General features: G+C 40.9%; 3 protein-coding genes across 9 annotated transcripts in view; 1 reads left to right on the top strand and 2 right to left on the bottom strand.

The window, feature by feature from the left end:
• The window catches only part of veph1 (ventricular zone expressed PH domain-containing 1), an 84,674-nt gene extending 81,567 nt beyond the window's left edge, over positions 1-3,107 (bottom strand). For 2 of the 3 annotated variants that reach the window (XM_069147587.1, XM_069147590.1), the window contains exon 1: positions 2,992-3,107. The gene's annotated coding sequence lies outside the window, so the exon portion shown is untranslated. Of the gene's footprint in view, positions 1-2,734; positions 2,813-2,991 lie in introns of those variants that run through there. The other variant, XM_069147588.1, reaches the window with a different exon arrangement.
• An 11,134-nt stretch (positions 3,108-14,241) lies between these two features.
• Positions 14,242-101,048, top strand: rap1gap2a (RAP1 GTPase activating protein 2a). Of its 5 annotated transcripts, none has more exons than XM_069147579.1 (24): positions 14,242-14,385; positions 31,754-31,789; positions 78,106-78,190; positions 85,524-85,559; positions 88,587-88,619; positions 89,320-89,352; positions 89,599-89,820; positions 89,923-90,026; positions 90,784-90,862; positions 91,281-91,334; positions 92,144-92,227; positions 92,354-92,454; positions 93,002-93,131; positions 93,468-93,623; positions 93,934-94,005; positions 94,278-94,364; positions 94,527-94,667; positions 95,758-95,907; positions 96,697-96,809; positions 96,919-97,017; positions 97,173-97,293; positions 98,381-98,483; positions 98,589-98,662; positions 98,951-101,048. In XM_069147579.1, exons 1-24 carry the CDS (start codon positions 14,345-14,347, stop codon positions 98,957-98,959), a joined length of 2,163 nt encoding a protein of 720 aa, XP_069003680.1. In that variant the 5' UTR covers positions 14,242-14,344; the 3' UTR covers positions 98,960-101,048. The 5 variants fall into 5 exon arrangements, with proteins under 5 accessions (XP_069003680.1, XP_069003679.1, XP_069003678.1 ...); XM_069147577.1 differs by lacking the exon at positions 14,242-14,385 and adding an exon at positions 27,656-28,018; XM_069147578.1 differs by lacking the exon at positions 31,754-31,789 and having other exon boundaries at positions 14,263-14,385.
• A 613-nt stretch (positions 101,049-101,661) lies between these two features.
• On the bottom strand, positions 101,662-104,425 carry LOC138197087 (uncharacterized). Its single transcript, XM_069147581.1, has 5 exons — positions 104,268-104,425; positions 102,940-103,281; positions 102,617-102,841; positions 102,478-102,506; positions 101,662-102,360 (listed from the first exon to the last, which is right to left on the bottom strand). The coding sequence occupies exons 1-5, from the start codon at positions 104,317-104,319 to the stop codon at positions 102,262-102,264; spliced, it is 747 nt and encodes a 248-aa protein (XP_069003682.1). The 5' UTR covers positions 104,320-104,425; the 3' UTR covers positions 101,662-102,261.
• Between the last annotated feature and the right edge of the window lie 1,428 nt (positions 104,426-105,853).

Here is a 105,853-nt window from a genome sequence, read left to right as displayed (position 1 = left end):
TTGTGTGGGAGAGAGGGAAAATGTTCCATTATTTATTCCCTGCAGTTATGCAGCTGTGGAGCAGCGATGGGAAATTACAGTATGACAGGAGCTGTGGAAAACAGCTACTGTAAAACACACTGAACGACAAAGAATAAAAGAGAGACAAAGTAAGAAATGTGGAGAGACAGGGAGGGAAAACCGAGACTGAACATGGGAGTGAATATCTCTCCTTCCCTCTTGAGAGCGGTCACCGTGAACTTGATAAGAGAAAGCAGAACCAGACCACAACTTAACGCGACTCGTGTGGAAGTCACACCGCCTGAAGCAGGGAGAGCAGATTTGTTCGGAATAGGAGTTAAAACGTTCATAAACACACAGAATGATATCTTCTCTCTGTAGGTGTATCCTTTCAAAAAAAAAAAAAAAAAAAACTCTTTCAATCAACCATATTCTGCTACCAGCTTATCTCTTTGTTTTGTTTTGGGGATTTTCAACTGTTTTATGGACAAAGCAAGCGATATGACAATATTAACTCGGGTCTGGGTAAATGTAGAGGGACATTTATTGTCATACTCAGGCTGTGACCACTGATTATTTTCATTCATCTCATACCATTCTGTATTACTTAGTCTATCAAATGTCAAGAAAATAATGAACAAAAACCATAACAGTTTTCAAGACCCCAAGGAGATGTCTTCATAATGTTTTGACCAACAAACACTCCATATTTCTCCCAAGAATATTTTGTTTACTTTCATGAGGCAAAGAAAAGCAGCAAATCCTTCCATTCGAGAGGCTGGAACGGACAAATGTTTGGAATTCTGTGTGAAAAATGGCTCAGTGACTTTGATGAAAGGAGGTTGTTTTTTTTAATTAATATTTGATTGATTGACTATTGAGGTTGGTTCATAATGGAAAACTATATTTTCATGCACCCCTACTTCTATGTCATGAGATAAAAGTTACTTTCTTGCTCTGTAATACTTCCATCCCCTCAGTTGACCTTCTAACAGCCGCAAGGCATCTACTATTCAAACTCTCAGCTTGAACCCTCATATATAAAATAACTTTTGGGACTGACCATGCTGGATTCCAGGGATCAGAGGAGAAAAAAAAAATCATATCAAACAGAAGAGCCACTGTTGTGAGTTCATTCCTCTTTCCATTTTGTGTGTTTGTGGCCATACATGTGGATGTAAGTGTGAGTCTCTTCAGGCATAACTGTGTCAAATAGCAGTGAATCCAGCCTAAAGAGTGGATGGTGGGGGTTTCTCTTCTCTCTGCTTTGGCTCTGCTGCGCTGAGACTCACCACTGCTGAGAGGATTTCCATAGCAGAGAGAAGAGCTGGTTGGAGTAGTGCATTACCGCCACACTCAGCCAACTAACATTCACCCACATTTTCAAAATCATTCATTATTCATTACTCCCCGCTGCCTTCTGCAGCCCAAACTCTGCTGCTGAATGGAAGCATGTTCTGGTTTCAGCATACAGGTCTGACCCAGGAGTACCGACCGCTTAAAGGAATGCTTTCAGAGCACTAAATATTAGGAGTGGATTCTTAATAGCGATCCGCTTTCTAATACTCACGGTGTTTGTTCAATGTGTTTCTAAGTTTAGAAATCTTTTCATAACCGGCACCCTGCACGTTATCTAGTTTTCCTGTTTGCTGAGTGATTAAGAAGAATTGAATAGCTATAATGAGCAATGAATCACAGATCTCACTTGGTGGGTGCATAGCATATAAAGAGAATCGTTTAAATACATGAAGCTGTTTCTGAAAAATATACAAGTAAATGCACAGCTATTGGAGGATACGTCCAAATAATCAAGCTTTGCCATCCTGATCTAAAATTCCTTGATTCCAAGGTAATATACTTACCGTTTGTGAAACTCACACATAAAGTATGGATGTAAATCGAAGTGAAAACAAGTGAACCGGGGTAAATTACATAAATACATGCATATTACATATTAAAATACAAAAGTATTCCTGTAATGTTTTGTCAGTCTGGAGATAAGCAAGTGGGCTCAACTGGACACGTGATGAACCGGCAGCTTCCTCACAGACCATGATGGATTTGGCAGGAATAAAAAAAATGAATGAGAACATAAATGAATGGATGAATGATTGGATTGCAGGCTGCTTTTGAATTAAGTTGGCAAAATGTTCTAATAAATTTCACCACTCCCGTGAATAGAAAATCCGTTTTTAAAATTTTTTTTTTTTTATAGAAATAATGAATACAAAAAAAATAATGGTTCAAGTTCAAAGCAGTCTCGATAATGTCCTCCCTTCCCGCCTGGGACATCAACATCTGTCTGTCTCAGAAGTCTGTGACCTTGAAGAGTCCCCCCGCCCCCTCCTCGCCCCCCCCCCCTCACATACACACAAGTGGAGCAACTGTGGATTTCGACTTTAACAGCATTAAGAGAAGAAACGCGCTGAGTAAATGTGAGTAATGCAACTGAACTTCCCTTTCAAGCTCTCTCAGGACACATTCCTCTGTATTCACACCGAACACACACACACACACACACACACACACACACACACACACACACACAGAGAGAGAGAGAGAGAGAGAGAGAGAGAGAGAGAGAGAGAGAGAGGTGGGCATAAGTAGTGGAAGACATCAAAATGTTTCAGGCAAAATCAATACATGTCCACTATATAGTGCCGTGTGTGTGTGTGTGTGTGTGTGTGTGTGTGTGTGTGTGTGTGTGTGTCTGTGCCGTGCCTTCAATAATTACCAAGTATTTAACCTTGTATTACATTCAGTTGTAATTCAGTGGTACTTGAATTGTCCTCTTATCCACATCTGTGGCACATCGATGCTCTGACCACTGATTTCACCTCATCCATTTAACTTTCCAGACATCAAGGAATGTGCGCGGCGTTCGTGCATTTGGCCCGGCGGCGCTCCGGTGTCTAATGACAGAATGCCATGCAACAAGAAGACCTCAACCTGCTTCCTTTCTCAACACGTATACAGCGTCGGACGGCTTACCTGCTCCATGCACGACGTCGAGTGGCGCGCGGACACAAACTGTGGCGCTCCGTTTCAGGACCTCCAAACCGCGGCACATAGCAACACACACAAATTGCCCCTGCACAGCTTCAGGTTCCCCCCACAGAGCACCCTTTATGTTCATCCTCGCCGGCCACCATTGCGAAGCGCGCCATCGTGCGGCCACGCGGAGCGCGCGGCGCAACAGGTGGATGGAGGGAGGGACAGGCTGGCGTGCTGCGTTCAAGAACTCTCGGTGCTTCCTGATTTCTGCTCGGTGACTGGGAGAGGAGCTAACAAAGGCAGTTAGGTGTGTGGGGTGGTGCTGCTTCTACGTAGGGGGGGGGGCAATGCAGATTCAGGCCTCAGTCTGGCCTGAGCGAGTTTGAGTTCTGGTAAGAAATATATTGTTTGATGTTTTAAGAGCGGGCATTTTTCATGGCATTTGTGCAGGTGCTCCTTAAATATGGCCATGTTTTGGACATTGCAGTGTGGCCACACAACATTTTGTGAGGAGCATGCTTGGAGAAGTGTATTTACTATGCAGGAGACAGAGCAGGTAGCTGTGCAGACTACTTGTTGCTGTTTGGCTTTATTTTGGTTTTAAATTATGCTTATACAAATAACAGTTGTTTTTTTTTGCCTTGTGTTGGAAATGTTTGCTCAATTGCTGATCTGGTAATTATCCTCTGTTTACCAATGATTCCTGGGTTTTTGAACTGTTTTCTGCTGTCTCCTTTTGGTTCTGTTTGACATTAGTTTGCTTTAGTTAGTTCACCCTGCCTTGAATGGCCTGTGGACAAAAAGGCCCTGGGAGTGTGTCTTTTGAGGAAGGACTAACTACTTTTTGTTGTTGTTGTTGTTAATTGTTTTGTTGTGTAAGTCACTTCTCAATTTGAACCCACTGCAGACAACATTCTGTATCTCTACTGGTACTGAAACCTACTTATTTGTTGGTTTTATCCAACAATGGATGTGGTTGTGAGGTTTTTGCAGTGTCTTTGAAAACTGGTTTTGACAATTTGATTAGAGACATTTGATTTATCACTCTTTCTCCTCAGATTCTCAAGGCATGGCAGGCTGCATTCATAATGTTGCACTACTGCCATCTTTTCATTCTAGTTACTTTGTGCGGCTTCCAGTCTGTTAGATTATTTTAATCAGACATGTTGAAGCTAACCAAGCATCTTCTGCCTTCCGTTGTACTGAAGGCAGTACAATCCTTTCAATCCTGTTCCTATTCAAGTAATTTCTCTCTGCTACATAACCCCCACAACTAACAATCACATGTTCTGTGCTTTCTGTTACTTGGCAATGTTCACAAAGTCTTCTCTGGGCACCCTGGCTGCAGCCAGTGTTTTTGTAGTTGCTTCCTGGTCCTGAGGGAAATTCCATGTTTGTGCACCATGGAGGGCTTCTTGTTGCCAGACCAGGGTTAGATAAGTTTAACACCTTCATATTTAATTTTAAAATATTATCTTACGGTTTAGTTTGTGTATTATTGCCAAAATATTGGCGCAATTTGACTCAATCCAGCCGGGGTTAAATGGTCACCAGGAGTTTAGAATGAATCGAGATGAGGTTTTGGCCACGTTTCTCGTACACGTATTGCATCTTGTGAAACATTCCAACTCGTGAACATATTTTATGAACTGTTGACAATTGGCTATTAAACATCTTGCATTCCACTGAAGGATGTGGATTACCATTTTGACATGAATCACTGCTTTATCAGAATCATCATAGTTAAGTGGGTTGAGCTTTTCATATTGTGTCTGACTCTATGCTTGTGATCCTGAGGTCGTTATTTGCTGCATTGTTTCCAGTCTTTCTTTACTATATTTTTATAGAGAAGCAATACAAGCCTACATACAAACATCAAAGTTGACTGTCAACAATGAATATCCCCTCCTTTGCATATGTGAAGATGATGTTTTCACAGCTTTTCCTCACTTTGGCAGATTGCATTTCTATATGTATTGAACCGAGGCTCTCCTTTAGTTTTTCTGTTATTTCCTTGTTTACTCTCTATTTACTTTCTTAAATGTCTCAGCGTAGGAGACGTGGTTTATGATTTTATTTGTCTTTGTACCTCTCTTGCTTGCTTCTGCACATCATGTCTTTGAAAAGCAGCACTACATTCTCCTCCACAGTTGCAGCACTTCACTGGCATCTGTAACATCTGTGTGGTGGTGGAATGTATTCTCAAACATGCCCAGTAAAACTGTCTTTGGCATACTGTTCTCAGAGTGTCTCCGTTCTTTTACCTCTCTTCATACTAATCAGTCTTTTAGCTTTGATAACTTCAACTACCTTTCCCCTTGTGACATAATATCTTCGATGGCTATTGATAGTGGGCTACCTGGTATAAATCCCCTCGCTTTGGCTACTGCGCCTTGAACTTCTGACTTTACTTTTTCTCCATTAAATGTTTTCTTACTCAGACTTTTCCGCTGTTGTTCTTTATCCAAAGCAAATATTAACGATTGTCTGCTGTTCAGGTATTTTGTAACCTTAACTTTTCCAACCTCCTTCTCAACAGCCTTTGTTACTTTTATTGGATTGAAATGACTACCATCTTTGTTCAGCTCAAAGATTGTTTTCCGTTCATTGATTTGTTCTGTAAAGGTTGTTCATTGGTGCTTGTTGACTGGGATAAACCAGCATGCCTGGAGCTACTATAAGACTCCAGAGGGTGGCAGCAGAGGACCATTTATGATTTTCTCCCTATGGCTGTTTAATGTAGTATTCTATATGGAAACTATCAGAAAATGTTACTTGAATATTTGGACCGAGTGCAAATAAATGGCTACATTAGGGGAATTGTGAGGAAGAATTGACATTCAGTTCCCAATACAGTTCAATACATTTCTCTAGACATAGACCCCTAAACTTCCCTCCTTTAAAAACAAAAAACTGTCGTTGTCTGAGTGGGAACATATGCTGCTCCAAAACCGCATATGTCAGCATTAACGGTGTCTTCCCAGATGTGCAAGCGACCCATGCCATGTGCACTAATGCACCCTCATACCATCTTTGGATGCTGGCTTTTGAACCGAGCGCTGCTACCAAGCGTGGTGGTCCCTCTGCTCTTTAGCCCGGAGGATGCAGCGTCTATGATTTTCTAAAAGAATCTCAGATTTAATTTGTCAGACAACAGGACGGTTTTCCACTTCGCCACAGTCCATTTTAAATGAGCTCAGGCCCAGAGAAAGCAGCAGCGCTTCTGATTCATGTGTATACGTGTCTTTTTTCTTTGCATGGTAGAGTTTTACCCAGCATTTGTATATGCAGCAAAGAACTGTCTTTACAGACAATGCTTTTCAGAAGTGTTTCTTAGCCCAGACAATGATTTCCATTAAAGAATTGTGTCTGTTTTTAATGCGGTGCCGCCTGAGGGCCAGAAGATCACAGCCACTCAATAATGTTTTTTGGCGATGTCCCCTGCATACCAAGAGTTTTCAAAAATTCTCTGAATCTTTTAATGATTTTATGTCCTGCAATGATGAATTTTCCACTGAGAATAATTATTTTTAAATGGTGCACTGTTTCACAGGGTGGTAAAACCCTCCCCATCTTCACCGCAGAGAGGCTCTACCTCTCTGGAATGTTCTTTTTATACCTAATGATGTTACTGATCTATTGCAAATTAATCTAATTAGTTGTGAGATTTTCCAACAGGCGTTTTCTTCTTCTTTTTTTTTCATTACATAACTTTTCCAGTCTTTTGTTAGAAAATTAGAAAATGTGAATATAGATTACAGTCCTTTAATTTTATGCGTGAAGGGAGCTTGGGCACAAAAGAGGACTTTTATCTTTTCATGAAAAGACTGTAAATGGTTTGAGCACATGGCAAACCACATACACTATGCATTGATGGACACAGGAATTAACAGAGTAGGCTATGTTATGTCAGTCACCTTTCATAATTGTGTTTCTCAATTGGCTGATTTAACAAATGAATTGTCTTTGCATGTGCAACATACCCTACTGTGAAAATTATAGATTATACATACTTGATTCAGTGCTGTGGTGAAGACAGTAAAGTATACCAACAAGATCAAGCCATGTAGTTTACAGTAATGCTGTAGCTACTTCTACAATATTCCCATAAACATTATAAGAAAGTAAAGTGAGGTTTGACTTCTGTGACCTTAACATACTTTACACTCTTTTAAATACTCACCACATTACTTCTACAGCATCCATATCATTAATTAAAATGAATAACTACGTCATATGCAAGTACCAGCAGTGTGTAACCATATTTAACCTTTTGTTGACCTCTCTGTGCTGCAATCTCCTTTGTCCCTTTACTTCACGGAGACCTTCACCTGGGCTTTCACTACCCCCTAGTGGTTAGTATGTGTGTGACTTCCTAATTTCTCTGTAGATGTGTCAGAAACAATATGGTTCCTTTTATGGTTTCTAAAATAAACAAAACTGCCAGAAATTTACTGAAAGCATTAAAGCATTCAGCTCTTAGATTAACCAGGAGCTTAGCTTCTGTCAGACAGAAGTTAGATACATTATGGAAGTGCCTTTCTATATCGGGATCATTGTGCCACAGCTTTTGGTCTTGCAGTTTTAGTGGCCAAGCCCCCAAGTGTTGAGGTGATATTGCAGTTTTTAAAAAGATGTCTCCTGGAGGGTTGTTTATTCAACACAAACATATTTATGAAACAATATTGTCAACAGTTTTGGTTAAATAATACTGTCTCTGCCTCAGCTACTTAATTTCAATACAAACTAAAATACTGCACAGATGAGCTAATTTCCCTTCTAACAGAAATACATATTATTTCTGTTCCACTTCATTCTCCCTCTTTTTGCATATGTTTGGCCTAAATGTTGTGCTTTTTTTGTGGCTCGTTGACTTTTAACCTTTAACATGATCTTTTCACACATTAAACCTTTGTACTGTTGCACCATGACACATGCTCCTGTAACCTTTAATGACTCTGAACCAGGCATTAATCTGTTTAGTTGTTCCACTGAAGATCTTGAAGAGGACTCGTCAAAATTCAGAGTGCAGGGAATACATGGAATCATACCTTTCACCCACTTTCAGTGGCAAGACAGGATATATGGGTTTGTGATACATAGTTTAGACTAAAGCTGGTCTGAGAAAATCTGAAGTAAATGGTCTCTGTAAACCAATAAAGGTGTAATATGTAAGCTTTAGGTCCAGCATTGTAATACCACTCTGTACATTAAGAGGTGATAGTGAGTCACTGTAGTATCCCGTCAGTTCAGCTCCCCAAGGTTCAATTCTGGGGCCTCTTCTGTTCAACATCGACATGCTTCCACTAGTTCAGATTATGGAAAGAAACAAAGTGTGTTATCATAATTATGCAGACGACACACAAATCTACATACTGTAACTATATCGCCAGGGGACTATAATCCCCTACAAGGGTTGGGTAAATGCATTGAACAAATCAACAACTGGATGTGCCAGAATTTTCTTCAATTAAACAAAGATAAAACAGAAGTAATTGTTTTTGGGGCCAAGGAAGAATGATTGAAAGTCAGCGCTCGGCTTCAATCACTGATGTTAAAAAACACAAACCGAGCTAGAAATCTAGGTATAGTCATGGATTCAGACCTCAAACCAAGAAACTGGATCACATCACTCCTGAGGTCTTTACACTGGCTTCCTGTCCAACAAAGAATCCACTTTAAAATCCTGCTGTTGATTTATAAAGCACTGAATGGTTTAGGGCCAAAATACATTTCTGATCTGCTGCTACCTTATGAACCATCAGACCCCTGAGGTCGTCTGGGACAGGTCTCCTTTCTGCCCCCAGAGTCAGAACTAAACATGGAGAAGCAGCGTTCAGTTTTTCTGCTCCACATATCTGGAACAAACTCCCAGAAAGCTGCAGGTCTGCTGAGACTCTCAGCTGCTTCAAATCAAGATTGAAGACTTTTCTGTTTGCTGCTGCCTTCAATTGAACCAGACTCAAGGATGTTGATCAATTTCCTGTATTTCTGTATTTTACTACTGTATTTTATTTATTAAACTGCTCTGCCACTTTTATTCTATTTTTAGCTTGTTTAATGTTTTATTGACTGTTTTTTAATGTTTCAATCAATGTTCTTAATTGTTTTTAAATTTCCTTTTCTTTTGCCTTCTGTTTCGATGCTTTTAATGGTTTTATGTGAAGCACTTTGAATTGCTTTGTTGTTGAAATGTGCTATACAAATAAACTTGCCTTGCCTCGCCTCTCAGAGTTTGAGCAATTTGGTTGAATTTTGCATATTCTTTCCTTGCCAATATGGTTTTTTCAGTTAAACTGGTAGTTTATATTATAACCTGCTTATCCTTAGTTTTGGCAAGGCCATAGCAGCAGCAACAACAAACTATATCAATGATATCAGGATTGTTTTCTTTACATTTTGTGCTGACATTAGTTGCACTAAAGATTTGTTTTGAATTGTCCAAACAAGGTCAGTACACCTGGTTTGTTTGCCACATTAAGTTGCCTCAGTTTGATAGATCAGTTGATCATGAACTTATTGAGCTCATGATCAAGTGCCCTGATCTGAATATCAACAAGTAAACCTTAACTTATATAATGTTAATTCTTGTTTTGCTTCCATTTTGCCAAGACTTTCAGCCCTCTTTGTGTTTACTTGTTTCTTCTTTTTCCTCATGATAAACTGGGGGCAGACTGGGTGCTACTTTGACTCAATATCACTCCTTGTGGTGTAGGGTAGTATTACCAGATGGGGGCAGGCTGGAGCTGGTTGTTCAGCATGCTAATTCAGTAGATGTCTCTGCAGTGTAATACATAGAAGATGTCTTTGGCATAATGTTAGAACTGTTACTTTTTCACATTATATTTTTACTTAATTTTTGAAAATCTTGCATGCTTTTAAGTACCTGTGCACTGGTGGAAGGATTACAAAATATGTATCTCCGCAAAAAGCATACACAGCAAGATTATGACTCTTTGAAAGCCTTGTTTTGTAGAAATCAATGGAAAATTGAGGATTGAGGACATCAATGATTTTTTTAATGTCGGCATAAAATTAATAATTGATTATCAGAAACAAGTGCAAACATACCGCAGGTTAAAATAAAGGATTCATTTTAAAGCAGAGATGCTTCCCGGCATATACACATAGTGGTATAACGTTGCAATAAATACTCCAATCCACATCTGAACAAAATGGAGTTTGACTTAAGTCTTTTATTACTTATATTACAATGTACTTATATAGCACGTTGTAAAGACCGCTAGGGTTGTACATTTTATAAAAATACATCAAAATGATCTTTTGTTTAAACTATATGGAGCTGTTTCTGAGTTCGACGCAAAAAGCTGGTGCAGCTGCCAGCAACTTGTCAGAGTAGCTCAGTTCAGGTTGGGGATCATTGAGGAATTGAAAACTGCAAGAGGAACTTGTCTTGTCCAAACATACAGTATAATTTATGTTGCTAAAATATTTTCTTTCATTTTCTTTCATTTTCTTTCTTCCAGACAGTTTCACTGCGCTATCACAGTCTGTCCTGCTTGGAAGAGGCAGCGGAGCCTGCAGGAGTCTGCTCTCGCCTACGCAAGGTCAACGCCACAGAATGTAGAGCAGCAACCAGCACAGTCACAAAGCTGTTGGGTACTTTTCTAATTAACAGAGTTCTTTAACGTCACAGCCTCAAATGAAGTTGTGCATTTCAGGGTTAGAGCCAATTCCAATTCAAAAATAGCAGACATAATGCGTTTTAGGCAGCATCTCACAGAGAGCTAAGTTTGTGAACAGAATGTGCTTTCCGGCCAAAGCTCTGAAGCCTGGTAGCAACTTGTTCTTCTTCTCCTTATGTTGTTTAATGGTGACTGGCAGACAGCTTTTTAGGTATATTACCGCCACCTTCTGACAAGAGTAATGCATTACATACAGGCGCTGAAAGGACGACAGTTGTACTAACGAACTAATGATTGTTGTCGATTATTCGAAAATCATGTCCCATCACCATCTGTCATAAGTTAACTTTAAAACAGTTCACTCTCATAGTTAACTGTACTGTAGGTTCAAAAGAGGTAAGAGATACATTAGGCAAAAACATTTAATACGACTCTGATTTCAGTGGATAATGGAATTTACTGTTATTCTGGGTATTTTTACAGTGCATGCTTTAGCTGTTAATCATCATAATATATTTAGACCTAAACACTCAGCATGATGACACCATTCAAATTCATAATTATACATTATACTCAATATACATTTTGTTGTGTCACCTAGTCAAAGAAAACTTGTGGCTGACAGAAAAGTGTCCGGGCTGGTTCATTTACAGAGAAGACCAAAATCCCAAATGTATGGAAATAGGACAGATAAACTCTGGCAAGTGCCACGAGCTCACTGCGACAAAGACTCGCGTTGCTCGTTAGTGAAGCTCGCAGAGACAGATTTAGGCCTGTGGGGGGACTTGTTACTGTGACAGACGGCCCGCAACAGTGACACCCGCTGCCACAAAACCAACACTAGCCAGCGCTCCTCCAGTTTAGATCATGTAAATTCTTCTCTTGTCTGTACAAGTATGATTTGGATGTCGGTCATCCTCCAAAGTGAAGCGAGCACACTGCATTCAAAACAAAAAGTTTGATCTAATGCACCATGTTGCGCTCACAGCTTCAAGAGAGCTGCATTTAAGTTTAGGATACATCCGATTGAAACCGAGCAAAGATGTCTTCACTGTTCTCTGTTTGCATAAATGGTATCGTGTTGGTTACTGTAGGTCATTACAGTTAATCTCATCCGAACCCTTGGCAGACCTCCAGCCAACACTTTCTAAACTGGTTTCTATGGTAACCCCAACCAGCAGGACCAATTAGAACTGACAAAGGATCCTGGAGCATTAAACTGCCCGGAGATTAGAGGAAAAGAAGACACATCCTCAAAACAAACACAACAAATGAAAGGAGAGCGCTCTGGTCTGTGGGTGTGTGTCTCTCTCTCTATATATATATATACATGTGTGTGTTCATGTAAGGGGGGGGAGAGTGCGGGGGGGACAGTGACTTAGCGTGTGCATGCACCTGTGGACCCTCTCGTGTCTGCTTCGGTCTATCTAATTCGGGGGGAACGATTTAATTTAACCTGCTATCCTCCCTCCTCTCACTCTGCTTGTCTCTTTGTGGGACTGCTGTGTGTCCATGTGTGTTGTTAGAGCCACAGGCAGGAAACCAGATCAATAAGAAATAGTTTAGAGAAGCTGATGTTTCTTTTTTTTTTTCTGTTTAGAGCCATCAGTAGAACACTGTGGCCTCTGAGTCGCACATCAATCACATGCCATGCTGTTTGTTTGTTTGTGTGTGTGTGTGTGTTTGTGTTTGTGCGTGCGATTGATTTTATAGCCTTTGTACTTCAGTGGGGGATCTACTTTATTGAATACCTGACACCCATGCTCCCATGGTGTTTGTTGGTTATTGTGTGTATGTGTGTCAGTGTCTGTGCCTCTGAGAGTTAAAATGTGTGTCACATATCAAAATCACTGACCTTTATTGTAAACCCTTTTAGCGCACTCCTGTGAGGTGAGAGGACGGTTTTATTCACCGTGCCGGTACCCTTCAAAGCCAAACTCACCCTGGGGTTCAATTTTAACCATCTAAGAGCACGGCCTAAAGCACATGGCTAAAGTGTTTTTAGGGCGTGTCCAAATCCACTTTTGCTAGTTTAACAGCTGATAGTCTGAGTGCAATTTAAGGCGGGTGGCTTAAAGGGGTTATACTTTGTGGCCCGATTAATCGTAGATGTGTTTTGGATTTAACATGAAGTAAACCGATCATCTCCCATACCCTTCAGAAGCCAGGTGCAGTTACACCATGGCAGATTTGCCAAGTCGCATGACAGAGCGCTTCTCTTCAGGGGAAACACATCTGCTCGAGCTCAGATTAATATAAACTATAATAATCTTTGACGTTGTAATTTTTTTAATTTTTTTTTTTTAATTCTTTTTGTGCGCTGTTGCATTTCCTTACGTGTGTAACCAGCAGTGTTTTCTGTTGTTATTGTGCAACCGCCCATGCAGGATCATACTACTATCTTAATAATGTGCCCTTAGAATATCGGTAAAGTACTGCGCCACTGACCTAAGACCAGGTTTTTGTTGGTAAATCACGCACAGCAACACGCTAACAATGCACCTGACCACACCTCATGTTAAGACCGACATGCCCATGGGAGCTCAGAGGAGTTTAAGTCGCGCTTGCCGATGCTTTGTGCCAGACATAAGTAAGGCCCCTTGTGGCTCATTTCACATTCTACCATAATTATATGTTATATGGAGTCCATAAGTGCGTTCACACCGACAAATATGGCAACATGAAGTGCACGATGAGTACCCGGATGGAGTATTCATAACTGCCAAAAATCCCAGTTAAACTCCTGCTGAAGGTGACTAATTAACTCAGCAGGTCTCAGTTACTTCAGCTTACTTCATTTGGTTAATTGTGGTTCAGGCAGGCCACATTTAAATCACACATTTTAGTGGATTAAATAGTAACTTCATTCTTGATTGATTTACTGTAAATATTGATATTAGATGGACTGGCAGATCCCCATTAAAAGAAGATCCATTGAAACCCCATTCAATTTGAATAATTAATGTGATGCTTATTCCTTCTGTTCAAATGGATTAGAAATTCAAAAACATGTTTTTTTCTTTCTTTAGGCAAAAAAAATAAAAGGGGCTTAAAATGAAACTCTTGTAGCTTTCTGCTTCGGTAGGGCAGATTAGGAATTATATTTTCAAATTTCATTTTTGTATTCATGCGCAGCACATCCAGTGGTTCTGTATCTGACCTGAGTCAACGCCAGTGAGATGCTGACGTTAATGAGTGAAGAGCTAACCTTGCCCCCAGTCATGGTCTTTTAACTTTTCACTGCTCTCCCCCTCCCTCCCTCTCTTTCCTTATTAATTTAATTTTTCTGGCATCTCTTTTCTGCCTCTGCCAAAACAAACCCTGCCACTTTTTTTCTTTTTTTTGTTTCTCTTCTTCATCCTCACTTTCTCTTTTGTCACTCTTTACGTGGTCTTAAAAGGCTTTAAAGGAGCTTAGGTGTAGCCCTCTCCATGGTAACACTGTCTCCAATTCTTACACACATTTTCTGGCTGCCTCTCATCTCATAGTTCTGCCCTACCTTCTGCTTTATCGCTGTACCCTCCCCTTATTTTCCCTCCCTCTGTGCTTACCCTCTCTCTCTCTCCCCATCCGTGTCTCTCTTGCTCTCAACACAAACACACGCACACACACACACACACACACACAACCACACAACCAACCACAACCTCTCTTGCTCTGGCAGCTGGTCTTCTGCTAATGCTGCACCATCCACTGACTGCGAGATGTTCACCCCAGCTTGTAAAGGATCCGCAGGGGAGCCGAGGTAAGGCTTTCACACTTGTTTCCTCTGGAGCTGAAACATAGCACAGATGTTACTGCTGCTGCTGCTGCTGACAGCAGCTAACTGGAAGCAAAATGACTGATTGGAAGAGCGTGTGTGTGCGTGCGTGTGCGTGTGCGTGTGTGCGTGTGTGTGTGCGCGCTGATTTGTGTGAGAACTCTCCAGCTGGAGTAGAGGGGTTGCGTTCGTTTCACGTTAGACACTTGTGATCTGTCTAAACACACAATTAGGTGAAGTGTTCTCTGCATTTTGTTGAACTTGAGTGAATTATTGCCGTCTCTGTGCGTATTTGTGTTTTGTGTAGTGCAGTCACGCGTGTTCGTGAGTGTGTGCGCGCGCACTCGCGCATGCTGTGAAAGCCATTGGAAGCCCGATGGCACGCAAACTGTCTTCCCTGTACTGCTGCAACAGTGCTGCAATATCTTATTATGGTGCTCCGTTCGCTGGTGGTGTGTGACACCACGTTGTGTTTGTGTGCGTGTGTGTGTGTGTGTTTGGGGGATGGTGAGCGGGGGCATGAAGTTAGGTTTCTGCATATGTGAGTGGGTGGATAAGAATAGTGTTTCTTAATATTTTCATAAATTCAGCTCACAACAGTATGTTTGTGCCACGGGAGGAATTTCAAGGCAAGCAAAAAGACACAAAACCTGTCACACACACAAAAAAACAACAACAAGAAGATTTCTTTCCTTACTACGGTGAAAAGAAGAAGATGTGTATTTGAGTAATGTGTTCATGTTGATGTGCCTTTACAGTGCAGGATGTGAAAGCAAACGTGCCCCCAAGGAAGCGTGATCCCTACTGTATGCAGTGCCGAGGGAAAAACATGGAGAGATGTTATCTGAGTCATAAGTCTCTTTATCCTGAGGAAGCACTGCGTGTGTGACCACACAAGACATTGGAAATCTTCCGAGACAACTGCTAGAGCTGATGGTTTTCATCAAGTCCGCTACAGTTAAGGAAGGTAAACGTCTCCTGGTATGATCTGACTAAATGTGATGGGCTTCAGTTATTCTTGAGGAGATTTTATGAGGTGCCAGATTTTAGGAACCCCTTCAGTGTTTGTATTTCTAAGTGGAAATGTTGAAAATTAAAAAAAGGAAAGTGAAATATAGTAAAAATATTCTTCGTGCTTGGTTGTGGAAAGTTGGCAAAATATGACGAATACAATGCAAACAGACGAAACAATAAAATCACGTTCATGAAGAGCCAAAAGCTAACAGCAGGCAAGGAATGTGGTGACAGTAATGTTTCTCAAATTAATACATAATACGGGCCTGAATATCATATTTCTGCGGTTTGAGATTTCACTGCCTCTCTTTTAATCATCTTGCGGCACCTTCTTTATTACTGTCTCCTGAATAATTAGTGCTGCCAGCTGTTTGTCTTGAGAAACAAACTCCTATTTGGCGAAACAGAATGGAAACATTAATCATATTTTCTTTTGCAGAATTTATCAGAATTTTGTTAAAAATCATGTTACATTTGGATGACAACCTAGCTCATGTAACGTTTGAAAGAATACATCATGCGTTCCTTCCTCCTTCAAATTAAAAGTTGAAATTATTTCAAAAGCAAAACAAAAAAGTATTTTTCAGGCCGGTATGTCCAAAAGCTTTTGAAGGTTAGCTTTAGCTATTGTTGAAGAACTTAAGGCTGATATTCTGGCTCTTTTCTACTTATTATTATTATTATTATTATTATTATTATTATTATTACAACATGTTATTTTGTAATTGACACTCGGCTGTAGTAGCCATGGCTCACTTTAATAAAAACTCTGAAACAACTGTAAGGGCAATCAAATATGATGTAGAACACATGCGGAAGCTTTAGTAACCCACCACACTTTGTCTTTTCTTAGTATTGTATAACTGATAGAGTGGAGTGAAAATCGAGCATTATTAATTTAATAATTCACCAGTCACCACCAGATGTACAGCAAGATCAGATATTTTGGCAAAGCAAATGTCAGCATTGAACATATTACTGATATATTCAGTAGGAATTTGTAACTTGCAAAATATGTAAATTTGCAAGGTTTCCTCAGTGTGTTAAACGTTTATTGTCTTAAATAATAGGACTGAGCTATATGCACAAACTCCAATATCACAACATTTTTGACCAAATATTGATGAAGATTGGTGCTTTCAGATAATATTTACTCAGAGATTTTTTTTTTACAAATAATCATTAGTAATATGGATGTAATGACAAAGTGGGTAAATAACAGACGCGCTAAAATAGTCTGGTATGTTCAGAGAATGACATCTATTTACTGTAATACAGCCTTTAAAGCCAGGAAGAAAACATATATTCCCATCCAGAAGGCTGATGTAACAATATTGATATAATATTGACATACTTTATAACACATTTGCTGTTGCAGTTGAGTTGTATTGAAATGTAATCTCAGGCCCACAGGGTTGCACTGATCACAGTTCAGTCTGTCAGTATATCTTTCTCATTTTTGTCAATGATGTCAGGACTATGCCTTCAGCCGGGACCCTCCAAGTATGAATGGTCTGTGATTGCTGACTTCGGAGGATGAATTTAGCCTTCGGAGCCTCTAAATTGTCACATCGACCAAAAAAAAAAAAAAAAAAAAGCAAAAAGAGACTCTTGACACAGCACTGCCTGACTAAAAGGCTTAACAGATCGCAGTTCTGCCGTGTCGAGTGGACGACCGGTCCTGCCGGCAGCTCTGTATACAATCTGCAGCTGATTCCAGCTCAAAATAGATGGTGGCTAATCTGGACCTCTCAGGTGCAGTCAATTCAAGATTTGTCCAAGTTACATAAATGTTTATGAGCACGCACACAAATATGCGGGTGAACGTATCGTCCGTACATTCGTTCTTATAGTGAGTTATGGTAGCGGTGTCTATGTTTCAGACAGAAGGTGTTAATTTTTTACTCCCATACCACTTCAGTGTGACTTACCATTGCGATTTCTTTATCGCCTCTACTCTTCTCATTGTGTTGGACTGATTTTTTTAATTGTGCTCATGCTCTCCTCATTTCTTTTGTCTCCATTGTGCCTTCAGTAGTGCACTTGAGAGCTGATAAAAGTCAAACATAGCACTCGAAGACTACACACACCATTCTCACAGAGCTCCTCTCTTCTTGTCTCCGCTCGTCATCATCCACCTTTCATTAATCCCTCAATCTATCAGCACTTCTCACTTTCCCTTCTCTCACCTTCTCTCCCTCTTATACTTCCATGCCTCCCTCCATCTTATTATGTCCCTCCAGTCATTAATATGTTTCTTTCTTCTGATCCATTCTTCTTTTTCACCCCTTTTCATTTAAAAAAAAAAAAAAATCATTTTCTGCCTTATTTTGGCTCTAATCAGAGCCAAAATCAAGATTAGATTATTCCTCTTATATCTGGTGATTAGATCAATGCAAACTTTGATTCACCAGCTGGGGAGGGGATTTGTGGTCGTATTTGTGTATTTCCATTAAGAGGAAAATGAAATGCTGTGAGGAAATTGCAATGTTCTGCGAGTACACCTGATTAAACTGTTTCTGTGTGGGCTGAGCGTTTGCAGTCGCCCCCGTGGGTGTTTCTCATTGTGCTTGCGGGATCTTGCGTCTGTGTGTTGCGCTTCATAGCCCGCCAGAGCCGCAGTGAGCAGGAAGTGCGTGAAATAAATGGATGTTTTCCTCTGATCAATGTCGCCTGGAAGAGTGAACAACGGGAGGAGGGGAGAGGAGGGGGGACGTGGGCGGAGGAGGTGCAGTGGGTGCGTGTGCGCGTGCACACGTCACGACTTGTTAATTTGAGTGCATGTATGTGCACATGTGTCAGCATGTGTGAATGCATGTCTGTGTGCATGAACGTATGCAGTACTGTGGCTGTCTGTGTAGTGTCATTACTGTGTGTGTGATCTGGAAGAGTGGGTGTATGGGTGGGCTCGCTGTCACTTCAACTAAAATCCACCAACAGAGAGAAGAACTATAGGAGGAAAAGTCTGAAAGTATAAATAGAATGCAATAAGGAGGAAGGTTTAATGAGCAGTGATGGATTGAACTTTATGACGGATGAGCAAAGAGACCCTTTAAGAAGGATACGAGAACATGAAAACTAAAAGAAGCAAAACAATCTAAAGGAATGAAAAAAAAAAATGTGTGTCTACAATTTATTGTAAACTTTTAATGAAACAAAGGAATAATTTTATTTGATGATGATTCCTTTACCATCTGTAAAATATAGTCATTCATCTGCCCTTTGCTATTGATTCTATTGGACATTAATGTGCGTTGCTCCATCATTAGTCTCACCTATGTCATGCCTGCCTTCACAGGTGTAACTTTATGGCAAAACAAACCTCTCCTTTAATAAATCATGTAAAACTACTAAGATTTTGACATGGCTTAAAGAAACCCTTTTATATTTCTACTCCCTACAGTTCACGGGCAGTTTTTGTAGTTTCTACTATGAATATGAATTTCACTGTTGTAGTTTCCAGCAGCTGTACAGATTAATATTTTACATGCAAAGCATGTGATCCTTGTTCATAATTCATAATGCATAGCTACACATTTGCAAATTTGGATTGTGTTTGCACAGTGACAATAAAGTATGTGAATGTTGAATTAAAATCTATTAAAAATGAGTTTCACTTCCTACACATTAACGCATCAGTAATAATGACAACTCTGCCAGAGGCCATTCTATGACATAATCTTACTGTTGATACTTTGAGTTACATTTTCTTGAAAGGAACGGAGGTTTTTTTTTACTTAAAGGTGCCATATGTAATTTTCTTGTAAACACACTTGTTTACCACTTCCCTTTCTATAAAACATTTACAAAGCTATTTTTTTAATTGCATAACCTGCTTTATTTATGTTGCTTGCTTGCTTGCTAGCAGTCCTCTTCTTCACTTCCTTTTTTTGTGCTTTGCTGTGTCTTATGGTGTTTTTACTGCCACCTGTAGAATAAAGCAGTCATTAAAACTTTGCTCCGTAGCCTTACTAGTCATCACAAACTGCAGAGTACCTTTACGTACGATTTTGCATGTAGGGCGTTCACTTGTAATGGATTTCCAATCGTGCGTTATTGGTATCTTTATGACTTCCATGGATAAGGAATACAATTTAATGTTGTTACAGTAGAGAGGAAGTTGAATGCCTACTTGCCCCAAAATAGTTGCATTATGCCTTTTCATTTATGAAAATAGAAGAACAAAATGAGTTATGGGTGATGAAATTATGTATGAGGCCCAAAATATGGCTTCTAGAAAAATGTCAGTATGTACAGAGAACAGGAGAGTACACTTCTTCTCTTTGTGCATGCACATATGCAGTATGTGCTTTTATGTTTTATTTCTGTGTCTGTCAAATTTAGATTTTATCATATTCAGAGCAGCAGATGGATTTATTTTTTTTTTCTCCATCAGTCCATGTGTTTTGAAACAAGTAAACAGAAGTCTGGTCATGAATGTTAAATTTCTCTTCACAACTTGATTATGTGATTAGCTCAAAATATGTTGTAATGAATTCACAATTAAGTCATCATATAATAGTTATTGAAAATAATTTTTACCCAACAATCTGCCAAACGTAGAGACTTTGAAGTCAGCAGCCTGCGCCAGTGATCACAAGAAAACAGTTGTGCTGTACTGGTTGTATGCAGGTAATATTAAAAGAAATGCCAGTGGATTAGGACATATCATTGTATAGGGAGGTTTGGTCCCTTTGTGTATATGGGTCTCCATATGTTACAATAGATGGTGATGGATGTGAATGACACCGAAGCCATTAAAGCAGGGCATCAACTCTGTTTCTAAATCAGCAACCCTCCTGGAAAAGCTCATATGACAAAGTAACCTATTAGAATCACAGAGCGGAAGGACGGATGGAGGGAGAGCAGGATAGATGAGGGAAAACAGAAAGATTTCTCACAGCTATCTGGGAGTATCGCCCTCCTGGGAATCCATCTAATGACTAAATACCTTATTACATGGTGGAGAGAGATGGAAGAGGGGAGCGGCGGCGTGAAAGGAACAAAAGTAATAAAGATGGAAACATCACCTCTCTCGTAGAGTCTCACTGCCAATGGTTGACAGGGGTAAAGTTATTGAGGAAGGGACGAAGATGAAATAAACAAAACTAGATTGATGAGAGAGAGGAAAAAGTTGAGATGCAAGAAAAGAATGTGAATTAATGTATTTTTATGAGACAGATATAGGTGAGACAACGTAGCATTCATTTCATGGCATCATTAGCCATTTGTACTAAACTACCGATGAACTGCAAAACAGTAAACACATTTTCCAGAAGATTCTAGATTCATTCTCCTAAAACCCAGAAGCTCCCATATTTTGTCTCTTACATCTCAGTGGTATCAGGACATGTAGATACGAGGTGCGATTAAAAAGGTCAGACGCTGCACCTACAGTATAACAACTAAAAACTGATGTAAATCTGATGTGTGCACTCTGCTCAAGTTTCAGGTCCATTTTGAAATTGCAATTGTGCACGTACAAGTTGTCACAAAAATGCATGTAACAGGTGCTGATGTTGATCCTGCAAGGTAACTTCAAATACTCAATGATGAAAGTTATTGCTTGTTTTAACATTCTACGTAGTTTCTTGTTCTGCAAGCACACAAAAAAACAACTATTAAACAGCAGTACATATCTACCATATATTACCAAAATAAATAACATTAATATCGCAGACAGACACATTATGTTCAGCTCTCCAAATATTCCTCTTTGCTATTACAAGTCAGGGATTTTTTTTTTTTTACTATTTAAGTAAACTGAATCTTTAATCTATTAACAGGATTAATGTATATTTAAAGGACTAATATCATAAAAGATCTTACAACTGGTAAAGACCAGTTGAATCAGTTTTCTGAATGATTGAGAAAATGAACATGAAGTCAACGTCTTTTTGTTGCTATGTATAGTCACAGTTTAGACACATTTCTTTCCCTTCTCTCTGTATTTCTCACCTCTCTCTCACCTACCCCCCCCTCCCCATCTTATCCTTCCCCCAAAAGCAGCTCAGAGTCGGTTGTTTCATCTGCAACACAACAATAGAAGAGTGTTAGAACGAAGGCATCTACCTGTGCTCACATCCCAAAGTGACATCTGACACTGATCAAGGATATTTCTGAAGTTACAAATGACACAACAGCTTATTACACAGACAACACTTAGTGTGGTCTTGGTACATAGAAACAACCGTCTTTCATGACATGAATGCCATCGTTGTGTGTTAGTTCACATCAGAGTGGTGGAAATCTAAACTTCTTTTAGCTCTTGCAGAGACACTCCTGACTGGCTGACATCTTCAACTTGGCTCACTTATTTCTTTTCCATTTTCACAAAGCAGCGCGGGCGTCTCTTTTTACTGCTAACAACCCCATTACAACGCAGCAGTCCTAACGGATTCATGCTGCTTGATAGTTATAGTGCTCTCGGTGGTGTATATCTGCAGAAAAGACATAGTGGTGACCTTTTCGACATCACCCGACATGGTTGCTGTGGGGTGATGTCACTCAGCCCACTTACCAACATCTGCGGTAATAGAAAATGCGGTGGTGGTGGAGTGAAAGCAAGTTCCACATTGTGGAACTAAGTCGATGTGCCGCACTTGAATCAGTGAGGAGACATAAGGACAAGAGTGTGACAAATATTCTATTTTCATAATGTCCTTAAAAAGTGAACCTGCTGCAGTGTTATTAGTCAGAAGGATAGAAAACTGGCTATGGTTTAATAAGTGTGGTGAAAGTATTGGCATTATTTATATATGAAAGAAGAGAAAACATGAAGCATTTTAAGGGTAAAAATAAAATATTCACCGACTGAAGTACTGCCCAAATTTGACACGTGTAAGTAATAGTTTGGTGAGGTTTAAAAACAACAAAATAAAGGATAACATTACACTCAGACACAATCATATTTTAAGTTAATTCATAAAAATGAAAGAATTCTAGTCCACAAAAAGCAGCCGGATGAGCTTCACAGTGATGGCTGTAGTTTCCTGACGTCCTGGTTAAATCAGTCAATGTGTGCATTTATCATATGATACAACACTAAACAAGAAGAACATGATTCTTGGTTTTAAATCGGAGACAAAATCATCAAAGCAAGGGCCAAACAGCTGCTGCCCATAGCTCACTGTGTAGAATACAGTCTCTTTATCTCTATAGCAACATGATGTTATATTAAAACTGTGTTTCTGAATGAAATATGCATACAGTTCATAACTCTGTGTATAGTGTGTGTGCTTGATTAACAGCTAATTAACTTCCTCACCTTGGCTTTTCAGGGTCATGGCTGATGTAATACGAGTTGCAACCTGGTATCACGGCAAAACGTGAAATACACACACCAGTCCACTACAGCTAATCGTGAAATAGGCATGCTCTTGCCTGTGAAAGTTACACATTTTGAACATGTGAAACTTACATGCACGTAAATGTCATGTGATGCCGGGTCATGTGACCAAGGTCCCGCATGTGGCTTTTCCTAACCCCAACCATGTGTTGTAGCTGCAAGTTAAATCTTCCTGTAAATCACATGGCTTTACGCATGCAGTAAGTTTAATTTCCATTCACTGCCGGAAAATGTGTAACTTTCATGCCTAGACAGTCCAAAGCGTAGCTACTTCACTTTTTGCTGTAGTAGACTGGCGTTTTTCACGTTTTGCCATCATCACTGGGTTGAGAGTTTGGGTCCACAGGAGAGAAATGAGTTAATACATAGGTTGAGACAGTCAAGATTTATAATCAATGTAGTCGAGTTAATCATGAATATTAGTTCCCTGGGTTTTCTGTTGATTGATATGGAGACTGTGAGCTGTAAAATAATGTGTAGCAAAATCATGAAAATGGGAGAGTAAAAGGAATGCTCAGCTTTTTTCCCTCCCTCTTTTCCTATCCACCTGATGAATGTAAGCACGGCAGTTTTCTTTTACTCCGTATTGGTCTCCACTGACTCTTGAGGGAAATATCTGTCTCTTTAGCTGCTTGTTCACCAGCTGCTCGCTAATAACGTGGGGCTCCTGTTAGGAGCTGGTGCCAAGCAGCAAACAATACACCTGCTGCGGCCAAAAACGGTTCACTCATGTGGCGTGAAGCATCGTGAGCTTCCACTTTAGATGCCTTTATCCTCCTCAAAACACTGTGATCAATAACAGCACTTATTCCCTAACTGACCTAATGATGATGACCTAATATTCATCCATGATCCTGGACTATACAGGATAAAGAAATGTAACCTTCCTCTGCGTTAAGTTTGAGGTCTGCAGCACTCAGAAACATGCTTACTTCCATGTTTCCTTTATCAGTCTGACTTTCATGAAGATAATTATTGAAATTGTATTCATATAGATGTATGTTTTGCACAATGTCACTAAACCACTAGAGGGAGAGGGAGAGCTACCCTCAGAAATGTCACTATCACTGTCAGGCACATGGATAAGATTTTCTTTGAAGTGCAGCTTCTTGGACACTGTTCCTTCCTATTCTGCATCGTCTTGAGTTCCTTTTCATCTGTATTTATGATGATTACTAATGCCATGGCAGATTGACTCTGTATGTGTGTGTGCACAGAAAAAGCAGACACACACATCACATTGTGCCAGTGGAGCGTTTTATTGCTTTTAATCAGTGTGGTTTCACCATGAAAAAGATACGAACTGACAACACATCCACTCATCCACTCATCAGCCACACAGAGAGAAAAGAGTAAATGCAAGCTGATAATTGAGAATTTCATTGTGAAAGCATTTGACCATAATTGTATTCAACTGGCTTCAGATGTGCTTGTTTGGTTTCCTGGTTTCACTTCGTACTTTTTGAAGACACTGCAAATGAAATCAAGGCTCTATTCAAAAAAGAATGGACACAGTAGTTGTGGTTTGATAAGAAAATGAAATGTGATTTGTCATTTTCACCTCTATCGAGGAGCTCATTATCCTTTGGCAGCTCTCTTCCGGAGTGGAATATGAACTGGCCAGTGGGATTGGTCCTCGCTAATGCTAAACATTGCAAAAGGCTGGTTTAGACCATTGAAACAATGAAATAACTATTTTTGTATCAATATCTTTAGTCTACAGGACTCTCCAGCCAGTATTTTACCAAACTGATTGCACATCCCACCTCAGTCAAACCATGAGAGATGCCCACCCAGACGTCTGAAGCCAAAAATACAACAAAAAAAAGCTTTAAAGATGTCGTAAAGTAGAAATGAAAATGAGTTTTAAGTTCATCACACCACAGACGTATGGGTTGTTAACTACTCATCCAAATTTGAATGAAAAAAAACACAGACAAGTTTGTTAAATTAGGCTTTGAAATGGTGAGAAAATCATCAGTCTTCTCTGCTCTGAGACTGGGGGGGCGTGTCCCCTGAAGAAGCTGAAGCTCCGCCCACTCACTGGGAGGTGTTCAGTGTCCTGTATGACAGTCCTGTGGCTGCAGTTCTTTTCCCCACTAAGCGGTCCGTCTGACATCCAACCTCTCTGTGCATGATGTCCCACTGGCCCTCTGTCTCTGGTGGACGGAGCAGCCTGCTTTGGGAAAACACAATAGACTCAGAATTTATTTGTCCAATGAGTGAAACATACAGATGCATATAAATCCAGCTTGTCCCCCTGAGCTGTAACACAGGAGTCAAACTGGACACCAGAGACAGCAGACAGTGAGTCTCCAACTACTTCTAACGCACCTGCATTACAGTAGTGGAGATAATAAGAGCCGAGGAGTTGATTTAGTTCTGTAACGACTGCAACATGAACAACGCTGCATTACATCACATGTCAATTCATTACATCACATCAATTCAATGGAGACGCATAAAACAATCGGCGGTTAGCGGAGCGTTTTCCTCTGAACTCTGCTACGAGCTCAATAGAAGCTAATTAGCACATTAGCTCCCATTTCATGAAAATAAAGTTATTCTGCATTGAGTAAAATCACGTTAGGGGTTTGCACCGCGGACTAAATGTAGCAGAGTTACTGTGGAAAAGTTATCTACACGGTCGGCGGCAGCGGACGGTGCCGGTGCGACCGAGAGATGAACGGCCGGGAGAGTGAAGCTCAGTTCGGCTCCGCGCTGCAGGAGGAGCGGTGTGTCCGTGAACTCCGTCAGTCTCTGGTGGAAGTTGGTGAAGCAATCTGCTGTGAAATGGTCCCTGCACAGGCGGCTGTTGTTGTTGATGCAAAGCTCTCCATCAGCGAGGCTCTTGACAAAATCAATCCACCTCTTTTTCCTTTCTTCATCAGTAGGATATTTAAATAGCGATGCAGCGCTGCTTTGGAGGTTCTTGCTTCCAGGAAAGATTCCCTTGCGGGTGGAAGGAGACGTCCTGTAGCAGCCAGCTGATGTACAACAACAATCTGACTCCGGCAGGAGGAGCACCTGAAGTGGAGTGGGACGACCTCTTATGCAAATGATCTCCAGGCTTTTATAGTGTTTCACCGTGTGAGAGGAGGAGCCATGCAGGAGGTTATATAAACCAGCTGTGGTCTGACGTAGATAGGTTGTGGTGATATAGATAGGTTGTGGTGAGGTAGATAGGTTGTGGTTTTAGCTCCGCCTAAAAAAAAACCTGACCTGAAAACAGGTGAGAAACTGTTTGACGGTCTAACTCCACATTTCAGTGCGACAACGTTTTCAAACTTTGCACGTGCTTTCAGCAACTCATTTCACACGTGTATAATGTACTGAGAAGCAAATCATGGAATTTGCTTTACAGCATCTTTAAACTAAAATTACTTCCTTGCAGTTGTATGCCTCCGCCAACCACGAAGTTGCAGTTTACATCCATATCTGTCCAAACTCATAATATATGTAGCGAGGACTTTGAAGGAATTGTTATGTGTTAGCATCCGTGGCCAATAAAGATGACTGATGGCAGACAATACTTCCAAATTTGATGTTGCTGCTAAGAAGCTACAAAATCTAAAACACTTCTGCCTCATACACAGAGATGACACCACCGTGCACAGGATCTATACAGCCGCCACAGTATCAAGGTGGACTGGACACCCAAGATTAATGTCACCGATTCAGAATATGACCAAATCTTTGCTGAGACCTGGTCATTTTTTTCACGGCAGTACGTAATTTATTTCATTCTACTTCATATCAGAACTCTGTACAATAACAAACATACAGGTTTCCATTTTACTCATCATACCACAGTATAAAGCAAGCCATCATGGCACTCCTTGTTTTTTCTCGGTATCTTATGAAAGTGCAACGTGAAGTCTGCTGTTTGAACCGTACTTGATGGGTGCTGGAGATGACAGCATACACACACAATACGCAGAGGGCCATCGGTGGAGGGTGAGGTCAGTGGAAGGGTTCAACAGCTGGTTTTACCTCAACAGCTTCATGCAGCCAATTTTTCGAATGAAATCTACGTTATATATATATTAATCAAACAACCGGATCTTTTGAGCACAAAGGTATGACCTGTGGTTTGTTGAAGTTCTGTTAGTGCAGTACACCAACAGTGAGAACGTTAACTGTGAGAGTCAGACCTGTCATCTGTGGGGTGAGAAGGAAGGGTGTCAGGAAGGACACTCCCTTTGGTCACAACAAGGGAGGTTTCTATGTATATGGCTGTGCAGCTCCTCCTTTTTCCCTTTAATAGAATATGAAAACTGTATTCAAATTAATTCAGCCCGACTCCTGAGTTCAGCAACTTGCATAGTTTCCACTCAACACAGACTCCCACAATATTCTTTGAATAGATTATAAAATAAATTGCATTATAGAACACAACAGATACTGCAACTTTGTTGCGCAATCCACATGAAAATAAAATAAATTGCATTATAGAACACAACAGATGCTGCAACGTTGTTGCGCAATCCACATGAAAATGCAAAATCGAGATTATCTTTGAAACATCATCTGTGTTATTCTTACTGTAGGTATTGTGCAGTCACTGTACTGCAATTGTACTTTATCTCTTTTTGGCGTGTGTGAGTGTGAAGTGTGAGTGACCACTGTATCAGGAACACACAGTGGAGGAAGTGACCCTATTTCCTGGTGGACGGCAAGTGGCCAGACCACACGTGTTTGGTGATAGACACTATTCAAGACTCCAAACGCCACTATATCTGTAGCTCTGTGTGTGTGTGTGTGTGTGTGGGTGTGGGTGTGTGTGTGTGTGTGTGTGGGTGTGGGTGGAAAACAAAGCCACAGAGTCAGATGGGAGATTGTGGCCCCTCCTCACCTTTGCTCCTCCCCGTTGCTGAAATGTGTGTACATGCATGTGTCAGTGTGGCAGACTGTGTGTGTTTAACAGCCTGTGAGAGCCAAAGAGCAAGCAGTGTTTTCAGGAAAGTAGTTGGCTGGTCAAGTGGTAAAGTGGAGGAGAATAGCTCTGGAGAGGCAGAAGAACAGAGAGAGAGAGAGAAAGAAGGGGAAAAAAAAGAAGGCAAATAGAGGCGAGAGCAGCAAGGGAGGAGGGAGGTAAGGGTATTGGGTCAGATAGAGACAAAGTGCAAGTCTAGAGTATAGACTGAGAGAAGAGCATATTTCCCAGAGGAGAGAGGCTGAGAGCGAGAAGACGGTGGAGAAGTTCACTGACAAAATGCTGAGAAGGAGAAGTGTGTCGTTTGGTGGATTTGGATGGTATGTCACCTTTTCATTGAACACAAATGTGTGTGTTTGCATTTTGTATGTGCATGCTCATGGTTGTCTACATTGTACTTCTACAGTAAATTTGACTGATGCAAAGTGTGATTTATAATCTGCAAAAATGTGCGTCAGCTGGTGTTCTCATGTGGGTGTGGGTAGTGTAGACATGTACTCTCCTTTCATGAAGAGGAAGGATGGGTGGAGGGCTCCTCGATGTCACACCTCCAACACTTTGTTTGTCCATACTGTCAGCCGTGTGTGTGTGTGTGTGTGTGTGTGTGTGTGTGTGTGTGTTTGTGTTTGTTTGTGTTTTTGTGTGTGTGTGTGTGTGTGTGTGTGTGTTTTTGTGTGTGTGTGTGTGTGTGTGTTTATGTGTGTTTTTGTGTGTGTGTTTGTTTGTTTGTGTTTTTGTGTGTGTTTGTTTGTGTTTTTGTGTGTGTGTGTGTTTTTGTGTGTGTGTGTGTGTGTGTGTGTGTGTGTGTGTGTGTGTGTGTGTGTGTGTGTGTGTGTTATGTGTGTTTTTGTGTGTGTGTGTGTGTGTGTTTGTTTGTTTGTGTTTTTGTGTGTGTGTGTGTGTGTTTTTGTGTGTGTGTGTGTGTGTGTGTGTGTTTTTGTGTGTGTGTGTGTTTATGTGTGTTTTTGTGTGTGTGTGTGTGTTTGTTTGTTTGTGTTTTTGTGTGTGTGTGTGTGTGTGTGTGTGTGCACAGTTTCACTCTGTGCTGTCTCCGTTCATTCAGGGAGGGATTACAATCAACAGGCTACTTTTGTCTATCGCTTGTTGTTGCTGCTGTCTTGGTAGGGGACTGTGGGCACAGCTCTTACTGGTCATGTTCTCCTGCTCTGTTGGCTGAGAACAGTTCCCATGATGCAGCGCTGAAGAAGCTGCCGGGGTGCCCAGTTAGTGTCGAATGCACTGACACACTCGGATGGAGTGTTTTTTTGTGCTTGCTCCCTTGCTGGTAGTCGTTCTGACACTGAAGCGCTGCTTCAGAGCACTTAACCTTCCCAGCTGGGCTGAGGCAGCGTATCCTGCCAGACAGGCTGGAATAACCTGTAACAGACAGAGCTGAGTAGCAGCACATTACACATAACAGGGTTAATTATAGAGTATTGTGCACTGCTGTGATGAAAACAAAGCAAAGTGGTCAGATAGTCCTCAGAAAAAACAGGTGATTTTACACATGAATCTCAAGAGTTTAACAGAAACAGAAAACAAAGCCGATGTGCATGTAGAAGGAACGAGTGGATAAATATATGATGCTGCTGAGTTGCATCATGGGAAATGTAGGATCTAGTTTTGTTGGTCCTTTACTCATACCAAGGACTGAAAGGTATCCTCCGCTGCTTCAATTTTGACTGTACTTGCTTAAAACGGTGCCTCATGAGTCCCCCACCTTTATGGAAGTGCAATATTAAAATGCCAGAATACCCTTTTAACAGCTCAGCTCAGCAATGTGTGATTAGAGATTAAAATAATCATCATGCACAAACCTGATACAAGAATGCCTAATGGCATAAAACTGTCCCACAGAGAAAAATCTTCATTAATAATACAAACAGTGACCGCTGGTCTGGGTGCATTGGCAATTATTTAGTGGACATGAGCAGAGGGCGCACATAAGTTCCCCTGTCAAACTCATGAAATAGGTAGCAGAAATCCTTTAAAATACTTCAGACAATCTACGGCAATTAAGCAATTAGCCGGACGAGACTTTTTGAGTGATATTCATGTATCAAGAGGAGCAGAACGTCACTGTCCAAGACTGAAAAAAGGTGCATCAGGTCATTAGCGCAACCAGGTGGGTTTCCTTTGACAGACCAGTGGTCACTAAAACTTGTGTGACAACCATGTCAATGGTGATCAAAAGACAAAACTCGAAATACTTACTGACAGAGGTTACAGCTTCCTCCTGCTCCGTGCACGTCGGGCTGTTGTGCTCTATTTGTGCGGAACAGCAGCAGTCTCTGAACTTTTTTTTATCCACCCTTGTGTGGATAATAGTGAGTTCAGACGATGAGCTGTTTGAACATCTACTCATAAACACGAGGGAATGAAGAACCAAATTAAATGCTAACAAGGAGGCAATTTATATCAACCAGTTCCGACTAGCTATGAACAAACTTTACATAAAAGTAATAATTTTAATGTAAATTATGCTGCGATACATTTGCAGTATGGTTACAGCTAAAATTGTGTATTAGAACTTGACCCACCTGAGATTTTGTCTGCATCATGTTATAAACACACATACACAGACAGTCAGCGTTAGTATTTCCTACGTGTCTAAAATGTGATAGTAAAACATTAGAGATACATTTTAAGAGTACAGACTCCAGCTCATTTACAATACAAAAGAGGGGAACTAATTAGTCGGGGTTGCAGAATCACATACATTTGTGCCAGTAAAGTGTGATTGCAGCAAATGAAATGTGAAAAGTGTTTTTCATTATGTGACTCGATTTCTGTGGATTGAGGTACATTTTGTGTGAACATGTTATGTTGTTGTTGCATTAACTATTTCACGAGCTGTAGCTGAAATTAAACCCGATTCCCTGACACTTGAACATGTGGATAGTAACACGATCTGTAATGTCACAGAAGCTCCACTTATCTCTGATCAGCATTTGCTTCTGTTGACGCCGCTGTAATGCTGCACTGTGAATGCAGTCATTCAAAAACCCCAGAAAACATTCAAATTGTATTTAAAGCGGTCAGGCTGGCGGTTGGTGTGAAAAAAAAAAAAAAAAAAAAAAGGTGTGAATTGTGTGCTGTGTTTGTACACCCTGCATCTGCGGCGGGAGTGTGTGGTTCCATGAAATAGATCGGGCACCGCCCTGCATGGTTCAGTATCCAAATTAATGGGATTAAAGAATTCATGTCAAAACATTTTCCTTAGAGAGATAGAGAAAATGCCCCCCCTCCTCCACACACACACACACACACACACACACACACACACACACACACACACACACACACACACACACACACACACACACACACACACACACACAGATTCAAGCAAAAATAAACCTTAAATTTATCCGTCAACATATTTTTATGGTTGACATAGGAAGACAAAAGCTTGATATGCCTCGCAGTTATCCCATTTTTATTACTGGACGACAGCAACTTAAGTGAAAAGTTGTGAATATTAAACGCTCTGATTTTCCATGTTTATAGTATGAACAGTATGTATTGAAGCATGAATAAAGCCCTTATCAACACAGAGCCCTCTCATAACCGGTCTGAGCTGCTTGTGGAGAAGTAACCTTGTTAAATGAAGTCGTCTGTCATTAAGCACGCTCCGCTCGCTGATTTACACTGACACCGATTTGACCTGTGCTTCAGGCTGAGCTGTAGACTTGTACCTTTATACGTAGCCTTTGTGACCCGGTTAGATTTGATACAGTACACGTTGTGTGCTACGACCCAAATGATCTAAGTCAATTATGGAAAGTATTTTTAAAATGTCACAACACCTGGGGACCCTGCAGAGATGAAGTCACAAATCTCTTGATCTGCATTTCTTCCAGTGTTTATCTCATCATTGCTGTAGAATAAGAGCACTTCGTGCAAAGATTTGAATTGTAGGTTTGAGAAATTTATATCAGAGACAAAATCAATAATGTTTCTCTCTGTGTGTGTGTGTGTGTGTGTGGGTGTGTGGGTGTGGGTGTGGGTGGGTGCGTGCGTGTGCGTGCCTTTTTCTTCTGTTTCTTCTCCAGGATTGACAAGTCCACTTTGTCTGCACTCAGAGCCCGGTAAGCTTCTTTTTTTTTTTAATCTTCCTGCTTCTATAAATAATCATCTTATCTCCATATCTGGTTAATATTTTAATCTTAGTTAGTCAACTGTGTGTGAACATGCCTGGGAAACACTAATGTGTAACTGAATACAGCAGTAACTTTCAACCTGGGCTGCTTTTTGTGCTTGTTTTCCATCGTGCTGATTGGTTCTGACTGAAACCTCAACAATTATTTCACCGGAGAGCGATGGATATTTTACTTGAACAGCACACATCTAGAAATCAATACACACCTCCTACCAACGTTGCACTCAGAGCAAGCCTTCTTGTGGTCTTGACCCAAGTGAATGCCTTTTCTTTGCATTTTGGATGCTGTCTTGACCACTGCTTCATCACCTCCAAATTGTAACGGTTGGCAGGTGCCAACAAGAAAATAAACAAGAAAGTAAACAAGAAAAATGATGTTCTGCCAACTCGGTGACACTTGCTGTCGGGCAGTCCTCTCTGCTTCAGGTAATGACTGTGGCTTCCAACTGTAAATGTGGTTTATGAATAAATAGCAGCAATTTACACACGATCCCCCTCATTTTTCAAAACTGTATGTGCTGGCTTGAGCTCATAGCAACATGATTTTAAGGGGTATTTTGGGACTTTTTTGCCCTGGGTTTTGCCTCTCAGGCTACATTCATGCTGTCCTCGTCCTGTGATAGGTGAGATTTGTTGGGTGTGTATGTAGCCTTTAGAAAAAGAAAAATCAAAATAATTTCAGTTTTTCGGTTTGAGTAAATATAGTTTTCAGGTCTTGTGTGTTAGTAATACAGAAATTTAAATTATAGAAGGTGCGAAGACTAATTTCCTTATAATGTGCTAACTTTGGGGGTAACATATAGATGTGTTCAAACTAATAACAATCACCTAGTTCTTTGTGTGTAAGGAAGAACTCAAGGCTGCATCTGAACTAAAACTAAAGCCTTGTCCTTAAACAAATTGTCCCTGTATAGATCTTCTGGATTTATTTTATTTTAGACTTTATTTCATACTTTGATATGTTGTTGATGCCTACAGCAGCAGACATGGTGAATCACTGAGTGCCACCATTAGAGCAAGCAGCTCTTGTTTGGTTGAAACTCCAGCAAGGAAGTTCTCTGTTTGGGTGAATTTGTTAAAGTTTCCTCTCATACAGATGGTCCGTATTTGTTATAATGTGGCGCCCCGCTGCTCCAGCATAGTAAGGATGAGTCGAATTAACCCGTAGGGATTCAAAAAGTCAAATTCAACCGTAGTGAAATTGCATAACAATCTCGCATTACGGGTTTAATTCACAACCGCCCAGGCCCCTTTAAATTATGTTGCTGTTACTGTAACGGACGACCGGTTTGGTGAATTATTTCCTCTAACAATCACAATCACAACCACAGCAGGCTGTCTGACCACCTGGTTTGTTTGTGTTTGATTCATTGAGTCGAGGGCATCGTTTGCTCTCACATTGGGTGTCTGATTTCTGTTAACATGAACTGGCAACCAGCAACACATAATTGCTTGAAGAGGAGAAGTAAGAGCGGTGATGCTGACAAAATGTGGATTTTGTTTTGCGACAAAATGAGACAAAACAATGTAAAATTTAAAATCACTCCGTGTAACGACCATTGAAGGTGTACATACCTGCTTCTGCATTTGGTGTAATTACTTCTGGATTGGTGCAGAGAGTCAATGTGAATAACACTCGTACAGTTGTGTACCTCCTTTAAGGATATTAAAGGAGGTACACTGAGCTGTTTCTCTTTGTTGAAACAAACCACTGGCAAGCCTTGCTGTAGGGAGGTTGCCGTAGTGATGAGCGGTGAAGGGCTTCTGGGTGTGTGTGTGTGTGTGTGTGTGTGTGTGTGTGTGTGTGTGTGTGTGTGTGTGTGTGTGTGTGTGTGTGTGTGTGTTTATTTATATTAACTCTGTTTCCAAGCGCACACACATCTGTCACATAACCAGAAGAAAAGCTCTTCTTTTCCCCCTTTTGAGTTAATCATACTGACATTTACTTTCTGCTTAAACCTTTTGTATTTTTCTACTTACTGTCTTCATGTGTCATCTATGACTTCACTGGTCTCTCTGTCTATATTTCCCATATTATAAAGATAGATTATTTTAAAGAACTGACCAGATTTCAAAACCTGTAACCGCAACTTTAAAACGTTTCTGTTTCTCTGGATGTTGGTCAGTGAGACAATAGTCAAGATGAAACTGTTCATTGGTCAAACAAAGACTTTTAAAAAAGTGAGTCAGTGTTTTGAAACAAGAATGAATATATCATATATGAAATAACCTGAATTAAAAAAACATACCTGAAACAAGCTGATTTTCATTGGAAACAATAGAGATACATGCTGTGCGTGCTAATAATTACTATAGTGCTCTCTCAAAATGGTCCAGAAATTGAGTACAAAATTATGGACACTTTTTACAACAGCAATAAGTAGCAATAAGGGAGGTACTATCAACCTACAGTATTTTATAACTCCGGTGGCCGAGGAAGCATCAATGGTGGGTAGTACCCCACAAAAGTGTTTATTTTTCACTAAGTACCACCATACTGGTGTTGAACAGAAGCCTGCAGATATGTTGGCAGGTGATGCGTTCAACTGTTACGACAAGTACAGAAGGGTCAACACTGTCAAAATTCAAGTACTGTAAAAATAAGAGTGAGTATAAGTACTATATGTAAGTGTACAAAGGGAAGTATGTCAGTTGGAAGACAGTGATAGTCTGATTGCACTGGCAGATTTAAATAAGACTGATAAGATTAAAATGACATGATATGAATGAAGACATTTTCAAACATATTTCACTATTTTTTACAGACTCCAGGGTCTGAGTTGATTAAACACTGAGTTTGTTTTTATTCCGTTGAGATAAGGTGATAATCTTGGATTTCTACAGAATTAGACGAATAACAATATCAGGAGTTTAATCGGAATTTTCAGCTGTATTTAAAGGGTATATGATTTGCATCTATCGTAACATGAAAACTTGTCGGCCACTGAAGTTTATATTGGTGAAAGTCACCAGTCAAAGTCAAACTCTTGATAACCTGGGACATGAATATAGGAAACAGTATTAAAATGCTGGACTGGGTCTCTGAATGCCGCAGTAATAAAACTAGAAACTAGGCAGATCTGTAGCCGGCTGTGTTTCAGACGTAAACCTTTTACACTATAAAAAATTAAATCAGGTTAGTGTGTAATATGTAAAGTAGGACTCGCTAACACACACACACACACACACACACACACACACACACACACACACACACACACACACACACACACACACGCACACACACACACACACATTCAGTGTCTCCCTTGGTGCCTACCTGGCTAGGTGTCATTAGACCGTCTGCTCTGGAGTGGCTCTGAATATGAATGAGAGAGTCGTGACTCCTGTTTGAGCTGCGGCTCTGCCCGGGTGCTGAATAGCACCGACTTGTGTATGCGCGAGTGTGTGTGTTTGTGTGTATGTTTGATCCAGGTGTTAGATGTAGGAATACGGTGCAGAGAAAAGCGTTGTGGAGCTGAGAAAGAGAGATGACAAGCTAGGTCCAAAAGATAACATACGCCATATTGTTTTGAAGCTGAAGGTGATGGAGACAGATGGGTGGATAGAAGAGAGTTTATTATTCAGGTGATGATGTTGCATCACATGTAAATAAGTCACAGGGAAGTAGTACATTTTTTTTTAAGTGTTGGGGTTTGAGAATTAGTTATTTCTATCCATTGAGAGGTTTTCAATGTTTGAAAATGCCCAAAAATTCACACTTCATACTTTTTTTGACCATCACTTTATCGGTAAAATATTTTAAGAAGGCTTTGATCACAAAGTTAATCATTCACCTCATTTTTGCTAGAAGAGGGTTTGCAATTCTCGTAAACTCACAGCTTGTCTTATTCCTAATTTATGAATTTCATGTTTTTTGTACTGATTTAGGATTTTGCAGTTGGTCTGCTAAAGTCCTGTGGTGAAAAATGTACAAGGAAGAATATAAACCTAGAAGGAAAGGAGAGACGGCAAATAGGGACGGTGAAAAAGAGGGTTGTGGGAGGTCACGGCAACAAAAACATCAGATGCATTGCTCACTTCAAAGTTTGCGGCTGCAGGGCAGCAGGTGTGAGGGTTTTTATTTTATTCTCTGTTCCCTTTTCCATCCTACATTCCCCTCAGTTCACAATGTGCTGTTTTATCCCTCTCTTACTCCAACTATATCCTCCCTCCTTCTCCCCCTGTCTCCTCTCTCCTCTGCCATTAATCCCCAGTATCTGTCTGCCTCTCCTTTGCTCATGGCTACTACAAAAGGATATCTGCGCCTTCATCGTGCGCAAGCAACACCTCATTAATAACTGCATAATCAAACCTGTGTGTCCATATAGTCTAAGTGTGTGTGTGTGTGTGCGTGTGTGTGTGTGTGTGTATAGTGTGTGTGTGTATATAGTGTGTGTGTGTATAATGTGTATGTGTGTGTGTGTGTGTGCGCGCGGGCGTGTGTGTGTGTGTGTAAGCAAACACATGCGCCTGTTTTGGCCTGAAGTGGTGGTGAGGGTGAGTGAATATTACAAGTGGAAGAACAGAGACAATAGAGGAGAGGGAGGACGAGAGGGGGTAAGGTTGCACCTGATCAGCTTCTTAATACTGTGTGACGATGCCGCGCAAACTGTGGTGAGTAACTCCAGTCTTCACTTTGTCTGTTATTTTGGATGATTATGTTGTTTATAATAAGATGTTTGTCTTATATTGGTACTTTTCTTACATCCCACCAGATTGTTTTATTAGATCATTAGACGAGTTACTCCCTAAGCTGAGAGGTTATTTACTGTAAGTCAGAAAGGTGATTTGTGATGTGTTATGTTGTTTTGTCGTGTTTTATATATATATATATACGATACTGTTAAAGCACTTCTTTTGACTTGAGGAAGAGTCTCTCTTTTGTTGTTACACTACCTAATAGGGATATCTATGAGAAAACAGTGCACACATCATTGTTTTTAAATTGTAGTGAAGACCTGCTAATGTCTGTGTATGAACTTATATTACAGCTAACTTGTATTCCTATACCACAGCACAAGAGGATAAGGAATTAGCTCAATGTATGTACAGTGGACTACAGTAGAGCCACACTGAAGAGAAAGTGATAAAACTGTATTGTTGAGAGTGATTTACAGAAAAGTGTAATAAAACATTGCTACTTCAGGATATTTGATGCGGCGATCATAAAGCTGTTCCTCACAGTGTCTGATACAGATCAGATGATTGCTCTGGTCTGTGTGAGGTGGATACAATGACATCAGTCTAGAGGATTAATCAGTCGGCCCCAAAGGAACATCTCTGTGTCTCAGTCTTGCGTTTCCAGTGTCTTTATGTATTGTTGTATTTTCATAATGAAAGATAGTTTCCTCTGTGTAACACACAAAAAAAAAAAGACTTGTATATTTTGCTTCTCGAGCTCAACCACAGATTGTTTTCTCCACTGCATTCTTAATCTGGCCAACTGTTTTCTTGGCTCCTCTCTCCTCCTCCTTGTGCATGTGTGTGTTTGTGTGCACGAGAGCGAGTGTGCAGTCGGCTGCCGCTAATTAGACATTGATACTTGTCATATATTATCACCATCCTCCTCAATCCCCTCTTCTCTTCTCCTCACCTCTGCCACTCTGCTCAGTTCAAACAGAGCAGCTGCTTGCATCTCAGAGCTTCGTCCACTCAGACGTGCTGCTTGTCGGACTGTGACGTGGTCACAGGGTCTTGTAGACTTTTCTAGGACCGAGGAGGCAACCTGTCCACATGGTGCTGATTTGTTGTATAATTTAGCACTTAATTCTCCATTTCACGCTTGTTCACCCTGTTTTAAAACTGTTCCAGTGTCGGTACCTTTATATGTGACTTGATTTACATTTGTACATAAGGAAATAGTTGGATTATATTATCGTCCCTCTGAGTTGGATTGTTGTGTGGGCTGATAAGGCGGCAGAAATGAGGATGAAATTAAGAAAGGCCTCGGAGAAAATAGGTTCAGAGAAAATATGAAGGAGCAGACATGACAAGAGGAGGTGCCTTTTTAAAAAAGAAGTCCCCTCCCCTTATCGTTGTCTGGCCTGGTTTTTTGGGGCCAGGTGTAAATGTTATCTGTCTGCCAGCATCATGGAAAAGAGCAAATAGGCTGCTGCTATTTCTGGAGCCTGGCATTTACTCTATCTCCTGGTGGTGCACCAGGAGATCGAGTATATTGCATGGAACGATGGTGAGTTGTGACCAGCGAACAAACACGACACTGAATGTCTGCTGCTATGATATTTACTTTAGGGGATGGCTTATTAAAGCTCTAGGCTTTGCTCTACAGCACAAGGAGAAGGAACAATAATTAGTTACAGGGAGGCTGTATGCGTCTGTAATGAGCTGTCAGCTTTATTGTGTTGTATTGGAAGTGGTTGTTGATGTAGTGTACACACTAACCTCATAAAGGCCTGCAGCCACCGGCGGAGAAGAAGGAGAGGAGCCGTAATGGAGGAGAGTCAGTTTCTCATCCAATGCACAGCTGACTGGGGTAAATATGGCTTTGAGCTGGGGTTCATTTCAAAACCAGGATTCAATGCAACCACAACGACACATATATACACACATTCAAAGTGATCTGATGGGAGTAACTCACCCTTCATAGCAGTGTTTCAGTTCACTTATTTTAAACAATACAGCTTGCCTGTGAGCGTGTTTCCCTCTGAGAGCGTGTGAGAAAAAGGTATAGAAACCAAGACCACAAGGTTGCGGACACATTTGTAGCAGCTCAGTGTGGGAAGTACTTGAACTCCACCCATCTTCAAGAGCTCAGCGGAGGATGTGGCACTTCCTCTCCTCTCAAGACTCCAATTCCAATGAAGCTACATCACAGTAAACAGTTTACGTGTTTGCTTTTTACATGGCATTTAATATATCTATATGTTTTTTAATGAATATAATGGTAAACTTCCAGATAATGGCTGATTACAGCACTTTAATCATTTTTATACGAATATAAATTATCTTTATTGAGGTTTTATGAATTCAGATGTAAAACATTGGCTTGTCTTCTGGTCATGAATATACTCCTAGCTCTCCCTTCTTGCACAAAAATATGAATCAGTCAATAAGAAAACACCAGTTCACAATTTTCCCCCGTCTCTGCTGTAACCACAAGAGGGAGCAGACTGCATGTGTTTGTCTTTAACTGACTAGAGGGGGCGGGGGGGAAATCTGTGCACTGCAATGACAGCAACTAAAGTGAATAAAAAATATTCACTAGAGGGAGCCATTTCTCTGCTATCACAAAGTGCTGGCCCACCTGTTAACATGCATAACCTGTTGAAGCTGATACTGGAAACAACAGCACATTGTGAGAGCAATTTCCCCCCATTTAACAGCTGTAGAAGAGAAGCAAGCTAATGCATAGAAACCATACTTCAAGCACCATGTGAAGCTTTTGTTTGTTATTGTGGAGTCATGTTTTATTTACATTCTGCCTGTGTATTTGCCACTTACAGGTTTTTCTGAATCACATGCTACCAAGATCAAGAGAAATAACTCCAGTTCTGCAAGACTGTGTCATACATTTAAATTCCCCTAACATACAAAGCCAGCAGGCGTATGTCTATAGTTTACAACTGCGAGACGAGATCACAGTGTTTTTTCAGCCATATTGTATGCAGTGGCCTATAGGGAGACATGACTGTTGCCATGGCAGCAAGAATTGATGATCACCTAAGGGATGGTCCACTATGGTTCATTACCATGGTGACTGGCCCGGGTTGTCTCGCCTTCTGGCCAGACTTCATTGTCAGTGCCTCAAAACATAACATAACCAGTGGAAATCTGACTTGCAATGCTCGTGGTTGCCTATAGTGACCACAGTGCATTTCACTCCATTACATACATACATAACATACACAGGGGACAGCACATGACTAGTAAGATGACACTCATAGTACTTTGTGCTCTGTGTAATGACCCAGAACTCTGCAGCGTCGCTCTGCAGGGAAGTTTAATTTCATGCACTCGCATGCTTTTATTGAAAGGAATTAACAAGATGCCCAGAGGTTTACACATATGGAAAGGACAGACAGCTTTATTAAAGGATGGTCACCTGACTCATGCTGGCTGACAACCAAGCAGGGACAAGAGCTTCTCCTTAAAACAAGGTTAAATCTGATTTAATAGTTGAGGTGTCTCGCAGCAGTGGATGCTGCACTCGGGTAATATATTCAGAGATGATACGGGATACAGGATGGATGTTATGGTTTTGATAAAAATTTAAAATGTCGTTCTGTTGTGAAAAACGTCATAAGTTGGAGTAGAATATGAGACAAAATTTACCTTCTTTTTTTTTTCAATTTTCCTTGGTATCCTCCTTATTTTCTTTATATTTCCTTTGCTTGAATGAAGACTCCACCATGTTCACCTGTATCAATGCTGTATCTTCTGTTTCTGGTGACCTGTCACCGGTCACCATCAACAGAAGTTTTTCTCACTTTCTGCTAACTCCTCCATGATGTTCACGAGCAGCTGGTCACTAACTTTGTCAGTACCGGGCAGCTGGCATTCAGATGCATTTAGAAATTTGTCACTGAAAACAGCTGCCTGCTGCATCTGAAAATATGAGAGCAGTGTGAGTGCACCAAAACAAGAACGTTGAGGGTCATAAAACCAAAACAATGAGCTGAAAGGAGCTAAAAAAGCTCTGCATAGCTGTACAGAAGTGCCGTCAGGTGATACTTCATTTGAAGTATTGTTCATGAAATGACATATTGATTATAGCAGCTGTGATACACTAAACATACAAACACAATAGCTCTTCATAAAAACCTTCAACTCTAATTCTTGACTTAGTGCACAGAGTAAGCTGAACCATCTTCTCTTAGTTATACAACTATATATGCAAGGTTTTCCTGTACGTGGTGTTTGTTACTGTATGTTCCTTTATGTAATTTTGTCACTTTAATTTTACTTTCGATTGTTTAAAATTAATAACGATATATTAAAAAATTTGCCTGAAGACCAAATGCTTTATTTATTGTTTATCTGTCAACCAATGTCCCTGACAAAGCAGTATTAAAACTTGACTGCAGAAATAATATCTGCTTTCTTCTCTGAAATGCATTTCCACTATTGCCACCTTGTGCACGTTGCTTGTTAAAGCGACAGTCTTGTTACTCCAAAGTCCCCCAGACAACCAGCTGCTTCTTTGCTTTTGACAAATATTTACTTCTTGCATTTTCCCTGATGCTACGCACACACTCATGCACTCTGACACACAGAGTAGCTGATAAGCGCACCATCTGGCCTGAGTGCTGGCTGTTAAGGGCTCATAAAACAGACCCTCACCTACTTAGAAGCGGAGGGCTCCCTGAGCCGTAAGCTGTGACGATTGGGTAAACAGCACGCACACACGCTCGTGTCTGCATACGCACACAAACTAGTCACACGCACGCACCCACCCACCCACCACCACCCACATTCATATCCACGGGGGATGTAGGAGGATCAGAGGATGTACCTGCTCTCGTTCTCTGAATGTCTTTATAACTACTGCTTCACTGGCTCTCTTTGAGGATAACGGTATACAGAGATTCTGCAAACTTCCAAACTGACCCAAGAGTTACATCTGCGTCAGCGCTACAAAAATACATGGAGCTAACATCTATTTTTCTTCATTACTATGAACACACACACGGTAGTTTATTTTTCCTCAGTCCCGACAAATAATCCTGCTGCCCCAAATACTGTCAAGAGCACCAAATATGTACTTACTGCTGATGAAAATAGTCCCCAACAAGTGCTCCATTTCTTGTTTACTTCAGAGTCATGTTTTTCTGTGAAGCCACTTTTATACGGAAGTCCACTCAAAATTGATGGGAAATATAGTGAGTTGAAGCTATACCTATAGCTATCAGTGTTGTGCTAAATTGACTGAAAACGGTGAGTTTTTGAGAGTTGCTGCCGAAGCCGTGCCTGCAGTGCCTCCATATACCAGAATGCGTTGCGTACAATCTCCTGACGTCTAACCACTAAATCCTTCGCCTTGTGGCAAAAAGCTAATTTGGAACCATCAAATAGAGCGAAACACAAGAAAGAATGTGTTTTAATCAGGAAACTACTGGTACTGACCATATTCTGTAATATTAGCAGCTGCAGTAGTGAAAAGCACTTGTCCAATGTCCAAATATACTCACTCGTGGCCCTGCTGGTTACACTTGTCTTTTCAAGTTTAATCTCTGGTATCTTGGAGAAGTTCCCCTGCATTCCTCTGTCCCAGGTTAGGAGTACAATTTCCATGCATAATAGCGCACACATGTCTCTCTCATTGGGCGTCGGTGACCGAATCCAACAAAAAACACCCACACTGAAGTTCATTGGAGCAGAGTAATTTAGTTTCTGTTGGCATCGGAGGGCAGTTTAAGAAAAGGCACCACTAGTCGCTGTTTTCTCCCGGCAGCTCAGTTTCTGGATGGTCTCCACCAGATATATCCTCTTATAGTGCTCATGCAGCCGCAGTTTAAGCCCCCCTGGCTGCTCAGACACCTCAGTTAGCCTCGAGTTCTTCCAGTCACCAACTGATGGTGCTCGGAGAAAAATAGTTTTTGCAGCTGCCTCCCAGACACAGACTTTATCAGGAATTTATTGCTTCAATTGAATCCATTTGCCATCAACAGATTGGAAATCCACATAAGATGTTGAATATACTTCTTTTTATATGTCAGTTTCGGGGAAAGAATAAACAACACAATAAAATTAGTGTTTTTCTCACATTGCTTTAAACACATTGTTGATGCTTGATAAGGAAAAATGTATGTATTGGTGTGTGTTCTCTTCTTTTCTCTGTCTTGTCAATCTCTGCTGTGTCTCTGGGAGTCTTTGCCAAAACTAACTCGGCCTGGCAGTGTTGCCGTTGGAAACCAATTTAGGAGGATGTTTTATGATATGCTCTGCTGTGGCTTCTGTTGCTGATTTGTACACAAACACTTGACATAAGCTAGCGGCAAATTACAGTCATCTCCTCAGCATCTGAGAGAAAGGAGAGTGATGCTGTAGCGATGAGAAGGGGAATGAGTGAAGGGATGGAGATTTGACTTTGCATGGTCTGGAGGAGCGAATGAAGGATCAAGGGTGATAGAGGAGAGTAAGGAGACAATAATAGAGCCGGAGAGACCGATCCTTTGCTGAGATTAACCAAATAGAAGGGAGAGGAGTGAGTTCGACCTTCCTCCCTTCCTTCCTTGGCATTGCTGTCCACCCCACACAGCAGAGATGCTCTTAACATCTAAAAAGAGAGAAACGAGTCAAGTTGGGAGTGAAAAATGATCAGAATTTAGCAAAGGAGGAGGATGGAGGACTAGAAAAACGATGGCCTCTCTCTTACGGAAACATAAGCTGTGAGGGCGAGGAAAAAAATGACAGGGGACTAGATGGGGGAGCAGAGGGTTGTGAAAGGTCTTTTTTTTTTCTGCTCTCTCTCTGGTGAAGTTTGACCTTGCGTGCTTGTGAGAGAGTGCATGTGTGTCAGTGCCTTCTCCATGACCCTGTGAGGTCATCCTCCTACACCCACATGAACGCTGTTGACAGATGGTCCAGCAATTGCCCACTGATGTTCATGTCCATCCCGTGACTTTAGAGCTTTCTATCAAGCCATCCATTGTTTTTCTCTCACTGTCAGTCCACCTCTTTATCTGTCTGAGGCTCAATGCTAAAATAACTTTTTTTTTTATTGACTCACCTTTCTCTTATTCTTGGTCATAAGTGAACTTAAAAATCAATATTAAAACTGTGTTTGGCTCCTCTTCAGCCCTGTGTTTTTTATGCATACACAAATAAACAAACACACACACACACACACACACACACACACACACACACACACACACACCCTCCCTCTCAGTGCATTCATTTTGTACATACATCAGAGGCAGGGAATAAGGCCCTGTCTCGCTCTGGCAGAGCTGAGCTCAAACCCAATTTCCTTTCAAACGAATAATTCATCTCCATATGAGCAACCTGCAGCTTCGGCCTCAGTTTGTCCTTGGCTGTTTGGCCCGTACATTGTAGCCAACAGCTAAAATGGTAATGGCTTGTGTTAATAGATCTCAGCAATTTACCCCCGGTCACTACAAAATCAAATTACATGCTAGTATAACTGAAAATTTAAATGCACAGTGAGCTATGCATCGTTTTAGCCGAGTTCCATCTATTTGTGCATAATGATTGATAGAAAAAGTCAAAAACAATCCACACTAGGCCCCGCCCCGTCTTACTTGCTTTCAGCTATGCCTACGGAGCTTTTTGCTCTCACGTGACACGCATTGTGTTTACAGTAATAACGGTGGCAGATTTATGGCTTGAAAATTTTTGAAAATCTTTGAAACAATGTTTTATTGATTTCAGTCAGATTTAGTCAAAAACTGTCTTCTCGTATCCAGTTAAAATGGACCGTGGACTGGACCATCATCGGCAGGTGTTATCAGCTGTATATGATAGCTTTATATAATGTAACTTTATCCTTGTTAGGAAGAGGTGAGTGGACTGGTTGGTTTAATATAACAGTTGACTCAGATGCTGTCCTGTTTCCAACCACGAGTTGGGACAGGTTTTCAAAACCACATTTATTTTTGCGATGATGGCATAAGTTACATAACTTTAAGGAAGGAGTGTTGTCTATTTTTGAGGCTATGACTTATATGATCATATTCGTCTGAGAACTGCAGTCTTGGAAAACGAATTGCTTGTGATTGTAACGATGGTACAAGTTAATGCTTGAATATACAGTGCATCAGCGTGATAAGAAATACTTCAAATGACAGAAACCATCTTTAGGAAAAAATTATATGACATGTACTTTGACTTTTTATTAGTTCGGCTCATATCCCATCAGCTTACATGGACGAAACATGAAGTTTATGACTTATGCTGCAACCAGCCACTAGGGGGCGACTGACATGTTGGGGGGAGCTGTTACGTCCTCCATCTTTATATACAATCTATGATTGTAAATTAACCCGTTTGACTGCTTATCTTAGCCTACATACTATTTCGCAGTTCAAATTCACTTAGCAGCAAAGATGTTTTTTTTTTTTTAGATAAATGCTAGTCGGGAATGTGTCTGTTTTAACATCACATGGAACCCCGCATACAAATGTAAATAGTTAAATATGTGCTCGTTGGCTTTTTAGGCAACATTAACTGACTGCTGTTGGTTAGCTAGTTAGCTGGACATGTAAAAACATATCTTAAATCCATTCCTTACTCTTTTGCTGTTGTGTATTTGGTTTTGGAAAGGTTTTAAAATGGCTCCAGCCTCCAAATTTTGTCAATACTACGCCACTGCATTATGGCCTACTGTTGACAATGGCTGTTTGAGGGTTTTAGGGTGGAGCTTATCAGATAGAGAACAAATGCAGAATACAGTTACAAACAGTAAACTGTTTGCCAGCGTATTATGTATCAATTCTCACACCTCTACCTATTTCAGTTATTTCTCTTCTATTTCTATTTTCCAAGGTTTGTATCTCAACAAACTTGTGGTTTTTTTTTTGTGTGTGTGTGCAACCAGTTGTCAGCCAACATCTTAGTCGACCAAGCAGACTGAGACAGCAGGAAATTGATTTACCTCTCTGATGTTACACATGACATTATGGTCCCAGAGGAAATAGGGAAAAACACTGGCCGAACGCTGCTGAACAAAAGTGCTGAACTGAAAGTAAGACAGCTTAATTAAAAGAAAAAGGCATCAAGGCGCACATAACGCGCACTTTTATGTTGTCATGTGACGCTGCATCCACAAAATTGTTTTAGACAGCTCAAGAGTAATTTCCTCTGTTTTCATACCTGTCGAAATCCATTTGCAGTCATTTCATGAATTAGTGAAAAACCTGTGTACACCTACTTTGTGTGTATTTGGTAGAGAAAGAGACACAATATCACCTAAAGCCAATTTACCGTCCCATCTCCAGCAGAGATAAACAATCACGTTGCAAAATAGCCTGCAGTGTGTGAAAATAATTGTCTGATGACATTTCTGTAGCAGTAAAATGACTGGAGCCAGCAGAGAGCTCGCCAAGGCCAGTGTCCTTGGTGATTAACAAAGGACTGTCTGTGATTTGACACTGTAATCAGCGCTCACAAAAGGAACGGATATATCTCCTATTCATCATCGCCCTGCATCACTCACATCCCATTTTTTTCCCTCTAACTCTCGCCCCGCTTCTCTCACTTCCCTTTTCTCTCCGTCTCCCGACTAATTGTTCTTCTTGTTTGCAGTGCGTCTCTGATTTCCTTCGTTAATCTTAATTTCTGACTTGTTTTCATGCTTTTCTTTTTCTGTATTATTTTCAGATTTGGACTTGATTTTCTTTTTGCTTGCCGTTTTGCAGTTTTTATTATGCTTGTGTGTTTTGATTTCGTTGATACCTCTATTTCAGAATTCCCTTCTCTTTTTTGAAACTAATTAGTTGGCAGTTTGGGAATAAAGGGTTTGGGGCCAGATGCAGGTTATTTTAGTTTAGCATATAGACTGGAGACGGGGAGAAGGCTCCCCTTACACCGTAAAACTGATGATTTGCAGTTTTATTTAGTGGCTTTTCATGTGCCAGACTATCTCTTCAAGGTATTCACTGCTCCCGCCCAAGAAATCATCTGGCACAAAACCCAAAACACATTGTTGTTTTTACACCTTTTATTGGATGGAATAAATAAATAAGGTATAATGTGTTTATTAGTGACCTTTAGATGTGCTGGGAGATAGATACTGGTATCGTTAGACAGAGCCACACTTGCTCCTCCTCCTGTTCCTTGTCTGTACGACATAAATGTATATTACATGACAAAGCATATTTCCCCAAACTATTATTTTAGCCACATTAAAAAAATCTCCTCTGCTGATGCAGGGAGACCATTTTTTTCCCCTTTTTGGCTTGATAACCACTGAGGACTTGTGATCATGCACTTGGCCTGGCCAAACACGTTGTAATCCATGACTGGCTTGTGGCGCTGACAGTTTCCAACAATCTGGAGGAAAAAAAATCCACTCCGCTCTGCGTTAGACTGGTGACCTGTGCAGGGTGTACTCTGCCTCTCCCCTGATGCATGCTGGGATTGTTTTCAGCTCTGCCGACTCTGAAAAGGATAAGTGTAGAAAATGGATGGATGGATGGATGGAAACACATCCTCCCTCCCTCCATCCTCCCTAACCCCACTCTATTAGCTCGGCCTCAGATTTTTATAAGACTGGACAGATGCAGGCTGGTGTTTGTCCACACAGCTGCTACTGATTCACTTATGTCAAATCAGTGATTTTCCAAGAAGAGACGGGCGACTGCATGATGGGGACTGAGCTTCAGGTCAATTTGGCATGGATTTCTTTATTGTTTGTTTTTCTCAGTTTCCTTGAAAGCCCTTGAAATATTTACTTAAATCCTCAGTATTTGTCTTTCCCATGAAATAGTCAAGCTTAAGTTTATTAATTAAGACTTTAACACTCAAAAAATGTATCTAAAATGATAGAAGTAGAGGCAACCAATACATTTAAATAATATTGGTTTTAAATGTTACTAAACTGTGTGATGGAAATTGTAGATTTGGAGGGAAGAAGTCAAAGGAGACCGCCCTGGGTGCTGATGTTTATTGACAGAACTCTATCAAGGAGGGACACGTGCAGAGGTGTCTTGCCAATCCAAGCTTAAGTTTATTTATTTAGATTTTAACACTAAAGAAAATTGACCTTGAATGCTGTAAAGAGGAGCAATGATCCCACACCTGTCGGCAAATTAGGATTAATATGTTACTAAACTGTGGTGTTGTCATCAAACCACAAAGTAGGGTACACACAAAAAATCTGAACGCAAAATCTTTTTAAAATAACAAAAACGGTTGCAATTTAGGCAGACAATTGTGTAATCATGTTGCGCTCCATCCCTCACAGAAGATGGTAAAAAAACACTGTAGGTTTTCAGCAGCTTTAAAAGATACTGTAACAAATGAATGCACCGTAGATTGGAGGTTCAAATGAATGACATTCATTTATCCCTTATGTTATTTCTTCTATTTTTCAATGTTACAGTCACCTTTCTCCTACCACTGTATCATCACCTTCATCACTTGGGGTTTGGAGGAGCTGAGAATGAATTCCAGATTTGCAGCTTTATGCCCTATAAATTCTGCTCTCCCACCTGATGCTGACAGTATCCAGCCGTGGTGTTGTGTCACACCTTTTAGGGGGACCAGACACCAATAGTCCTGCTGATGGATCATCCATCAGACACCACTTTGGACGCTCTGGGGGCAAGAGAGCAGTTTGTAATAGCTGTCTGGGCTGCCGGGCCACAGTGTGTGTGTGTGTGTGTGTGTGTGTGTGTGTGTGTGTGTGTGTGTGTGTGTGTGTGTGTGTGTGTGTGTGTGTGTGTGTGTGTGTGTGTGTGTGTGTGTGTGTGTGTGTGTGTGTGTGTGTGTGTGTGTGTGTGTGTGTGTGTGTGTGTGTGTGTGTGTGTGTGTGTGTGTGTGTGTCCCTTTGCTAATGCCTCGCTGTCGTCTGCGTTGTCGTTCTGCTCTAAATCTCACAGAATTGTTCACTGCCTCTGCAGGTACTCTTTCACACAACACACACACACACACACACACACACACACACACACACACACACACACACACACACACACACACACACACACACACACACACACACACACACACACACCGTTCTATCATGATTTCCTCTTTATTTGTCCACCCTTATGTCCCACAGCTGGGGATCAGGGGACGTCCTGTACGCTGCTTGTGTGTGCATGCGCTACAACTCGCCCATATTGCAGCTCAGATTTTCCCAGCATGTGCTTATTGTGTTCTTTATCACCGAAGGCCATCGAAGCTCCAGGCGAATACGTTGCTGTCAATAACAGCCTCTGACAGAGCTGCGTTGTACAGACAATCCTGTCCTTGTTGGCAATAAACAAACTCTGTTCGTATACTGCAGTGTTGGATGTTTGGATGTCACTAGTCTTCAATACAAGTTTGCCTCGCACATAAAGGTTAAGTTGGAAAATAAATGACTGTTAAATTATTGCCATAATATTAATGTGAGTCATGTGTGCAATATTAATTAGTCAAAACACTTATTACAGTGATAACAATTTCCTATGAATTACCTCTGCTGCAGTCTATTTCCCAGTGAAATAGGACCCCTGTGATCAGACTGACAGTCAGTTGATGGCAGCTTTTACAGTCAATACTTTAAACACCAGGTGGATTTTTTTTTTTTTGGCACAATCTGTTGCAGAGTGGAAGTTTGAGTTTAATGTGTTTCTATTACTTCACCAACGTTTCCAGCTCAGCCGAGTTGAAAAATATATATATTTTTTTGAGTTGCCAGCTTTTTCACTCATTATAAAAATAATCCTTATGTGTTGATTACGCCTGTGGTTTTCCTGCAAAGATGAGTCAAAACATTAGCCGTGGAACACACTGCCTGCCCGGCGTGTGCATTACCTCAGATGCACGTCGTGGCTGCGGCTTGCTTGTGCGCGTGTGTCCACACCTGCTGCGTCTCAGCTGCGGTGCTGAGGCTGTAGGTCCTACCATTGAACCAATGAGTTTCTCTTTGATAATGGCCATTAGAATAGTATTATTGAGGTCCAACAAGTGACGAGTTGTTACCAGAAAGCAGGCACGTGGTTTGTGTTTACCCTCCAACAGCGCGGGACACACAATACACACACACACACACACACACACACACACACACACACACACACACACACACACACAGACGCACACACCGACACAGAGAAGGGATACAGAGAGAAGAAACCCCGCCCCTCATCGGGTAAAGTGTCTACATGATATAGTTAGAGCCTGAACTGGGTTTCTGCCATGATTATACAGTACAAATGGGATCACAGTCTGTTTCCCTGTATATTTTAGCAGGGAACCTTGCACGGCACACATGAAAAATAAGGCGTCGGGAGGCGGCTAAGACACGAGTCTCACCCTAGTATCACACCTCGTGTTCGGGTCGTCATTTATAAAATAGGACGACATTTTCTTTTTTACGTGGGCTGTGTGGTTCCCAGCTAAAATATACAGGGAAACAATCTGTGCACTGCATAATCATAGATGAAGTAGTATAAAAAAAAAATGACCAAGTGTGCGTCGGGAGGAGGTCGGGAGTAATTGGATGATGCAAACGCATGACTTTCACCCAGGAAACGACTGTTTATATCCTGAATATAAACACAAATCAGCATTGACTTTAACCTCTGAATTTACATGATGTAACGTAACTTACAAAACGTATGTAACGTAACCTATGTAAGTAATGTGCTTATTTGGACCCCAGCTATGATCCTTTTCCTGATCCGAACCAAACTCTGACCTGTCAGAGTATTAACCACATGTTTGTTATTGTTACCATGGTCACAAAGATCCTGTACACCTGTTGCTGGTACTCTTTCATGTGTGTCTTTGATATCTGCCCACTGAATTGTCCAGGAGGTGGAGGAGGTCCCTATGCTGACATATTTATGGTCCAGAAAACAACTGATATCAAACATTTAATGTGCTGATAACAATGATTTAATCGGGTGTGACAACACTATGTCACGTGTCACATGATGAAAAACTTTTAACACAGTCCAGTTTGGTTTTTTTCTTCATTATGTCGTCATGATTATAAAGTTTGATTGGCCTTCTGCACTCAACATGGAGTGAGTTGGTTCCAGACTCGGACATATGAAGCATTTGTACAGTGTGAAACAGCTAACAGCTGAGTTTTAATGAGCCCATATTCTATCTGTCATTCTTTAAGGTTAGACCTGTGTGTGTGTGTGTGTGTGTGTATACACTGACCGTCACACGTTATGTCCCTCTCCTCCTTCTCTCTCGCTCTCTTCTCCATCTGTCACCTCTTGACAAACACATGGTGTCTTATTTGGTCGACTCAGCAAGGCCCCCCGGCTCAGTTGGCTACATGTATAGACACACACACACACACACACACACACACACACACACATACACACACACACACACACACACACACACACACACACACACACACACACATGCTTGCACTCCACCATCTCTCCTGCATTATTGTGTGTAGGGTTACAACAGTGAGGCAGAGGGTATGAAGAGGTTTAAAGTAGCTCTTGAAATAGGACAAGCACATCATTTCTAAGCAAAGGAAGACAAAAAACAAAATGGCAACCCACAGTGATTGTATATTGGAGTGGCCTCATTCACTTGAGGCTGTCAGCAGGTTGATCGTGAGTGCCCTGAAAGTATTAACATTGTCCAGAGGGACGTGTAGAGAAGAGAGAGACAAATGGAGGAAAATAAGAGACACTGGGAGAAAAGCAAACAAGAAGTCTGATGAGACGAGCAAACTGTCATAAATAGTTAATTATTGACAGAAAAGGAGGGACAGACAGACAGAGTTGTTTAATTTAGAGTTTATTTACTCAGGACGTGTCATTGAGATAAATTTATTTTCCAAGACAGACCTGAGAACAGGAACATCAATCAGCAAACAAAACAACACAACTACCCAATAAATAAGAAATGAATTGAAAAAGAAAACAGTTCCAAGAATCATAAAGAGCATCAAATTATAAAGCGGAATTTAAGCCTCGAGTTTGAGGGCAGCTTGTGGTTCAATTCATTTAGAAGGTGCGTAGTACCTGAAACCAGCTCTGCTAGCATTGGTGTGTACTTGAAGGATATCTAAAATACGTATCTAAAGTTAAGTAGTTAGATTGTGTACTCTAGCTCTTAGATTTAAAGGAGGTAGTTTGAAGCTTCAACAGCAGAGATCTATAAAGGAATAACATGACATGGCTATTTCTTTTTGAATGTAAGGAAGTTTGTGTTTCTTTTGTTGTTGAAATATACGTCTCCTTTAGTGTATATATTATGTGAAATAATAACATTAAATTATAACTTCTACAATGCAAGGTTGTAAAAACCTATAGTCTTTTCTTAACTTTGAGGATGAGAGCACAGAGTTCAACATCTCGTCATCCATGCTGAGGAAGCTTCTTTAGGAGCTCTTGATGCTTGTTAAACTGATGATCATGTAACAATGATAACAGCACTTAAGACTCACGCACACACACACACACACACACACACACACACACACACACACACACACACACACATACACACACACACACACATACACATGCACATGCCGGAGTCAGATTGTGCTCGAGTTAGTTGGTCAAAACTACTATTACACAACTTGAATAATGAACTTCAGCTGCGATGTGCATGTGTGTATCTAGGCACTGAAGGTCTGGTAAAGATGGTTCAGGTTTAAGAGAAATAACACTTCAATATTGAGAGACCAGAAGGAGGGACGAACAGAGAGGAACTGTTTTCCCATTTATGTTCCTGCATCCATGTATCTGGATTTACTCCCCCAACCACAGCTCAACTTTATTTGTATCGTCCAATTTCACATAAAGTATCACAACAGGCTTCAAGTTCTCAAAGAACACGAAGGCAATATGCCTTGAAAACCCTTCGAAGGCGACACACGAGAAGAAGTGAGACCCCCTCCCATCACCCTGCCCTTTTTTTAACACTTGGGTCAGCTATTGGTGCTGTCGGTGGATGGGTGGAGAAAATGCAAAGTCAGGCGTCCGGGCTCTTAATAATAACACAGCCATAAGCGTAATATTATCCTTGATGACACTGAAGATTTTTCAGGCTCTCAGGCAAATGTTTTCAAAAGCAAAGAGGGACGATGTTGCTTTTTATTGGGAACTCTGACATTTGAACACAAATACACTCATCTGAAGCACTAACAGTCATTTTTTTAATCTTGTTTTATATCACTTCATTGTTCAATATAAATTACTTTACAACTTTTACCCTGTAAAAATGTGCCTGTGTTCTAAAGAAAAATCATAATTATTAATATAAGTTATAAATTGCTAATTTAAGTGCTATTAATTGAATGAAATGAGGATCAGGAGCCATTCAGATTAGGTTTTAATTTCTTCGACACAGATCAATATAATGGTTTGACTTCTATAAACTTCCTGTGCTGTACTTAAAATCATCTGCAGGTTCTTGCGGTGTTGCCCTGCGTTGTTAACACCAGCGCTGAGTGCCTCTTTAGTACATTTCTGGTTTGTGTTCCAGTTTAAAATGCATTTGTCATCCATCGCTGCCAATCTCATCTGTGTGCCTGTTCACCACTGAGCTTCCCATGTCACTTCACATGAAATATGGCGCTGTAGATGGGTACATATTTGTCTTTCTCTATGTCTCTGTGAGACCACGTTATTTTATATGTAGATAACTTGTATAAGAGCAATTTCCCTACCTCACCACAGCGGAGTAATAATTCATTTTGGTTCCCTTGCCTGAGAAGAGCAGACAGCATGCTGTAGTAAACTTCTCTCAAAGTAATAATCCACCACCTTCTGTGGTTTGTTTCGCTGCTCTGTCGCTGATATGGTACAACAGTGATTCATGAAGCTTTTACATTTAAAAGCAGCTGTCAAGCAGGTCTGGGAAAATCTTTTATCACACTGTTGTTGATGAATTTTATGTTGCCTGCAGAGGAAATGGGTAGTTTGCATCAGAGGCTACAGCTGCCAGACAAATAAGAGCGCCACCCAGAGACACTCAAATTGTATTAACAGAAAACTGAGACAAAAGAAGCTGCTTAAGTGGACTGAGGAAGGCGAGTGTGCTGAAAAACAAAATGAAGTTTGTGAGGCTGAACGTAAACTTTGCTGTCTTTAAGTCCTCTTTTATTATTAGAAGAAGACGAGAGTACAGATTTGAAAAATAAAAGTGTCGGATGAGAACATACATATGTTTATATTAAAAAAAGACACTAACTTTTAGACTATATTTAGCAGTGCATTGATACATACAGTATTTGGTGTTCCAGTAGTAAGTATTTGCTACAGCAGATTCATAATAATAATAATAATAATAATGATAATAAAGGAACGTGTCACCCACACAATACCATGGTCTTCCCATGTGTTTGAAACAGACTTTGACAACAATGGATTTTTTTTTTGACTGCACAGAAAATGTTCGCTTGTAAGTTCATCGTTAGTTTCTGTCATTTCATGAGATTTGAGGGCAATAAAAATGGAGGATATCACCAGACTAATGATTTAATGCAAGCGGGTCCCCTCCCCCCCACCTCTTATTTGTACAGTATACAGTATATAATGATACCACACTCCACACTGGCGCTGCTAATTTTAGCTGAATGAGCAACTACAAGAGGCCACCACTAACCTGACTGCACACACACTTGTGTGAGCAGGAAATTTTACATGAGGGTAACAGAAAGAGGAACCTTATGATTATATAAAGAAGTTGATTGCTTTATGGATTTCTGTTTAGTGGAAACCCCTTCATAAATCACGATACTGAACTTACATGTTTGTGTGTGAGCATTTGTGTTTGAATGTGTCTGCATCTGTGTGACTATTTTGTATGCATGAATCTGTGTTGCCGTGGTGCACTCTATAGTTCTTTGGGAAAAATGTGCTTATATTCAAATACTGAATTATGGAAAGGATTAGCGTGTACTGTACTGAGGAGGAGAGTACACGGAGAGAGCAGATAAAAAGGAGTTGGGATACGCAGTGAGACTAAATGGCAAATAGGTGTACATGAGAGGCTTAGACTCTAAATTGAAGCAGGTAATTAGTTACAGATTTCTGATCATCTAAATGGAACATGATCAATGATAGCATATTCAGCTTTGATTATCACATTTTGATTACCTTCCGCCAAAATGTAATGACTGCAGAATAGAGTGTATTTTTTTTCCATTCTGTGTTGGAGTGGTGTTATCAGTTTCTCTGTTATCATCATGAGGGGACATATTAGGTTGGGAGGTCTAAATTCTTCCCTCCTGTTTCCCACTGTTCCCCAATGTAGTTTTAACTAGAGAAGCTATTATCTATGAGGTTACTGTTTTCCCAGTTGCTGTTCTTTATAATTGTAACGTTGTATTCTGTTATAGTTTGCTTTGTAGACCTGTAAATTGGAGGAATGGGAAATTGAGCGGTAGGAGAGGAACGAGGGGATAAAAAAATAGGTTAATGGAAAATAACATTAGCAAGGGAGGAAGTGAGAGAATCATAGAATGGTGACAAATAGGAGAAGTGGTGTTGAGACAGGAGACAGGAAATGACTACGAAAATGTGAGAGCCAACCATGGACTGTATATAAAAGTGGACGTAGTCTCCGGGTCAGAAAAGTGACTTGCAATACCACCGAGGGCCACAAAGGGCTGGCTCACTGGTCACTTCTGGCTACTGGATACTGTATAATGTGTACAATGTGAATCTGGCAGTTGGTAAATAAAACCAAACATTACATGCAGAGCAGATCCATTATCTACCCCCCCCCCCCCCCCCCCCCCCCCCCCCCCCCAGAAGGTCACACAGGGCTGGAGCCTATCCAGAGAGTCAGTGTACACTCTGGACAGGTCGCCAGAAGAAGGGTGTCTCAAGAACCAACTCTTCGGTACCATGTCGGTACGAAAATTGTTAAAAAAAAAGGTGACGGTACCTGTTTCCTATGGTATTAAAGGTACCGACGAAATGAAAGAAAATAGGTTGAGCAGCCGTTCTGCTGCAACGTGTGTTATTTACTATTTACTAAACATCTGTGCACCCGTTTAATATCAGTTCAGGGTTACGCTACCTCGCCTCTGTTTGCCTCCTCTGAAATGAGCGATTCAACAACAACTTGTTACATTACAGTAAATGAAATGAAAAAAAACAAAAAACGTTTATTAATGAAAAACGTTTGACGCCAAACTTAAAAAAATCGGACCAAAATTTCTGAATCTGCCAACAATAGCGAGGAAGTAATTACGCTCGACTGATGATCTTACATAGCCGTCCAGGCCAGAGCACTAGCCACTCTCCTGCTGATTCAGCACGCAGCCTTTCCAATATACAAATTCAAATTAAACCACACTCATTTCAATGGTGATTTTTTTTTTTTTGCCCTGGCATCAAATTTGGTATTGACAGTTGTGGATTTTAGCTATCTGTACAAACCACTGAACCATGGCCTCTCTAAGGGAACACCCACTTTGATTAAAGTGATAAAATAGCAGTCTAATCAACGAGTGCAAGTCTCGCAAAAGTGACACCAGCACCAACACACCAAGGGAGAAATTTATTTCCCCATGTTTGTGATCAAGAACAGAACCAGTTTTAATAAACCTGCCTCTTAAAAAAGAAACAATAAAGTAAATTAGGCATCTGCAGGAGAACACACACGCACACACACACACACACACACACACACACACACACTGACATACAAGTGCCCTGATGAGTTGTCTTTCTATTTTTGCACCAATATACTGTAGAGCATGGTGGACTGGAAAAAGGGATCGAACTGCAAAGTAAAGTGGGAAGAGGGAGGGGTGTGCATGTGCGTGTTTGTGTGCCTTTTTGTGTGTGTGTGTGTGTGTGTGTGTGTGTGTGTGTGTGTGTGTGTGTGTGCGCGTTGGGGGTGGAGTAGTTACTCAGCAGCAGCAGTTGTGAAGGTCATTTTCTCCAGCAGGCTTGTAGTTGGGTCAAGCATTTTGTTTGCAAGTGTGTGTGTGTGTGTTTTTGTGTGTGGCCTTGGTGGGTATTTAAAGGTAGAACTATCGGAAGGGCTGCCACATTGTTTTCTCGTTTACTATGAAGCACATTTCAGAGTTAGGCATGGTGTGTGTGTGTGTGTGTGTGTGTGTGTGTGTGTGTGTGTGTGTGTGTGTGTGTGTGTGTGTGTGTGTGTGTGTGTGTGTGTGTGTGTGTGTGTCCTGTAATAGAATGAGCTGCAAAGAGAGGTGACGTTGGTAGACTGGCATCTGTTTGTTTGCGAGATACTTGAGGAGCTGTGAAGTGACAGGAAAAGCTGCTCGGCACCACGACAGGACACACAAATATCTGTGCATGCGCTCATCTGTGCATGCAGACATTTACATCTGAAATGCATAATGTTCAGCCCACAGTTATTCTCACATGTATTTTTTTAAACCGTTATGCCATGTTGTTTCTTGTTGGGCTGTGACTGCAGCAACAAACAAGAGAGTGTAGCTGTATTTTGGTGCCACAATTTGAATTGGACTACTTTTAGGCCAGCAAAACACGCCCCCCAAAAAGCACTTACTGCTCAGAGTCACGTTCATACTGGTGTGGAAAAGGTTTAAAAACACATGTGGCTGTTCATGCAGGGAAATAAAATCAGACGCTGTCATCTGAATGAATAATACATTAAAAACCGTAGATTTCTGGCTTTGGCTTTGTAACAATCATAAAACATACTGTTTAAAGAATGAAAAAAGGGAAGGGCTAGTATGTAATAAGTTTCCTCAGTGAGTTTCTGCTGGCAATGTCTACACATACACTAATATTTATGTACCTCCACCCATCTTGTCTGAATGTTTACCCAAGCTCTGTATACTTCAGGAACAATGTCACACACACCTCTGTGTGTGTGTGTGTGTGTGTGTGTGTGTGTGTGTGTGTGTGTGTGTGTGTGTGTGTGTGTGTGAGCAAGGGGAATGAATGAGTGTAAGCAAGTGTCTGTTTGTTAGAAAGTGAATAGATACAGGTGCCTCATTTCCCCCCTTGATGACGCACAATAGGACCCGAGTGAAATGACCCAGTGTCTGTGTAGTTACATGAATGTGTTTTTAACAGTCTCTCTCTGGGGACTGTTTAATAGTCCAGCTGAGTTGTGAGCTCGTTTGTTTACATTCATGCAGGAGTTGGGAAAAACCTCAGCTGGCTTTAAGGTCGCAGATTGTGTCAATCAAAAATCCCAGACTGCAGTTTTTGGGAGAAAATTCCAGTAAGTGCAATAATGCAAAGATCTGCTCTGTCTTTTCTCGGATGGGTGTCAAAGTGATAGAGTCCTGGGGGGGCTGGTCCTCTGGCAGCTGTCTAGTTGCTATGGCGCTGATCACACACAGGAAAAGCAATGTATGAGCAGAGAAAAGGAGGTCCTTTCAGTTAATTGTTGTGTTTAACGCTGCCATTTTCTCACACTTTATCTGTTCCCTGGCTGCTGTCCGACAATCACTGAAGCATCTCATCTACTCAGATGTCTTTGTTTCTTGTCTTGAATTGATGCATTCCTCTAATTATCCTCCGTACAAGAAGTCTGAGACTCTCCGTCTCATCTCGCGAACAACACTCACCTATTCATTATTATCGCCACTCTCCCCTTGATGAGCTACACCAGATGTGGAATATGAATCCCTGTTTTTCTGCTGCATCAGGCTGTCATGCTGCTCATATAGTTTTATGTCTGTGTCCTTGCCTGTCTGCAAAGTTTTATTTATGCTGCCACGTGAACATCTGATAAAACACGTGCCTGTTTTTACCAAAATGGATTTTGTTGGACATGTTTCATGGTCCAGGAGATTCTAAAAATCTATTCAAATATGAATGTATTACAGAAATGAGGAAATCAATGCAGGAAAGCCTGACGGTAAAGCTGTTTAATGAGGCGAATAAAAGGTAACAAATCAGAGCTTCAGCACTGGTCATACAGTTTCTGCTCATCCTTGACTGTTCAACGTGTATGCTCCATAAAAAACACAGTAGATTCATCAATTTAAATATTTTAATAACTATGATTGTTTCAAATATATTTATTAAAGGAATCCGCTGACATTTTGGTAAATGTACTTATTCTCTTTCTTGCCGAGAGCTACATAAAATGGATGCCTCTTTCATGTCTGTCTGTTAAGAATACAGCTGGAGCCAGAGGACTGGTAGCTTAGCATAAAGGGAATCAGTCAGTCCACTAGTCCAGATCTGTCCGAAGGTGATATAAAAAAAACAACAACAAAAAAAAAAACTTTTGTGGTAACTCTAAAGCTTAATAATGTTCAGTTCATGCTTGCCACATGTGCTTGGCCATGATGGTCCACATCTTATTATTAATTTTCCCACTTTTTTTTTTTTTATTTTTTTTTTACTTTTCTTGTTGTTCAGCCAAATACAAACAAACAAAAGAGCTTTTTCTTCTTCCCATCATGAGGTTGCCATCTTATTTCTAGGATGAATGCGTTGGGCACTTGCAAACCATTATGACGCCAAAGGGTGTAACATACCCACCAGTCCACTAGAGGGAGGTGTGACAGCAGCACGGCTTTTGCCTCGCAAGGAGCCAAAAAATATTTATTTTCAGGACAACAATAACACGTGGCTAGATTAGCAAGCATGTACATCATCTTCTACTGGGCTCGAATCCCTGACCTCCGACATGTGGACCATAATGACCCTTATAGCTTCCTCATAAGAACTTCACTGCCTTTTTACTTCATCTCATGACCTTCGTCAAGCGATGTTTATCACATGACCTCTGTTGTGACCTGTCTCCGGAGAGGTGTGTCTTCTCACGCAAAGGCGATATCATTTGTCACAAAGACACGCTGCCCTCTGGGGAACTCGCGGGTGTATTACATGCTATGCAATGATATTAAACTGGCTTCTGCGGACACAAATTCCTCATTGTAACTTTAGGCACATGCACTTTTATTGTCCTCTGACAATCCACAGCTGTCTGCATCTGTATTGAAGTACTAAAACATCTTAATTAACTCATTATTTCTTGTTGTTTCATATAAAACTGAAGATGAAAAAGATACAGGCAACACAGCAGAAACCTGTGCTTCCCGTCTGCTGTTTCCAGATTACATACAGATTCCATAAACTAAGAGCGGTACCAATCTTTTCATCGACAGTAACTCGCGTCAAGAGAGGGAATACACATTTAGAGTGCCGAGCTATTTCTATAATGAATGAACCGCCAGAGCAAAATGAAGAGATTAAAGAACAAAGGAGTAAGTGATGAACCAGGGTGGTTCAGGGAAGAAAATGGGTGAAATTACTATGTGGAAAAATTAAATGATAACTAACGTGACTAGAATCCATTCACTCATTCACCCACAGCCAATGAGTTGGTTAGCTTAGCCCAGAAGAAGAACAGGTGGCCAAAAATGGAAACAGAACACTTTTGATCAATATATTCTGGGAAGATGACTGCTTTAGCTTTTTTTACTGAGGTGATACAACTGAAAAAGAAAATGACTGGAGCCGGAGAGAAAGGTAAATACACATGCAGACAGTTTATTAGTGGGATGAATAAAAATAGAGGTAAAAAAGATGTTGCAGAACAGGATAATAGGAGCCAAAGAACAAGAAATTCAGTGTGAAATATGTGTTATGTATTGCCACGTGTGTCAGTGCTCAAAAAAGCATGTCAAATTCATCCTGATTTTTTTCCATGTGGCTTCATTTAATCTCTCATTTTTTGAGGTTACATTTCAATTCTGATGTCCTTGGCAACAGCACAACAGGCAGTAACCTGATAAGCCTGTTTGATTTGAGATTTCACACTGAGAGTGTGTCTGCGTAAGAGTGTGTGTGTGTGTGGGGGGGTAAGGAGGGATGGGTAGGTGTGGGTGTGCATGCTTGTGCCTAGAAATGAAATCATAAAATCAGGCATAGATAGAACAAGGTCAGGGAGATTAATATACAATTATTAACAAGGTAGAAACAAGGGCAGGGAGAGATGGAGGGAGTCCACAGTAGAGGAAGAGGAGAAGAAGGCGGCGACAACTTGCTCTCTCCAGCCTATCAGACGGGGGAGGGCGGGACTTGGGTAACAGGAAGGAGGGAGCAGAGCGGCAGCAGGCACAGAGGCAGACGGAGCAGAGCATGTTAGAGGAGCAGGGAGAGGTGGGAAGGTAGAGGGAGGCAGACAGAGAGATGCAGTGCCACACTGAGCGTGTCCACAAGCCTTCAACTATTAATCCAATCCTCTCGTCAGGGATGTGTTAAGGAGCGATGATGTACAGAGCCACTGCAGGAGCAGCCAATGCAGATAGGAGTTCACCTTGAGCTGGAGTCCAAGTGTGCCACTCAGGACCTGTGGGATTACAACAAACATTCATTGATCCAACAAGCATGACTGAGATTTAATCTGATCTGACAACCTGCCAAAACAAAGGGAACATCAGAAACTTTTGGATTATTGATACTCACACCATGAAGGTCTGATAACTGCCAATCGAGAGGACACAATTCAAACAGGTCTTCATTTTGGCTGAGACTCGCCAGCTGTCCCTGAACCTGACAGCATCCAGAACCAAAACTGTGACATCCACCACTCACACTGGAACCCCGCAAAGCCACGACCAAGCAGGTCCTGCAGCCCAGGAGCCCTGGAGCCGGCCTGACCTTGGACCGGCTGTCACCTGAACCCCTCCTGGCACCGGCAGAGACGTCCAGCATGTCTCAAACCGGGGGGCGGTTCCACAACAAAAAAGCCGGCATTCGGGCCGCAGTCATCCTGATCGGACTCCTGCACAAGTCTCGCAAAGCCAAGGAGAGAGAGAGGGAGAGGGAGAAGGAGAAGGAGAAGGAGGAGAGTGAAGGGTGGGTGAAGTTTGTACCGCCGCATCGTTTGATGAGGGAGGCATGCTGGGTAGAGACAGCTGGGGACAAGCAGACCGTCTGCAGTGCAGTGTAGCGCTGGGATTGTGAAGAAAACTTTATTAGCCTGTAATGTCTTTGTTATTCCACAGGCATGGGGCTCTTTGAGCTCTTTATGGTTCAGTGGGTTTGCTCTGGCAGTTTTATTACAAGTCCTTTTTATTAAAGTGTGCTCGTCTGAGTGTGGTCTGAGCGAGTGTGTGTCTTGTTGACCGCACTTGTGTGTGTATCTGGGTCAGTGGAAATGACAGATGGGAAAGAAAGAGAAAGGCATTGAGGAGTTTATCTGAATGGAGGTGTGTTCTGAGTGCTTTTGAAGAGCCAAAAAGAGGGACTGGGAGAATGAAAGAAACAACGTGAAGGTGTAAAGAGAGAGAAGAACATGACAAAAAGAGGTTGTCCCCTTTTTACTTCTGTTGCTGTCTTTCCATGTCCAGGCCTGCACAGTTTTTGCTGCACACACAAGCATTAGTGGGCACTTGTTGATGCCTGTATTGCTAATGTCGCTGTTTTATTCCTTTAGTAACAGAACGGCATGAGAACACATTCACATGTTGGTGCACTAGTTCAGAGTTCAGAAGGTGAGCTGCAAACTAGCATATGAATACAGTACTGTGTTTTACTGCTCACCAACCTGCAATAAACCCGGTATTTGTATGGCAAGTCCAACGCTTGAGTACTATGTACAGTGTCTGAATGCATCTCGGTCACATTTGTATGATGAAAGGAATACCAGATTGTTCCTTTAAGAAAACTGCCACTCCAAAACCACCTGCAGAGGGATTTTCCCCACATGCTGTGTTGCAGCCAGATCATCTTACTACACCTTAGCTGTGTGCCGTCAATATGACCCCTGAGAATATACCACCTGGTAACAGTCAGTGTAAGAGGTTGGCAGGGTTGAGACTCCCAACACCCACTCGCTCCTCTCACCTCCTCCCCCCCTGGGTGGACCTGTTTGGCTGAGCTAACATTAGCAGCCATGCATGTACAGTCAAACTGGAATCTGAGGTAGTCTTCCTGTTCAATGGTGTTGTGGCGGAAGATATATACGGACAGTGGGGTCTAGTTTACGTGTGTGTGTGTGTGTGTGTGTGTGTGTGTGTGTGTGTGTGTGTGTGTGTGTGTGTGTGTGTGTGTGTGTGTGTGTGTGTGTGTGTGTGTGTTCACGCTTGTGTATATAAACGTCAAATGTGCAGCACTGAATGCACTTTGCTACTTTGTTCTAATCGCCCGGACCGAAATAGGCTGTATCAAAATAGACTGTAACTCACTTTGAGAATGCTGTTAAGTTTATGTGACCTCCTTGTGTGTGTGTGTGTGTGTGTGTGTGTGTGTGTGTGTGTGTGTGTGTGTGTGTGTCTTTGTGTCTGTGTGAGGTTGTGTAATTTTGTTTCAGATACTTGTAAAATGAACCCCTGGAGGCCAGGCTGCATTAACAACCATGCAAATTTGGCATCTATCCCAGACCTCCTGGGGCCCCTAAAAGCAGCAGGTTCATTGTGTGACAATTGATTTGTGGTGATTGAATCAATTGTAGTTTTGTTTGGGAACATGCACCATTTTAAGAAAGTGTCAATGGAAAAGCCTGTAAAAGTCCCTGATCTTTAAGACTTAACTTGTTTAAGGAACCAAGCCGGTATCATTTTACTGACATTTTGCATATTCCCAAGTAAATGTCTGTCCCTCCACAATTTCAGGGAGTTTTTTTGTGATTGTTGTGAGCAAAAATTATTAAAAAAAAATTTTTTTTGACAGTTTAAAAAAAAAAAAAATCTAATTTATATATAATTTTAGTTCAACATGTACTTTAAATGCACAAAATAAAGTGCAGTGTCTTACAACTGGAAGTATTTATAAGGCAATTTAAACATATTCTTCATTCCTATAATAAGACCACATTTAATCGTGTTACTTCTGTTTTGTTTTTTTTTGCCATTTGTTTATTTTTTTTCCCCCGTTTTGTTCTGGTTAGTCCAGTCAGCTGGCGTGTTCAGCGGAGAGGTTGAAGAGCCTTGCTGATTAAAAAAGAGGATATTATATATATATATTATATTTGTTGCTAAAGTGTTTTTTGTTTCTTTATGCTGTGATACCTTAAGCAGAGTGTCTGTTGCCAACATTTATTGTGGAGAAATCACAGGATTTTTGCAAAATTGCAGGCACCTGCAATCATTGCTTGAAGATTGCTTGAATTTGTGTTAATTATTGCGGACACAAGGTGGCGATTTCCTTGAGGGGCTAAAATATGTGTTTAATTAAACTACCATCGATTAATTGCCAGCAAACCTGAGTCCAGATGGTTTTACAGCATACAGGTATTTGTTTTTAGTGGCTTTAGGCAAACTGTATTTGACAGCAATAGGGTGCATATCCAGCGATTGTGAGTATAAGGAGGACAGTGGGGCCTTAAAAGTTAATTTCTTGCTCCGGGGACCCTCTCATGGACAGATCCAGCCATGCCTGGAGGCTATGATTGTCTCTGAACACAACAATGCTGCATACACATTTTAACACATTTTCTTTTTGCTTTTTGGGTTTTTCACGTGCTTCCTAAGGGAATTATGATTTTGATTTTGCATTGTATTGGCTCATGTTGAATGACAGCAGTACTGGACAGAAGAAATAGCCTGAAGCATTGCCACAACAATGTTGTACTGCTGTCATTTCTATTGTCGGGGCTGGGTCACAAGATAATCCGGGTGCTATTGCCGATACTTTTAAGGTGTCTTTTGCCAAGTGGTGGTTATTACGTGCATGATTGCATCCTTTTAGACTTTTAACACTGTTATTACAATCAATTGTGGAGTCTCCATTGTGAAGAGGATATTTCATGCCCTTTGAAGAGAGGTATTCTAACTATGAATACAAGGACAAATAAATTACAGACTGATTGATGTTGTTAGAGCCGAGCATTTTTAACCACATAATGATAGGGGAAGCAGCATGGACTGTTAGAAAAGAGTGTTTTATTGGATTTTTTTTTTTTTTTCTTGTCACTCCTCCTTTCACTTTGCAGTAAAGAATTAAAAAAAAAATGCTTTTTACTCAGTTTTTCCACAGTTTTCAGACTTTCTTCAATACAGGGAACACATGCAAGAGTCTTGGTAAACATATACAGTCTTGTGTCTTTCCCTGTCTTCTGTTTTTACTCTCACTCTTCATCGCTATGCACACTGTATATGTGCCCTCCATTAAGTTGAACAGCATGAGGTCTGCTGCTTGTATCTGAATGTTTATATTAGCCTCCATGCATTAATGTTCTCAACAGCTTATTTATCTCCAACTGCAGACCTGTTGTGTCTGTCTGTGTGTGTGTGTGTGTGTGTGTGTGTGTGTGTGTGTGTGTGTGTGTGTATGTGTGTGTGTTGTTTGTTGGTTTGTGTGTGGAGTTACATGTGTTATAAAAGGCAGTTCTTATACAAGAGAGAGAAACTCATTTATGATGTTTTTTTTAAACCTAATCTTTAATCACAGCATGTGGCTCTCTGTTGTCCCCCTAAGTGCATATGGAAATGCCCAGATATAGAAATTGCTAACGTCATATTAGTACCAGTGATTATAAAAACAGATGTCAAGCTTCATAATAAAACCACACATTGTATTTGGAATGAGGCTTTACAGGAAATGTTTGCTGCCTGCCCATTAATTACATATAAGTGTAAACTGGTGCTGCAGAAATTTTATTCAGTATGATTCGGATACAAATCCATCCTTTCAAAGATCAAAGATGTTTGTGAATTGTGGATGCCCCTGTGAAATGATCAGAATCCCTTTAGTGTATTTTATTGAGGGTTTAGCCTAACTCATCACAATAACCTATATCAGGGGCATTTAAATTTTATTTTTTTTCCCTTGGTGAAAAAACTCAAGGGAATCCTCTAAAGGGAACTATAACTAAAAGCAGGTCTTACTGATGCAAAGTTTCATGGATAGTTCACTTCAGTGTCAAAAAGGATTTAAAGGACTTAGCTCTCCTAATCTCTCATATAGTTGTATGCATAAAGTGCTTCCACCAGCAAAGCATTCATATTGTAACAACCTTAATTTCATCATAACAGACTGGATTTTAAGCTTACTTTACAGGACTTTTACATATTAATGTCTGTTACATTCAAGACCTTGCAAAATGAGTTCATACAATATTGATAAAAACCACCACCATGTAAATCTCTCTGTATTTAACACGATACAGAGGCTTTAAATCTGGTGTCTGGTGCCACCAGATTTTATGATTTGGAGATGATTTAGCCCGTTGCTAACTTGAGTGAGGGATCAATAACTCAATTGTGCTGTTCTTCTGTACTTTCCGCATGTTATTGAACCAAACTGATCAAATTCTGATAGTGAAATGAATCAATTTGTGGGAGTTGTGATGCTCAAAACAATTTATCTTCAGTTTTACAGCCACAAAGGTATTGACATAGTATCGGCTGCAGCACAGCATACTATGTAAACACGTCGACAATGTTTTTGTAGTTAGACTACTCTCACTGGCAGAGGAGAAAGAAAACAGTTAAATGATAGACCAGAATTGACTGGACTGTCATATCTGACAATTAATTTAGCACAAAGCCTGGTTCTGGTTTTTTGTACAAACTGATGACATATAATGTGTTAATTAGTGATTTTTAGAGGTCCAGTAGGTAGATTTGTTGGCAGGCTAGCTATTTTCCCTCTGTTTCCAGTCTTAATGCTAAGATAAGATAACAGGCCGCTGACTCTGGCTTCATATATGTTAAACAAACATGAAAATTGTATCAGCTGTATTTAGCAATGAAAAGGTTAATGTGTGCACGTTGATTTATTTAAATGGACAGCAGTTCGGTCCCAGTTGGATCTTCTGCAGATCAAAATGACTGAAAATTGTCATTGCAACTCACCAACAGGCTGACTGGCTCCTCAGATAAAAAATGTGGTCAACCATCAGTACACACAGGGTGATTAACGTCTCGGAACAATTCAATAATTACACAGTGGAAGCGCCATCACAAATACATCAATCCCATTTGCCTGCAGCTGCATGTGATGCTCTTTCTAATGTGAACTGTTCCTTTAGCCAACAGACCAGAGTGACTGTAAACGGTCTCCCTTTAAATGAATTCCCTTTCTACATCCCCACAAGGTCTTTCTCACCTTCTGTATATTATTTACAAGAACTGTCAAAGTAATTATGAGAACAGACATACAATAAAATGTGCTGATGAGTTGGTTATTAGTCAGCCTTCGCTGACTGAGTGCAGCAAGACGGTCGGCCTGTGGAGGTGGATTCAGACGTGAAGTCCTTCATCCTGCTAAATGTAGCAAAAACTAAAGACATGAGTATTGATTTCAGAAAGTCATCCTGTGCTGCTACACCGACTGTTATTAAGGGTGAGGAAATTGAGCTGGTGGGACAGGAAAATATTTAGGCACTGTTCTGGACACAACATTGTTTTAAAATCAATGAATTTACTCAAATAGGAAAGCTGAATTTTTTTCCATCCTAAAGAAAATTAACTGTTGACTGTTTTTCATGCCTTGATGACTGTTTTACAGAAACAGTCTTATCCTTATTTACTGTTTGACATGGAGATCGTTAGCCTACACTGCTGGCAAAGGGCAGGCTTCTTAACATGACGAAAGACAGCAGTTGGATTCAGCGTGGGACATTAACAGCAAGCAGGTCCACAGATCAAGAGGTAGCGCTATTTTCTTCAGCGCTTTGCTACAGACTGCCTCCCTCAATGACAAAACAACTTGAGTCTTATCCTTGTGTGGATGAGTATTAAGATTCTGAACATTGAATACGTCATGCACATTAATGTCTGACCTCTTGGCCTCCCTTTGTGCTGTGATGGACTTGCACTTATACCCCCTCCCAAATCTGTACTCGACTTTCAAAATGGTTTTAACTGTCGCTGCTTTTACTGTCGCTGTTGCTTTTAATTATTTTATATGGTCTGACAGTTTTCTGTGATCGTGCCACTTGTCTGATTTGCTTTGTTTTTATCCCTGTTACCCGTCATATTTCCCTTTGGACTGCAAAGATTAATTTGATTTGACAGTAATTCAAGTACAGTTCAACAGTTGTAGTCCCTCGAGAAAAAGTCTCATCAAACACTACTTAGTTGCAATCAGTTTGAGGGTCCTTGAAATGGACAGTAGAAATGTAAATGGTTAGACACAAATTGAGTGGAGTCTCCCTTTGGAGAGAATATAGTACACCTTGGAGCAGGTCTGTTGTTTTCAACCAGCAAGCACTCTGTTACCATCTTGTACGTCTTCCACTTTGGCTCATGGAGTCTATGTAACAGTGGCCATGTGGTTGTTGAAATGTTTGGGACCGAACAACTGACAAAGAGTAAATTCCACTAGCAGCTGGTCACGGCTAAAATCCTTCAGGAATAACCTGCCTGGCTTTCTCTGGCCTGCAGAGTCAGCCAGCAACTCTGCAGCTCACCGGGCAGTGGTCCAGAAGAGGGAAGTGGCAGTCACAAGCACATGGATCTTTCTTCAGTTGTGTGACTGTACATGGATTCAGTCTAATTTGAAAACAAATAGGCAAACAATGGGGTGTTTTACACTTAGTTTGCAAAGCTCTGCCGCCCTTACGTTCTGTTTGCTGCTATCTTACTTCCTGTTTGCTGCTATCTTACTTCCTGTTCCAGCACGCAATTCACAACAGGGAAAGATTCACCCTTATGACAAGACACTGACGTGACATTTTTCCTTCCATTTAATTTGGACATTTCTTGCACAAACTCACAAGCAAGACTGTTTTTTTTCATATGCTGTAAGCGTTATGTTGTAATTCTTTGGCCTCGTCAGTACCAAGTTAGGTTTGAGAGTAAGGTAGTCAATTAAAAAGCATGATAAATGTTAAAAATTCTGATTATTGCTCTTCTGAAAGCCCCACGCAGAAAAAAAACCTTGTCTAGCTATGTTTGATTTGTTAAGATTATTTGCCAGGCTGCCAACTCTCATGCTTTGACAGTAAGACTCACACAATTGCCACGTATCTCACAATGTTACACCACACATGCCTTTTCTCAAGCTAACTTATCGTCTTCGCTTCCACTGATGTACAATTAATGATTTTTAAGCAAAGAACAGCAAATTTAGTTTTTCTGGTTCAGATTGGGTTTAGGAGGGACAAAGCAATAAAGTTAAAGGCAGCACTCCTCACAGATTTTCTGTGAACACGCTGATCGTCTTCTGATTGTGGAGCAGCCAATTGCAGTGATGTTATGGTCAAGCACTCTCTGATCATGAATGGAGCAAAGCAGGGAAGAATGTGATGTTGTTTGGCATGACTGACTTATGCTAGTCAATGATACCAAGCACCCCACCGCGACCTCGGGAACAATCCAGATTTCCTGCTGTAAGAAAAATGTTAATAATCTGTCGATAAACCTTTTTCCCAAATCATGTCTTTCAATGCGGCCAATGGGAGATTCTCAACATTTGCACTTTTAGAGAGAAAACTTCATCAGACAGATTAAGTGCAGTCAATGTTTTACAGTGCGGTCTTGCATGTTGCTTTTCTTGACCACCTTACACAGTTTTTCCCTCTCCTGAAGTTCCTTCCCTCCGCTCACTGTCGAACTGTCCTCCTGCTGTGTAACACAACCGCTTTTATTCACTGACTCACTCGTATTTCCATCCCTCCGTCTCCCCCTGTTTTTCCTCTCTACCCTCAATTAATCCCTCGTTACAACTCCCTCTTGTTTCTCTGGTGCTTTTTTTTTTACTCCTTTTGTGTTTACCAGCTGGTTATGCTGAGTGGGGGCACGCACATGCACATGCACACGCACACGCACACACACACACACACACACACACACACACACACACACACGAACATGTACACACAAACATGCACTTATTTAATTAGATTTACTGACTGTTTGTACAAATATGTGTGCTTGTATAACAGACAGCCTGGTCTCGGAGTGTAATGGATGAGATGGCATTGTCTCTAACAAGTGCCCAGAGACCCACCCGAGACGGCCCTATTTACTCAGCCCTGCTCAAGGGATTGAGAGAGCTATTTTTAGTCTGCAGAGATTCATTTATTCTCTCTCTCTATACCTCGGTCTGTGGCCTTCTCTCTTTCAGCGATCTGTCTGACATCCATTCATTCTCTGCCTCTCTCCCCCTGTCTTCATATCTCTCCTAGTCTTCAGGACCTTTTCTGCTGCGGGGTAGTTATCAAGTAGTCTGATGTGGCGGAGCCAGTTGAGAAAAGAGGTATTCAGTGTCATTTGACAGATGCATGACTCTATTTTTATTTTTTTTTTCCTTTGCCTCAAGTCAGTGAAACTGGGTGAGATTGGCCTATGATAAAGAGGAAGTGGGTCCCAGAAAATGAATGGGATTAGATAGGATTTATGGAATTACCACTGATATGACAGAGAGAGTCATGATGCCAGGCAACTATGTTTTTCACTGCAATGCAGCACTGGGCCAGAGGACAACAACCTCTGCTTGTTTAAATCAAAAGTTTTGAATCCGTTCTTGATGCAGAACAGCTGAATCCAAAAAGAGGACTGTTCACTCCCTAAAAATATATATTTAAATCGTAGATGATATCCACTAGCCAGTGTTAAGAATGAAATGATAAGTGCTTCAGATGATGAGAAGCCCATTCATTAATGACATTGACAAACTTTCATGTCAAGCATGTTTGCTCGTTACAAAACCATAAAGAGAGTAATGTGACTTATAAGGAAAACATATTTGAAATAGTGGGATGTGCATGTGCCAAATAGTTATTTTGATTACTTAAGTATTTTGAAAAGAACATCTACAAGATGCCTTTTCATCTGGTGAACACAAACAGATTGACATTTCTTTCCCTGAGGAGGTTACACTACAATTTGTTATTGAAATCGAGTTATTCAGGTCTTTATGGGATCAGAAGTTTTTAATGCACCCGCTTATAGTCACCTACAGTGACAATTAGCATTGACAGGCCTGTCCAAATAAAGTGTAAATAACTGCATAAAGCACACTTGAAGAAAGGAAACAAACATTATCGAGCCGGTGGCCATTATCTCTCTGCTGCTGGGAGGTAAATACACAAAAATGTCCATCTCTTGGCACCTTGGCAGCGATACAGACAACAACACTGACATTTCAAAGGCAAGACGAAAGCTGCAGTATGTAACCTTTCATGAGCTCGGAGTGTTTTCCTTAGTTTAAATGGTAAATTCAATGCCAAAGATACAATGTTTGTTCGTGTGTCATAAACACTGGTCATTTAGTTTGTCACCTTACAAGTCAGTAAATTTGGCTGCTACATTTTGTAAATTTACAGAACAGTTGAACGTGACAGATGAACATCAGAGTATCATCGAGGGTAACAAACCTACGCCAGGATAATTAACCTGGTTTTCCTTTGGAGGATTGAAAGGACACAATTTCCCTGGATGGGACTGATTGTGTGTGCCTGCAGAGGGCGAGACCTTCACTGGTGTCAGTTTATTCTAACCCTGGGATTAATTACAGGAATAACTGGCAGAGGAGAGGAAAGGAGAGGACCAAAAATACAGGTGAAAACAGAAAAAAAAAAAAAACAGGCAGAAACTGAGAAGGAAGATTGACAGAGTACAAGGAACTTAGCGTAGCTTCATTAAAGCTTCGACGGAATATTTCTCGCTGTGTGGGAGGTATGAAGTGGTTGGGGGCTGCATGCTATCAAAGATAAGACACGTTTCTCATCATTTCTGTAGATTTATTTTACTTTAAGGTCCAGATTTTTATGATCTCTGTTCTTTCAGTTGTGCAAATTATATATATATATGTGTGTGTGTGTGTGTGTGTGTGTGTGTGTGTGTGTGTGTGTATATGTATATATATTTATATATATGTCTCCATATTTATATATATATATATATATATATATATATATATATATATATATATATATATAAATTGTAATGAAGTAGAACTGAATGTTGCCTATCATATGAAAACAGAACAAAGTAGTATCTGCAGATAAGTCTATACATATCTATACACACACAAACACACGATTCATTTACTTTCCTCCACTCCATCAGCAGAACAGCTAAATTAAAAGGTTATTTACTTCCTCATCTTTCTGCTCGCGAGCTCAGATGAAGGACCCCCTTATATCTGAACAAATTTACCAATTAATTTATAAACTCAGCAATGTCTCTTTTCACCGGAGTCATGCCGCTCCCCTTCTCCTCACTACCCCTCTCCATGTGCCCGTCTCTGTCTCTTCCTCTTATTGATAATGAAAGTGTTTCAGGTTGTCTGGGCAGCCTAATCTCCTGCCTGCTGTCAACTTGGTATCTATTCATATCTCAGTAAGAGAGAGAGGGCGAGGCCTGCTGTTCCCACAGGAAACAGCCGGTGACTCGGGCTGCAGTTGCCTCCTAATTATCGCTCTCCTGACCTCTCCACATATCTGTGTGTATCTGGGATGCCTGTACTCTCCTGTTGGACAGCTGACTCACTCATACATCCATTTCTTACCTCTAAATGTGGGGTGGACTTTATAACAACGACAATCTGATCAATAGCAGGTAGCCTGAGGGGAAGTGGAGGAAGGACAAGAAGACAAAGTGTTTGTAATTTATGCTGGTGTTTAAAGGGAATTAAAAGTGATGTGGCAGCACTGTGGCATAGCTTTTTTTTTAAATTTAATTTGTTTAACCTTTTTTATTTACAAGTATATATTGACAAGGGAGTAGAGGCCAAGACAGGCATAATTTTAAAACAAGACAAAACGAATAGCAAAATAAAACATCCCAAGGAATGAATGTGCAATACAAGCCATGCATTCAACAACATCAGCCAAAGAAATCAAATCATGGAGTTTTAAACTTTGTGTAATAGATTCCAGTCTGCGGGTGCAGAGTACCCAACGCCCTTGTTCTAATCTCTCTACAAAAGTTTGCTACAGACAGCATATCAAAGTCAGTCGACTACAAAGAATACAGTCCTTTGCACTCTGTGATATAAGTACATAGATTAGATGTAAGCAGCCTGAGAATTGCCTTGCATGTGAAAGTAATCGTGTGAGCACCTGTGGGTTATTAGAGGAGGCATAAAGATCAGTGGTGAGTCAGGGATTTACAGTTCATGATGAATCTCAGGAAAGCACGGTATGCTGTGTCAATCATATGCAATACCTGAGCAGTGGCATGGAGATATAAAAGGCCGTTGTAATCCAGCACAGGTAAACCCATGGCAGGGACAAGTCTCCTTTTCACATTAAAAGACAAAGTACTACTTGTTTCTAAAATAGAAACTTAATTTAAGCCTCAATTTTTTTTCCAACAAGAACTGTACATGTGGCTTAAATGTGAGGGAGTCATCAATTTGAAAGTCCAGATAGGTATTTAACCCTCTCAATAACCTTTTCCTCAAGAGTGATCACTGAAGGGATAATCTGTGGTCGACTCTTTGCATTGGGAAATAATAATAATAGTTTGGTCTTATCAGTGCCAATAACAAGTTTTAGGTGGGACAAGGTGTTCTGCACAACATTAAACACACTTTGGAAATGGTCAATGGCTTCGGCGGGGTTGACTCACTCCACAATAGATAACTGTCATCAGCATTTGTGGTGTTTTTAGGCACAGGAATAAGAGTTTACGGCCATACAAGCCGCTCTGTGAGGCTCCACTTTGTCACTACGTTTGCACATGTAAATTGTTAAGAGTTAATCGAAGAGGCCATTTATTAAATACTAATTATACCAGCTGTAAGATGTATTCATACAATCCTAACTTAATTAACTTGGGCTATATTAAGCAACAGGCATCACCTTTCCCACACGTCTCCTGTAACATTAGCCTCTTTAAGTGCTTATCACAGCTGGAGCTGTCCGGTCCAATATGCAATATTGCAGTGGATTCTGCTGTGCAGCTACTTCTTTACTGTCAGTCTCCTTTTAAATACATCACGGTCAATGGGTCCTACCTTCCACAACAGGCTGTCTTACGTTCCCTTCCCTCTACACTCTCCATCTCTGTACCTCCCTTGTCTCTCTCTTTTCCTGTCTCCAATTACCATTGTATTAACTCCATTAGAGAAACCATCAGTTGTGTAATTGGCCAATCAGCATGAGGATCAGGCTCCTTATCAAGTTTCATAACAAATATTAAGTCCAACTGGAAGCAAGACTGTGCTGTAAGCCCGTGGGAGAGGCTTCGCACCCGTTGTCCCGCATCTCACTCGCTCCCCGACCTTCCCGCCGATGTCCTCTCTTTTTAATTTTTCATCAGCTCTGCACTCTCCATCATTCTGACTTCCTGTTTTCATCTCTGTATCTCCTCTTCCTGTGATCGGTCATTCATGTAAAGATATGTAAAGGTGATGTTCCCATTTATTCTCTCACTTTCTCACACGCTTTTTCCCCGTCCCTTCGTCCCTGCCTATCACTGCGTGTCCCACTGTCCAAATCTTATCTCAAGGGTGTAATCAATACATGAAATAACAGAGATGTATCGCATTCTGTCCCTCTATCTATTTCTCTCACAAAAACACACACACACACACACACACACACACACACACACACACACACACACACACACACACACACACACACACACATTACCGGCATCATTAGATAAACATGATGAATGTGTGGATGTAATTACTGTTGAATCAATGATAATTAGCAGCAGCCAAAAGCAAGAAGGATTACAGACATGTTGCTGTACCAGAAAGGTACATCTTGCACTAGTTTTGATGTAAATGTGGAACATGATCTGTCCTATTTTTTTCCTCTGCAAGATTACAACCACTTAATCTTCGCTCCAGGTAACAGAGGCTCGAGTTAAGTTGCACTGTATTCATTCACTCACGGGAATTTATTCAACAGCTATTTTCTGAAATTTAAAGAGCATGTTTATTGTTGTGGATGAATGAATTGTTCAGAGTTGACATGCCCATTCTTGGAATTCACACAAACCAACATAGCTGCCCTACGTTCCTCCCAGCCAGTATTTACTATGTATTTAAATAATTGTGTGGTACCCGCTGCCCTATAATATAAAGCTTAGAGTCAGAGAATTGAATGCAATTTTACCTTGTGATTTCACATCACAGGCTACCTGCTTATTTCCCCGGAGCCAAAATTTCAGGTATCAACCAAAAACCATTGACATAGATATATTTAAAAATTACACCATCCATCCGAGTAATTACACAAAGCATTTGAGCGCTTGGTGGCCATTCAGAACTGTTACCAAACGCAACTTTCTTTTTTTGTGTACTTTGTCCTTTGTATTGCCAGACAACGTTGGAGGTATTTGATCATTATGTGGAACTCTGAATCACAGTCAATCCCAGCATTTTTAACATGTTGCACTCTATAATATATTGCCAGACAAGGTTAATGTTCAGCAAAAATTGTGCGGGCTTATGGCAAATAGACTATGGTGAAGGTAAGGTCGGGGTTAGACACTTCAAACTTAATTAAAGTAAAGCAAAGGTCGGGGTTTGTGCTCATACAAATGCGACTAGCCCCAGATTTCACCTCTCCTGTTTTATTATTGCATTTGGGTCACAAACAAAAATAGTTCTGAAAGAAAAATAGCTTTTAAAAACTCAAGAAGTCATCTAATGTGTTCTTTACAAGAATTTCAAAGACTTCTTTTCAAGATGTCCAACTGCTGTTTGATAAAACTGATGTTATTCTCTTAGTGTGATAAATGCGAGATAAAAAAAAAAGAAAAGCTAAATACATCCTTTCGTTCCGCAGCATACGGGAAAAAGAGACGTAAAGAATGTATCTGTTGACAGAGCTTTTGAGACGTTATGTAGTATTCTTCCTGTCACAGTTTTTAGCCTTTCTGCCTCAAGTTTATTTAGTTTGTTCCCTGTCTTGCTCCCTCCTTGATGAGGATGCTTTCCTCATCAATATCATAAAAGATAGAGAATCGTCCTTGGTTTGGTTCACTTTAATCGGATCTAATAATTTTGAACAGAAACTGAGATCTGTGGTGGAGAAGTGAGTCCAGAATTGCTGTGTTGCAAATGGCGTACTTGTGTACTAACACTCACTATTTTGAGTACATAAGTGCGTTCACACTGTCATTACATAAACATGCAGTGCACTACAAGTACCAGGATGATGCACTCAAAAAGGTCCAAAAAAGAAGTGTGAAATCCTGGACACGTTCCACCTTAAACGGTCGCCATCTTGGTTACGTAGAGGAAAGGGCGGGCCACCGACATAGAGAATTTTCAAATTAAGGCGTCTGAGCTGCCGCTGTTGTTGAACACCACATAAAAAGTGTTTATTTTTCAATACTGCTGTGTTTATTGAATGTGTTAAAAAAGAGGGCATGAAAAAACACTTTAATTTATGGGTAAAATGATTAAAGCTGTAGATATTTTGGTGGGTGACGTGCTCACATAATGTGATTATTTTTGGTCAGTGCAGAACATCAGTGTGATTTGAGACAACAATTTCAAAATTCCTGCACTGCACATTTAAGAGTCCTAACATATAAGAGTATTATTTATTAGTGTACTACGAGAAGTATGTTATTTGTAACACAGCAAATGTCTGTCATAACAACATGATATATCTGTGTTAGGGAATGCAGAATATTGTCTGTGTCAGGTGCTGTTTGTTTACAGTCTGACCCTGGCTTTTTATGATTTTTTTTTTTGAAAACACATATTTCTCGCTCTCAAATGCAATGCTAATACATGAGAGGAAGGAGAGAAACCTTGGTCTGCTGCAGCAAAGCCTGATGCATTATACTCTCATCCACCAACCCTGACCTCCACACCCTCACACACTGCTCCCTGCATTGTGGGGTGTGGAAATATTTACCGAAGAATTCTGGGCTGTAATGTTGCACATTATGTCATTTGGTCATATCCGAAGCACCTTTCATAGAGTGCCATGCTGCATGCATGTTCTCGTCGAACCTTCTTTCCACCCTCTGTCTCACTTTCTCCATGACCTATTCTGCCTAAATTGTTACTTTCCGTCCTCCCTCCTGCTGTCCCAGTACGCGCTCGCCCTCCCTTCCTGGGTGGGAGTCAGTTGTTGTGGCGTAGCTGGAGTTTTACTGCCTCAGAGACGGTCCAGACTGCAAGGGCAGCAGCTCCTCGTCTTTCTCTCCCTCTCTAATGGACACACACAATTTCCATCTGCAAACAGCATCTCTGTGTGCAGGTAGATGTTTAAGACGGTGAGACAGGCGTCATCCTTGTATCCATAAAAGGCAGCCATAGGGACACACAGCAGGGACTTGCCCCAGGGACAGTGGTCTGAACAAGCTTTTCCTTTTCACAGGTTGGGTTTTAAAAGCCTTTGTTGTCCTACATGCAGGCTGAAGAGAACAAAGAAAAAAACAATGTCCATCAAAAAAAACTGTTGTTTTTCCAGTCTTGTAAACTCTGTCTGTCTTGTCTTAGGATGCTCATTCAGACATTGTCCACCCTTGGTTACTTTGAGCTAACATACTGCAGCACGACATTCACAGGGGGACACAGTGGTGCATTGTATAAAGGCTGAACATGTGGAAAGAACTGGCCAGTATGGACTTTTCATCTGCACCAAGGAATGAATGGGGTCGAACAGGCTTTATGTCTGCCCTGAAATGTCAAATAGAGACTCTGGTGTGACAACTGCAACAGTATTTTCGATTAAACTGAACAGAAGAAAGGAGGAGTTTTTTGTTTTGTTATTTCTGAGAAAGCTGTTGCTGCATCGTGATCATTATTTCACTATTTCATGCCATTGAGCTTCTCCATCTGTCTCCAGCTAATAGAAGGAAAAGAAGGGGCGGGTTATTTTCACATAAACCCTCAATTAAAACTCTCTTCTTGTCCTTCCATCCTCTCAGTCTGAAGTGGTTTAACTGCAGAGCAGACATATGCATCCATTGAATTTTGTGGTTTGTAAGCTTCTAGCAAATACTGCATTTACTGAAGTACGATCAAATCTGATCTGCTACTGGGTCTGTCTTTGTTTTGTATGTTAATTTTATGCTGCTTTTTTTTTTTTTTTGCAATAATAATTTCAGTGGATACATTGAAATGTCTGTTTATAATTAAGACCAACAACAAAAGGATTGTAGGATATAGACAGATAGTCTCCAGCTAAAAAAGCAGGGCTACAGTGGGTTTACCATTTTTGTTTTTAGGTTTTTTTTTTCCAGTACCAGAGGGTTTCATTGTAAAGCATCGCAGCTGAAGTTGTGACGTAGCTGGATTTGATCAGAATAGATGGCAGGTGTCAGGGGTTGAGCTACGCCGCCTCTCAGCTCAACCTTTACATCTGGGATCATGAATGTGCGCTAATGCTTTGGAGTACGATTGAGTATGAGAAAAGTATGAAAAGGAAAACGGTCTTCCAGAAAGCTAAAATAAGATCCTGTTGCCATAACTATAATACTAAAAGTTAAATTCATGAATACATACCTTATTTTATCAGATTTCATAAGTCTAATTTTAGCTTTTGCATTTTTTTTTGCAGTTCAATTCGTTGTCCTTTTAGGCCATATTTCCTTTTCCATTTAGCAGTTAGGTAGCTGTTGGGTTAGCTTTTCATTTAGCTGTTGCGTTAGCCTGATCGTCGCTGGCGAAATAAGGCAACACGATGGTGTTTTCACACACAAACTTGTTAGGTTTGGACCAGTGCAAGAGCAATGCAGCTCTTGCATTGTTAATGTCAGTGCTCATCTGAATCAAACTGCGCTGCACACAGAAATGTGGACGGGTGACGTTTGAACATTTTGGTGCATCAGGAAGTAAGTCTTGTTTCTTACTCATTTTGTTTTCTTCTCTCCAGGAAACAGGAGCTGCTGAACATCTCCAACGTCCCTCTGGGAGAATGCCCCCCGTCCCCGCCCCGCACTGCACCACCCAGCATGAAGGTATGGCGCACGCGTCCATGCAAATAGTGGGAAATAGCGCGTGTCCAAATTTTTTTATCGATATTAGTTTATTGACTTTTTCATTGACATTGCCCTTCAGCCCTTTTACACCTATCAGAAAAAAAATCGATTGATGCTGATTGTCCTCAATGAGAAATCCTTTAGCAAGCGAAGCAATTTAGAGACAATGATCAACCACAGTGTCATAAGAACAGAGAGTTTACAAGATGACACTTATTACAAAACTACATTAAAAGCAAAGTAAGGTTTTTAAAGGCACAACCACTGCTTTATGTTACATCATTATTATTTTGAATGGTAGAATTTACTTCTTCAGTGTTTTGAATAAGCTAAAACAAACAAATACTTACATTACATCCATGTAAATATACAGCATATGTAGACACTGCATTCAATGAAACCGTGGTCATGCTGCATGATTTTTTTTTGATTTGTGCTACTTTGTGAAGAATTAAATTGTCAAGGCCATAAAGACACTCAAAATTCATCTTACTTTGACCTCGACTCGAGTAAGATTCTTTATTTATTTCCAGTATTTCTCTCTAACAAAGTAAACATGTTGACGTCATTGTTGAAACTGAATCCTGGTCCTCCCAGGAGTGCTGAGACCCTTTTTTCCAACGCCTGCTTGATGTAAAAAAAATTGTGAAGCAGAAAGATTCAAAGCTCGTGCAAGAAATGTACTGTGCTCTGTGCCACTGCCACACTTAGAATTTTTATGTGTTTACTTTAAATTAAAAAAAATAATCCTACAAGACGTCAAATTAAAGGAAATATGCACTTTATTTCCATCCGAGCTTGTGTTTAGACAACTTATGTCCTTTCCTTGTGTGGCATGTCGTCAGGGCCCTAAATTGATTTTTAAGCACTTGATCTCACTTGCTTTTGTTTCTACTTATAAATCACTTTTATTTGCGGTCTTGCTACAAGTCTTTGGGGCTTCCTTTTGCCAATAAAAAGTTGTGTTCTGAGGAAAAAGGAATGGCAATTGGATCCTGCTGTAGAGTAGATTGAATCCTGACGAACTACAGTTTGAAGCTTAATTCGCAGACTAATGGTATCCTGACCACAAATTGTTAAGATCAATCAAACTGTGTTATCAAAGGAACCAAAGTGGAACAAAAATATCAGAGCAAACCACACTGAATATGAATACAAATGAAATCTGTCACACAGTAGAGGATCGTCTTTCTCAAGTGTTGCCACGCTGACTCACGCGGTGAGATATTATTCTGCTGCACATACAGAGAAAGCATGTCTCTCTTTATAGTCTTAGGTGTGACTTCTTTTTTTAACCAGACATTCACTACATTGTATTTCTCTTGTACTCCAGCTGAAGAATGTTTAATGTTTTAATGGTAACAGGGAGGTTTTGCAGAGTGATACATGAACAAGATGATAAACAGGAAAGAGACAACGGCTCCTGCGAGAGAGAGAGAGAGAGAGAGAGAGAGAGAGAGAGAGAGAGAGAGATCCTTTTTGCAGGATAGTGACCTTGAAGCAAGCCGTCATCACTGAAGCTGTAACTCAGAGGGAGAACAGGAGTGTGCTCATGGTGAGAGCAGGACGATTGACTGAAAACATGGTCAGACAGGGAAAAGACCAGGAGAGAATATATAACATGAGAGAAATGTATAACTCAAGCCAGAAGACATCAATTTCCCTCTTGACGTGTGGCTGATTTCTGGTATTTATCAATTGGCAACCCACAATTTATCTGGGAGTGCTCTAATGGTAAGATAGTCATCATCATTGTCATGCTGGTAGAGAAAACGTATAATTTCCTAAAATCCCAGTACACATCAATTCATGTTGTGTAAAAAATATGTCTTCATTCTCTAATCGGCCAGCGTGCATTTAAAGATGCTTTGGTAGGAAAGTGTCGGCACAAATTTCAGTTCATTCCTGGTTTTAGTTGCTGTAACACAGTGATGTGCCACTTTGTGTGTAGTATGAAGCTACTTGCTTGTTACTCTGCACCACTTGTATCATTAAGAAGGCCTCTGTGGTTAGAACGGGTTAAAGGTCAGGTAACACTGGTGAGTAAACACATACAGCAGCAATGGTGAAAACTATGTTTACTTAAGTCTTGGACTTCAGTACAGTTATGTGGTTCTTGGACTTAAGTAGAATTATGTGGTACTTGTACTTAGCCTGAATATTTACATTTCTTCTACTTGACATGTATACTTTCTTTCCCTGTGACCAACTGTGTACAGTGGGATTGATTTAAATTAACTCCATCTTGACTTTGCAATATTAAAGTGTTGTACACATTATTGCATCAGTAACTGTCACTAATATAATATACCCTTATTTTGAAATGAACTTATCTGCATATTAAGTACTTTTACATTTGATGCTTTAACTATAATTTGATGCTATTTTGTCAAGGCAATTTTATTTATGTAGGTGTAGAATCAATGTACAAAACCAATAGGAAAAGGACAATTAAAGGAAGGTATAATTATAGTCATAAAAAGAGGAAAAATAACAGCAATAGTGTTTCCAAGAAAAAGGTTCTACCTGTTAAAAGAAGCAAGCGACATATTTTAGGGCTGTAAAATGAAGCTCACAGACTCGTGCAACAAAATTGCAGCTCTTCGAACAACTACCTGAGGCTGGCTCCAAAAGCGAGTGAATCCCAACAGACATCCATGTTAAAAATCCCAGCTTAACAGCAAAAAAACCAACATGTTTCCAGCCTGGTCTCTATCGCTAGTGCCCCCCTTTTTTATCGCTCACATTTTGGCGGGGCATGAAGTCATTCATAATTAAGGGCAGGCCTGCTTTATGTCACAGTTGCCTAGCTGCCAACAGGTTCCAACCTCAGACTGTCAGCCAGAGCCAAATAAACGGAGTCTCTCTCTCGAGCACTTGTTCTTCCAGTCTCAGCTCCACCTAGACACCGCCTCTTTGCCCATTTTTGAAATATTTTGGAGTTAGGCGGAGTCGGGCGCTGCCAAGATGGCACCCCACCCACCTCACCTCCACCCACACTGGACTTCAAACCGGTCTTGAGAGAAGTCTGTGGGTGACGTCACAGAAGCTACGTCGATTTGTTTTTATGCAGTCTATGGAAAGAAGCCAGAACAGGAGTAAAACCTCCAGCTTGTAGTCAGTATTCTGACTGCGGCATGTACTTTGACTTTAATGCATGACTTTTACATGTAACGTTAGTATCCCTACACTGTGCGTTTGCTACTTTTATTTGTGTATGTAAAAAAACAGTACAGTGTGTTGGTAGTAGACAGGGTTAGGGACCAAATGTTAAAGGAGCCTCCTCACAGCATTTCATTCTGTGATTTTACACTTCATAATAATGCTCAGTCACAAGCCTTCAAAGTTATTGCTGCTGAGGCAGCCAAACAAAACTTGTCTTGACTCACGTGGCTGGCCTGTTCGTTTGTAGGTAGTTCTGTGTGTGTGTGTGTGTGTGTGTGTGTGTGTGTGTGTGTGTGTGTCCTGGAATTACCTGTTCTGCTTTGACAAACGATTTTGTTTGCCGCCTGACTGGAGTTTAAGCTTCAGGTGTTAAAAAGGTGAATTTGACATTAAACGTGAGTGAGAGTGAAGTCCTCTTCTAAATTTAGCAGAGAGGACAGAAAGACGAAGAAGACACAAAGACTCAGATCCTTTAGCTGCAGTCGTTCAGGTAAGTTTGCACTGAGTGACCCCTAAACTACCAGATGTTCTATGTTTTTAGATCAAAGTGTGCAGATTTGTCTGAGCGGTTAAATGTATATAATTTCTACATCTAAAGTGAATGTCCTTCAGATATCAGTATTATCAAAACTGAACAAATTTCTCTTGAAACTTTGCTTTTCCTTCATCACGTCAGCAGCCTGATAATTAACGTGAAAGCAAATATAACATGAAGTCAACTGTCATTTTACAGTCATATGCTTGGTTTGAAAAGCTGTCAGGTGAACAAACACACTTCACTGTCAGTCAGTGCTGCTAAATTAATCAGTAATCTTGTTTTCCAGGAAATATTATCCCATCATGAGCTCAGAAATATAGAGATTATTCAGTACATTTTTAATGCTAAGAGAGTTTAAACATCAGAAAGGCATCAACTCCACATCTTAAAGTAAACATAGGTAATATAACTGTAGAGACAGACAGTGTGGTGATTGACTTGGTTTCCTCTGCACCTCTGAAACTTTCTGTGGTTTTATGTCTTATTTATAGCCGATTTACTCCCACAGCATTTCACAACACTATTTCATAACCCAGGGACCGAGCCAAAACAGTATCGACTGAAATATCAGATATAGGTGTGTGTGTCAGGGCCAATATCAGCCAGCGTAGCAGGTATGTGACAGATGTAACAAGGTCTTGATGTCCTGAGTTCAGGGCTGTCAGCAACCAGCCCATCGCTTCATCCATCCGTCAGGTTTTCGATCCAGAGAAAGAGTTTCTTGAACAATGCTGCCTCAATAGCAGTGAAGTGGGCTCAACTACAGCGAATCAACTCAACTATTTGGAGTGTTATACACACAAAAAAAAAGAGAAAAATAATGTTAACAAGAAAAAAACATCCATCTTATTTTCCATTTAATTCCTCCTTTTCATTCATGTTTTTGATGAATTTACTGCGACATTCTTTTAATACGAAATATAACAGGGTGAGATATGTGAGATCAATCTCCCAGTCTGTGAATTATCATCATTTCTATGAAATGTGCAGATGATTGTGTTCACGATTTAACAAGAATATGTGTGAATTCTAGCTGCCAATGAGTTTGTCAGTCATTCAGGCACGCTGCCTGGTTAATCTGCCTCCGCAGGTTGCCATGGGAGATAAGAGATGCAGATGTTACTGGACTGGAGAAGGAGAGAGAAAAAGATCGGAAAGAGGAAAAAAGAGAGGAAAGGGTCAAACTGGGACACCAGGGAAAAGTGAAAAGGTTGGGTAAACAGAGAAGAGAGGACAAATTAGCATAAGAAAACACTGAGATAGAAGACAGAACAGAACGGCGAGGACGAGAAAATAAAAGTAAAAATAGAAATCTTCAGGTTCTGGTTTAGATTGACAGCGAAGCAGAAAGACCCTTGTCCTTGCTGTCTGGACACTGTAGGAGATATAGCTGAAGACTGAACACACTATCTGCACTACATGATCGCACTCAAACACCTCCAGGACGAGCTGCATGTGTGCCTTCTCAGCTGTCATTGTAAACAGTCTGCATTAAAAGAAACTGCAAAAGGAAAAGCAACTTTTTTTTCTCTCCATTGCCCACATATGACCCGCAGTTATAGTTACACTAAATACAGACAAACACACACATCACCTTGACATGTGCAGTTGGCAGAGAGCACATGTTGACTCGCCGAGCATCTGTCAAACAGATATTGATAGCAGTTTTTATTGTTAGTCTGGCTGTCTGCTGTTGACTCTGCAGTCCTGCCACAACACTATATCAGCTTACAGCACCTTTAACTAGTAAATATTAACTATTTGATAGGAGATACGTGTGTGTGTGTTTATGTGTGTGTGTGTGTGTGTGTGTGTGTGTGTGTGTGTGTGTGTGTGTGTGCGTGTGCGTGTTCGCGCTCGGAGTGGTGATGATACATTTATAGATTTTATTTTGGTGCAGGTGAGCATTGCAGGGCATAGTTTTTAATCAGAGTAGTGCTGTCAAAATGTATACATTAATAGTTTATTACAGTTAGAATTACAGCCATTCATACAGCTGTTAAACACATGTCCAGGCTTGGTTTAGACACTGATCATTGGTAAGTCTTTTATTTGCAGGTTCCTCTGGCTTTGTTGCTTATGGTGCTACTGAATGACTGGCACATTCATAAGTGTGATTCTGAATGGTAGTATGTGGCATTAGTTGTCAATCACAGCAGGTTATAGTGTTTTTTTTGTTTTTTTTAAATCCCTGACAGTGGGTCTTTGTATTATGCTTGCGGGATTGTGTTTTTTTTTCGGGTTGTCCATCCAGTTGTGTGAACGCAATATCTCAACAAGGCCTTCAGGGAATTTCTTCAAACTTGACAGAAACATTCACTTGATATTTGAAAGATGAACTGATTAGAATATGGGAGGCAAAGATTAAAGCTGAAGGTCACGGTGAACTCAATTCTACACTTTAACATGAACATGATATCTCAGGAAAGATGGAATTTCTTCAAATGTGACACATTTGGCCTGAAAGAAGAACTGAATAAAGTTTGGTGGTTAAAGTGAAAGTTCAAGGTCCCTGTGACCTCATGTCCCGCTCATCAGATCCCGTTTTTGTGAATACAATATCTCTAGAACGCTTTAAGGGAATTTCTTTAAACTTGGCAAAAACATTCACTTGGTACCAGTGATTTGACTGATAAGATTTTGGTCGAGGTCACTGTCCCATCACATTGGTCTATCCCTGTGAATGCCATATTTTAGGGACATCTGAAGGGAATTTCTTTAAATTTGTCACATCTGTTTCCTGCTAGAAAATGTCAACACATGTGGCACAAACATGCATGTATATGAACTGCATGTACACTACAACTTGAGTGGTCTGCAGAGGCATACAACTGTTAGCCGGTAATTCTAGTTTATTTAATTGGTTAAACTGCAAAGAAACTTAAAAAGGAAGCACAACACTGCTGTTGTAGATTATTTATCAGGAAAAAGACATTTCGTGAGTTCCTTGTTTCAAATCAGCCTTTTTTTTTAACAAGAAGTTTGATTTGTCACCAAGAATTGACATTTCCTGTGTCTGTGCAAGTGTGTGCATGTGCACTCACACACACACACACACATACACACACACACTTGCAGCCTGAACCCTGCAAACGTGGCATTTACATGTCATGTGTGCGCCGGAATATGAGCACAAAGACCTTGTAGACCATTATCACCCTCACAGATTATTTAGGTGGCAAGGTGGAGGCCCCGGTGACGAGGACGTGTGAATGCACTCAAGGATGCCGTGTGTGAGCGTGTGTTTATGTGTGTGTGGGTAACTTTGTGAGGAAGTAGTTGCTTATCAGTGTGTGTGCATGTGGGTGTGAGAGGGTGTTAAGACTACCCTGCCCTCTTGACACAACAAAGTTGATTCTGTGGAGGAGAGTTGTACACAGTGAGCTGCCCAGCAAGATCTGCTGTTGTCAATACCAATATTATCCATGTAAATTATTTGTGTTTTGTATTGACTGTTGCAACACTTGTATAAAGTGTAAATTGGAGCCAAAAAGGGCGATGAGCATGCTGTTACCCTGACTAAATTTGTGTTTGGTGTTGGTAGATTTTGACAGAGTTCAGCAGTGTTTCACCCTGATTTACATGCTTTGTTATCTACTTCTGTTTCAGTCTGCAGAGTTCTTCGATATGCTGGAGAGGATGCAGGTATGAAATACGTATTTTCTTTCCTCTGAATGTCATTTCTTTCCTGATTGTAGTCCTTATCTCTTCCCTATTTCACCAACCTCATTTCCTCTTTTCTTCTTCTGCTCTTTGACTAATACTTTTGAGCAATATTTGCTGCAGTATGGCAGCATGTTTGTGCTAATAAGGAGCTTCTTGCACAGGGTGACACGGAAAAGTTACTGAAAGATGTCTGTCTTTTACATTTTTTTCTGTGACCACAATCAGATTTAACATATGCTAGAATGAGACTGACATCAATGATTCAATCAGTGTATGTCATCCTGCTGGGTTCAAGTGTTTTTCTTAGATTGCATAATGGCTGTGCTAGGTACACAGAATAGCTCTGAAAAGATCTGCACTACAACTATTTTCTCCCTCCCTGTGTGGAATATATTGATTTTATTTTTCTTCTGAACAAAGTCTCTCTCTGTGAGACCACTTTGTTGCCCTCTGCGAGCCCCTGAGGACACAGGCCTTGAGTCATCAGAGGACAGAAGGGGGTATGGAAAGGAAGAGGACGAGTAGGAGAAAGATGGCGGGTGGATAAATGAAAGGCAGAAAGGGGAACAAATGACCAAACAGAAGTGCTTTTTGTGGATTCATGATTAAATCTCCAAAATGTCTGAACTGGGAAGTCAAACCAGGTCCAGAATGTGGAAATGTTCGTAGATTTAAAATAAAACGATTCTTACTTTTACAAAATCCGACTTACTTTGCATAGATATGAGTCCAGTATGTGTGAAGGGATCAACCACTCAAAGGAATGATTGAGGGAAAGTTAGTTTGATGCAGCAACCCATGAACAAAGCACAATAAACTACCCTAAAAAGAGAAATAGTAAAGGCTCCTCCACCTCCCATTTAAGTCAAGATTTCTCTTCATCTTCTACTTTATTATCAGCCCATTATATGAAAATAATAAAATAGACAACACATTGAACCAACAGGTGTTTTCTGTGCAGCCAGAGCTTGAAATATTCCTCTGAGCCAAAGAGCTCAATTGTTGTTCAAAAACTCAATGAGTAACACCACAACAAGTGTAAAGACTGTTTTATGAAAGATGTTCTTTCAAAGTAGAAATGAATAGGTTTGGGACTGAATGTTGTCTGTTTACAATGGGAAAATATAAAGAAATACCACGTGTAATTTTGATTCATGATTTCCTCATAATAACAGAAAAGGCTATGTTGAGAAGAGGTGGGAGATGCAGACTCCGAGTGAGGGAGGAGGAGAACCTGGTTGAGGACATCGGTGGAGTTATTTTATAATTTTTTTGTGGATGTGTTAATCAGTTTACAATACTAAAGAAGAAAAGAACAGGAAAGTAAAGCAAACAAACAAAAATAAGATAAAATAAAATAAAAACCAAAACATAAAAATAAAAAATAAAAATAAAAAAGAAAGCATAACAAAAACAAACAAATTAAATCAAAACACCCACTCACAGACCCACCCACACATATGGCCTTCACATTCATTTACATAAAGTTTGTGTAGTACAGTATTATAAAACTATAGTTAAGTAGTTAAGTTACAGTTAATCAGACAGATAAGGGAAGGACAGAGGACCAGATAAATCAGTACAAATTACCAGACGTGTCTCATTCAGTGGGCAGCACTGATAGATTGTGAAAATATGAAATGAAAGGTTACCATTTCTTAGTTAAATGGTCATTACAGCCTCTAAGTGCATATTTTATATTTTCAAGACTTAAGAAAAACATCACATCCTTAAGCCAGGCAGACTGAGATGGTGAATTTGGAGATTTCCAAGCAAGAAGTATTCTACGACGCGCCAGATGAGGAGTTATTTGACAAGTGGATGACAGCTAGTTAATACAGCCTGATGATCAAAGTGTCTCACCCACATACACATACATACACACACACACACACACACACACACACACACACACACGTGTGATATATACACAAACTGAAAGTGCGTCTCGTGTCTTTTCTTGAACTCATCTTGAATCGACCTGCTCACTTGAGGTCTGAACATTCGGAACATGATGTTCAAAGTGTGTTTCTGGATGATGATGATGATGATGATGATGATGATCACGATGGAGATCACTTTTTTGATCTCCATCTGTCTTCTCTCACCCTTTCCCCCCTCTCTCTCTACTCTCTCCTCCTTAGTTCTCTCTTGATCTTTGTCTCTCTCTCTCTCTCTCTCTGTCACTGAAAATTGAAGCCTCTTAAGAGCATCTTTGTGATCTGTCTCATATTGTTGACAATGACTCCCTCGTGGCTGTAGCAGCTGCTCCATCAATATGCACTCAAACAGACACAAACCACTACAGACCACACTCACAAGTGTGTGTGTGTGTGTGTGTGTGTGTGTGTGTGTGTGTGTGTGTGTGTGTGTGTGCGTGCGTGTGTGCGTGTTGATGTCCGTGAGTCTGTACTGTTCAAATACATACTGCCTGATTTGTATCATGATTGGTGGCATTACAAGCGATGGAGCGTATGTTGAGGACTCCAAGTCCCCACACATGCATTTATATTCCCTCACTCTTATGCTCAGTCATGTAGACAAACTGTTCCACTGGGGCTCGACAACAATTGGCCAATTTAATCTCTGTCTGCTAGATTGGCTTTTCATATCTGAATATATATACACACACACAGAGCAGTTCAGACTGAAAAAAGCTTCTGCTTGCTGTGTCTCAACAAACAGTAATAACAAATAAAGAAAGGAACACTGAGAGTGTGGAAGCTCGATTCAAAGAGAGAGGATGACTAAGTGTCTGCATTACCTGTGTACGTTTGTGTGTGTGTGTGTGTGTGTCTGTGTGTGTGAGGGAGAGTATATTAGCATGCATGACTCACTCTGTTGTCCTCTGGCAACAGAGACAGTGAGTTCTGAAAACAAGAAAGCCACATTCCAGGAAAAAAAATTGTATTATTATTATTATTTTAAATGCACAAGAACAAAACTAAACTTGCTTTTTGATCCTTGTGCTTTCCCGTCCTCATGCTGCGAACGGACATTAATAAGGTCCCTAAAGCTGAAGAAACCAAAAAATGGAAGGTGTGACCGGATGCACACTTGCTCCTAACTTCTCTGTGGATCTCATTAGTTTGTGTCCTAACATGGCCTCCATTCCTCTGCATGTTGCTCTTCATCGCTGCCTCATCACACCTCCTGCTTCACTCTATGCTCCTTCTTCTCTCACCTTTTCTCCTCATGAGAGATTCCAAACACCCCTGTGATGAACATTTCTCAGATTTTTCCCCGGGCTTTAAAAAGTACAAAATCAATAACCTCCTGATCTGATTGATTATAAGTTGAATGAACTCCAACTGTCAATTGATCCTCTGTGGCCTGCCAGTACCCTGACTCCTGAAGCTGCAGAATATAAATGAGCGGCTGTCCGTAGCTCTGCGCTCTCAGCGGTGCAGACAGGCCTCAGCAGTATTTAGAGGTCATATTCTGGAGCTACGCTAGCCGACTGCCAAAGGCACATAATGGCTCAGGGGCTGTTGAATCAAAACAGCTGTGACATCATCAGGGGCCGACACGCCCTCTCTGATGTTGAGGGATGACTGTGCATTTCAGGCTATTGCATCATCACCTGAAAGTCCATTGCTCATAATAAGTAAACAGTATTACCTCTTTGTGTCTGTGTTTGTGGATGCGCTTGCAACTTTATCATCGTGGCAAAAGTCAGTGAAGTTCACTTGAGTTAAAACTTGTCTTTTTAATGGTGTGTGTGTCCTCTGTTTCACAGGATGACTATATCCCCTACCCACGGATAGAAGATGTGAGTCATTTCTCGCTCACATAATACATTGGAAACACACATTTACACCATTCCCTTGTGTAGTTCAGAGGGTTTCTGCTCGTAGATTTAAAGCTAAAGACATTTCTTGAAATCATAAAAACTTTATGGCTGTTAGTACCTCATGATTCTCAAACATGGCATATGGATAAGTTCCAGATGTTTTGACTTTGTTACATTTTGTGTTATTTTCTACATCTCTCAATTCTTTCTGCCCTCCTGTCCAAGGTCTTGGGGAAGGGCGGTCCGTACCCCCAGGTAATCCTGCCCCAGTTCGGGGGTTACTGGATTGAGGATGTAGAGGCACCAGCAGGAACTCCCTCCTCCTCAGAGTCCAGTTTCTGTGAGGAGGAAGATGGAGGAGAGGGCATGAGCCCGGGTGGGGGGCACAGCTACCGTCTGGAGTGTAACAGCACTGCCCGTGCTTACCGCAAACACTTCATTGGCAAGGTTAGTGTATCAGTATGTATGTGTGAGACAAAGACAAGTCTATTATTGTCTTTGACCTGAGCGCTGTCTCTCTTACACTCTTCTCCACACTTGTACTTCCAGGAGCACATGAACTACTACTGCACTGGCAGCAGTATAGGAAACCTCATCATGTCTCTGAAACACGAGGAGGCGGAGGGACAGGAGTTCCTTCGCATCATGCTCAGGTACAATGAGAGGGAAGTAGTATCTGATGTATTCATCACGACTTCAGGATATCAAAGTCTGTGTGATCTCTTAATCTGTTATCTTACTTTGTCTTCTTGTTGTCGGACTGTGTCCTGTTATTATGAGTGTGTTTTGCCACCCATTCAATAGTTTTTGAGAAATTTCAGTCTGGACCAAAGTGGTTATCTAACAGACCAACGCTGCCATTTAAAAACGTCACACTGCTGGTGTGGTTTAAAAATAATATTAAAGCAGGCCAACACAACACTTGCGTTCTCCATGTAATTGGTTTAAGTCATACTTCTGCCTCCTCCTTCCTCTTTTGTTACAGCTCTTGCACTCTGTTCATATTTAGCTATGATCAGATACGTGTCTCTGTAGTGGACAGCTTTTCCTGCCATTGTCACAGTTGGTGACATTTTCATTAACAGGCGAGAAAAACAATAGCATAACGCTCTGTGTTTGCTCAGCCCCTGTGGGCGCAGCAGGGAGGACTTTAGCCAGGTGATTGCTAATCCCTCTCCCTGACAGCTGACCGTCATCATGCTACTGGTATCTCCAGTGTTGCTCCATTTGGTACCAATCAGCCCATCACTCGTCTTTTTCTCTGAGACCTAACTCATCATGATAATAGGTTTTCACTAATTACACTCAGACAGTGGACTGCATATAAAACAGGTGTAACTAAAAACATCAAAAGTAAAAAAATCTCTTGGATGGAAAACATTCCTCAGCGCCTCTTTTTTTTTTTCTCAGGTCGAGGACCAAAACAGTTCACGACAGAATCTCTTTGGCAGGTATCAACCAGCTGCCCAGTGTCCCTCAGATCGCCAAGGTAAGATACCACTTACAAGAACACATAGGTTAAAAACAGGCATCCTTCATGGATTTCCTTCATTCTCCATTTGAACATAAAGAAGCAACATCAACATATAATGGCAGCTGCTACCCCTAAACTTTTATTTTTCTTCACTCACATTTTGGAAGTGACCCATCAGTTGTGAGTCACAACTCGAAGCAAATAGAAATACAGATCAAGGATGTACATCAGCAAGTTATTTTGATTTTTTTTTTTGAAGGCAAGAAGTGTAGTTTCCTTGCATTTGTAAATAATAAATTCTACTAACTGTGGGAATAAACTTCTGTGCATGAAATAGGTTTTCCCTTTTGAGTCTTGAAGTGGGTTCACTTTCCAGCACAGATATTGAGACCTCTCTCACATGATATCAGTCAAATTATCTTTGTACCTTCAGCTTCTGTGTGATGATGCCACGGGACTGAAGTTCAACCCGGTCCTGTACCCTCGGGTGAGTTTATCCTCTGCTCCCACACTGCAGCCTCATCAATACCGGTCTGACCTCAGCTCCTCTCGTCCCTTCAAAACAAATTCATTCGAGTTGACACCAGTTTCTCTCCCTGCTTCTGCTGGGAGACAAAGGGGTGCAGCAGAGTTCAAAGTGCCAATGCTACATTCAATCATATCTGCCACAACTTTATATGAACCTTCATGAATAACTTTTTATGAGTTCTGAACATTCATAAATATTTCATGCCATTTGCTGAAGGCCTGGTGCATTTTTTTTTAGTAAACATTTAGCTGATGTGCCGATTCCTTTTGCCTGCATCGTCCACCTGTCCCTATATGTTCTAACTTTCATCCTTCTCAAACTCTTTGCAAGAAAAATAGCACACTACTGATCAAATTTAATCTCATAAGCCCCCTACCTCTCTAACATCTGCCCCGTTCAGTAAGCAAATTATTCGTAAAACGGTTGATGACACGACTTTCTACAATATATGCGGTGGATCTGTTGCTCCTCCTGTGAGCCTGGTGGAGGAGTGTGATGGAGCATGCTTTCAGCCTGTGCCTTAGGGAAGAAGGAAAAAAAAACCATCTGTGTCTCCGTATGCAAGAGACGGCGTCAGAATCGCTGGCCTCGCTGGGGGCCGCGACAGTTTGTCGCATGTCAGTATTACGTAACAAAGGCCCAATAAACCTGCCCTGGAGACATGTTGGAGATGAGGAAAACATGTCTTCCTAACAGCCACATAAGCACAAAGTGTGTAACAAGCTGAGGGAAAGGAGTAAGAAGTAATTGTTTTTGTTTATGTACAGGGGTCCCAGTTGATGGTGGCTTATGATGAACACGAGGTGAACAATACGTTCAAATTTGGCGTCATCTACCAGAAGTTTGGACAGGTAAATAAAATAATCCTGTCAGTGTACTCCTGTTAACCTCACACACACTCACATCTGATCTTACGCACGGATTCATCCGTGGTATCTTGCTCTCTGTTTACTATTTTATGTGTGTTTTCCTCTCAGACATCAGAGGAACAGTTATTTGGGAACAACGAGGAGACGCCAGCTTTCAAGGAGTTTCTGAGTATCTTAGGAGACAACATTGAACTCCAGGATTTTAAAGGGTAAGAGTGGGAGTGAATTTGCAATTTAATGAGAGAAAACCAACAGAGTAGAGTGCAATAAAAGTGGAAAAAAAAAACAACTGGCAGGTTTCAGCAGGATCAAAATAAATAGACACCAGAGAAAAAAAGGGCACAAAGATGAAAAAGAAGGATGTGTGAGTGTATCGCAGTAGAGGAAAATTGCAGGGATTAATTACTGTAACCTTGGAGCAATTTGTCCTGCTGTTTCGGACTCAGCATGCAGCCGGGATAAACTGGTTAGTGAAACAGATCAGAGGACAGAAAGCGCCACATGGACAGGTAATCAGAGCTTTGTGTACAGTGTTTATCATCTTGCAGGCTTTTTCTACTGTTGCTTGTTACTTTTACTTGTAGGGAGGCTTTCATTTGTACCTGACAGATTACGGCAGAACACTTTTGAATGGCTAGTTTAGCGCAACATGTCATGAAGCTGATATGTAAAATGCAAGAAACAGAATCTTATCTCATACCTGAAGGCTGGAGACCCCACAGAGAGCATGACACACGTGCTTTGATAATGTGACAGGTTCCGTGGTGGGCTGGACGTGTCCCATGGTCAGACGGGGTCTGAGTCCGTCTACACCGTCTTCAGACAGAGAGAGATTATGTTCCATGTGTCAACGAAGCTTCCCTTCACTGAGGGCGACGTTCAGCAGGTACCAGGCTTTAATACAGGCTTTATTACTGTCACACTGAATGCAGCATTGATTTAGCTGCCAAGTCAAGATGCTTGTTCTCAAAATTATCAATACAGAGTGGTGAGGTCTGGTTATTGACAATGTATTCAGCTGTTCTCATATAAAGCTAAATTTATATTACGCAAGCTGTGGCTAAATGGTAGATCGATTGCCTGCAAGATATTTGAAGTGAAGCCTCTAAAATCGTTCTCAGAAACAAAAGAGGCTTCCTGTGTTCAAATGTTTTAAAACTGTTCTCTAACCTCAACAACTACAAAACAAAATCTGATAACCAGCCAATACATCTCTCTTCAGCTCCAAAGGAAAAGGCACATAGGAAATGACATCGTGGCCGCCGTCTTCCAGGAGGAGCCCACACCGTTTGTTCCAGACATGATCGCCTCCAACTTCCTGCATGCATACGTGGTGGTGCAGGCTGAGAACCCCTGTACAGAGAACACATCATACAAGGTACAGGCGAGACCATCATGTTGAAATGATGCTGCTCTAGGTGAACTGTAATAACAGTGACTCCCGGAAAGTCACACAATCTGTGCGGTGTTGAAACTGCCCGTGGGATTTGCCAGGTGCGTGTTGGGAACATATAAATGGCAAAGTACATGATGAATCACTCATCACTCGTGATAATGCGTTGCCACATTTCCCCCTGACTTTGTTTCATCCTCCCAGCTTGTAACCTGAGCTCTCCTGAAATACTCTCTAATATTATGCAACTTTTATTATTACTATTATTATTCTGATTAGTTTTTTTGGTCGACAGGTGTCTGTTACAGCGAGGGAAGATGTACCTTCTTTCGGTCCCCCTCTCTCAAACCCAGCGGTCTTCAAGAAGGTGAGGAACAGAGTGAAATCCTTTTTGGTGATAAGTGATATCCTAGCCAAGCCTGAAGATTACAAATAATGTAATGTGGGGACAAAACTCTGTCTAAATGTAACAAAAATCAGACTCGGTGTGCTGCAACACCATAATCTGTATGGTGCTGATAAAGGTCACCTTTCCTCATTGCTGCCACCTCGTACCCCCCACCCCCTCCCCCGCACTCATCTTACTCATCATCTAACTCTCCTCTTCCTCTCTCTCTCTCTCGCTGGCTCTCTCTCCAGGGTCCTGAGTTTCGAGACTTCCTGCTGACGAAGCTGATCAATGCCGAAAACGCCTGCTACAAATCTGACAAATTCGCCAAACTAGAGGTGACACACGCTCACACAGCCACACTGAAACACCACAGCATGCCTTCAATCACCATTCAGTTTCATCCATAAGGACTTTCCCTATGTTTTACTGACATGAGTTTGGTGTGCGTGTGTGTGTGTGTGTGTGTGTGTGTGTGTGTGTCTGCGAACTGATCCCAGGGTCGAACGCGAGCTGCGCTGCTGGACAACCTCCACGACGAGCTGCACAGACAGAGTCAGGCCACGCTGGGTCTGGGCCTGGTGGGGGAGGAGGACAAGCTGGAGAACGGGGGACACGGGGGTCTGCTCGAATCCTTCAAGGTGAACATGAACTCAGACAAAAGAACATCCATGCAATCTTTTCTCAGCTCTGTGACATTTATTTAATCGCCATCATTATAGCATGTGTGAGGTTTTCTTGCTGTAGGTCAACTAAATGTCACAGGTCTGCAAGATGACTTGAGGTGCTAAAACCCCTGTTCGTGCAGTTGCTGCTGCTTTTATTTGTGATCGAAGACTTTGACATTATACGCAGCATGTGTTTCAGTGCATGTGTTGTATCCATGCGAGTGTGTGAATGTGAATACAGTTCTCACATGTGACAAACAGTCACTTTCTCTGTTCTTCTGTTTCCTCTCTTTCTCGTTACTCATGATCCCTCCACACTCTTTTATCCACGAATAAAGGCTTATTGATGGTCATAAGCCCATTCAAATGTGTGTTTCAATCTGTATGAGTGTGAGATGATGAAGATGTGTGACTAATGTGACAAATTTTACTCTTCACAGGCATTACGGACAGCTACTTTGCACTTTCTGCAGTCAGTCCCAGGGGGCGCTGTTCTCATTACTGTCATAGCAGTTGCTGTGTATTACTTGTCTGTGTTTCTGTAAATGCAAGAGGGGATTATTTTTTGAAAATAAACATAATTGTATGTGATGTTGTTTGTGTATGTGCTTTCCAAAAATGTCAGCTCTTCATACGTGTAGTAAAGTAAAACAAAACAAAAACCTGCCTCTGATTTTAACATAACTGATTGTAATTCATTATGAACTCTGTTAAAAAAGCCTTTTTGACTATTCTTATCAATGAACCAAACTATGTAACTAATAAAACATGTTCGATGTTCTATGGCTCCAACTCACTCGGCTTCTTCCTTGGAGAATTGCGCCCTCTGGTGTTTTGCATACTAATATCTATGATTCTTCGAATTTACAAGTAAATTATTTCTGCCTTTAAGCCACACACAAATTATTTTTCTGTACTTTTGTCTTCCTTCTTTTACTTTCCATACTCTTTCTCTGCCACCAAGATGCCCTTCACATATCTGCTTCTTTCCCTTTCCTGTGTGCCTCTTTGTATGCCGTTCTCCTTCATCCACTCATTCTCTTATTTCCACTATGCCCTCCAGAGAGCAATGCGTGTCAGGAGCCACTCCATGGAGACCATGGTGGGGTCTCAACGTTACAGGAGCCCTGGTGTAGGAGGCGGGGTCCCAGCCAGCCTCAGTGGCGGAGGGCTGCCGCAGAGCACCAGTGAATGCACAAAGAGCACCTTCACTGTGAGTAAAACAATAAAAGTGGAAAGGGTTGAGAGGGAATGATGCTGGAGCCATTATGTTTTCAGGTTGTCTGTCTTTCCGTCCGGCTCATTCTTGTCAATCTCAGGAACGCTCTGAGGGATTTTTTTCAAATGTGGCACAAACATCCATTTGTACTCAAAGACGAACTGATTAGAACTTTGTTGGTCAAACGTCACTGTGACCTCACAAAACATAAGAATCGATACGCTTATTCAGACAAGATTTCACCTTAATGTCTAATGGGATCAAATAATGAATAATGACATTCTATAAAAGGTCAAAGTCAACTTCACTGTGACATTATAACGTTCTGCAAAAACACTTTTCTGGCCATTATTCAACAACATAACTCAGGCACAGACTCAGTTTCCCATTTGGCCAAATACTGAAGTGATCAAACTAATCTCAGCTGTTCATGGTTAAACTTTAAGATGCGTGAACCATCCTCTTTTTTTTTATTTGTAGCTCCTTTGCAGCATCGCCCATACTTGAAGCATCGTCTACTCTTATTTTTGCAATCAGCTTTATTGGCCAAACTTCTAGTCTACGCAGTCAGTCTCCGACAGACAGCGATATTAACTGTAACTTGACTGGTCGATGGAGGCATGCAATCATGAGGTGGTAATTCTAGTTTCTAGACTGACACTGACTCTTTTCCATTTAGTCATGGAGATCTAATTACCTGTAATTTTAAATAAAGCTTCAGGGGGGTCTTTTAAAGTACTGCAATATTAAGAAAATCCCAATTCTGTAATATGTGATCTACAGCCTCCCGTGCTGTCAGCCAAGTCGCCTCTGAAGAGCCCAGTGAAGCGGCGCTCGGGCCTCTTCCCCCGACTCCACTCCAGCACAGAAACCCCGTCAGACAAACACACACGCAGGTTGGTGTCCATTCTTCTAAATGTCACTCCAGTTTCTGGTTGGTATGATGATTATGTTTCACCACAGTCACATTGATGTTTTTAATGAGGTCATTGCTTTTGTCTCCAGTGACCAAAAGCTTGCAGAGATCTGCCCGCTGTCCCAGGAAGTGAGGTCAGAGACGTCATCCAATCCTAGCTCACCTGAGATCTGCCCCAACAAAGAGAGGTGAGATCAAAGCAGGTTCTCCTGGAGATCAACTTTTAGGGCTGAGGGAAAATTTAAGTCAAGTGTATCTATTGAGGCCAATACAAATGTGTCATCAGAAGGCCTCTCATTTTCCACTCCTTTAAATGTTTGCTCCTTCGTGTTTTCCTCAACAGGCCATTTATGAAGCTGAAGGAGGGCAGCAGCGGCAGGCCGAACATCTCTCGTTCTTCATCGAGCACCAGCAGCTTCAGCAGCACCACCGGAGAGACAGAAGCTCTGGAAGAACTGGACACGGTGAGCGCAAAATTCTGTTTCTCTGAGCAAAGTAAAGGAGAAGTAAATGTACAAGTCCTTTCCTACTTTTTCTTGCTGCGAGGTTATCTTTTCAAGAGTAAAGGGAGACAGTGAGTATTTAGCTTGAAGTGGAGAGACCACACCAGAAACACATTCTTAACAGAGTGTGAGGTTGTGAGTGGCGTCAAAGCTTTCATGGTTGAAATAGTCTATAATTACTAAGAACTGCACAATAGAGAGCGATGAATGTCAGCGCGTAATGATTGCAGCCCCTCTCACTTGCCTTGTATCAGATGACACTGCTTGTCAGTGTTATTTTATTTTATCTGGGAGAAATGCTGTCAAATTGTTCCCACTCTCAGCGTTTATCTGGAGATCGCTTTGCAGAGATTCACAGTGCGTCCTTAAAATTGTCAAACTGAAGGCGAGTGAAGGAGGAAATAGTGAAAGCATGGATTAAATGCATGATGCAGCGGTAAAGTAAACTAGAGATTATCACAAGGAAAAAAACTGACAGGTTCAAAACTAACAGTTATATATATATTTTTTTTAAATGCACCATTTCAGTCTTTCCTTGTCTCCAAGGTCTTGAGTATCGAGAAGTATGCATATTGCTTCCCTCCCAGCACTAGGTTAGCTTAGCTTAACTTTGCATTAAGACTAGAAATAGGGGGTAAAAAGCTGGCCTGGCTTAGTCCGCAGGTGGAACGTTTAAAAAATAAAAAATAAAAAAAAAATACTTTTGGTCACAGCCAGGCTTGCTGTTTTCACTTAAGTTTTATGCCAGGTGAAGCTTATTGTCTCCAAATTTTCCAAAAAGTTACAAAGATTTGCATCAATCTAAAAACATCAACCTACGTTGTGCAAATGCGTCAATAAAGTAAATCAAGTTATAATGAATTTTCCATTCAAAGAAAATCTCCCACCAACTTCCAGCTTTGCTTCCTGCGGAACATTCAGCAACTCTCACTTTGCTGTCAGGAAGGCGCATAATACATCAGCTTCAGCAAAATGTAATTTCCTTGTTTCACTGAGCCTTTTCCTCCATATTAACATTCTCCTTGTCTCTGCTCTCTCCCTCCCTCAGACCAGCCATCCATCTATAGCCTCTTCCTCCGCCTTCAGCCCTTCCCTCAGTGTTGACAGCCAGGGAACCGGTACGCCTGTCATCATGTGCCGTAGTCCGACAGGTAAAACCCCAAATTTGTGTTTCCGCTGACCATTTTAACAGAATAACAAGCCAGACATGGCGGTTCGTTTCCTAATGAGCATTTCCTTCTTCTCTATGTCTGCAGATGGCAAAACTAAGACGTCACCCAGGTCAAACTTGAAGTTCCGCTTTGACAAAATGAGCCACTCATCCACGACTGTGAGTTTTCAATTTAAAGCCTGTCTTGTTAGCATTCTTTATTTTTCTTGTCTCCGAGGGCTGGTTAAAATAGTGTCACCTTTTTAGGGGAGAAACTGCAGAAACTTGTGACATTTAAGTTAAAGGAATCACTGCAGCATGCCGAGAGCAAAGACACAAAGTCCCCTGGTGTGTTTTTGATACATTCTGTCCATCATGCAGACACCTCATTATCTGTCTGAAAGATGCATGCTGTCTGTGAACCCCTCTCCTCTGACTGACCGCACTGTTCTCTCTTCTCTCTTTCAGTCCGAGTAGCTTTGTGGAATGGACGAACACAGATTTGCACAACGGGAGGGCCAGCGTGGGCGGACGGAGTTGCAAAAATAAATAAATAAATCACAACAACAACCACAAAAAACACTGTAGAACCACTTCCCAAGCCAAGGATAATCTGACAAGGTTACCGACGGCATCATATTCCCCACCCACTGTAAGTGACGATACTGTGAGTGTATAGTGAGGAGAAGCTGCTGACATGTTGGCTTTCTTTTTAACCGACCTTTAGTCACTGGTATTAGTCGATACTTGCTGCGTCTCAGTGTCACATCACATGAAGGTCTTGGCATGTCTCTAATACTGTGAGTGATACTCCCCCTCAACTTTTCCTCAAGCATCTTGTTTAGTAGAGCGACACGGTAATCTTAGAAGAATGGTGACATGAGTTTATGGCTGAACTGTTACTCCTAATCCAGTCGACTGTTGACAGCTCGGTGGAAAGAATACGTTATACATGTTCCCTTTTGCCTTTTCATTGAGCGGTACGTCTTGTAACGGTTCCTCTTTTTGGCCCTTAAAAAGCACACACACACACACACACACACACACACATAAACACACAGGCACAGAAACTTGATGTACAGTAGACTTATAGTAGCAAAGCCTTGGAGGTGGCAACACTGGGAGTCGTCTTTCTCCGCTGTGGGACCTGAACCTGTTCTTTGCATATGTAATTGCTTTTCCTGGGAACATCTATGATTTTAGAGAGGCTTTTAGTAACCTTGCTAGCTGCTGCGTTGTGTCTACTGCACTATAAACACGACATGTCTCCTCCTATGACAGCGATTCTGTATCTGTAAGGGCAGCTTCACATGGGGCCACAAAAGGAGACACTGCCAACACATTTTGCCACAAGCTTATTTTAGCCAAAGCTGCGCCTTACAATCTATCAAAAGCCCTTTTCACCAGTGTTGTGCTCTCTCTCTCTGTCTGTCTGTCTGTCTGTCTGTCTCTTTGGGCGTCTCTCACTATGTGAGAGGATGAGAATCTCCTTGATCTGGTTACAGCACAGTTGTGGATAGCCGATCGACACCCACATTCGCTGAAAATAGACGTTGCACTTACTGAAAAACATTTCACCTTCTGATACCTCCCATTGAAGCTTGCTAGCTCGGTGTATTGGTGTACATGTTCGGTGGTTCGTTCGAGCAGGGAAGTACTCCGGGATATTAAAGTTTCCCAGCGTGTGAGCAGGTAAAGATGACTTGAAAAAGACGCTTCAGGTTATAATGAACCCTTAAATCACCCTTGGCAAAAACACTTTGAATGTGAACTTTGGGCTTTTTCTTTTTGGGATTTTGTATTTTACGCCTTGTTAGTTGTTATTACAAAGCTTCTAAGATTGCAAAGCCAGTTTCTCACAAGCACAACAGGGCCATGGGTGTGCTCTAATCTTCAACTTATACTGTAATATTAGCCTGCAGCTGCACAAGGTGGAGTTAATCAAGAAAAACCTGAAAGACACACAAATGCGTTTCCAGTGTGACCAAACAATCAGACCTGGTAGGTGTTTGGAACAATGACTATGTAATCTTAATGTGTAGGGATTCCTGTAGCTGAGGGTGGCTTCATAGTGTGTAAAGGTTTAAAGGCTCAGTTCACCCAAAATTGCAAACATCCACTGTAATTTCGGCCAGGAAGCCGATCTCACGGAAGTTACTTGAGAAGTAACTTTCTGATATACCTGGTCTTAGAAACAGATGTGTTGACTAATAAACGCTGCTCTCAGTTAGTGGAGAGCAGTGATTACCTTCAGTAAGGGAAGCTGGGACAGAAATCCTGTGGACAGGAAAGTAGGATGTTCCGATGTCATTTAGTCTGTAGCAGGTATCGCCTAAAACGCTCTGCAGCCTTTTCTCTGTTAATACGCTTAATTTATTAAATGATAACTTCTTTTGCATTGATGTCATGTAAAAAATTTCACTGCAGAGTACGCTAATTAATAAGGTGAGATGATTAAAGGAAATATATTAATTTAAAAAAGATGTCTAAACAAGTATATGTATATTTGGTTATGTAATGTGCCATTGAGAATTTATTCTAAAATAAAATGTTGTATTTTGTGTCATTTGGGGTGTTTTTCTTCTTTTTTTTTTTTTTAAACATACGTGCAAACCTACAACACAATGTCCATACTTTAATAGCCTTCTAGTTAGAGCTGGCTCAGGTGACCCTGAACCAACCCTGAGTTATGCCATTATAGGCCTTTGTTGCCGGGGCACCTCCCATGATGCACTGAGCACCTCTCCTCTACTTTCTTTAACTCTCCATGTATTCATATGTCACAATTGTTCAATTTTGTGTCGTCACTCTACCAGAGTTTGTGCTTTTTTCTTCCCTGTATCTTTCTGCAGGTATCTCTGGTTCTGGAGCCGCCTGTTGTGATCTGATCTGTGGTCAGTGCCCCCACTAATCTGCCTGGTGTTTATTGTTTGTTGACTCTCCATGCTGTTCTTTTCTCTCTCAGCTCTCCCGTCACCCCAAATGTTCAAGGCAAGATGGCTGCCCACCTGAGTCTGATTCTGTTGAAAGTTTCTTGTTGTTAAAATTTATTTTATTTCCAGGCAGGGCATATTTGAATTGTTGGGTTTCTCTCTGTGCAATTGGGAAATCTGATCCTTAAGATGTAAAGTGCCCTGAAGTTACTTTTTTTTTTGTGTGTGATTTAGAGCCGTATAGATAAAAAAGGAACTGAATATTTAATGTACATAAACACATCAGGGAACCTGATTGACATTATATACAAAGTCTATTCCCATTTTTAAAACTGCAACACATGAACATTTTTGTCAGACTGCTGTTAATGTTGCTGGTCTTCAGTCACATCAAAATAATACATGTGGTAACGTCAGTAAAGTAATTTCACAAAACATTCTTCTCTCTCACTTTGGGGTGGTTCAGAAGGTAGAAATATCTCCTCATTGTCTGCACCGCTTGCTGTCAGTTATGCTACTTGCATATGTATGAAGGATTTTTGGTTCATCTCTATGCTTCATAATTAAAACAGTCACTACTTACAGTGTGTCGTCAGGAGATCCATAGACATGGACAAACAAAATATACTCGGCTGTATTTATTTGTATCTTCTGCCTTAATTACTTTTCACAACACACAGGCGAAGTCAGGAGCTTAGGAATGACAGATGCAGTCCTGCGAGTGAAACGCTACCACATCAGGTGTTTCCTGAACATGTCAATGATTAAGCAGAATCCCATGAAGCTTTCATACAGAATTGATCCTTCAGCAGACGACTCTTCACCTCCACTTTGTTTTATTTGCAGTCACGGAAATTGGAGAGATGAGTAGACAGTGGACTGGGCGGTCTCTCTCGTGGCTCCATGTTGCCTCAGTGCATCTTGGAAAATGTCTGCATACATCACCTGTAGCATTGTGAAAAAAAAAAAAAGTAATGTATGGACCGCAGACATACAAAGCTGGTCAGGGCAATCACAATGTCAATGAAACTGCGAAGGACATGTCAAAACAGGATGTTTAACCTCAGTCTTCTGTTGGTGTTTGGGCCGAGCTGCAAAATGTAAAAATGGATGTTGAAAAGTACAATTCACAGCATCGTAATAACTTTTTTTTTTTATCAGCGCTACATTACAGGCTGATGAGAGGAACACTTGAAAATACCTCTGTTAAAAGAAGTGTTTTGTCGTTTCTGTGGCACGGGGCATCGAGGTGGAGGCTGTGGAGGTAAAAGTGTCTGGTCTCTGTATTCAGCTGCACTTGTGGGAAGCAACTGAGGCTTGACCTCTGAACTCAGACAGCGAGCCAACCCTAGAATGATGGGAAGACAAAGAGAAGCACCAGCGCAGACCAAAACCCTGTGCCAGAGAGTCCTCTGAGAGGGGACAGCTGGAGGAGAGGGAGGGCACAGGAAGAAGAACAAAAGCAGTTAGACCTGTTCGCTAAAATACAGCTGCATGTGATGTACGTTTAGTCAACATATATACCTGTGGTGACGTTCACGTTCATCAGATTTCCCTGGTCAGTCTGACCTTCCCCCCATGTAACCTTGCATCCATAGGAACCTTCATCTAATTGGTTGACTCTCAAAATGTTCAAAACCAGCTTGGTTTCATTGTCTGAAAGTGTCACGTTGGTCAAATGGCACCTCGCACTCTTCTGAACAGTGCGAAAGTTTTCATCTGTTGAATTTTTCCTCATCCAGCTGCCCGTCCAGGTTTCTCCACAGTGCTGGACCACACAGGATAGAGACACACTGCCTCCTGCTGGCACATAAAATGTCTCGCGTCTTGCCAGAACAGCCCTGCTGCATTTCTCAGCAGAGAGACCTGAAAGGAGTTTCGTTTCCGTTAATTACAGTGCAAACCGAAACTGTATGCATGGGAATGATACCTGTTTTCATTTGGCACAGTGGTAACTGACTCGTAGTTTAACAATGCTTTGATGAAGCCTTAATTTTCATCCAATACCAGCGCAAGACGTGAAATTTGATTAAGATAATTATATTCCATTTAATACAGTATATTATTCTCTATCCTATGGCAAATTAACCTAAATGAAATTCTTAGAGGTGCACATAAACACAGTTTATACATACTCCATTAAAAACCCACTGTAGGCCTTGAGAAAACTTGTTTAGTTTACCATAAATAAACCAAGACACACAAGGTTGTAACATTCGGTGACAATTTATATATTTTTCAATTTAATTTAAATGTTATTTAATCAAGAACTCTCATTGAGATTAAGGTCTCTTTTCAGAGAGAGACCTGAGAACAAGAAACAGTCACAAGAACACAATCAGCAAACAAAACAATACAATCAAAAATGAAACTAAGAAAAACAGTTGCAAGAATCCTAAAAAAAACAAAACATAAAATAATAAAGCTTTAAAATCTCCAAAGATAATATAAGACTCTAGTTTAAGCAGTCAACAAATTATGTAACATCAAAATGAGATTTTAATGTCAGAATAGAAGACAGAAGCCACTACGAGACAGACAAGCCTTTCAATACAAAATACACATAATAAACTTGAGCATGACTTTGATTACCACACCTTTTATTTGTAAAAAAATATGTATAAATTGGGGTAAAACTTTACTAACTATGTTTCAAATAGAAACTTCTTTTCGAAGATAATGCAGACAGGGTGTTACCTTACCACATGTGCTACTTCAACAAAATTAAATTGAAGTGTTTAGTCTTACCCAGACAAGTTACTCAAACACGGCACAGTGTAATTAACAGATTTCTATTGTTCTGAATAGGAATATGAGTACAGTTTCAGTTTTGTAGGAAACATGTTACTTACCTGAGTGAAAAATGCAGACACAGCTGATGGCACTGAGGATATAACCATACATGTTTGACTGTCACAGTGTTGGTATGCAAGTTCATCACAGGTCGATGTTACTTCCACTAAACAGATAAAACTACGTGTTGTGGCTTGTTGAAAAAAGTCAGTCAGACTTGTTGAGAAAAGAACCTTGCCTGTTGTTGAATAGTCATCCATCCGCTTGTTGTTTCTCTCACTTTCTCTTCCTTTTATTTGTAATTTAACAGGCTTTCCTTTTTCCTGCAGCAGTCCAGAAGGATCTATAAAAAGGAAATGACCCCCCCACCCCCCCACCCCTACGCCCCACCCCACCCTCCTCACGCACGCACACACAAACACACACACATCCACGTATCAGGAAATTCACATACTTGATTACAGGAAGGCAATGACTCCATGAGCAGGAATAGAGACTTTTCAACAAGAAGGGGGCCAAGTTCAAGGAACTATAATATAGAGAGAAAATATCGTGCTCCATTGAAACTATGAATATTTACATTTCATGATATATTTACAGTATTATAAACTGCTTGTCAGATGGTGTATGGAGACCCTAAGAAAAACCACACATGGGTGTCAAAGTAGTTATTATGGAGTTTTAACTCCAGCTGGTTGATTTCCAACAGCACGCCATGACTTGTTATTAAGTTCGTCATAATGTGGATTTTGCCTGTCAACACCCTGTACATTCCCAGCCATAAACAATAAGCTGATTCTCAGCAGAAAGTCAACCTTCAAAATTAAAGCATCTGTTGCGTTTGGAGAGAAAAGTGGTGTAAAGTAACTAAGTGCATTTAATCAAGTACTTATACCTTTCTTGAGTATTTTCATTTGATGCTCCTTAATACTTTCACTCCACAACATTTCAGAGGGATAACATTGTATTTCCCACTCCGCAACATTTATCTGACAGCTTTCGTCATTTTTGAGATGGAAATTTGACACAATGGATAACAACAAGCTTTTAAAATACAATACATTGTTAAAGATTAAAACAGTATTTTCCAACTGACATCTTACAAACAGCAGTGTGCTGTCAGGATCATATTTCTGATGTCTACAGTTGTTAACAGCTCTATCAAATGGTGAATTTTCTCTGTAAACTTCTCACATGGTTTAATTTCAATAAATGTTTAAACAATCCAAAATGTCACCAAAAATCTAATATTAGTAAAAAAAAAAATTAAAAAAAAGTCCCAGTGTATGTGCAGGGCTTCTTCCATGCTGTGGTGCAGGAGAGGCGCAAGTATGGAAAGATGGTCTGGAGCGTCCCATACGACTTCAGCCACCGGGGCTGATCCAGAGGATTTTCAGGTGGGGGGCACAGGAGGGAAGAACCGTTAAATTGGGGGAAGCGTCAAAAATCAACAAAAAAATGGAGGTTGCCACTGACCTCTCTTCAACATTTAGACTACCAAGGGAAAACAAGTACTGTTGCACAGCACCGGGCCCACCGCTTACACGAACCACCAAACTGCTGATTGTATAGGCTCTCTCTTTTTGTTGATGTTAGGGGTACCAGACTTCAGACCGCAGACATTTTAAAATGAAAGCACATCAAA

The sequence above is a fragment of the Embiotoca jacksoni genome, unplaced genomic scaffold (genome assembly GCF_022577435.1).
Source record: "Embiotoca jacksoni isolate LCO1_2020_lvr unplaced genomic scaffold, fEmbJac1.0.p SCAF_14, whole genome shotgun sequence".
In the NCBI taxonomy this organism is placed as follows: domain Eukaryota; kingdom Metazoa; phylum Chordata; class Actinopteri; family Embiotocidae; genus Embiotoca; species Embiotoca jacksoni.
Note: the sequence above shows the minus strand (reverse complement) of the source record. Positions and strands in the feature narration are given on the sequence as shown.

What these genes read in the sequence shown, in the direction of transcription:
- LOC138197087 (XM_069147581.1), bottom strand. Translation starts at nt 104,319, where the DNA reads ATGTATGGTTATATCCTCAGTGCCATCAGCTGTGTCTGCATTTTTCAC. An exon ending in TGTCTGCATTTTTCACTCAG is followed by an intron (nt 103,282 to 104,267) that starts GTAAGTAACATG and finishes AACTCCTTTCAG; the next exon opens with GTCTCTCTGCTGAGAAATGC. An exon ending in GAACGTGAACGTCACCACAG is followed by an intron (nt 102,842 to 102,939) that starts GTATATATGTTG and finishes CCTCTCCTCCAG; the next exon opens with CTGTCCCCTCTCAGAGGACT.
- rap1gap2a (XM_069147575.1), top strand. Translation starts at nt 61,123, where the DNA reads ATGTCTCAAACCGGGGGGCGGTTCCACAACAAAAAAGCCGGCATTCGG. An exon ending in CCTACCCACGGATAGAAGAT is followed by an intron (nt 89,353 to 89,598) that starts GTGAGTCATTTC and finishes CTCCTGTCCAAG; the next exon opens with GTCTTGGGGAAGGGCGGTCC. An exon ending in GTGTCCCTCAGATCGCCAAG is followed by an intron (nt 90,863 to 91,280) that starts GTAAGATACCAC and finishes TTGTACCTTCAG; the next exon opens with CTTCTGTGTGATGATGCCAC.